General features: G+C 37.3%; 3 protein-coding genes across 8 annotated transcripts; 1 reads left to right on the top strand and 2 right to left on the bottom strand.

Moving 5' to 3' along the window:
* Window positions 1-9,691: 9,691 nt before the first annotated feature.
* On the top strand, window positions 9,692-28,878 carry LOC117322998. Of its 5 annotated transcripts, none has more exons than XM_033877973.1 (10): window positions 9,692-9,779; window positions 14,256-14,423; window positions 17,297-17,414; window positions 18,891-18,991; window positions 19,675-19,816; window positions 20,119-20,213; window positions 20,809-20,914; window positions 21,458-21,542; window positions 22,140-22,335; window positions 22,879-28,878. In XM_033877973.1, the coding sequence occupies exons 2-10, from the start codon at window positions 14,286-14,288 to the stop codon at window positions 23,005-23,007; spliced, it is 1,110 nt and encodes a 369-aa protein (XP_033733864.1). In that variant the 5' UTR covers window positions 9,692-9,779; window positions 14,256-14,285; the 3' UTR covers window positions 23,008-28,878. The 5 variants fall into 5 exon arrangements, with proteins under 5 accessions (XP_033733864.1, XP_033733867.1, XP_033733865.1 ...); XM_033877976.1 differs by lacking the exon at window positions 9,692-9,779 and adding an exon at window positions 9,810-9,898; XM_033877974.1 differs by lacking the exon at window positions 9,692-9,779 and adding an exon at window positions 11,947-12,153.
* A 3,341-nt stretch (window positions 28,879-32,219) lies between these two features.
* LOC117322997 (protein phosphatase 1 regulatory subunit 27-like) lies at window positions 32,220-63,060 on the bottom strand. Of its 2 annotated transcripts, none has more exons than XM_033877970.1 (4): window positions 62,863-63,060; window positions 40,423-40,970; window positions 34,406-34,556; window positions 32,220-33,331 (listed from the first exon to the last, which is right to left on the bottom strand). In XM_033877970.1, the coding sequence occupies exons 2-4, from the start codon at window positions 40,598-40,600 to the stop codon at window positions 33,142-33,144; spliced, it is 519 nt and encodes a 172-aa protein (XP_033733861.1). In that variant the 5' UTR covers window positions 40,601-40,970; window positions 62,863-63,060; the 3' UTR covers window positions 32,220-33,141. The 2 variants fall into 2 exon arrangements, with proteins under 2 accessions (XP_033733861.1, XP_033733862.1); XM_033877971.1 differs by lacking the exon at window positions 62,863-63,060 and adding an exon at window positions 62,600-62,748.
* Window positions 63,061-79,238: 16,178 nt separating this feature from the next.
* Window positions 79,239-84,735, bottom strand: LOC117322996 (protein FAM177A1-like). Its single transcript, XM_033877969.1, has 5 exons — window positions 84,614-84,735; window positions 84,087-84,254; window positions 81,945-82,011; window positions 81,452-81,549; window positions 79,239-80,584 (listed from the first exon to the last, which is right to left on the bottom strand). Exons 1-5 carry the CDS (start codon window positions 84,638-84,640, stop codon window positions 80,435-80,437), a joined length of 510 nt encoding a protein of 169 aa, XP_033733860.1. The 5' UTR covers window positions 84,641-84,735; the 3' UTR covers window positions 79,239-80,434.
* Window positions 84,736-103,178: the final 18,443 nt, after the last annotated feature.

Raw genomic sequence — 103,178 nt, 5'->3', positions numbered from 1 at the left:
TGTATAATTTTATAAAATATTGGCTTCGTTTTGTTGGTTTTGATTTAGAATTATGGCTTACTTAACATATTGGATGGTATTCGTTGTTTCTCTGAAATATTTTCGACACGCTACCTTGAAATTATTGAATTTATTGCATTAAACATTGTCACACATATAATTGTAGAGGGGGTTTACGTGAAGTGAAAATTCAGCGGGATTACACTGCAATATGGCTCCTGAATGATTCCATCTACTGTGTACACCGTCTTCGCGTGACCGTGGCGATTGCGCTTGCGCAATTTGATTATAAACCTCATATTTAAAAAAAGATATTTTTTATAAGAGAAATAATTGATGTCGCAAAAAGGAATTTTGAGTATCTAAACATTTTTTATGGAATTCGGGGTATATTTGAGGGGAAATCAGGGAGGGTGAGTTATAAAACTGTTATCAAACTATTCCTGCTGGGGCATGATAAACGAGGAAGATACATTTTAAGAGTTATTTTTTCTGTTCGTGATTTTACAGTGTCGAATTTATCACTTACAGAAAAACTATGTATGAGTGCGATATGATAAAGGATTATAGGCCTTTGGGCAAAACTATAGTTATAACCTCTCTCCACGTACCAATTATAGTATATTTTTCTAATATCAAATCAATTACACAATATTTAAGGTAAAAAAGGAAATATCGTATACTGACAAACATTTGGTGTAGTTGAGCGATGTCAGTTTCTATAGTGACAATTATCATGTGATGTATTGGGATGACAGGTGACACCGGGGTAAATTGAGAAATACGACGATATTTCTGTGGATTGCAACTGTAATGACAGGAGAAATTCCTGTCGTCGCGCCATTAAAATCCTCCCAAAGTCTGCCGTGGGGAGTTAACCTTCTAAATTAATGACCGTCGAGAGAGGAATCATCTGCCCACTCAAGGTCAATAGGTGACATCGCAGACTGGGAAAGATCTGAGGATATGAGGTGTATCTGTCTCATGACGTGTATCTGTCTCGTGAGGTGTACGTACATGTCTCATGAGTTGTATCTGTCTCGTGAGGTGTACTTGTCTCAAGATAAACCTGAACAGGCTATCTACAATTTTACCGGTGTGAAATTTTCTTATCTCACCTCAGGGACGAAAAAAAAGCTGCAAGTGCTCCTTGCACGTTCTCAACAATTGTATGCGTCATGACAACAATACCATGACGTCACGTCGACGATACATTGGTGTCATGTCGACAATCCAATCACGTCACGCCAGCAGGGTCTTGCATTGATGTACCGTCAATATAAGATAAATTAGAGGGTAAACAGGGTAAGAGAAAAATAGTAATTCACAGTCTTGGGGATGAGACGATGGAGCTCACCTTTGGAGTAAGATTCTTAAGCTGCCAAAACACTCGGCAAGCCCCGTGATTGGCAACTTTTAAAAAAGTACATCCCCTCAGGTTGAGAATCCCCATCCCCTCGGGTTGAGAGTCCCCGGTTTCACTCCCAATTGGGTGACAGTATCATGAGGAAAATTTGTGATAAAAAATAAAGTGCTAAAACTGACTCTGACTACTTTCAATTTAGTATTATTTGTTATAGTGTTAAAAGAATGACCCTGACCTATATTCAAGGTCGTGAAGGTAAATGCTCCCTTAAGTTTGTCAAGGGTATGGAAAGCCCGTCAAATTGTCCATGAGCATTTCTAGTTTTATTTGTAATAGTGTTATATTTGTAATTTGGTAATTCAAGAGACAATTCGTAAAAATACAGTAGGTTTCTTAGACGTTACAATTAGAATTGTATATCGTTTCACCTTTTTGATGTATAATTAAGATAAATTCCGGGTGTCAAGCTTTTATCAATTAATACCTTCTGTCGTCATTTCCGTATAGCACCTCATGTCAATTGTCCATTATGTTACGTAAGAGAATTATCGTGCTATTCCGTCTGGTCAGTTTGATACTGACCTCCGGCTAATTTGACATGTAGGCCTATAGCTAAGTGACATCTGTCACTAAAATATCTCAGAATTTACCTGTGTTTCAACATCTATATACATGCTTTGTAATCAGTTATGTACTGGACTTTGTACGGAACACTTGGGACTTATCGTGGATATTCCATAATAATCCGCCGTACAAGTCATAAAGATATCGTACATTAAACTTACTTCTATATTCCAACAAAACAAAACAACGAAAAATTCTTTATGTTAAAAGTTTCTATTGATGAAAGTATACATAATAATTAATAAAAACTGATGTCTCGATTACCAAATTTTTGTTCTGACAGTATCTGCTTCCAAAGAATTATACTGTGAAAATATCTTGATCATTTCAATAAAGTCATCGTCGTCGTCGTCGTCGTCGTCCTCCTCCTCCTCCTCCTCCTCCTCCTCCTTCTCCTAGCGATGGTTTGATATAGCTCGATCGATCTGGACGACGGACGGACAATTTCTGACAGGTGAGCAGTGTAGGCAGGGTATGAATATTCGTTCTATGTGATAAATACTTTATGTTAACTAGCCATCGGTTCTAGATTTTTCATGCCCTCATGATGATCATCTTTAATGCAGGCACCCGTATCTTCGTGTACAGAAATGTCTTCCTTACCCACTGAATCAAATTATACAAGATAATAAGTCTAGCCTGCTTGAAACAATCAGTTGTATTGGCTAAAGTGGTTTTTATTTTATCCAATAACATAAAAAGATGGTAAACTGTGTGTGTTGTAACTTCGCTTTTGATCGTCTAGCTAAAAGTAGTAGCTTTCAGAGCTGCTCTGCAGTTTTTGTCAGAGAAAACATGTACAGGGACACCTTAAGTACCGTGAGAAGTCGGATACCCAGAAGTGGGTTTTATGAGGGCGGATTGACAGTTAAGCTTGAAACTTACTGCATATGTAAAATGTTGATAATAATTCGCATAAGTGAAGATTCGGCGACCCTGTCGGGGTTTTAATACTTAATAATCTCTATCCTTTCCGCTCAAGTTCTCGTTTGCATGCTGTGAGTTCCATCTTATTTATGCCTTCTGGAATATTACTGTTATTGATTTTTACCTCGGTCTTTGGCCTATATACCTAATTACCCACATACATCTTCATACACTTCATAATATTCCCAATTTTATGTATATTCTACCATTTCGCAGGATTCCTCCAAAAAAAAATTGTTTTTTGTTTGTTGTTTGTTTTCTTTTTTTTTTTTTTTTTTTGTCAACAAAGTATATTAGTGATGTATGGTTCTACAACGTAAGCAACACAAATCGCCACATTCTAATGATTTCCACGTAAAAATAGCAATACATTATATGTCTCTGATTATATAAGAAACATATACAAGAGGCCCATGGGCCTTTGTAGCGAATCAAAGTTATACATGTTAGAAGGCTCAGATAGCCTTACCTTTATTGTTGTAACTGTAAATACTTCCGTGTTTGTCAATGTCAATTCGGAGCTTGATTAACTGTGATTTTTGAACCCTATTGTTACAAACGCTATGGGAACCACGATGGCGATTAATTAGAACGAGGCTTCTCGTTTAGGGCGAGAATTCCTGTTCTGACAGGGTATAAAAGGCCGAGGAAATTCTCATTCACGGGCCAGTTCTGAAGACGTGTTCCAGACGACCGGTTGGTAATACTAACAGTGGAGGCTTGGAGTGATACGTGCTAGTATCAGTCTTGGCTCGTGCGTCGCTCTTTTCGACCTGTGCATGGTTTGGCGAGTGGCGCATGAGCGTACACAAGACGTACGTGTAGTAGGCTTTACACGTGTGTGTATACTGCGCAGCAGCCGTAGGGGTCTTGGCTGGTTAACACCAGCGTTCACAGGACGCGGTGCGCAATGACACAGTTGTCTCCGGGGCAATTAGTACGACCTGCTTGTGCGTAGTTAGGGTACACTACCGTGCGGGAAATAACGCACAAGCAATAAAACATACTCTCTATATATGTTGTTAGGGCTCATGCGTATGTTTAGGGCTCATGCGTCAGGCTAGACGCATGCGTTGTAAATAAACGAATCACATAATCATTGTATATATTACTAATTAAGTATTGTAAATTGAGAGAGTGTTGTTAGCTGCTAGGAAAGCAGCTCGTGCTCTATTTAGTAATTTGTTAACACGCCTTATCCCGGAATCAACCGGGTACGACACCCCGTAAACGTTACAGATTCTGGTGGCTGCGGTGGGATAAGGCAACTGTTTACAAATAACCACACGTTTCCAATTGAATATTATGATGGAAGCCGATAAAGACCAGGAGATTTGTGAGCTAGACAAGCGGCTAGAGCGAATGCGGGAGGAGAGTTTTAGAATCCGCCAACAGCTCGCCCAGTCGACCCCACTAACGTCCGGCCCAGAGCGGCGCATGAGCACCCGGGACTCTGGGATCGGGTCAAGACCGTTTAGTAGTGTAAACGATACTACAACGAGGGACACCGCAACGGGGACCAAGCCAAAGGTACGACAAGACCTAGGGAGTGATCTGGACCATGAATATCAAGTGGACACACCTGATATTGACAGGGATTACAGAGGGACGCATGCGGCCGATGAAAGTTATGCGGCGGATACGCATGCGGCAAGTTCTAATGTGCCAGATACGCATCGGCCGATTTGAGTTATACACCAAATGCGCATGCGGCAGATACGCATGAGGATGATTTAGCTCGTGCGGCGAATACGCATGTGGGCAATTCCTTTCTGAGAGGCCAGTCTGCTAGTAGGATTACGACACGCAGAAGGCAGCTCCCGAGCTTGGCAGTAGCGCGAGAACAATATACAGGGCAAGACTCACCTGTTACACGGAGGCAGCTACCTAGAAATATCAAACCTTCTACTTATGACGGAACCGGCTCATGGATAGATTACCGCACGCATTTTGACGCATGCGCCAAACTTAACCGCTGGTCACAGGAGGAAAAGGGTTTATATCTTGCCGTGTCATTACGTGGCCAAGCACAAGGTGTATTGGGTAACCTTCCAACCGACTCCAGAGACCACTATGACGAGCTCGTACGTTCACTGGAACAACGCTTCGCTCCCCCAAACCAGACCGATTTGTACAGAGCGCAGTTAAAGGAGAAGAGGCAAAAGGCGTCCGAATCCTTACCTGAGTTGGGGCAAGCTATAAGAAGATTGACCTATTTAGCTTACCCGACGGCGCCAAACGATTTGCAGGAAACGTTGGCGAAGGAGCATTTTATAGACGCATTACATGACTCTGAGATGCGCGTGCGCATTAAGCAGTCGAGGCCTCGCACGTTCAATGAAACTGTACAGCTTGCTGTGGAGTTAGAGGCGTATAATAAATCGGAGAAAAAGCATCATACGAGAGCAGCCGTCGTTGATGATGAGAACAAACAGGATCAGAATGACAATATAACGGCGCTCAGTAAGTCCCTAAAAAAGTTACAGGAGGATATGGAAACTTTGATGGCGACGATGAAGGCCAAACCACAGAGTCAGAAACTACGTGCGCACGACACACCAAACAAATCTGGGCCGAATCGTAACACAGACATTCAATGCTTTTTCTGTAAGAAAAATGGCCACATAGCCAGAAACTGCCCGAAAAAGAAACAGAATAAGGAACAGAAAAAGGCGGACGGTAAAACCAATGCACTGCATGGAAAACCTACGCATAAGACAGATGCTGTCAGCCACAGCGCAGGAGTTAGCGCAGCTTGCGACGCCGGCATATACATACAGACAACTATCAAGGGCATGGAAGTGAAGCTTTTAGTAGACACTGGATCTACGGTAACAATAGTTTCAAGAGATGTGTTTGACAGGATTAGGGAGGACGATCGACCTAGCCTGGAAAACATGGATAAGCTGATTAAGACAGCGAATGGCAGCAGATTGGAGGTGGTCGGTGCAGGAGTACTACCCTTCTCTCTGGGAGCACGCACTGTAGAAATGACGACCGTGATTGCTGACCTAACTATTGATGGTTTGCTAGGAATGGACTTCATGATAGAGCAGGGTTGTATGGTTGACATTGCTCAGGGGTTACTGAGAATGCGCGACATCAACATCCCTTTGCTATTCGAAGGTTCCTACGGCTGTTACCGGGTCGCTGTCTCTGAAAATATCTGTCTTCCCCCAGCCAGTGAAATGATTGTCGTAGGGAATGTTATCGCCGAGAAAAGATCACGAATACCAGGCACATGTGTACTGGAGCCGACAGATAGATTTATCAGCGCGGATAGGGCATTGGTGGCTCGTGCTGCAGTTTCTCCTGCGGCTAATTGTGTTCCTGTAAGACTAATGAATGTTACAGAGGAGCCACAAATGATATACGGAGGAACAATAGTTGAACAGCTCTCACCAGTGGAGCGTATAACCCATAAAACCACTGATCGGACAGCAATGGCGGACACAGCGTACCTGGATGAACAGCTACATCAACTACTTGAGAGGTCTCGTGAGCATTTGATAGGGGATCAGATACAGAAGGTTAAAGCGTTTTTAGCTAAACGAAGGAATCTGTTTGCGTCATCTGACTTGGACCTCGGACGTACACAGTTGGTAAAACACCAGATAAAAACTGGAGATGCGCAGCCGATAAAACAACCATGGCGCAAAGTACCAGTTCATATGACCGGTGAAGTGGACAAGCATGTAGAGGATATGCTACAGAAAAGGGTGATTGAGCCATCTACAGGGCCGTGGTCGTCTGGTATTGTGCTAGTTCAAAAGAAAGATAAGACAACACGGTTTTGTGTAGATTACCGCAAACTCAATGCCGTTACCTTAGGATGCATATCCACTGCCGAGAATCCAGGAATCGCTTGACCATCTATCGGGTAACGCATGGTTTTCAACACTCGACCTGTTCTCTGGGTACTGGCAAGTGGAACTCGACAGACAAGATAGACCGAAGACAGCCTTCTCTACACGTAAAGGCTTTTTCCAGTTCTGCGTCATGCCGTTCGGTCTCTGCAATGCGCCTGCCACGTTCGAGCGTCTAATGGAACGTGTGCTCGCTGGCCTGCATTATGAGATTTGCCTGATCTACTTGGACGATATTATCGTTGTTGGTAGCACCTTTGAGGACATGATTGAGAACCTTGAGAACGTGTTTGATCGCCTTGAGGCTGCGGGACTAAAGCTCAAAGCCAAGAAGTGCACACTGTTTTCTAAGCGGGTCGCGTACCTAGGACACATCATTTCAGGAGAAGGGGTATCTACCGACCCCGAGAAGATAGCCAAGGTTAAAGATTGGCCCAGGCCTACGAATCTGACCGAAGTACAGTCCTTCCTGGGCTTATGCAGCTACTACCGACGATTTATTCAGGGATTTGCAGCGATTGCGAAACCGCTACATCGGCTCTCGGAGAAGGGCACCAAGTTCAACTGGACAACGGAATGCAGTGACGCATTCAGCACATTGAAGAACGCACTCATTAAAGCACCAATTCTCGCTTTACCAGACTTTGAGAAAATGTTCATTTTGGACACAGACGCAAGTGGATTTGCCTCTGGAGCAGTTCTATCCCAGGTTTTCGATGGGGAGGAACGACCAATTGCGTATGCCAGCAAAACATTCTCTAAAAGCGAGAGAAAGTATTGTGTTACCAAGCGAGAGTTGCTTGCGGTGGTACAGTATCTAAAACATTTCAGGCATTACTTGTATGGGCGAACCTTCATAGTTAGGACTGATCACAGCTCCCTCCGTTGGCTCACCAACTTTAAAGACCCAGAAGGGCAGCTCGCTCGGTGGATGGAGGTTATCAGTCAATATGATATGAAGGTGGAGCACCACCCAGGTCCAAAGCATGGGAACGCGGATGCGTTGAGCAGATACCCATGCAAACAATGTGGCTGGACGAACAACCAGGAGAATGCCGCTTCTACCTTGAAGTGCACATCTGATGCGACTGACGTTAATATGGACGATGTCCATACGATGCTGCAGAGACAGCAGGAGAACAAAGACATTGAACTCGTGCGAAAGTGGTTAGAAATGAGTGAGAAGCCATCCTATAAGGATATCACAGCACACAACTTCTTTGTGAAGTGTTTATGGAGTCAATGGGAATTGCTTTCTATACACCAAGACTTGCTATGTAGAGCTTGGACACCGCCAGGACAAAAGTACAGTATACAACAGATAGTTGTGCCCCTGACGGAGAGAAGAAACATTCTGGAAGGTCTACATGACAACCGCTCTGGTGCGCATCTTGGAGTTAGCAAAACCATGGCAAAAGTAAGACAGAAGTACTTTTGGCCGGGACTTCAAAGAGATGTACAAGCGTACATCGCTGGTTGTGCGACGTGCACCAAACGGAAAAATCCGTCGAAGACTAAAAAAGCCCCAATGCAAGTGGTACATTCAGGTATGCCCATGGAGAGGATTGCACTCGATATCATGACTGATTTACCAGAAACTGAGGACGGAAACAGGCACATTCTAGTCACATCCGATTACTTCAGTAAATGGACAGAGGCATTTCCTATGCCAGACCTCAGGGCTGAAACCGTTGCTACCATTCTTGTTGAAGAGGTGATAAGTCGTTTCGGAGTTCCTACATACATCCACTCCGACCAAGGAGGTCTGTTCGAAGGGAAGGTTTTCAAAGAAATGTGTGATTTGTTACAAATCACAAAAACGAGAACGACTCCCTACCATCCCCAATCAGATGGTATGGTGGAGCGTTTCAACAAAACCTTAGCCACTATGTTGAGCGCATATGTAGAGGATCATCACAGAGATTGGGACCAACACATTCCATATGTTATGATGGCGTATCGCTCATCAGTCCACGAGACTACAGGATGCTCACCAAATCTGATGATGATCGGGCGAGAAACGAGCACCCCGCTGGATGTTGCGTATGAGCTTCCCAACCCACTGAAGAAACAATACAACACCATATGGGCATGGGAGTTGCAGGAACGCTTAGAAGAAGCGCACACGCATGCGAGGAAACACATAGCTGGAGCAATTCAACGACAGAAGCGATATCATGATCGTTCTGTCTCATTGGGAAAGTTTAGAGCTGGCGACGAAGTGTTTGTGTACTTCCCTATCAAGAAGGTTGGAACCAGCAAGAAGTTCACTTCATTTTGGAGAGGTCCTTATCAAGTATTGAGAAAGGTCTCAGAAGTCTTATATGAAGTAGACTGTGGTCTCAGAGGAAAACCACAAGTCGTCCATTATGACCGCATGCGTCCCCATACACGACAGGTATTGCGGGGCGAGGAATCCAGCAGTAATCAGCATGAGGAAGTAGATCCCTCGGGTGAAGAGCAAGAGGATGTGGAAATTCCTGAAGCTGAAGCAGTCAATACTGACGAAGAATCAAATGCGGAGTCAGAGGATGCGGTCCAAAGCAAAGAATCCAGACCAGTTAGGTCTAGGAAGCGTCCTGGTAGATTCAACGATCACTATGTTGAATTCAAGGGCTAGATGGTCCATGCTACACGATGTAAATAAATGTAAATTAGTTTAATTATGTTGTTCATTACCTATTGTCGAACTCGAGACGAGTATCATCGGAGACGTGGGTAGTGTAGCGAATCAAAGTTATACATGTTAGAAGGCTCAGATAGCCTTACCTTTATTGTTGTAACTGTAAATACTTCCGTGTTTGTCAATGTCAATTCGGAGCTTGATTAACTGTGATTTTTAAACCCTATTGTTACAAACGCTATGGGAACCACGATGGCGATTAATTAGAACGAGGCTTCTCGTTTAGGGCGAGAATTCCTGTTCTGACAGGGTCTAAAAGGCCGAGGAAATTCTCATTCACGGGCCAGTTCTGAAGACGTGTTCCAGACGACCGGTTGGTACTACTAACAGCGGAGGCTTGGAGTGATACGTGCTAGTATCAGTCTTGGCTCGTGCGTCGCTCTTTTCGACCTGTGCAGGGTTTGGCGAGTGGCGCATGAGCGTACACAAGACGTACGTGTAGTAGGCTTTACACGTGTGTGTATACTGCGCAGCAGCCGTAGGGGTCTTGGCTGGTTTACACCAGCGTTCACAGGACGCGGTGCGCAGTGACACAGTTGTCTCCGGGGCAATTAGTACGACCTGCTCGTGCGTAGTTAGGGTACACTACCGTGCGGGAAATAACGCACAAGCAATAAAACATACTCTCTATATATGTTGTTAGGGCTCATGCGTATGTATAGGGCTCATGCGTCAGGCTAGACGCATGCGTTGTAAATAAACGAATCACATAATCATTGTATATATTACTAATTAAGTATTATAAATTGAGAGAGTGTTGTTAGCTGCTAGGAAAGCAGCTCGTGCTCTATTTAGTTATTTGTTAACACGCCTTATCCCGGAATCAACCGGGTACGACACCCCGTAAACGTTACACCTTAACGGTCACCTGATTTTTGAAATATTCCAGTAAATTTGATTGACTATTTTTGGCCTGACCCATCAGTCTAAGGATCAGTCAGGGCAAACATTTGCATACCATTAAGCAGTCATCCCATGCTAATAATGTTAACAAATTTAGAATGAATTTCAAAACAAATAAAACAAATGATAGTCAAAAATTTGATTTCCCTACAACTATAGTAAATCCAACAAATAATAGTCAAAAATGTGATTTCCCTATATAAACTATAGTAAAGTTTACCCCCTCCCAAAGGGGCAAACGTGAGACCCCAGGGTCATGAAATTCACAATTCTGATAAAGCACCTTAAGACCCTTCCATCTATGATGAGTATTTGATTCTACCATATCTGAGAGTAGAAAAGAAGATTTTTGAAATTTCAGTCAATTTGACCCTTTTTGGCCCCGCCCACCAGCCCCTGGGGGTCAACCAGGGCCAACACGTACATACCATCAAACTGTCATCCTATGCTGATAATTTGAACCAAGTTAGAATGAATTCCAACACAAATCAAACAAATAATAGTCTAAAATGTGATTCCCCTATATAAACTATAGTAAAGTTTACCCACTCCCCAGGGGCAAAGATGAGACCCCAGGGTCATGAAATTCACGATTTTGGTAGAGCACCTTAAGACCCTTTCATCTATGAAGAGTGTTTGATTCCACCTTACCTGAGAGTAGAGAAGAAGATTTTTGAAGTTTTAGTCAATTTGACACTTTTTGGCCCCGCCTCTCAGGCCCCTGGGGGATGGGGACCATATAATTCACAATTTTGGTTGACCTGTATCCATAGAAGATCCCTGCCAAATTTCATTGAATTTGGTTCAGTGGTTTTGGAGAAGAAGTTGAAAATGTAAATTGTTTACGGACGGACGACGACGGACGACGACGGACAAAAGGCGATTAGAATAGGTCACTTGAGACTTTGTCTCAGGTGACCTAATAACCTATAATACATGTTTCTGAATTATACTTTCATTTTCACGGCTGCTATGAAAAGCAGTAGCTAGATGTGCATATCCGTGGTGTAACGCGCACCTCGGAAGATATGTAGATAGCCGTCATGAAAATGAAATAAAAAAAATCCATTCAATTCATATATTTACATTTGGATGATTTGAAAAAAAAAACCCATAAAGAACGGGATATTTTTTAAATTTTTAATAGATGGCGAAGAAAACACAGTTTATATTTAATTGCTTGTGTCAATTGTTTTCGCGGACCTCACATATTACCGATACAAATCCTCATTAAAACGCGTACGATATGCCACTGTCAACTCACAGGGCCACGTCACTACCGTATCGTTTTGTGAACTATTAATATGTACAAAACGAGGCGATAGTGAATTGGCCCTGTGGTCAACTCAAAGTTCTATGTGAAGTGATGCTGGTCATTAGACCAGAGACCTATATACTATATAGGTCTCTGATTAGACAAAACAGTCAAATGTGCTCAGTAAGTATACACCGACTCTACTGAAGTTCTATGAACACGAGAATACAAAATGTATCAGCAATATTCCACTACTGTGTCATTATTTCATGACATTGAAGTTACCTTGCATACTGGCTCTGCCGAATGGTGTAGTGTTACATGTTTACATAATACTTGTGTAAACCTGTTCGGTAGAGGTCAGAGGTCATGCTATTTTTACTTTGACTGACCATGGGTCAAAGCGCGGGTCTAATAGGATTAGCGTCACTCTCGTACTCGATGTTGATATTATACTGTACATGTGTAAGTCCGGTACACACATCCGTGGCGAAGTATTGATCAACGCACCTTGAGCCTTTGTGCCTTTGTGAGTACTAAATAAGTTATTATTATGTATTATTTGGTATGACCGTTGATAAATATTTGGTTTATCAATTAATTGAATATGTCAATTCATTTACTACGATTGTACGAAATTTGAATTTCCGGCCATTTTGTAATCTGCTGTTCTTGTAAACAACCGGGCAGAAAATCACAGTGCTGGAAGAAGATCAAAGATAACAGTCGAATTAATCTGCATCACATGTTGTACTAATTATATAATAACCCACAACACTTTTGATACATTTGTTTAAAGCCATCTATATCAGCTGTATTGTTAGGGAAGGGGGGTATTAGTAAGCCCATGCCCCCCCCCCCCCCCCCCCCTTATTTTTTTCAGTTATTCCCATGCTCCCCCCCCCCCCCCCCCCCCCCCTTATTTTTTCAGTTATTCCCCTTTGATGATTTTTTTTGTTACATTATTCTGTAAATCTTTTAATCCACAATTTTCATGTGTGGAATATAATAATGATATTCACTGGCACCCAATATTACATGTACTTACTTTCAGTTAACCACTTTGATGGTTTTTCTAGCCTGGACCAATATTCTGTCCATTTCTAGCTTTGTTGACATTCGCACATTCGCACATTTATAGTTGCATTAAGAAAGGGTATACGTATATATATAATTGTTAATTTTGTAGAGATCATTTGTAAATATTGTCATGTTTTACCCTAAATACATCATTTCTGATGTTTTACACTGAATACATGATCATTTCTTATGACATTATGAAGTTTATTGTCTTGATTATATGTATACAATACAATTCTTTATTAACAAATTCCGGCCCACATGGGGAAATATAGGAAATACAATCACAAAGAGGTAGAGTGGCCAAAAGACAGATGAATGGACATGCATTTATACTAATGTAAATTACAAACACATAAACAAAATTGCTTGTAACACGCTCATGTTGTAACCTATGACTTGGAGGTCAGCTATATTAGCTATTACAAAATCATTACACAATGATATGGATACAGAAATAGTTTGTATTATTTTAAATTTGACATAATGAAATTAGATAACAGCTTTAAAATATCCCCATCTTCATTATTCATCAACCGGATGTATTTTTGTTCTTGATCTAAATTTGAAAAATTGAGAGCTTTCATACAACAGAAATTAAATAGCTCCTTCCTATCAGCATTGTATTTAGTACATGATACTAGAAAGTGAGTTTCATCCTCGATACAGCGAGTGTCACAGTGTGTACATAAATGTTCATTCTGGGGAATATTATATAGTGGCTGGTGTATTCACAGGCACTTGGCACATTTTATTATAGGCAGGATATATATTGGATATTACATACAACATGTAGTAACACAAATGACGAAGAAAGACAATTTCATTACTTAATGTGACCTGACCGGGCCTCAAATTTAAGATCTTAACACAGGGGCATGTCTTGTCTTAAATTAAATAAGTAGCCAGAAATACTTATAGAATCTATATAGGTATTTCTGGCTATCTATTTAAAATGAAACTGGACATGCCCCTGTGATCTACAGTACCAAATTGCCTTGCAAGAAATACCCACAGCTTTATACTGGCTTTAGTGTTATATTGAAATCTAACAGTGCTGAATATATTTTAGCATATGTGGCCCCTGTGATCTTGAATGAAGGTCAAGGTCATCCATTTGAACAAACTTGGTAGCCCTTCATCCCAGCATGCTACAGACCTAATATTGGGTCTCTGGGCCTTTTGGTTATCAAGAAGAAGTTGTTTAAAAATTTAAGCATATTTGGCCCCTGTGATCTTGAATGAAGGTCAAGGTCATCCATTTGAACAAACTTGGTAGCCCTTCATCCCAGCATGCTACAGACCTAATATTGGATCTCTGGGCCTGTTGGTAATTGAGAAGAAGTTGAAAATGCAGATTGTTTAGACCCACGACGGATGCCGCCTTACAAAAGGCGATCGCAATAGGTCACCACAGACTTTGTCTCTGGTGACCTAAAAATCAGTGTTGGGTGAAATATATCAAAATAATTAATAACAAGACATAGACTAACTGAGTATGTTTAAAAATTAATCACTAGTAACCATAATTTAAAAACAAATTTTTTACAGAAAACACGGATCTAGAGACCTTTAATCACCATGACAACAGTAAAATATCCAGGCGACACAGATGAGGCCCATCCTGAAAAGTTCAACATAGAGGCCATGCCGCCGCAACCCAAGGAGAAGAAGCCAGGACAATTGTCGGAGGACATGATCAGGCAGTTCTTTACCGAGGTATGACCAAGGTTCGTTCTGTGGGTGATTTCTTTTAGCTTGTGTTCAATTTAATTTGTTAGGGTCAAAGTTGCTGGACATGTCATTCCTGTGATAAATATGTTCATTTGGAGTTCAATTATTTCTTGATAGATTTTCCTTCTGCACATTTGGTAGTAAGAATATGCCGGGTGACAAGCCCATCCATGATTCTGAGCCATATTGCAGTTAAGAAATAGTGCAAGCAAAATCAAAATCAATGCCCAGCAAAAAATTCAACCCATACTTTGAGTCCGTTTTATGTTTTGGCCCCATTAACTCATACTTTGAGTCCGTTTTATGTGTTGGGCCCCTTCAACTCATACTTTGAGTCCGTTTTATGTGTTGGGGCCCCTTCAACTCTGACTCAACTTTGAGTCAATTTTATGTGTTGGCCCCTTTAACTCATACTTTGAGTCAGTTTTATGTGTTCGCCCCTTCAACTCATACTTTGACTCAGTTTTATGTGTTGGCCCCTTTAACTCATACTTTGAGTCAGTTTTATGTGTTGGACCCTTTAACTCATACTTTGACTCAGTTTTATGTGTTGGCCTCTTTAACTCATACTTTAGTCAGTTTTATGTGTTGGGGCCCCTTCAACTCATACGTTGAGTCAGTTTTATGTGTTGGCCCCTTTAACTCATACTTTGAGTCAGTTTTATGTGTTGGCCCCTTTAACCCATACTTTGAGTCAGTTTTATGTGTTGGCCCCTTTAACTCATACTTTGAGTCAGTTTTATGTGTTGGCCCCTTTAACTCATACTTTTAGTCAGTTTTATGTGTTGGCCCCTTTAACTCATACTTAGAGTCAGTTTTATGTGTTGGCCCCATTAACTCATACTTTGAGTCAGTTTTATGTGTTGGCCCCTTTAACTCATAGTTTGAGTCAGTTTTATGTGTTGGCCCCTTTAACTCATACTTTGAGTCAGTTTTATGTGTTGGCCCCTTTAACTCATACTTTGAGTCAGTTTTATGTGTTGGCCCCTTTAACTCATACTTTTAGTCAGTTTTATGTGTTCGCCCCTTTAACTCATACTTTGACTCAGTTTTATGTGTTGGCCCCTTTAACTCATACTTTTAGTCAGTTTTATGTGTTCGCCCCTTTAACTCATACTTTGACTCAGTTTTATGTGTTGGCCCCTTTAACTCATACTTTGAGTCAGTTTTATGTGTTGGCCCCTTTAACTCATACTTTAGTCAGTTTTATGTGTTGGCCCCTTTAACTCATACTTTGAGTCAGTTTTATGTGTTGGCCCCTTTAACTCATACTTTGAGTCAGTTTTATGTGTTGGCCCCTTTAACTCATACTTTTAGTCAGTTTTATGTGTTCGCCCCTTTAACTCATACTTTGACTCAGTTTTATGTGTTGGCCCCTTTAACTCATACTTTGAGTCAGTTTTATGTGTTGGCCCCTTTAACTCATACTTTAGTCAGTTTTATGTGTTGGCCCCTTTAACTCATACTTTGAGTCAGTTTTATGTGTTGGCCCCTTTAACTCATACTTTAGTCAGTTTTATGTGTTGGCCCCTTTAACTCATACTTTGAGTCAGTTTTATGTGTTGGCCCCTTTAACTCATACTTTGAGTCAGTTTTATGTGTTGGCCCCTTTAACTCATACTTTGAGTCAGTTTTATGTGTTGGCCCCTTTAACTCATACTTTGAGTCAGTTTTGTGTGTTGGCCTCTTTAACTCATACTTTGAGTCAGTTTTATGTGTTGGCCTCTTTAACTCATACTTTAGTCAGTTTTATGTGTTGGCCCCTTTAACTCATACTTTGAGTCAGTTTTATGTGTTGGCCCCTTTAACTCATACTTTGAGTCAGTTTTATGTGTTGGACCCTTTAACTCATACTTTGAGTCAGTTTTATGTGTTGGCCCCTTTAACTCATACTTTAGTCAGTTTTATGTGTTGGCCCCTTTAACTCATACTTTGAGTCAGTTTTATGTGTTGGCCCCTTTAACTCATACTTTGAGTCAGTTTTATGTGTTGGACCCTTTAACTCATACTTTGAGTCAGTTTTATGTGTTGGCCCCTTTAACTCATACTTTGAGTCAGTTTTATGTGTTGGACCTTTCAACTCATAGTTAAACGTTTGAGTCAGTTTTATATGTTGGCCCCTTTAACTCATACTTTGACTCAGTTTTATGTGTTGGTCCCTTTGGGGTATTAGAAGATAAAAACGGTAAAAATGAGAAAAAATAACCTAACTTATAAAATACCATAGTTTAAATAGATCCCATCACTCACAAATTCCTCGTAGCCCGTTTTTTTTTTGTTCACGATTTCTGGGTCACCCCTAGAATGTGACAGATGGCACTTGTTGGCAACAATACAATGACGTCTCTGCAACAATTTTTATACATTTACGTCTGACTCTCGGTGGCAATAGAGTCGCGTCATCATTGTGTTACTTTACAATATATTTTTCAAGGCCATCTCTACGTACCTTCGCACATACAGTCTCAAATTAAATATAGGCAAATTTTATCACATAACTGGCATGTTCTAACATGTTATATATTATAACATAGTCATGTCATAAGTATCAGAAGACATATGTGTAAAAACAATAATTGTATTACATGTAATTTATGATGTCGCAATAACCATATTTCAGACAATTTTCTATTCAAATATACTGCCTGAGTTGGCATTTGTATCTCGCTCTATATATATATATACGTAAGTTGATTTAAGAGTTTCAACTTAAATGCATTCTCATAAATGTGATTTATGTTATGTGATAAACAGAATCTCACACTCCTGGCCATAACATATGGAATTTATGAAATCCACTATGGATACAATTGTGTATCTGTACATATCTTTTTGATGTATGGACCACTATTTTCCAGGGCTTTGTAGTGGTGGAGGACTTTTTTAAGGCAGAAGAGCTCGAGGCCTGTAAGGATGCCATCAAACGGCTTGTTGATGATTTGGCTCTCAAGTTGTATAATGCTGGCAAAATCAAGAGTAAGTGCTTCAAATTCAATGGCTGTATATCCAGGCAGTGTACTGGGCCATCTATAATATATTCAGTTTAATAGTCACACTCTCAAGTTTGTAGGTGGAAGATGAGGGGGATACATAAAGATGGAGGAGATGGATGGTGGGGTATTTAATTATTTAAAGTGAGACTTTTAAAAAAAAAATCAACAAAAATGCCTAAATTTATTGAAAAAAAGAAATTAAAAACTCCTTAAGTGATCAATCACTGCATTAATGGTGATGAACATATTGATGGAATATATATTGTGTAAACTAACATTCATCATATGCATTTGTAAAAGTTTTTTGTTAATTACCAAACTTACATATTTCCAAGAAAAAAAAAAATATGTATATATATATATATATAACTGTAGTAATGATAAATATACATACATACCTATAAAGCAAAAATATGAATTAATAATTAATCTCCCACCAAGAGATTGTTCGAAGTGGAAGATTTAGCACTACAATATTTTAACGACATAAAATTGTTTTTGTGCAGTTATTTTTTTCATACAAATTCCAATTTTTTTTTCATTAAGTCATACAGGATAAAGAATGAAGCATTTTTAAATGCACATCTATTTGTTAATCATTTTGATATTCACACTGATTTCTGAACCATATCGGTTATAGTGGTTATCTCCCTTTGCCCATGTGTATTATGTAAGCCAAAGAGTTTATTGATATTTCCTTTTTAAGTGTTTATGATCATGATCTGTTTATTAATGGTAAGGCTTGATGTTTAGGGAAGTTTCCACAAAAACTGGCTGGATGTCTATTTCATCTGGATGTTAATTCATGGACATGGGCAAAAGAAAGGCATTTATACATGTATGAATAAATGAAAACTATTCTGTATCTATATATAATTTATATTACCTATATTATTCCACTTGAAATTGATCTTGAATCAAATCCTCACTATATATACTAAATTATAAAAATATAAAGTTCAATATCTTGAATTTGAGTTAAGATAGTGTAACAGAATACAATATTCATAAGACTTGTCAAAGTCCCATTGTATGACTAACAGTGTTAAAATTTAACTCTCATTAACAAATTATCTGATCACTTAGTGTACTAAACCTTCTCATAAACCTTGTACTATGCATGAACAGAATTTGTCCAGAAATGACATTTTATGACAAGTTTTGTAATCTGAAGACATTTTCCTGTCATATCACTAATGCACAAGTTGTGGACAGTCTTCAAATACATTGTAACTTAATCAATCGATGTATACACAAATATACATTATATCAGTGTATTTATATGGATATTACGTTATTTCTTTACAGTTACATACCAGGGTACATAATATATGTTAATTAGGACTTTTGAACTAAAAAGGAAATTAATTGGGTATTACTATTGGTTTATAAACAAGCTTAAATGTATGTTTTTTTGGTCGTAGTTCATTCAGTAACAAACAGTTTTTATTTCTTTTAGAACTGTACAAGGAGTGTGGATTTTATGAAAGACTGGCCACTATTGAAAAGGAGTTTCCTGGGGCTAACATTATCCTCCACAAACTGGGAGCCATGCCTTTTGTGAGTGGCAGGTTTATTTTTAACAAACACTTAAATTCTTGTTCAATACTCGCTGTTCTTTGTTAATTGGTTCTCTACCTTTATCAAGAGATATTCTGTTATTCAAAATCCCAAACAGGTGAAACCAGTGGAGTATTGGTTTCCTTGAGCTCTGTCTGTCATGAACATATATGAACATAACACCAAAGTTTGGGAACGCTCTAGTGGCTTCATTCCTTGAGGGATTTTGATCAAACTTCATACAATACAGGACCATATTATCTTAGACAAGTTTGTGTTTTTTGGGTCAAGGTCAAGGTCACTTACTATGTTTAGCGGGGCTGGTAGGGGACATGTATTACTTGAGCAATACCTAGTATGCTTATTCATCTTAAAATATTACACTTGTCTGTAATGGTTGTTAGGCAGATTTATTCTTCGATTCAATGGATTTCTATATAAGTTTTGAAATAAAAAAAATACCTTACACCTTAGGGAATAGAGTTGGATTCCTTCAACAGATATGAAAAGGTAGGGGAAATGGGGGGGGGGGGGGGGGGGGGGGTCACCAGCTTATTTAATTGTTGATAATCTTTCATGAAAATCTTCTGATAATCATTTGCAAAATGTCTTAGATAATGTGCATATAATCATTTGCAAAATGTCTTAGATAATGTTGTACATATATATATAATACTTGACAGGAAATACAACAGCTGTGGTCTAATGAGAGACTCCTGAATGTAGTTGAGCAGCTAATCGGCCCTGACATCATTGGACATCCAGTGTGGAACCTCCGCACCAAGACACCTCAGAATGAGGCTACAACAGTACCATGGCATCAAGGTTAGAGAGGGTCTTGAACTAGAGGGCAATTTCAGTGCATACCAATAATTGGTAGGTAAATGGACACTACAGAAATATGAATATTCATGAAAAAAAATCATGCAGAGTGAATGTATTTAAAAGGGATGGAGGATAAAGCTAAGTATAGTAGATTAGATTTACCTCAGACTTGGCCATGATAAATTTTAAAGAATGTATATTTATAAATACAATTACTCTCTTCACAGTCTTGGCCATAATATATTGTAAAGGTTGGACAATATGCTTGCAGATCTTTCTTTACAGTATAACCTGTTTTGTAGATGTTGGCTACCTTGACAATAGCTCCTACACTGTACTCCAACCCACAGCCTGGATCCCGCTGCTGGACACGGACGAAAACAATGGATGTATGCAGGTATTGTTTCAGCACTCTTGTCATCATATGTCAGATAAGTTGTTTTTTTTAGGCTGTACAACAGCTATCATCAATTTAACTAATACAATGTAAAATTATCAAAAAAAAAAGTTTGAATTAATTCTGTACAACAATTAGCATGATCACACAACTTTTTCAACTTATATTAGTTTTTAGGTCATCTGACCCAAAGGTTTGAAGCATCATTGGGGGAGGGCAATCATATTTTCAATAAATGACGCTGGTCTGACCCTTGGGGCCCGAGGGGCGGGGCCCCAAAAGGGGAACTTTGGTGAATATTTGCTATAAAATCATACTCCTCCTTTACCCTTGGGTGGATTACAACTAAATTTGGTGTGAAACATCATTGGGGGAGGGCGGTCATATTTTATATAAATGAGGCTGGTGTGAGCCCTGGGGCCTGAGGGGCAAATTATAGTTCTTTAGTGGAACAAGCAAGATTTGATATGCTTATATAATTCATTTTACATCATAGGACAAGTTTCATTTTACATATTTATGAAGTTTAAACTGTGCACTTAAACATATATTGTAATTGCTATGGCACTCATTGTGTCGTGAATCTCCCCGACAGATGGCGGGAAAAGGCCACAAGACGGGTAAGATAGCCACACATCAGTGTTGTCATGGTGGCACCTGGTACGTGATGCTGGAGGAGGAGGAAATGAAGAAAAAATTAGGTAAGCTTGCCAGCTAAAAATATATATAAATAACATAAAAATATGAATATTTACCTATATAAAAATATGAATATTTACCAATATAAAAATGTAAATAACATAAAAATATGAATATTGACCTATATAAAAATGTGGGATGGAGAGATCTTTGTTCAAAGTATTTGTTTGCTACTTACTGTCAGTATGGTGGTTTTATATAATTTTGTTAATAAAATGTCTGTTTGAATATGTATGCATGGTGCTGTGTCAGGTAAAAAAAAAAGCCATCCCTTATATTCTATATTCTATACAGTATATGTACAATGTGTAATATTTTTGTCTTACCTGTTATAAGTGTACATTTTGTCTGACTTTGACTAGTATGCATTTTTGTCAGACTGTTATAAGTGAACAATTTTTGTTTTGGACTGTAAAATTGTGTGTACTTTGAAAGAAATCTTGTTTTCTTTTGACAGACTCTCGAATTATTTACAGATTTGACTCAAAACAGTTTCAGTTGATCGCTTCTCATAAGTTTGACAAATGTTTGTGTTTTTCCCACAGACATAGATGTTGATAATGACATACAGATTTGCCCCATACCCTACAGAGGAATGCTTCTCTTCAACAACCTCATACCACATCGGAGGTGAGACTTATAATGTCTGTAAAGATGTTTTATTCAGAAAGTAAAATATCATAATGATGTAAGCTGGAAAAATTGTAAAAAGAACAATCATACACTTATAATTAATTTTCCATTGTTTGTACGCCGAATGTGGCTTTCTGATTGGTTGAGATTTTTTTTTTCCATACCATTATGAAGAAAATTCCGAGAATGGTGCGAAAAATGTGACGTCACAATACGACAATTGACGTTGCGTATTGATTTGAGAAAATGAATCTCATATAAAACCAGTAAAATTATACATTAAACATGTTTTAAATTAGAAAATTATTTTCAAAAATTAATTATAAGCGTTGATCTCAAATTTTTTTTAGTTTCATAGGGGTATAAAAAAAAAAAATTTTACACGGATTCATACAGTTTGTAAACAAAATTTTTTTCATACTCCGATGAAACTAAAAAATATTGACATCAACGCTTAAATATAAAGATAAAGATATGAATATTGATACTGCTGATTAATAAAATCAGGAAATCTTATCTTTTCACAAGAATTAATTTTGGAAATGTGTTGTAGATATGCCTTAAAAAGACTTTTCTTTCAAACTCTTTTTTTAGCCTTCCAAACATGTCCAAACAGATAAGGTGGAGTTTTGATTTAAGATGGCAGAGACCTTCGGAACCTGTCGGATTTTATGGTATTAAAGAAGGAATACTGATGAGATCCTCGAAGGACCCAAACATGAAGATAGACTGGGAAGAGTTCAATGGTTTAAACAGACATATTAAAGCTCAAGAAGTCATCTCCGGAGAGGCAAGTGATTTCTGCATTGGTTATATTCAGATTTTATTCCAACGCTTCACAGAAAAGAAGTTTCATCAAAGTACCTGCAAAATCTCCTATTATTAGAATCTAATGTGAAGTAGTGAAGTTATCTCACATAGATTTGTGTGTATAATTGATACATATTGGCAACTACCTATCTGAGCTCAAAGAAAGATGTCTAACCATACAAATGATTATGTATTGACTATAGAAATATCTCCAAAGCTGTGATGTCTATTACCAGTGTGCATGGTGGGATCTTCCATACCAGTGTATGTAATGTAGGGTTATCTCCCTTAGATCTGTATGCCAGTGCTAACCCCATATATATTTCCATTGCATCTGTATGTAATGAGGGGTTATCTCCCTTTGATATGAAAGAAAATATTTTAATACCTTTAGAGAGATAATCAGGAAATAACATACAGCCAGTCGACCCTGGTATACCTGTGTAAGAAAAACTTTAACCCTCTATGCCGGCCAAATTTAGAATATTAGCCATTATGTAAATTTTTTTTTTTTTTTTTTTAGAAAATTGAGGAGTTTGACACCACCATACAGGGACCATGGATGAAAAAGTGGGAAATTGTACATGTCAATCATCATGTCAATGCACATCGACAACAGGAAGGTGACCCTTCTAAGTGGACAAAGGCATAGGTCAAAACAAGGTCAAGTCTGTCGTCCTAAAATGTGGACCAAGGCATAGCTCAAACTTGCCTGTTATTTTAGCGATAAAGTTAGCATAGTGGATATTTAGACTTTTAAAGATTTAAAGAAATTTTAGGCATAATATCAGCATGCTTTTCTAGCTGCATTTGAAAATTTTATAAATCTATATGTACATTTACTTATAATTACATACATATATGTTTTATAGATACCTTGAAAATTATATTATTATGAAGAATATATATTTACTTACATACAGATATGATATATAGATATATTGAAAATTTATTATGAAGATATTTTTCGATGACAGCATTTTATGTGATGATTTTTAATTAATTTAAAGCTACCCAAGTTGGAATGGTTCTGACTATAAATCATCTTTATTTTACTACTGTAAAAGGTGATATTTTCGCGGGGGGTTAATTTTGGTGATTTCGATATGTAAACTATACGCGTTGGGGTAATTTTCGGGATCGATCCACCTTCATTTGGAGTTTGAGATGATGCATATTGATATCAAAATAATAAGCGTCAGGAAAATTTTTGCGATCAAAAGGACTTTGTGTAATTAGCGTAAATTTCCCCCTCGCATAAATGTCCATGTTTACAGTATAAGAAATCATTTGCTGACTACAGAAGTTTAAAAACAGTTAAATTGCTAGAATCATTTTGACTAAAGCTGGCCTTGGAGACTGTACAATAGTCAGCATTGGCATGGGTTATTATTATAGAATGGGTGTACTGTTGAAATACGGATTCTCAGTTGTGTTATCAATATACATTATATGATATCCAGTAGCTAGATATGTACACAAAGTGTACTGTTGTCTTTATATTGGTAAATACATTACCCCTATGCAGTTCTAACTCTATCTGCGGATATTTGTGAAGAGTATATGACTTCGATATTTTCCTAAGATTATACTATGTCATTGTGGTTGATGTCTTACAAGTTCTCGGGAAATTCATGACTTCATATTTTAACATCGATGGCTGATTTGTAACATAGCTTTATTAACATTATACTAAAATAAAACAACGGAACTTAATTGTTCCTGGCATGTCTGTATACAAGGATCAAGATCATTGACTTAGTTTGCTCACCTCTTGAAAAGAAGGGGGAGCTTTTTTGGTCACAATCGTGTCGGTGTCAGCGTTCATTTCTAAATACATGTATTTATATATGAATTTTAACAAATTAATGGGAACTCAAAGTTATAAAACAGACAACAATGAGATGTGATTAAATCAGTACAGAAGCCATTTTATAAACCACTGTCTAATATCACACAGACATCTTTAAAGTTACAATAAAGGGGCATAACTCTGTTGTTACTGGTCATTTAGCCAAATGTAGCAGTGTGGAAGGCATGAAATCCAGACAATTTTGGCAATTTTTTACAGGGAACATAATTGTAAGTTTAATGAGGGTTCACTAAATACAACAAACTCAGCTGTTGTTTCTCCAGCACTCACCTTACAAATTTTATTTTTGTTTTGTTATTTTTTGGAGTCTGTTTTGTAGATATTTACTGGAATAGCCTTAAATGTAAAAGTTGTGTATTTTGTATATAACCTATGACTGTGTAATCTATCAATCAACAAGGTTTTACTTTGAATTAATTGTTTAAATTAACCAGATTTGTTTTGTTAACCTTACAATGATACTAATTCTTACAAACAAACCTTTCATGTCTTTATGACAAGATTTGGGAAAGTTCTAAGGAAGTTGTTATAGATTCCTAATTTTCATTCCACCATAAGAAAAATGTATTTGTCACTTAAAATTTCGAATTTCTTTATATTATATTTGTAGAATATTGATTATATCAGCTATTTTTTTTTAAATATTTGTAGAATATTGATTATATTAGCTCAGTTTTTAAATATTTGTAGATTTTTGACTATATTAGCTCATAAAAGCTGTTAAAATGTTCATATAATAATACATATGTATATTACTGTATCAATTACAGGTTACAGCCATCAATATCATGTATACACAATTTGCTTTCTTTTAAATTTAATTGTCATGATGTTACTGATATAAAAGAGAAAAAGTCCAGGGTAAAGGAGCCATATAGGTCTCCATTGTTACTTGCCATTTTCATTCTGTTTTAAAGCTTCATATTGTTATATGTATTTGATTTGACCGTGCCATACAGGCTACCTGTATATAGCAAAACCTGTCCATGAAGACACACCTGTTTAAGTTTCAGTTGTAACATCAATTATTTTAGCTCACCTCTCAAAGAGAAGGATAGATTATGTTATGGTGTCTGTAGGTCTTGGTTGATGTTGAAAGGCCTCACTAAACTCCATTTTTGGAGATTTTTGGAGAAAAACTTTTTTTTTTTTTTTTTTTTTTAACATTTTGGACTCTTTACGTCAAATCCAGTGTTAAGTTTTGGTACCAGCGTTCTAATATTTGGTTTTAGGGTTGCTGTGTGGGTTCACTTTTATTTCCCAGAGTAGAATATGTTTCAAAATTATGTTAATTTCAATGCTTTCTACGATGCAAACAATAATTCAAAGTATGTCTATTTCACCTTTAAATTTTGCGATATTTTTTGTTAGAATATTTGTGTACATGTATATTGCAATATAGATTCCATTTGGTTTATTTGCCCCCTAATTCTAGTGTGAGGTATAATATGCAATACAAGGTTATCTTTGTACTGATGATGGTGCTATAATAATAAACTTGTATAATATGTGGGGGGGTGGGGGGGGGGGGGGGGATCCCTGCTACCTAGCATAGGTTCAGATGCAATATTTTCATCTCTTCTTTAAAATTATTTTTAATCTTAATATGCCATTTTGGTGAAAACAGATAATTGCATATTCTCCATCCATCCATTAACTTTTAATGACTTGGTTTTGGTGATTTAAATGCTCAGGGTCATGGTCAGATGAGCTGCTACCAAGTTTGTTACAATGAATGACCATGACATATTCTCAAGGTTACATGTTAGATATGATGTTAAAATCGTTTATAAAGAAGTTACAGTAAATAACCCAAGAGATTATGGGCCTGTATCAGGCTGTGATGAACAGCACGAAAATGATTTCAAATAAATAAATTTCGTCTGTTTTCATTTGGCATCACATGAATGACTTTTAAATAAACTTTGAAGTTGCATGAATAAAACCGTTTGTAATTTCCAGTTTGATGATTTTGTGATAATGACTTCCATGGTAGTAAGTTTAATAACAGAAAATCGATACAGGCCCATTGGAACTTTTGCTACATAGTTTAATATGTTACTAAAATTCTTTTATCATTTTTTTCCTTTTGCAATCTACGAGCATTAGTTACATGTACATACTTTTCAAATCTATTGATTTCCCCAACTCTTATTTGCGTTAGCATTAGGCTGAATATTTTTATCTTGTATACTATTTGTAGATATTCAAATTGTGCTTGTTTATTATATATTAACTCAGCATCGAAGGTTTTATAAACAAAGTTATCAGTTATTGTAAAGGTCTCGTTTTGTATCAGCTACTCGGCTTCAGTTTTGTTAATGAATTCTTAGATATTGATTGTTTAATTGTGCAAATTCTGGTATCATTTTACATTCCTTTTGAATTTGTTTATATTGTTTTCTTTATTGATTTTGGTGATTTGAATGTCTTAAGGTCGTACCGTCAAGATTCTGCTGTTGCCAATATTGTATTCAATAGCAATAAAAATATACATGTATATAAAGCAATGTAAATATAAGAGAAATTCAGTTAAATCATTATATTTTGTGATTTTTTTTTTAAATCACTGATATATGGAGAGTTTGTGTCACTACGTTAATTTTGTAAAATTAGAATTATTTTTATTTCCATTTCTGCCAAATTCGTTCCACGTTTGTTCCAGACAAAGAATTTTGTTAGTGTTGTATGTAACTCATATTTTATCCTCACTCATAGTTTTTATAGAGAAAGCAATATATTTGTTTATGATCTGTTTGTGTTGAGTTTGTATTCCAAGTCAAATCTGTCTACGTAATGGTTGAGAATGTTGCGCATTTTTAGGTCACCTGAGACGAAGTATAAACTGACCTATTCTTACCGCCTTTTGTTCGTTATCCTCCGTCGTCTGTTCGTTAACTGTTTACAATTTTGACATTTTCTCAATAAGCAGGAGGCCTAGAGACCCGATAATGAGCCTACATTATGCTGGGGTGAATTGATATCAAAATTGTTCAATTGAATGACATTGACTTTTATTGAAGGTCACAGGGGTCAAATATTCTAAAATCTTTAAAGGACATTTTCTGAATAGCCAAGCGGCCCAGAGACACATATATATATGTCTGCAGAGACGTGATATTGAGCCTTTAGCATGTTAGACAACGAAGTTTGTTTAAATGATTGACTAACCTTAATTCCATGCCACTTGGCTTAAATATCCTAACATAATATAAACGTCTTCTTCTGGAGAACCAACACATTAAGAAACCTGATATTTGGCCAGTAGCATGCTGGGGTGAACGGCATCGACCTCAAATTCAAGGTCACAGGAATCAAATCTGCCAAAATATATCAAAACTATAGTGACTGTTTAAGCCCATGGGCCTCTTGTATCAATATCTTGATGGAAACCCTTGTGGACAAAATCTTCGTCCTTTTCACACAATCCCGGTTAAGGACATGAACAGATAAGTGTTCTCCTTTTCCTAAACAGCCTGCACGCGCATTTATTCTGAAAACTACAACTCGCAATGTGATGACGTAAACTTTATGCTGCATGACCTTATCACAATCGAGTGACGTCGTCAATTTCGCCGCACTTTTCGTGCGCCATTATGACATGATGATGTACTGATATTATAAAACTTGTGATATCAAAAGATTGAAAAGTGTTGAACAAAAAAATGATCACCATGAGTGATGCAAGCTTCGTTACCTTGTACATATAGCGAGTTTTCAACAATAAATCTGTATGAATAACTGTATGACTTGATAAAACAAAATCCCAGCGTCACGCTAAGTGCAGATTGATCTCAATCTTGGAATTTGTACATGAACATCTATTCTTCAAAATATACATATACATGTATGTCTACTTTACACATAGGTGAATGGTCCTGTTAGTCCTGGGCAAAGTTTGCCAAAGGACCCGTGTATATGTCTGACCTTTTCCAGAGAAACCCTAGAGAAATAAAAGGTCTTCAACCTACCGCTTACAATATATATATAACTACTATATGCTGTAATCGTAAGCTCTTGGGGTTCGGCTTGGCTTTGCCATTGGAATTCCATATAGTTCCATTTATTTGAAGCAATCTATCTGACATTCGTATATATAGTTTTTACAGTAAAACACCAGTTGTTTTATACCTTTTGAAACATTCAATGCACGAACGTACGTAGTGGCAAAGGTTTTTGGAATTCCCAGAGGGAATTTAATGCGTCCAGAATATCAAGCCTCAGAAAATTACATTTATAGATTTCTCGAGAAAGTACGTCTTTTAAACAGAAACCTTGCTATATACTAAACGATAAAAGAAACGCAAATTTCAGAAATTGCCCGGTTTACTACGGGAAATAAAAAGATGTTATGGAATGTAATGATAGTGTAATTGAAAGATAGGGAACCACTCTCATCTCAGACAATTTTATCCATGTAAGTTTAAGACCCTCTCAAATTCTAGGTTGATCCGAGGGTACCCCTATCAAAATGTATAGCATTATGAGCACATCAATATCTGATATGTCCGCGTAAATCCCGTTTTACAAAAGACTGCTTGAAAATAATATTCTGTTGTAATGATTATATTTACGAAATGATTTTCGTCAAAATAGAGGGGTATTTAATTACATCATTGACTGAAAATAAAATGCTGGTTATTAATTGTTTATTACTGTTCGCCGAAAACGTCATTATCAATAACAAAACTCCAAAAGATGTGCTGATTTGTGAATTTTACTCTGTTGTGTATGATTACATAATATTAGTCCTACTGGTCACGTTGGTAACTGACCATGGTCTACAGTTTACACGACGAAGATGACCACTATTCGTTACACAATTTAATTCTTGAATCCGCGTGTGTCTGTCTGTGTCCATCAGTAGACACAATGATGTACCTTATGTAACAGAGCGCATGATTAATTAAATTTAAATTACTGCCTCGGCTAGGGATCGAACCCGGGACCTCTGGCTTACTAGTCTTACCCGATTGAGCTAAAGATCATTCAAGCCGAGCGGTATATTGCGGCTAGTATTTGCCAGGGTTATAACACGCAAAACTTTACATACATGATATTCCTGACATGGTCCCTGTCTCCCTGAAAGTTACGAACCTTAATGTCACCGAGACATATGTTGTCCTGATTACTCCAAACTGACATGATCTTGTGTCTCCCTGAATTTAAAACCCTTAATGTCACTAAGTAAGGCATATTTTGTACGGATTACCCCTAACTTTGTTAGTCTACGGGAATATGTGAAAATGGTTGTCATGGTAACCAGTTCATTATACGCAGGTTTTGTGTGCTGGCAAATATCTCATCAGTCCTTAGATTATTCAAACATGGTCTAGTGGCGTGACCTACTTATGCTTATTATTTAAGGAATCAGTTGTTTCCAGAATCGCTACCATGGAAATACAATGGAGCTTCTGATTGGTCGACTTGAGATATTGTCTCATTAAACTGAAAATTGGTATGTGTTGGTATAAGTGTTTTGGGGGATGGCAAATACAATGGTGCTTTTTCCCACAACAATAGATGTCATTTGGTTTCCATGGCTGCATGACTTAGGAGTAGCGGGAGCAATAGTCAGTCGTTTGCTTACAGTTCTAGTCTCTTTTTGCCTTCGGATTTTCGTCAAATTAACACCCAATGATTTCGCAGGACTCGTTATAAAATATTAGAAGCTGATTAACAAATCTGTGTTGGATACATTCGTTTTTCGAAATTTAATATCGCCATTTCCCAAACTATTAAACGTACTATTTAATCAAGTAATACCTTTTTGAAGTTTGCCAGTTTCATTAAATTTTCTTCCAACGGAAGTTTATGTATTTGATGATGGTATAACAAGTCCAATCCGGTCTAATTTGATCCCCCGGGGAAAACGGTGATAAATCACAGCTTCGCCCGAAATACAACAACTTCCGGTTCTCTTTATCAGTAAAAGCTCAAAACAACGCCACTACGAGTTTAATGGCACATATTTGAAATTCATCGCAGGCAAGAATGAAATGCATCATCATTGGTAGAAGCAGGTGATTTTTTGTTTTTGAAAGTTGATGTTGTATCTGGCCATGTACATACTTAAAAATCTTGGGAAGACATTTTCTCAAAGCGCACGAACAACTTTTTATCAATTACAAGTAAGCATGCAACGGTTAGTTTAGGATTTCGTGATTAATGTACAAGTTCGCATTGAATCTATATATCTTGTGCATATTGAGTTTTCAACAATATATCTTTATGTATAACTGTATGACTTGATAAAACAAAACTCTACCGTCACGTAAATTGCAGGTTGATCTCTATCTTGGAATTTGAAAAAGAACATCTTTTCTTCAAAAGTGTCTCATTTTTTTCCACTTTCTTATTGGCTCAGCTCAGATGACGTCACGATCATGTGATTTATTGCTATCCCTTTTGTTCTGCGTCACGCGCACGTCATGGAGTCGTGTGTCAACATTCCCGACTTGTTCTAGAACCGATGCACGGCTGCAGTAAGTTGCCAAGGTTTAACAGATGGAAATATGTAGCTCCTGCTCCTGCTTAATTAATAACATGGAGGTTTAAGGTGCTTTAAAGAATCATCAACGCCATTGTTTTGGGATAATTGTTTAATTTTCTTTCCGATTTTTTTTTATTGTCGTCCTGAACCCATCTTTCATCACGTGTTATAGAAGGAGAATTTTGTTGTATGTAATTATTATATCTTTCTCATGTGTATGTCTTCCGTATATAATTCTTTGGAGGTTGTTGAATCAGTATGTAGTAAGGTCATCTCTTGACTTTGCAGCCAGTTTGCAATGAGCACGTGACGTCTAAAATCTTATGACGAACAATAACACTACTCCAGAGTAAGATAATCTTATTGAAACAATATTTCGGCACTTTTCCAGAAGGAAAATAATCTAATTCATTACAAAATATCAGCATTCAAAAACGTCCCTTCTAGATTGCCACATGTGGTAACTGATAACTCTGAAGAGTCCTAAAGAGAGAAATATTTGTATTGTGTAGTTATATATAAAGCTATCAAATAACAACGTTTTTCAAGCTTCAATTGTGCCTTATAAAACAAAAACAACAATTTGAGCCGGTAAGATTCGTTAGCAAATGTAGAGCGTAGAAATTATCCAGAAAATGGTGTGATTAGTCTTCGTTTGGATTTGTGTACACCGTCGGCATACTCGAGCCATTTTAACAGTGCTAACAGACGTTAACATTATCGGTATCTGGCATCAATACCATTATGACGCAATTTTATTCATAAATCAACAGATATGGTATTTTTATACTAAATTCATGATTAAATACACTTATGTTTTAAATTTCCTGTTTTGAGGTGGCTCTGGAGAGCACGTCCTGCTTGTGGAAGTTTTATCACGTTTAAACACAGCGTGAATTCTTATCATTAATGACATTTGTGTAGAATATATATCGATCGGCATTCCTTGGATGAGCATCATACTTAATCCGTGATGTGATAAGTGTACGGATTCTGTATAACAGGAATTATCTGTGTGCATTTGTTTTCGCGGTATGACGATTTCAAATTATTTTGTGAGTACAAACTTTCGTGGTTATCCCGTGTAATGATAATATATAACATAATATATATAATAATATAATATATTCTTTGTATTTATATTCATGGTTCCATAGCAACCACGAAATTTTATATCCACAACGAATATTTCATGTTATTGACAGTATGTAAAGAAATAATACATTTTGTTCGCCGGAAAACGATGGGGTCATAGAAAGATGAAATGACTGTGTTATACAGCTTTTTATAAACATTTCCATTCATAACCATATGTTGATTTTATAACAGATGATATGCATTTCCGTGTCCTTTGTCAATCCTATACGAATTTGAATGGTATCATCTCTTAAAAACAATTGTTTAGTGACAAAAAATCAACGGATCTTGGAGGTTATCGTTTCACAGCCTCAAGATGCATAACGGAACATATATTAGTCTCAAAAATGACAATACACAGTTTGATAACACTTAAATTTATAAACATGTGTACAAACACTTTGTGTATTGGATGGCACACGTACGTACGTACAACATCAGGTGAGGGGAGGACGTCCGATGTCTCTGTCGTTTTGTAGAAATGTGAATTGGTGACAAAATGGTGTCAACTGCTGCAAGTGACATTTGATAAATACGTATCCAGTTGACCCCTCCCGTGTTGCCTTAAAAAAGCTGCTGTTGAAATATTTCCCATGGTTCATTGCGCTAGCTATAGACTGGTTCCCTCCTCAGTTACCTCCCTTGCGTACGCAGCCCTGGCGGAGAGTAGAGAACTAAGGGAGGGAACTAGTCTGAGGTAGCCAAATGTTATGAATCATAGAAAGGGTTAGTCTTGAAACCATGGTAACAAAATAGATCCCCTACTTTTGAATGAAGTTTATAACATTGGATCATTGGACTGTCATTCTATTGGCTCCGCTGATATTACGTCACACGTTGATGGCGAAGAATAAAATCTGGCTGCCTACATGTAGAGTCATCTTGACGTTGTCCTTTTTTGCACTGGATGTTTGACCCTGAGTACAGACTGATTTGTGATGCTGGGATCTTCTGACTGTTATGAAAAAGAGCAATTATGTACAGCACAAAAAACACACAATATTTTCTTTGGATCTTCACACACTTTTCTCGTAGGTCTGAGTGAGTTGACAAATGATTAATGGCGGAAACTTCCACTTTTATCCTGACAAGTCTATTTCCTTCCAAATGCATCGCGCTAAGACATCAATTTTCCGCAGGCAACTTATACATGCTATTTGTTTTTGTTCGCACGATCCCATTAGATTTGTGAACTTTTGCGGGATTTATTAGGCTTGCGGAACCAGATGTTTTTATTATAATCATCCTTCAACAGAATTATTCCATACACCACAGTATTAACACTACTTGTCATCGTCGGATTCTTCGTCACTTTCGTCTGATCCTAAGTCCGGGGGTGGGGGAGAGGCATTGCCTTTACTCTGCCCCAACATAACTTTAATAGTTGGGAAGTCTGTGGGTTCTACTAGATCCAGAGGGCGCTCTCCGTCCTCAGTCAACAAGTCTTTCTTAGCCCCGTGCTGGAGAAGTAACCTGAAAAAGAAACAGGAATACATGTATGTATATACTTGTTGACATTATATACTTTATGTTTCATTATTTTGAGAATGACAGTTAACCTGGATTTGTGTTTGTGTGGTGGGTGACTTGTGAACTTTATTTGACAACAAATGCGAAACAAATTATATTAAATTATATTAATCACTCTTGTTGGTCGGTATGGGAGAGCGCGAGGTGTCTTACTGTGGGAGGAAACAGGAGTACCAACCGGGGAAACCAACATGGTCGGGCAGGTGACCCCCATACATTTTCACATCCGATCGGGGAGTCGAACCCCGGCCGCCTACGTGAAAGACAAGTGTGTTACCGCTGTGCCACTCGACCGATATGGCAGGGGACGCTTACCCTACCGGAATGCCTGGTCTCATTCTCCAGCTCCTGAAGTGTCTCCACGCAGATCTATATTGTGTGTTCGTCTTTTAATCTCGATTGATGGATATTGAGTATGAACTATCGTTTCGTTTTGGGTATGAACTATCGTTTCGTTTTGAAGTAGATATTCTCTAGATCTGTTGATCACATAATCGAGCACGTGTTCCCGTTATCACGATTTCCATGACCGATGATTACTGATTGAAAATTAAATTAAAATTTCCTTACGTGAATGTCGATGTAAGTCAGACATGCCTGATGCTTGTTGATATACCTAGTGGTTCCGTTGTCACTACCCTAGTTCTGATTTTGAGAATGTGACGTATGGTGAGTTTCGTCGATGAAGCAGAGGGCGCCTACTATTCCTGAACACCTGGTCTTAACCCTCTTGTACTTTTCATGAGTCTCCATCCAAATATATATGCTTATATTTTCCCCTCGATTTCGAGTTGGAATTATGCTTTTTATTACATAGCATTATTTGTTGTTTTTAATCTCTTATTACCCCTGTCGAGAAATAAACATTCCTGTCCATGTCGAACAGAAACTCGTTTAATCTGGAGTGGTTGTTTCCCATGATGTTTCTTGAAGATTTCCGAATACCAGACAATTTTAAGCTCAATTCTACTATGAAACCTCCTCGAAACTTTCTACATTCTACAAGTTACAACTTACTTGGCAATATCGGCGTGCCCTTCTGCGCATGCGGCGTGTAAGGGTGCCCAGCTGTCTTCGTCTTGTTTGTTGACGTTGGCACCGTGTTCTATGAGGAGACGAACTGCCATTATATTTCCGTCCAATACTGCTTGGTGTAAGGGAGTCAAACCTGTAATACCAAGATTTTGGGGTTTATTAAGACCCGACAATATCTCATTGTGTTCACATGACAACAGAGGGAAGAACATCTTACGTTGGGTATCACAGGCATGCGTTGTCACCAGAAACGTTGGGTATCGCAGGCATGCGCTGTCACCTAAAACTAACTTCCTGCAGCATTCTGATGTGAAACGTTTTAATATCGTCACATGAACATTGTTTGATTAAGAAGACTTAATAAGATATGCACAATCACACTTCATTCACGAAAACTTTATTTTGCCACATTGCGCTTCAAAGATTTAGTTCACACATCCCAGGTAGAAGCAAACAAAACATTTCATATTGTTATCTGATATACGAACCCCTGTGCCTCAATCATGCATGTAATATCAATTTCATTTATTCAATACTCTTTAAAAATTTTAAGTTTTGAAAATGTATTACATGGAGTTATTCTACAAAGCACGTACAGGTTTGAACATGGAATCGCTGGACATTTGATAATATTCGCTGGGATTTAAATTCGCTATATTCATGATCATTAAATATAACGCGAAAATTGAACATATGTGTTTTCGTGTTTACTGCAGAATGCTTATACAGTGTGGTTACGCGAAATGGTATACTCTCGAACTGGTCCGACTGGGGCTACTGCGAAATTTATCCCGAAGTAATTTAACGACCATACAATGACATTTTTGATATATGCCAAAATGACTTTGGAAAGTAACAGTACAGTTAAGCAATTTCATCTGAATAGCGATCACTTTTAAGTTATATATAAATCGATATCGTTCATTCCTCCCCCTCCCTTTCCTACATGCCGACAAATCCCGGGCTTTCAATTATGGAAGTGGAGCGCGGTCTGTGCAGAGAAATGTATTACTATTGTAAAATTGCAGCAAATGACCATATACAAAATGTCTATTATAATCTATGTCTAAACGGTTTAATCCTGTTTCTCCCAAAACTGAAAATCTACCTGTACAGGTAGCAGTTAACTTAAATGTTAAAACAACACTCCTCCTATATTGTTTACATAAGTTTTTGGGAGAAACAGGATGACACCGACAGGACATATATTTTTTTCAGTTTTGGGAGAAACAGGATGACACCGACAGGACATATATTTTTTCAGTTTTGGGAGAAACAGGATGACGCCGACAGGACATATATTTTTTCAGTTTTGGGAGAAACAGGATGACGCCGACAGGACATATATTTTTTCAGTTTTGGGAGAAACAGGATGACGCCGACAGGACATATATTTTTTTCAGTTTTGGGAGAAACAGGATGACACCGACAGGACATATATTTTTTCAGTTTTGGGAGAAACAGGATGACACCGACAGGACATATATTTTTTTCAGTTTTGGGAGAAACAGGATGACACCGACAGGACATATATTTTTTCAGTTTTGGGAGAAACAGGATGACACCGACAGGACATATATTTTTTCAGTTTTGGGAGAAACAGGATGACACCGACAGGACATATTTTTTCAGTTTTGGGAGAAACAGGATGACACGGTCTAAACTATGTCTAGGACTTCAACAAGAACACGTTACATAATCTATCTTTTCTTTGTTTCAGAATATAATGTTAACATGATTCATTGCCGTTTCTTCCGCTTGCTCATTATTGTTGTTTTAAACAATATGTATATGTGCATCTCTAGACAGAAACATTCAGTCCGTACAAACGGTAATTTTAAATGAAATATCCATAGTTGGTAAAACGACTCCTTAAAACAAATTACTTCTTCAAAGAATAAATCACATAAAATTGTTCCAAGATGAATGTGTTGTGCTTACAAATCCATTATTGTGCTTATGAATCCATTCTTCACGTGGCATTCACAGGTAGGGAGCTTTCGTATGATATTCAAAGTGGATTGTTAACATTTATCGACTAGGAACATTAGAATCATCGTATTATAAATATCACCTTACTCCTCACCTCCATAAAACAAACCAAACAAAAAATCAGGATGTCGTCAAAAATGCGGAAGACCTTTCGGGAAAGGTTGGTCTTTGTTCTCCTTGTACAATGTACTTTTTTTCAACGATGTCCGTGTAGATTATATTTTGGTCCTGTGTTGCCCTCGTCAGAAATACGAAATCTTTTGTTTATTTGTTAATGCTTCCTGTTATGTTTGTTTATAGAATATTAGAATTCAATTAAAAACATTAATACTGAATGCATATTTTATCAATTGATGACCTAATTGGGAGGCACGAGGAAGGAGGACATTCATAAAACAGCAATAATGAAATTAAGTTTTAGGCAGAGTCAGAAAAAACAGAACAAGTTTCTATTGTTTCGATAACTCCCGCTAAAAAGCGTAACTTTACATGAAATGGGACGTTTTAGAAACTTAATAGTTGTTTATTTATAGTGGGTGATGTATCGCCTCGAAGCCATCAGACATATCTTATCCATCATAAGTATGCGCAACATGTATGAATATATTGTACAAAGCTTCTCCTCAAGAAGAGTTAATTATCAGACGATTAAGGCAATCTTTACCGGCACTTTCATGTTTTAGAAGTCACCGCCTTCTAAATGAACAACAGCTTTATAACATTTCTGGCAAGTAGAGAGTAAATCTTCGTAGATTTCTCAAGAGAAAACAGAAAATCAAATTGACTTTTATGTCGAAGATACAGCCACGAAGCAAGTAATGTGGGTTTTGAAAAAATAGGTTTTTTTTCTGTCTCCTGAGAATTTTCTTGTAAATGTTTCATTCTGTGCTCCTTCAAGGTCGAAGGTGTGATGTAGATTATTACAACAGTTAGCATCATTGTACGCTAGGCACGCGCGGTATAAATTCTCCACGTGCGTTATGCGCGTGTTTCCTGCGCCTGATACTGACAGCAGTGGTCCTGGCAGATGTTATATACCACAGTTTACGGTATCAAGTCTTGTTAGATTAGAGTTATATTTACCATAGTACACCTGTAAAAATGGATTTATACTGTCAGTTACATAAACTGACGCCATGTTGTCTTTGTTACTAACGGAATATTGTCTATATATCTGTTACTGACGGGATATTGTCGATATCTGTCTCTATTACTGACGTGATATTGTCGATATCTGTCTCTGGTCCTGATGGGATATGGTATAGATCTGTTTCTGTTACTGACGTGATATTGTCTATATCTGTCTCTATAACTGACGGGATATTGTCGACATCTATCTCTGTTACTGACGGGATATTGTCGATATCTGTCTCTATTACTGACGTGATATTGTCGATATCTGTCTCTGGTCCTGATGGGATATGGTATAGATCTGTTTCTGTTACTGACGTGATATTGTCTATATCTGTCTCTATAACTGACGGGATATTGTCGACATCTATCTCTGTTACTGACGGGATATTGTCGATATATGTCTCTATAACTGACGGGATATTGTCGATATATGTCTCTATAACTGACGGGATGTTGTCGATATCTGTCTCTATAACTGACGGGATGTTGTCGATATCTGTCTCTATTACTGACGGGATATTGTCGACATCTATCTCTGTTACTGACGGGATATTGTCGATATCTGTCTCTATAACTGACGGGATGTTGTCGATATCTGTCTCTATTACTGACGGGATATTGTCGATATCTGTCTCTGTTACTGACTGGATATTGTCGATATCTATCTCTGTTACTGACGGGATATTGTCTATATCTATCTCTATTACTGACGGGATATTGTCGATATCCATCTCCGTTACTGACGGGATATTGTCGATATCTGTCTCTGTTACTGACTGGATATTGTCGATATCTATCTTTGTTAATGACGGGATATTGTCGATATCTGTCTCCGTTACTGACGGGATATTGTCTATATCTATATCTGTTACTGACGGGATATTGTCCACAACTACCTCTGTTACTGACGCGATATTGTCTATGATTATCTCTGTTACTAACGGGATATAGTCGATATCTCTTTAAATATGAAATATTTTGACTAAGGCAATTTAACATGTCGGTTACATATTAATGCATTTCCTTTTACGCCAGATTCTTCATTTATGTAACATATACATGTACTTTGCTTGCGTCATTATATAAATAACATATGTACTTTCATAAACCATTACATTACTCATAACAAAAGTCGAATTCCTGATCTGCTGAAATATCGGCATTAGGGCACAAGTACATCAGAATCCTTTCCATTAAATGATTAGATTGTACGGCAGTGATTACTCGTGATTTTATCCATAAGTGGTACAGTCGATTCAACCTTACAATGGAAGGTAGCCCTAGCAGCTATTTCACGCTAAGATGCCCTGTACTATATGTGACCGAGATATTCATGTTACATATGAATGTGTCAATGTGCAATTCAAATTAATATGTACAAAACAATTAACAGGCTTAAACAGTTCATCGCAAATGATACAAATTCTAATTATATAATGAAATTTGTAATTGTCCAATTTGTAATTATCCAATTTGTAATTGTCCATCGCTTTAATTGCATGTAACTGTATAGAGCTAAATAAAAGGTGTTTGGTTCGGTTTGGATTTGTCCAAGAAAAATTGTGTTCAATTTACCTAACAAGGCCATTTGAGGAAGTTTTAAAGCATGGATAAACTTAATATTTTCAACTTGTAACAAATTATTTAGGGGTAAATACGGTATTTCCCAAATAATGCAAGCGTACTTTACAACGTAAACAAAAAGAGCCTCGCTGCAGCTAACCCGTATTTGCTCTGCCAGGAATGTAGCGACTGGGTGATTGTTTACATTATTGTTTCAAATATTGTTCAGATCAGAGGCCAGTGTCATTCCATTCCAATATCCTGCGGTATTTATGCCCTTTATATGTTCTGCCAACACGTTAATTATACTGCACACTCTATAATGCTCTGGTCCGTACAAGTGTATAATGTAAACATTAAGCTGATAGAGCTTTGAAGCCAGGGTAATGGTCAGCATCAATGGAAGATATGCACGTGCTGGGTATTACTAAAAGTGGAAATGAGATAGAAACGAAACGAACTTGAAACCAAACAAAAAATCTGTTCATGTCGGTTCGTTTCGTTTGTTTATTCCTTCAGTTTTATATTCGCACCTGCGTGATACTTCATCGACGTGTTATACGATTTGACATCTGTTCATTGTTTCATTTTGATAATTGGGTTCTAATTCTCGTTGTCCTCAATTCCCACTTCAGATAGATTATGCTTAATCTGATTCGGAATATTAGGCTACATTTATCATATTTATCACGAAAAGGAAAATCCCACAACTAAAATGATTTATTTCATGAGTTATATCCCTAACAGATGTTAAAGATTACGTCGGATGTATACTCTATCCAGAAGATAATGCTACATGTTCATGCTTCAAGATAACAATTTGGGTCAGAACGCGTACCCCATTAATTCACAATCTGGGTCAGAATGCGTACCCCGGCCATTACTTCACAATTTAGAAGAATGATGACAAACACGTGTGTTCCAATTCTTCTTACAAATTACAATACGTAGGTTATTTTCAAAAGAGGGCAAGCACATGCTGAGACGAAGGAATGCTGCTGCCATCACGCGCGACATGCGCCTGTGCGCACGTATTCTTGGAGTGCCATATATTGTTATATCAAATTTTACCTTATCACAATGCCTTAACACTAATAACCTTCCCCCTTTCACCCCCATCACCTATTTGTACCATGATAATTTACATGTTCGTCCCCCCCCCCCCCCCCCCCCCCCCCCAACACACACACACACACACACACAATCGCCAGTGACAATTAACCCTCCACCTCCCTACCCCCACCCCTCAAACCTTCTGCTCCCTTTCGCCCTCCTTCCCCCATCTCCCATTTCTAATATTTACAACTTACCTGCATCGTTGATACCGCTAATATCTACTTGTAGGCTTGCACGTCGTAACATGTGATTTAAACCCTGTATATCATTTTCCTTTATATTGTCCAGGAACACCAGTTCGTCCGGGAAATGGACCTTCGGTCGTGATTTTCCCGGATTCTGTTTGGCGTATAAACTCGCTCGTCGACTCATGTTTATCCAAGTTTTCCTTCGAGCTGTTGAATCTCAACTTTCACAAAAACTATCATTATTTGTCTTGTTTTACATTCTAAGAACCATTTCACTGTCCACATACATCCCTCGTTGGTTGTAGTGATGTCACGCCCTGTAACGGGTTTTGCGTACTTATCCTCCACGAACTCCCCCGTGGCTATCGTATATCTTCGGATGTTCTTAGTGCACACAGATAGCCCATCCACATCTGTATTGTGGAGCGGAGAATATGGCTGGGTTCAAAAAGGCGGGAGTTAGCAGACGAGAGCTCCGCTTGCACGGTGCTGTATTGAGTTACCACATCATGGTCTGTTGTCCCGGCTTTATACCTCACGAGTCCAGCTCCACTCTGCAAAAAGGCCAATTAATAAGAGTGTAATTAGAGAGTTGTACACCGTGAGAAAGATGTTCGATGTTACCCCCGCATTTCATTGGTATGGTATGTTACTTTGACGAGTGCGTGACCTTTCTCTGATCTTGAAGTGATGTACGTACGTACAAAACTAACCATTATGTTAGCAATAAGTATAAACTAAACCCAGCAGCATACATGTAGTTTACTAGGCTGTCAATTTACTGTTCGCGATTTAATTATTTTCGCGGTTATAAATGTCAAAGACAAAATTGTAAAGGCTGTATTTGTGACCACCAATATTGAATATTATTGTACTATACTATATTATGTTTTACTGGAATATAAGTATTATTTCATTTTACTCAAAAAAATATTCTTTCAGTCTATAACGTGATAATGACGTAAACGTTTGTAACGTCGCTTTTGATTGGTTGATACAATAGGTTTAGTTTAAACAATATTTTATTCAATATTTACATGTCATATATATGATACATAATAATAAAGGGATTAAGAAAAAAATATGAAAATACTTATTTAAATCTGTCTCCTTAAATAATAGATTGGCGGGTGACAACACTGTATAGCCATTTATTAGTCAAATAGTATAACTTAAAAACAAAACTATTGATGAGAGAGAGAGATAGAGGGGGAGAGAGAGAGGGGGAGAGGGGAGAGAGAGAGAGATGTAATGGGACCTAGTGGTACTACATAAGCATAATGACATAATAAAACATAGTAATATAATGTAAATATACAGCACTAGTGACCTCTTGGGACTCGTAAAATGGCACTATTAATTTAAAAAACGTTTGGTTTTTAAAATATAAAGTTGGATGCAATGGAAAATATTTTCATTCTCTGTAATCAATAGATTTGGATCTCCGTATAGGAGCATATCAAAAGTGTAGTCTATTGGTAGATCTACAAAACATTCGTTTCTTACAATGGTATAGTTTGGACAAGACAATAGAAAGTGTTCAGTGGTTTCATGCGCTTGTCTACATGAACATACAGGGCTGTCGATAAGATTACGACTAAATAGATGGGCATTTAGAGAGCTGCAATTCATCCTCAATCTAGCATGATGAACCTGATCAGAACGTTTCCCATAACTATAATAAGGAGGGACTGTCGGTGAGTGTCTGTGTAGGTATTTTTTCAGGTTACTAAAGGAGGGCATATTTTTAATATCTGGGGGTAGTGAGTTCCACAGGTCAATAGAAGAAGGGAGAAAAGAGTATTTATAGAAGTTCGTTTTACAGAATACATTATTTAAGTTATCAGCATCGCGTGTGTTATATTGATGAACGTCCATTCTGCGTTGAGGGAGTAAATTAGAAAGGTATGGGGGAGTGAGGTCAACAATCATTTTGTGTACCTGAACAATATTTTCTTCACTTTACGGCGATATTGTAGAGTGTCCCACCCAGTTTCTTCATATAATTTAGCATGGCTTGTAAGTTTGGTCCCACCCGTTATAATTCTTGCAGCTTCCAGTTGAATATTTTCTAGAGATTGTGACTGTTGAATAGTAATATTATCCCAGACGATATCCCCATAGTCTAGTATGGGCCTGATGAAGGAGAAGTATCCAGTCCACCAGTAAAATAGGTTTGAACAGGGTTTGTGTATTATATATGATTTTTTTAGGATTAGCTCTTATGCCTTTTTATTTTTTGGAGTACACTTTTCCCCTTCGTAACATAACATTTATTTTCATGTTAAACCTAAATATTACAAAGATGTGGAGAAAACACGTATGATATGCAATGTCGCCTTGTCATAATTGGTATTAGCGAACCAACTACCAATATCATAAAGCGAGTTAATTTCGATAAAAACGTAAGTTCATGCTGATTTCGATAATATCGCCTCAGATTACAATTTACACAAAATGCGTTATATATGTATGCATGATGTGTTAACCTGTATTTCAGCTGTTCCGTATCCTTTTAGCGATCCCAACTGCGGGAATTGTAATTGCTTTGAAAGGATTACGACTTGACTCTTCAGGTTATATCCGGTAAATTGTGTTTTTCGGCAACAAGCACAACAAAAGATGACAACAGGTGAAAGAAAAATGATCAAAATTTATAGTACTTTCAGTGCGCTTCGTGTCAAATTTATCACAAGTGTCTAAAAGTATCCATAAGTTTTTTACGGGGAGAAGACAAACATCTCTAAATGTCTTGGCTTATTAATACTTTTTACGTCACGACATGTTTGACGATGCTACTGTTTATATCAGAAACTTCCAATCACATTTTTGGAGCAGTGATGTTCAACACCTACAATATATGTACGTAAACGTTTATGTATTAAGTTTTTGTAACCACCGTTGGAACGATCATTAGCCAAAACCATTTCTTTTTACTCTGAGGCATTTAGGAATGACTTGTTAGTAAATTAAATGATGATATTGTATATTGAAATATAAAACCAGATATTTGAAGAAAGAGAGTGAGTCTTTGGATTTGGCCAGTCTTTAAAAAAACAATATTAGACCGTTTACAACAGAATGTATTTACTGTCATTTTCCTCCTTAACGATTTTGCTGATAGCCAAATGATTCAAGAAAAGTCTGTCGAAACACTTGAAGGTAATTAAACTGGAAATAGCTCATTATTTGGTCTTGAACCTATCTTAATTTCAAAAATTTATCTTTTAATATTTTTACCAAATTAAGGGCTACACACATAAAAGATTTGCTAGTCGACAGAAATGCTTACGAAAAAATAAAATAAACAGTTTCAGTTCAATAATTATCACCGTTCCTATATTTTTTTTCAAATTATCAACCTGGAACTCGCCATTTTGTAGTCACTAAAAATGAACATTTCGCCCTCAATCGATATGAACAGATTTTGTCCATAAAAATCACTCGTTCTTGCCTATAAAAGATAAACAATAAGAAGAACATTGGGAAATTGCGTATAACCGTTTTTTATACCACATTTTTATCTCGCGAGGAAGAAATTAGTGAAGATTTACAGCTGTTATGTTCATGGATATATTATGTTGTTTGGATGCAGTCTGGAATCGTTTTAAAGGTAGAATATGCATTATATAAGAGATAAGTCAGTTAAATATGTTTTCGATTCATCGACGTTGTTATGCTTTACAAGGAAAACATGTTTGTTTTTATGTGATATGACATGTAGACACGACATAGCGAAAGTAACGGAACACGACATACAAAAACGTATAGGACACTGACGCAATCATGGTCAAGTCCGCCATGTTGGATTTCGCGTGCACAGAACGTTATTGGAACGTCATGTACCATTTAGCGAACCCGTTCCAAGTTGGCACAACAGGAACGTTCCGCTAAATGGAACACGCTGTAGATCACACCGATTTCGATAATGCATCAAAACTTTAAACTGGTTTTGATAATGTAACATAAAAGACTTATTTCGATAATGTAGCCTTAGTTCAGACCGATTTCGATAACGTAGCAAAAGCTCACACTGAATTCGATAATGTAGCCTTAGTTCAGACCGATTTCGATAACGTAGCAAAAGCTCACACTGAATTCGATAATGTAGCAGGAGCTCAGACCGATTTCGATAATGTAGTTTGAGCTCAGAGTGATTTCGAGTTGAATATTTTTGGGCCCAAACATCTCAGATGTTTAGGTGTTTAGTACTAATCATTCATCATATACTAACTCCATTATTATTACTAAATTCATGTTCAAAAGTTCAATGCATTTGTTTGTCATCTGAACAACATCTTTATATCCCTAGAGTTTCACGGCAGACGACCAAATCAACAACAGTAATAGCCTCGTAAATGGCCTCAAACTCGTCTTCTTGTCACACTTCAAAACAATGTAATTTTGTGAGAAGAGCGGCAGGGAAGATTTTAAAAATTAACAAACGAAATTTTAAAAACTTTACTGAAGAATAATTATTCCTTGAAACGTTTCCGACAAGTTGAAAATTAATGATTACGTCATCCTGTCGACTTTCTGGCAAAAACGTAAATGAAGCCTTTGTAGAGTAATCTCGTGTTTTCTCGTCCATCATCGCGAGACGTTATGTGCTTAATGATCCCCTCGGGAAAACTGACAAAATAATAAGCTGGAATTAAATCTACAGATTCATTTAAAGCCATCAGCTGCTTATTACTTTTAACGTATTCTTTTATACATTGTAGATTAAACACGAAACGTGAAAATTAGAAATTGAAAATTTGCAAACATATTTCAGTGTAGACGACGTAATGTGAGCTGATACCGTATTTGACGAGCGTGTTCATTGATTTAATTATATTCAAGGGTTTCTTCACAAACTGTCGCAATTTTTCTACTTTTCACGAAACCAAAAGAAAAATATTTTAAACGAAAGATTTTTACAGCTACAGGGTTTCATAAATTACAGAACTTCGAGCTTGTCCAAAATCATGGCGAAGTCAATGTATTAATATTTTGACACTACTCATACGTTTTCAAGGCTTTTAGTTGACCTTAAAATTTAATCGTTTGATAAATCAAATAAATTTTTTTACCTCAAATATGAATTTTGTAACATGGCTAATACGTCTGTCCTGTCAACCATGAAACAAAACTCATTTTTGGAGAGGCGTCAAAAATATACTCTAAATGTTTTTACTGAATTCTATGTAATCTTAATTTAAGATGAAAGGACCCCAAACCCATGCAATGATGTCGCAATTTCTCGATTTAAGGTTAATGACACACCCAATTATCCTAATGATGTTTAGGATATTGGGGGGTTTCATGATACAGAGAGAAGGAACTGCTGCTCTGAAATACCACAGCGAAAACAGACGCGGCGCTAAGTTAGTCTTACATAATCTCGTCACGATCTTCATGGTAAAAAAAAAGTTATTTAAAGCCAGTTTAAACACAACCAATCTTCTCAAATTGTTCAAACTCAAACATAAATTTCAAAATTACAAAATGTAGCACGCAAAACATCGGTATATGAGGGCACACACATTTTTTTTCTTTGCTACATGGTAATTAAATTAACTCAAAATAAAGCGAAACACAGCACACCCAACAGAAGATCGGTAAATGAGACACTGTTTTTAAAGAACTTGACTTGCAACATAACTGTATTCGTTCTAAATAAAATGCGAGTATTTTTTTTAAATTTTATTTTACGTTCCGTTTTCACGTCCCGTGTGATGCTACAGCCTAAACACTGCATAAACACCATGGTGTTGTCTTCTATATGACACTTTTCCAGGAATACCACTTAAAAATTGGCACAAGGACGCATACCGATAACGCAATTAAACTGTAAAAGGTGATGGCGGTGTTTATCGATTTCAAATGTCTAGGATAGCTTCGTCGTGTTTTCGTTCGGCGGATCCGTGAGTAAGGAGCAGAACGGTGGCATATTTTTAGGAGTGGGAGGACAAACTTATTGATATCATGTAATTACTGGTACCGAAGTTATTTATCAACACACAAGGCCTGTGTGGCCGATTTCTATTTGAGACATATCGATCACAGGGAACCTGAAAATCAAGACGATGACGTCACAGCGGAGTAATTGCCAGGATGTAAAATTGATTTCCCGGATATCGCTTCCATCGGTCAGAGGGGAAAAAGTTTAATAAGGTTTGATTTCCCGCAGGTGAACAGGTTTAGACAGGAAATGGGATAATAAGAAAAAAAAACTCCATCGTGACTCTAATGATGCTGTGTGACGTCACAGGTTGAGCGATTTTCCAATGCATCACTTACCGAGGCGATAAAATATAGACAGCAGAATTATGTCCGACAGCGAGAAATTCAGCTGAATTGTTGTTCTAATTTCAGAATTTTTTTTTACTAAATTCACGATGGATATTTTATGCTTTTAGCGTCTCAACTGTTCAAACTTAATGTGGATAGTTTTAGATATGATGATTCAAAATATGTCTTAATTTTCAGATCAGCTCTCTCCAAAAATGAAAACTGTCTGCGCTAAATCTCGTGTTCCAAACAGGTGTATTAATTCAATCAACCACGAAACACCTACCATGAATACATGCAGCAGTTTTGTTTAGACCAAAAAGATAGTTTATAAGCAAAGATATTTCGTCAGGCAGCCCCTGAAATATCGTATATCAAAATACAATAGGAAAAAAAATGGCAGAAAACGTCAGACCGTGTCGAATTGTTCGTTGTTTTCAATCAATTGTACCGGTTCCTAAATCGCTCGTTATACGACGGTATCATTGACGAGCAAAATAAGATAAACAAGCCATGTTTTATTAATTGGTGCTGCATTCGTTACTCATGCTGTCGGAACGCCAAAGTATGCCAAGAGATCTTTTGACCATTGTGACGCCGTTAGAGAAATATATGTAATTACTTACTGTACTGGAATGAGTACCCGCCAAAAATCTACTTCTGTTTGGCAATAAGTCGTTACCTTGGTCATATTTAAGATAGTGTAGAATCGCGTAAAACAATCTCTAAGACTAGGTCAGCTTAGAACCAATTAAGGTTAATGAGATTGAAATTAGAAAGAAGTACGGTTTGAACAAGATGTTGAAATTACGCCAACTACATTTATGTTGTATCTCGACTGAGGTGAATGTTTGAAATTCCGTCGACTAAACAAGTGTTTTGCGTTTGTTCCCAGCACCCGTAAATCCTACGTTATATACAAACATCCCGTAGTTTTGCTTGGCAGAGGAACAGACAACACTATAATGGTCGTGAAGCGAAGATAACATAATGAAATTCTAAGTTTTCGATAGTATGTGTCCAATTATTCTTATCGACATTGCAACTGATGAATTTCCGCGAGTTTTTTCAATCATCAACCACCACAATTATACGACTCTTGGGAGTTTACCGTTTCGTTAATTCCCCAATAGAATATAGGGTCACCGGAAATAGGTCATAAGGATTTCTTCAAACGCCAATTCGCCAATAAAATGGTGGATATAGTCATTCCGGAGATAATCCTGCGGGTTTGCAAGTTCACCGAAACGCCCGTATGCTGTTTAAATGAATGTTTTTCAGTTTTTGGAGCAGGAGTCGGCAATTGTTTAGTTTAAATGAATATGTACCATTAAGATATCAATTGTTCTGTGCGTGCATGCCAATAATTCATGTCATGAAAGCTTTATGTGCTTCAGCACTTTATGTTAAAATGTTTGCAGACACTTGTTTGTTAAGCTTGATGTGCTGCCGTTTGCTAACAATTATACGGTAAGCTTGATGTTTTGTTTGGTCGTTTGCTTACATTTAGACGGTAAGCTTGATGTGCTGTTTGGTCGTTTGCTAACTTTTTGACGGTAAGCTGAATGTGCTGTTTGGCCATTTGTTTACATTAATACGGTAAATTTGATGTGCTATAACGCTTTGCGCTGTTTGGTCGTTTGCTAACATTTTTACGGTAGCCTTGATGTTTTGTTTGGTCGTTTGCTAGCATTTACACGCTAAGCTTGATGTTTTGTTTGGTCGTTTGCTTACATTTAGACGGTAAGCTTGATGTGTCGTTTGCTTACATTTGTTCGGTAAGTTTGATGTTCCATCACACTTTGTGTTACTGTGCGGTAATCAATGGTCATCCTATCTCTATTTTCACCATCCCTACGCTAACTACACGCAGATGTAAATAACTGTATTGAACATTACAAACTGGAGTATAAGCCCCGTATCATTTCCTCTGTAGGGGGTCCAAACAAGTGACGGGACGGGTAATCGAGACCGTGACCTTTACCTTGAAAAATCTGTCAATATATATTTGTATTTTATTCTCCATACTGTAAAATGTGTGTGCTTCAAAGGATTCCATTATTAGCACCAAAGTATTTGTAGTCCCTTATCGATTTTCAGCTTGATCAGTTTGGCCAATCAGAAGCCTTCATTTTGTTTCCATAGTAACGATTCTGGAAACACCTGGTGACTTACATTATTAACATTAATAAATTACGTTACATGGTCACGCTTGAATAAAACTGATCAAAAGACTGTTGATATATTGGTCATTGCACAAAACCTGTGTATAGTAATATGTTACCATGGTAACCAAAATTTACGAGAGAAAAAACTGCATGCACATATACACATGGTCCGTAACATTCTTCTTTAGTTTCATTTAAATATGCAAGTTTGGAAATGTAGTCCGGGTAAGATAAACCTCATCATGTTGGTTACTATGACAACAAAAGTGCATCTATTGTTTTGTTCTACTTGTCATCACTCAAATCCCTTATGGACCAATTTTCAGCTTTATCAAACAAAATAATGTAATTTTGCAATTTTAAAGAGGTTTTTTTTGTGTGTGGTTATCATGGTTTTCACTGGTATGAAATACAGAGCTAAAATGTGTTTACATAACCTTCAATACTGTATTGCAATTGTTATGTAGATTACAAATACATTTACTTTTGCATAAGTAATATGAATGCCTCGCGCGCTTTCATCAGGGCAGACAAGGTTGATAAATATCAGATGATATAACTTGTTTCTCAATTGTTGTAAAAAAAAATATCCAACTAATATTTATATATTATACAAATGTACTCACAAATGTATGGATGTGTCTATTTCAAAAGGTGTTCAAGACGGTCTTACGTGATATTTATTACACTCAAAAACTAGTTCCGACTGGGACAACCGCGAAATATTAGCCCGCGAAATTTAACAACTATTCAGTATTTTGTAGACGATGGACCGTAAAAAACTGAGCTCACCGACAAGCAGAATGAACAATGCCTGCTGCTTCCTGCTAGTGTTTGCGTGAAGGTACAGCTTTAAGATACCAATCTTACAATTACTCTGTAAACATAACATCCTGAGTAGGAACGCAATGTTGTTCTCAAACGTAAATATTTGCAATGAAATATCTCCAAAAAAACGTGACGTGCCTCTAATTGAGTTGGGTTTATTTCCAAACACAAAAACTGTAAGGAAATGACGTCATCATGCTAGATGTTCTATAGCCTACTGAATAAATGAGAATAAATTGAATCTGGGATAAATTGGAAGTTATGAGCTCTCATGCATGCATGCGAAGATTACATCTGCTAACCCACTTTTCTGTTTGCTATTTAAAATAGACGTATCTGAAGTCTGAGGCAATATTAGGAGTTTATTAAAATGGAAGCACATCTGGGTTAAAACTAATTCTTAACGAAGTTTTGAAGAGAGTCTATATCTGCAAAAATGTTTCTCGAATAACTGTTTATATACATACTTAAGTATATACACTTATCTATGTAATTATTTCTGAAGTTGAAGAATCTGAAGCGTAGACCTCTTTCTAGGCAACGTACACGTTTCCTGTTGAATATCGATTTGAAATGTTTGTAAATCGATATATCTATCGGTGAATTTCTTTGATCTGGGAGTGGTGTGTAAAACATCTGCTGTTACCAAGGAAATACATTTAACTGACAATTTCCTTTTTCCTTGTACAGTGATACGCAAACGTTAATTCAGTCACAAAACAAACTTGTGTCACGTGACCATAACTGTAAACAATTGTGAAGCAATGTTTGCATGGATGCAAGCGCGCGGGGGGGTCTTAGTGTGGAAAGAAACTAGAGTACACAAAGAAATTAAACCATGATATCCTTGTCCGGTCGGAGAATAAAACCCCTGTTGTCTAGTTGTGTCCCCGATCAACTGTTGTGGTGCACCACGTGACTGTTGTAGTGCACCACGTGACTGTTGCTGTGTACCATGCGAATGTAACCATGTACCACGTGACTGTTGTAGCGTACCACGTGACTGTTGTAGCGTACCACGTGACTGTTGTAGCGTACCACGTGACTGTTACCATGTACCACGTGACTGCTGTAGCGTACCAAATGACTGTTGTCGTGTACCGCGCGACTGTTGCAATGAACCACGTGACTTGTCGTCTACCACGTGACTGTTGTTAATCAATATCTGCTGGTGTCATTAAGCACGTATCATCCTCGCCTACATGTACATTTATGTCAGTTATGGTATATGAAGGTGTAAATAACTTTGTTATATGTCAACAACATTTTCTAGATATTTCCTGGGGTATAAGAAAATGGTTAAGACACAATACCACAAAGCTTGCACAAAGTGTATATATCTCAAGTATATGGCAAAAGTCATATCTGGTCAAAAAAATTAAAAACAGTTGGAACATGATATATAATTCCATCAGCATTAAAACAAAGCAAGACGTGATTTGAGATTTGAGTATGACACAATTAATGAGTTTGGTCGCACAAGGTATGAAATGTATTGTCTTTATATTAATTATCAACCTTATTAGAAATTAACATCCGTTTGTCGTCCAATCAGCTCGCTATGATTGACGAGAAGTCATCTGCTTAATCTACAATCTACGTCGGCCGCATTCACAAAAATACATTAAAATGACAGATCTTATCATGAAATGATAGACGAGATGAAATGAACAGTCGATAGGGAAACGTACAAGCAAGCTCTATCTACTTTTTAGAGGTGTTATTGAGCTTTACATTTCATAATGGTTGTCTTTGTAGTATTTCTTGTATTAAGTTGCGGCCGGAAACAAATTGGGCCTCATTAAGAGACCGGCCGTCTTTTACACAACCCTTACATCAGAACTCACTATTTGGGATACACTTTACAGAAATGAAATTTCCTATCAATCATAAACACGATTTCTGCCAAATAAACTGAAAATAAACTCTCTTTTTTTGTTACGAGTTTGAAAAGCTTACATAGAACTTTTTTTTTTCCATTAACGCAGTAAATACATATGTCCATGTGTTTGCATGTGCGCGTGCTGCAGGAGCATTCTACCATACCATCACATATACAATGTACGTAATAGCTGGAGGTATCATATATACCGCCCACCCGTATTTTGATTTACGAATCCTTCAGACAGAGCGTGTAACCCGGACGTACCGGATCAGTGTGTTGATAGATGGACCAGTATTTAACCAATGTTATTCCGTTACGTCATCACCTGAGAACATACGCACGAGCGCCGCGTGCAAGTCGTTACATAGTTACAGGCGAGATGATCCGAACAATCTATTTGCCGCCGAGAATATCAGAACGATATATTTACTGTAGGCTACAGATAGAACGAACACCAAAATCAATAGACTGACATTTCGGCAGCCCCATTCCTTACTCAATCTGTATCCATACTTTACAGCTGGGTTAGGTTAAATGTGGCACCATTCTTCTAGGGTTCATGACAACAACCTTTCCTTGAGAATTCAATTTGACTTTATTCTCCCGTGATTTAATGCAAAACTCCTTATCGTAAGTTTCAATGCAATGCCTTTCTCCTATGATTAACAAAGATTGTCTATCCTGGATTCATGCCCCAGGAACGCCACCTCCCTGAGATTATTAAGAACGCCTACTCCAAGAACACCTTCTTCTACGGTTCACTAGATACGTCATTTGTAAGCGTTTGATAGGAACGCCGTATCCCAGGGTTCACTATGAACGCAATTATCTCATGATTTAATGGACGTTTTCCTCCATGGTTCACTAGGAATGCCTAGAGTTCACGAGAGACGTCATAACCATGGGTTTAATAAGAATACCCTCCCCAAGGGTTTTTCAAGAAAGTTTTATCCCAGGGTAAACAAAGAACGCCTTCCCCAAGGGTTCATCAGAACGCCATCTCCCAGAGTTCACTAGGACCGTCATGCCCCAGGGTTAACAAAGAAAGCCTTCCCCAAGGGTTCATCAGAACGCTATCTCCCAGGGTAAACAATAAAAACCTTCCCCAAGGGTTCATCAGAACGCTATCTCCCAGGGTTAACAAAGAAAGCCTTCCCCAAGGGTTCATCAGAACGCTATCTCCCAGGGTAAACAAAGACAGCCTTCCCCAAGGGTTCATTAGAACGCTATCTCCCAGGGTTAACAAAGAAAGCCTTCCCCAAGGGTTCCACAGAACGCTATCTCCCAAGGTTAACAAAGAAAGCCTTCCCCAAGGGTTCATCAGAACGCTATCTCCAAGGGTTAACAAAGAAAGCCTTCCCCAAGGGTTCATCAAAACGCCATCCCCTAGAGTTCACTAGGACCGCCATGTCCCAGGGCTCACTAAGAACGCCTTCTACAAGGGCTCACTGGGGAAAATCGTCCAAGAGTCACCGGGTTCATCATAACCTTTTAACTATGGTTAAACTAGATAAACAAATGATAATTATCATTTTACAACGAAAGAATCCAAATCACGCCAGTAAACGTTGCGTACATATTTAATTTGTGTTGACACCGTATTTTTAATCCTTTATAAAAAAAATTTCTGTGAATCCGCTCCGGGAATAGGGATCGTTATGACACTCGATATATCATTCGTCAAATCTCCATCAGTTATCACCCACATTCGGACCAGATAACATCAATCTTCTTTGTTTATATAGCAGGAAAGCGATCAACTCGTCGCTCGTTTTAATCTCCACGTGATGAATTGGGCTTTTCGTAGAATGAATAAATCGCAAAGAATGTTAGTTCAGTGAACTTTATCAAGAAATGGGAGATTGTCCATAATCATTAGGTTTGTAAAAGTACTATTTCCATAGTTCAACGTATGGGGAAAATATTTCAACAAATACATGCACTAATGTATGCATGTGTGTCTGAATCTGACGGAATAACTTTAAAGCGATTTTTATTCAAGGTATGGAAACATACAATGTACTTCATTTGTAGCCAGAAGAATGTGCACTTGAGGTTATTATTTCGTGACTTACGTTTTAGTGGTGATCTTATTTCGGCGTTTTTCGCGCTGAATTACACGAAAATATGGTTGGGCTGATTTCAGCTTCTGTATATCTTTATTATTTGTATTGTGAGTACACCGGTTTATCATTGTGCTAATCTGGTTACCTTTGATAATGTTATTAAGTTTGAGAACTTCAAAGTCAAGTTCAAGTTTCAGGTTTTATTTCAGTTTTGGACAATTGAAGCATCATTTTACAATACATTAATACCATGGACAATGCACATAGTGACTTACTCCATTATAGTAACCGAAAATTTGTTCGTCTCAAAAATTATTTTCCACGTTTATTCTAGATTTATATAGTATATGTATATTATGTGTCCGTATTTCTAACGGCTCCAATACTGTAGGAAAACATTTTGAACAGACATCGCTATCCCGGACCATATTTCATACTCCGAATCAGGTGAAGTAGATGAACAAGATAAAAAAAAGTGTCTTGTGCAATGCCAGAACTACATGTACATCTATCTGAGTCAGCATTGACGTAACCTTTGACCTTACGATGGACAATGGTCTGACACACGAACAGCTGTATTATATATACCTACATGTATTTGTATTGCTATTATCACACTACGTGGCGCTTAACATCTCCCGAACTTGTGTATTCTGAACGTAGAATTGGATCGTACTCAAGAAAACAATCTTGATTTATCGATTGAACCTTGGTTCAATACATGAGGTGGTTTTAACATTCTATCAGAGATATCAAGATGTATTTGGTTGGAGAAATATCCTACTATTACTGAAATTGGGAAGTTATTTCTATTAAAATTCTAAATAAGACCAATAACAATCCAGTTTTGGAGCTGAATTAATGTAAATAAATTTCGTGTCGGTTTTTTCTCTCAAAAGCATTACTTTTAATTTCCATAAATTCGGTCTCTAGCACGAGTCATAGAAGCATACAACAATAGTATATTGTTTTATACACTTTATTGTTTGTCTTTTCGTACATTTAAGTTGAAATAATTTTAAATTGTCGTTATTATCATTTCTCACAAAATCCTACTTTTTATCCTCGTCAAACAATTTCGTGGAACGTATCCCATATTGCCTTGTTTGTTGAGAATTAACAGCTACACAATCAAATATAGAGGAAATGCCTTGTGAACAATGTCAACAAATCCTAAAATTCCACATAACCACAATTTACGGCATCTGATATTGACTAATACTTGGTCCAATACTTGCCTTTAAGTGGACGTTTGACATTTCATCCAATGTTGACATACATGTAGCGTGTGGGGTTTATTACCTAACACGGTATGATTTGATTGATGGATAAATCTAAAAATAAGCATCATTATCTGAAGTGGGGACAGTCTGGACGTATTCAGACAATATCCCTTAATATGTTATACATAATAAGTAAATAAAGTACAGAGACGCAAGTTTTTATCGTCCTTTAAAAACCGTGGTATAATGACTGAGGGACCAATATGTTCACAATGGATGTCTGTCACCATACTTGTAAAAGTATATCGTATAAATATTGTCGAAGATTAATGGTAAACAGCTCTAATGAAAGTACAAACCAACCACACGTTGATGATACAATATACTGTAAACGTGGAAAAATTTAGGCGAGGAAAAAATTTACGCAAATTACGCGGAGTCCATCTCATCGCGAACATTCACCCATGCGTATTATTTTGCTATCGATTTGTCTAATCTCGAAATACAAATGGGTAGATTGATCGCGAAAATTACCCCCACGCGTAGAGTTTACATACCAAAATCGCGAAATTAACCCACCGCGAAAATAATCACGTTAACAGTATATTTAAAAAATGTAATCCTGATTGTAACGTCATATATGACCAAGAGTGTTCTTTGCATATTTTGTTTCTGGCGGCTTAAATAGGGGCGGGTGACAAGGTATCATTGCAGAAGGCCACGAAGCATTGTATCAAGGAGCAGTCAGAAAAGATGAAAACGTCAAAGATTCTGATGCAAGGGGACAGAAGATTAATTTTGTTATGTATGCAATACGCCAGAAATTGAAGCAGAGAGGAGCCCCTAATCTCGCCCCGAAATTCTGAAAGGGCCCCACGTTTTCACTTCCTACGATTGGATGTTGTGTCCAGTGTCCCCTAAAGAGGGCCCTGATTTGGAAACAAACCATATATTCAGTCTTCTGCAATTAGCATTCTTTGTGGCCAAGCCTTAACGAATGTGTCAGATTTCTATTCCATAAACTAGAGCTATGATTTGCTAGGGACTTAAAAGAGAAAAATATTTATATAAACTAAGTTGAATTTGTTGTGTAGTCGACATTTATAATGTTTTGAGAAGAGAGGTGCCTCTCTGGACTTTTTCAAATACGCCAATGGCTATCTTTGTTTTTCTTTAACGTGTCAAAGATTATCTGTGAATTAGATATATGTTTCCGTTAGACATAAAATAAGGTGATAATATACCAAGTGTTATACTCCAACATAACAGGTTACCATCACGACAGATCACCAATATCAAATTAGGCTGCTAGTTATTGACGCCCTTTGACTTCTGATGGGCGATAACGACCCGCTAATTCAGGATCATTCATGCGTGATCGGCTAAAGTGCCGGGCCATTCCAACTCACGCGCGGTGTAAATATGAAATTTATATTTGTATGCATGAGTGATATGAATTATGTAGACTCACATTTTATATAAAATAGGATGTATCAGAAAATCACTAGGTATTCTTAATGTCAAATATTGCTAAAAACCTTCTGGGTTACTTACAAATGTACCATGTTCTCTTATCAGGCAATGGCGTTTATATCAATATTACAATAGACAATATTAAAGGTTTTTTTCACAAAAATCCAGGATGTACACCACTATATGTAATGCGAGGTATGTAGCTATAGACTATCTCTCGTTTTAATCAACAGGATTTCACACAGCTGCCTCGAAAACTATGATTTAGAAATAAACAGGGCCTGGGTTCTAAGTGCTTGTTGGTGGTCCATTAACTCTGCCGTTTCAGATAGGCAAAAATCCCGAGAACTCCGCTATGTGACGTCACTGACAGACAAAATAAACAAAACCGCGGAAGCCACTCGAGATGTCCATAGCAACGTAAAATGCAGGCACTACCTGACCATTGTGACGTCATTTGAAAGCACTGTGTGACCTAAATGGGAAACTGGAATCTTATCTTGTTTACCGTCAGTTACCAACATCATTGGATATCAAAAAGAAATAAATTGCTCTGAATGATCCTCGGTGTTAAACTATATCACATTTCACTGATAATGTTTATCTTATCACTCTTTACTTGAGACCTTGTCAACCGGAAACCAGGAATAGCGCGGCGTGGTGACGTCATAAAATTGATCGTAAATATTAGGGCAAGACTTTGAACACTCGAGGGAGGTATAGGATGTGGTGAGAGGGTTCAACCCAGAATCATAATATCAACACGACTTTTATATAGTCTTATGTAGAACATTACAGGCATTTAAGAAATGTTGAATTGTGCATCTCCATCGATCTTGATGAATAAAAACTATATCATCCAGGGTTTTTTTTATCGTCAGCAATACTAGACATCCAATTCTGACGAAAAGTTGACAAAATATAAATCTCAATCGGAAGTGGGGATGACTTTATCAATGACGTCATCATTACGGCAGTAAAATAAAATCAGCCGTTTTACCAATGGTACATGTACAAAATGAAAATGACTTTCATTATTCAACCGAACTAAAGGTGAAAAAGCACCCCATTATAAACAACCAATAAAGATTTAAAACAAAACAAAACATTATTAAACAATTGGGTTTTTTGTATTTTTTTCTAAAATATCAAATATTTTTCTTCAAAATTGCGTTCCTCAACAAAGGTGTCAATAACAACACAATAATTCTGTCTTTCAAATTGTTTTGATAAAATTTACACGTTACACTCAATCGTTTCATAGTAAAGACAAATTATAAAAAGTCTTTATCTTAATCCAGTTGACTGATATTTAAAATGAGCTTCTTTCGGCAAGATTTTGAGAATAAATATCTCACAATCTAAAGTGAAAACGACCAAATCGTGGGGTTTGGCGCAGTAATTACGACGATGGGCGTTTAACTGTAGACTTGTTGGGAGTATTGTCCGCCTGGAGATCGCTCCGGCGTTTATCGGATTACTGTTCGGACTCGGACAACGAAGATTGATTAGAAGAGAAAAAACCTCGGAAAGCTCGACACCTACTCTTGAAGACCCAGACAGACCAAACAAAAACATCGAAAATTATTGATTCATGTCAGAGATGACACAAGGATTACGTCTGTCACATGGGATAGACTGGCACGTGCGCGGTGACATGCACGAAAATGCTATTAGCGTATATAAATAAATCTGAATTTAGATAAATAATGAATGAAGAAAAGTGATGCTGCGATTTTAAGAAGCTTAAGAGTGTCTATGTCCGAGGGTTGTTCCTCGCGCTATTATCTTCTCATTGGCTTTCAAACTGCCATGCAAACGCTGTGTTGATTATTCTAGATAGAAATATGCGCGAAAACAATATATAATTCCGAGACAGTTAGTCAATATATGTTTACCTCAAGGGTATAAATTTAAGGCTAATTCACCGATTCTGAGCAAACTTTGGTGTAAACGTAACATGATTTTGGCTTAGCATAGATTTACGTGGAACATGTATTTAATGCGGTGGATGACGCTTTCCATTCCGAAATGTATGGTCTTGTCATCTTTTACCATCGTCCGGTTCATCGTGTAATAATGCAATAACTTCATAATACATTTCAAGATGACATCGATGCTATGAAACTTGATAGAGCTGTACATGTATATTGAACGCTACGTATTCTCATTTCGGCAAACTGCAATTCGCCCAATTCCGTCAAGGTTCGGAATCAACCCCGAGCCTTGTCGGAATTGATCGAGATGTTGCAACTGATACATGGTCTGACGCATCCGCGGGGCAGTGAAAAGCCCAATCACTCTCGACTGATGGAATTGTGGTAAATTCTGCATACTGGACCGTCCTCCCAGGAACAGATGACCAGTTGACGTACCTATCGATTCTTGTAAATGTTTATCACTTATGACACGGTATGCAAGACCCTTGACACAGATGTCGATATATAGCATCTAGATCATAGAGACGCTTTGTCCGATTTCATTAGTTCTCTGACATCTAATGAATGAATTATTCAGAGATGGATGCACAATAAGAAGTAATATCTTAACACAAACCTTTCAAGTGGACAACAAACCGGGCTCTTCTTTACCGGTAATGAGACAGTTTTTGTGTATAGTGTATAATACGTGCATTAGCCTTGATAGGGGAACTACCGGGATAGCATTTTACTTAATTGCATTATCATGTTTGTTTGTTATACGCTGCCATCACAGTTTATCGTGCATTTTTGCCTGCATGTGAAACATTCTCTACCGTTTCCAAGGAAGCTACACCAGATAACATAAAACTGGTTAACAGTAAAAATATTAACCGGTCTATAACCTGATAAACACACAGGTTAACAGTAAATATATTAACCGGTCTATAACCTGATAAATACACAGGTTATACATTAAACACTAACCTGTCTATAACCTGCATGATAAATACTTATAACTATGGGAAACATTACTATTTTTACCGGTTTTCCTATAGAATTCTGATTTAATCTGATATTTATGTAATATTTAAAGAGGTTCAGCATATGACGTCATAATGACACTGTATTTGAAGGATTCAGATGAAATTTGTATCATATTTCCATAGGCATATAATAAACAGGAGTTTTTGCAGAGTAACGTATTAGTTGACACTGTTACAAAGAGCAATGTCTAGAGAAAGTGTGGTAAAGGTATGGACTGTTCGATATTTTACTTATTGCTTATCTCGGATTGGCTGACAGGGACGGTGAACAACCAATGAAATCAGATCTAATGCATTTAACATAAAAACACGTGGATCAAGAATCACAGGGTGCCAAGGAAGGAAAGTTTTTTTTTTCTAAACAAAGAAAAATTAGACTTAACTAAGAAGACTGCCAAAAAAACTTTAAAGTTGGGACCAGCCTTTTAAATTTCACTGCAGTTCGATCGTAGGAAGTGAAAATGATGCCTCGTTCATATTTCCTAAGAGGCGACTAAATTTGGATTTATTTGGCACTCTTTGGGCAGACTTTCGCTGCTGTCTCTAGGTCCTGGCATTATTCAAAATGGTACGTCATACCCCTCCTTCACCACTCACTAATGAACTAGAGAAATACGGTACCTAAAGAAAATGGCTGTTCCATTTCCGTTAATGGACCGGGGGAGATTTCACGACAACCATTTCGATGAAATAACACTATAAAATGGCCCTTAAAATCAAATGGCGGCGCCAACATGCATAGGTCCATCCATATTTAAGTAGACACAGTCATTAAGCTTCAGACGTGTTCTGTCAGAAATGGACCTTTGACTAACTAACTTATGCATAAGCTGTTCCCTGAAATCTCCTGGATACAGTTTTACCGGACCAAGATTTCCAGAGTAATATTTTTGTATGACACCGCATTATCAATGAGCAGACACCAGGAGGATATCGAGGAAACCCCTATTTATACCAAAATGACGGAAAACCTGGCAAGCCAATTAAAAAAATTAAACTATATTACGAGCTTGATTTATTTTTGTCATGCATTTGTGTGACAATATCACTTTATAATGTGTTTGTACAGTTGAAAAGAAATACAGTGTCTAAATGTTTGGCAACTAGAAAATAAAACTTACATTATATACACAATGCAATATCTTACCTTTGTGAGAAGAACTGTTAAATATAGCCTGACTGAATTACTACATATAAAGCCGTCTTGCCCTCTAATGGGCGACAATTAAAATGTAGCTTCAATCTCTTTCCCATTACGCATGTTTTCCCGTGACGATATAACCAGACACGGCTGGTCTCGTGTAATGATAATGTCCAGCAGGGATTTGTTTATTGTTTACAGTGGTCAGTAGAAAGTTTTGTGTGTAAACGGTAATACACTACCAAAGTTTAGAATTACCAGCCCATGATAGCGTTGATGTTATTTCTTGGAGTAAACTTCGACCTAATCTACATTCACGCTTGTTAAATGTTTTTTTCATTATCCGATATTACCATTTGCCTTTAGGGTTAAACTGTTCTATAAATCAACTTCGCTGATATAGCCGAGTCGACGAAAGCTAAAGATCACGGTTTGGTGACACAAAGTTATCGGGCTAAATCTTCGAATAAGGTGTTACAAGCTTTTGAACTGGTGCTATTTTCTGATACCAGGGCAAAATGTCTGGTCTTACCACCGAAATTGTTAGCACTCCGGGCAACTCGACCAACACATTCAACACAAATATATCGGAGACATGTTTACTTTGGCGATTACAGAGGCAAATAAGTAATTCAATAACAGAACAGTTCTATTTAATAAATAAGCTCTCAAGTCACAGTAAATATCCGAACGAGACACACCGACAAAAGATTTAAATCCCGCCTTTTTCAGTGATTCAAGATCATTTTAAATTGTTATCAAAACAGCCTAAAGGCATACAGAGTTATCAACTACAAATATCGGGACTTTTACTCGACTGATGACCATTACTCTGTCCAAACTGACCACTCATTAGGTCAAGGAGACGTCCAAGACTTTTATTAGGGAACATTTCAATGACGTGGTCTATAAACGGAGCTGTAAAACTTATTTAACCGACAAATATGTTGTTAAAATCCACAGGTCTCTGTCAGTGGTCGTTATTTCAGGAATGCAAATTAAAAAAAAATGTATGGTGAACTCACTTGATTTTAAAATCTCGTTAAACTTTTAAAGATATTGTCGTGAGCGTTTCTAGCGCCTCATAGCGGCTAAATGTGAAAAACACTTTCAACATCGTTGTTGAGTAATAAAAAATCTCAAATCAAATTACCACCAATTCGTGATTCTGATGTTAAAATGGCTTTAAAACCGAGACATCAATCCGAATCCAATTAAACTATGGACGTGTTGAAAGGTTCAATTGTGTGAATTACAAGGGATCATTTGTCTCGCGCTTATTTACATAATCCTCCTCTTATGTTTAAATTTCCGCGCAGCCAATTCACCGCCATGTTTACATTTGATAAATGCGCAATTATATACAATGTGTTTAAATATGTGCCTTAGACTCCTATTTTTTAATTGTATTGACCTACGCCCCATCAAATTACGTTTGATGTATGATTTCAAATCTAATCCAAAGAAACATGTTATTTCTTTCACACTTTTTGAGTACGAACAGATCGCATTAAGTGTCATTTGTAGCTGTAGTCATACAATGCTGATCTAATATAGAATTTCTCAAAGTTCCATTTATAATTTGACTTGAAATAATTACCCAAGTTTCGTCTGTTATCAGATTTCCGTTCAAACACAAAATGAAGTCTATACTTGTGAGGCGCCTTTAACTGTTGTGTACCCATGCAGTCCCCACGAGGGCTGGTGAATGTATTGACTGAGAAATGTGATACTCGGTCATGCGAACCTCGTACAAACGATGATCTTGTACCGGGGTAGATTTTAGCGTTAAACACATTCGGTTTTGTATGCAAAACATAAAAAAAAAAAACATTATTTACATCGCGAATTTAAAATAAAAACGGCAAACGTGCTTGAACAGACATTAATACGAGCATAAAAATGTACTTGTTTATCAACCGGCACGAATACATGTTGTATATATTATCTATACAGAGTTTCCTGTGTTTGTTTTTGTTTTAAGCAATAGAAACTGAAACAAACATAAAAATTATTCTGTGAATGTTTGGCTTGCTATTGATCAGCGGCCCTCGGCACAAAGTAAGACTAGTTTTAAGTCATCCATGTTTACCATTGAGGGGCACTTAAAACAAAGCTGTCTATGGTACACTTAAGCATGAATAAGTCATACACTTACCGTTTGAAGTTTAATCCTGTCCGAAATGACCCTCCATGCTTAATCCATGAGTTACAATAATTTGTTAAACGGTACGTAACAGAAATGTATCTCGCCGAGTAACACATACATAAGGTACCTGTATATACGCTAGTCTGTCGGTGGATACGGGCCTAATAGCGCTCGTATCATTTGTGTAAACCCATATATCTAATGGAGGGCAAGAGTACATTTAACTCTCAAGTGTCGGTATTAGTACAGAGCCAACATACAAAAATACTTACCAAACACCTGTCCGGCGATGCTCCTCGAAAATTACACTATGTGACGTAATGCGTTCCCAAGGGCAACCCTTTACAGTCAACTCGGAACTTGTGATAGTTGACAAAATTTACAATGTCCATTTAACGACTCGGTGACACATTGGACGGCAGTGGCTATCAATCTCACCTGCTGTTGTCCAGTCTATAGGTTCGTCTCACCTGAGAATAAAGAAAGTGGAAGATAAGATGGCATGTCAAACAGAATGGGCGTTACTAAAGAGTAGGGCGATAGCCAGTGGTCAATTGGTCAAGGCCGTGTCGTTATCTGTCCTAAAATGTCCCTATATATCCCCCTATTACCAAGATTAAACAAACAATTTATGATTTTAAAACAAATCAATCAATGTTCCAAAAAGGATTTTACGAAACTAACTCTTGAAATGCATGAACGTGCATCTGTTGACATGTAACTATGACAGTATCCAACTGTCCTCAAGCTACTCTCTCCCCATAGACCAGACTTTAGCCGTCGTTCCGTCTTTATAAAACATTCTGTAATGTTGCTTACATTCGCTGGCCGACATGCGATTCCGTCAAGGCCGAAAAAACGTTTGATTACAATAGTGTTTTTGCCTTCGGTGGTCGTTACGACGAAATCCGATCTCGTCCTAATAGCGCTTACTAACGGAGTGAAAGATGAGTTTATCGAAAATCGATTGGGACAGCTGATTTAGACAAAACCTGAGGAGACTAATAACAGCTTATTATATATACTACACAGTGAACGAGACAACAGTAACAACCTAAACTGTTAACAAATGACACAGACACGGACTGTAATTAACTAAACTGACGAGCAATCTTACAATATTGACAGCACTCTCTTTACTTGTCCTGTGGTGGTGTTTCTGATTGGAAACCGTTAACAAGAAGACCAAGGGAGAAGGAACACCGTCAAAAACGATTTTTATGTTGACTGCTTAGAACCGTGATTGCCGTAAGGCGCAGTTTTATTTTCTTAAATAATGCGTTTTCCCCGTGATAATCCACATAAATATGATAATTCGCGAGGAAGCCAATTTTATTGTTGGGTTTTCGTTTTGCTTTGTTTTACTTTTTTTTGTTAGAATATCCCGTGCAGCCAGCGTAGCCAAATGTCTTTTTGCTAAATGGCACAGCTCTTCGGCATGCATGATTTTCGCGTCGTCATTTGAAATTAACAATTAACGTCAGGATTGCTTGCTCAACCGTGAGAAGAACATCCCAATGGTAGAATTAAGTCCTAATGTCATTATATAAGACATGTATCGTGTCCACGAGAACCGTTTTATTTATTTTTATATACATGTATAATTTGTCGCTGTGTCCATTCGAAAGCGCCACTTCACTGCTTAGACGACCGTTTGTATGCAGCAGTTATCGTTCTGTGAACAACCAGGGTCATTTTGATGAGGAATCTCTTGTAGTAGTTGGTGGTTACCTCACGGAGTGGTTGGGTGGTGAAGAGGTAGCACACTTGCCTTTCACCAGGCGATTCTCCTATCGGTCTTGAACATGTATGGGGGTCACCTGCTCGACCACGTGGGTTTTCTCCATGGTACTCTGGGATCCCCAATAGTAAGACACACGCCCTTCTATGCGCTTCCATCGGAGCCAACACCAGTGATGAAACACAAGTTGCTACATGTATAATTTGTTTCGCCATTGTTGTAAAATAGATATAAAATTATATAGTATTTTACCTCAAAGAAACTATCTTGCCAAGTCCGTGTTCTCAGCTTCCCGAGAGCCATTGATAGGGATCGTACGCTACATCTCATCTGGCGAGTATTTGCCTTCCATGCGTAAATATTTTCGCGGTTATCTCATTTAAAACTTTATGCGCTAAAACCAATACGCTATTTTCAGTTTTGGTATTGTTTTCTGTGGGAAATATTCTTAGTGTGACAATTGATTGCTACGCTTATATGTTAGCCAAAATTGGTATGCTTGCAATAGGGTTCATTTTGGACATGAATTGAATTTAATGTTTAAGTTACACGTGTGTGTGTTTGCTTTGTACAGTCCTTAGAAACTGCTAGCTGGTTAGCTCTGCTGGCTGACATTTAGTCCCAAAGGTTTGCCGTGACCTTGTTGGTTGACTCTAGTCCTCGAGGTTCGCCGTGACTCTGTTGGACTTTAAGTCCCCGAGATTTTGCCATGACCCTGTTGGTGGACTTAAGTGCCAAAAGTTTGCCGTGACCCTGTTGGTGGACTTTAGTCCCCGAAGCTTGCCGTGACTCTACTGGTGGGCTTTAGTCCCCGAGATTTGCCGTGACTCTACTGGTGGACATTAGTCCCCGAAGCTTGCCGGGACTCTGTTGTTGGACTTTAGTCCCCACTACCTTGCTGATGGACTTTAAATCCCCGAGGTCTGAGTGTGGAAGGAAACCTGAGTACCCCGGGTAAACCCACATGGTCGGGCAGGCGACTCTATACCTTTTCACGTCAGATTGGGGTATCGAACCCCGGCCGCCTAGGTGAAAGGCAAGTGATACCACTATGCTACCAGACCACCAAATATTTAAAGGGGCACTTCACTTGAATGTGTATCTTTCTCGGATATTACTCGGCACAGGACTGTCATCTTTCTCGGATATTACTCGGCTCAGGACTGTCTTTCTCGATACCGTTCAACATTACTTGTACTGTGTGACCGCGGTAGACAACTGTACCTGTCTACTACCAGACAATATCCCAGGTCGATATTATGGTCAATAATGCCTGTATCAATGTACATACCCGCGTTGATAACATTTAAGATTGGTTATAGAGAGCTATTTCAATAATTGTAGATAATATGCCGGTAATTCGCGTTGTCATATCGCATGTTCAATATACGGCCGATTAGCGCCCAGCCGTGTTATTACATAGGGCAGAAACCACATGGTAGATTATTGTAGACATTCCGTACACAGGGCCTTGAGATGCATACAGGGGCTTGAGATGCACACAGGGGCTTGAGATTGCGTTGGTCCTATCCTAAGCGTGTAATGCATTTAAAACCATTTAATAGGGAGTGTATCAATAGTCGGGCCAATGCCCCTCTTCCCCTCATTGGTGTCATGAAATTTCTAAAATACTCACTGTAAAAGATGTCCGCTATAACATAATACATCACACCGTGACAAATTCTCAGGCCCCTGTGATTCAGCTGGAGCGGGTCTTTCCAATTAAGGTGTCGTGTGACAAAGTATTCAAGGTAGGATGAATGACATCCGAGACATTTTCATCACGTTTCATACCTACCAAGATGAGCCCTTACCCTTTCATATTATCAGAAATGTTATTCATTTGTCCTTCGGCATCATTTTACATGTTTATTAAAAAACACCTCTTTTGTTAAAAACGTGCATGCTCATAGCAGGGTTTCTGTTAAATTAAGTGATATTTCCTATTACAGGTAGCTGAGACGGTATGTTCAGGGTCACCATTTTAAACTGATATGAACGAACGCCGAGACAAACTGCGTACGCTCAATTCGTCTACATAGGAAATACCTTCCGATAGTTTTGAGAATTTTATTGTCTGTTTTAGCTGTGATTATGTGGATTTTTTTCTGTAGTATTTAGTACTATTGAAAATATAGCTACAAGTTTAAGGCGAAAACTCGGCAGTGTTGTCATCACCGCAAACGGTTCCTTAAAATTTCATTTTAAAAATATTTCAAAACAATGGCTAAATACTACATGTAATGAAAAAGATTAAATGAAATCTAAAGAAATATCTACCTTCCGAACTACATTTGAATTATATATCGAATGGTATTGAATTTATTGTGCAGATTTAATAATCAAGATGAATTTGAATAAATTCATTCTTGCACGAACACGAGATGATTTGTATCATATTACTGTAACTCCAGTAATGAATTATTAATGAGTATTCCAGCACTTCACAGTCCCAGGTATGCAGCCACGCTATACGGAAGAAAAGCATTCTCACTATCAACTGAGACTATATACAGCGTGACGTCATATATGACGTCAAAATGGTGTTGAAGTACGTGTGGTATGTCGATGTTTGACCTGTGAACAGACACAGACATGTACATATGCTATACTATAGTTAGTATAAGAATGTATTGAAAAAAATTATATCGGAATTTAAAATGATCATGCATATTCTGTAAATATTATGCGCTACGGAATGTAAACATACGGTTTTGGCCTGCCATGTTTTAATAAACAAAATGTCGCATTTTTTTAATGATTTTTTTTGTCAGAACCGGGATCGTTGCACTTTAAAAAAGTCATATTTCATTGAAATTGACGAGATACTGATGTGAAATGTACACGTGATCGACATCGAGTCTGTGAAATGGATCACGAGGTTAAATGGATTTCCTATCACAGTTCAGTTCCCTGATGGAAGGTCGGTAATGGTGGCGATGACGGATGATGACTGACGATACGAGTTGTACTAGTGGAATGTGATTCAGAATTCCAATGGCGTCAGCCATATATATATACATACTTTATAAACATATGTATACATGTACACTCCATTACCAGTCATTCTGTCGTTTTAATTACCAGAACTACATGTAGTGATGACACTTCACTTAATTATTTACATAAATAAAAACATACACATGTGTATAATAAATATTGTAGTAACCCATGGAAGATAATTTGTGACAAGTACAGTAAAAAGATGAGAATGATTCTATCATTTTAATTTTGTTATGTATAACCTGCAACCTTTTCATAATTGAATGCTTTATTTTTCGATATACACTTATAAATACACATATGTATAAAACTTGTTTATAACCAATTTCATTGGAGCAAAGGCAATAGTTCGTCATATTTATCCAAAACTTATCACGAGGTCTTTACTTGAATGGTTTTACATTGATTTGTATATTGAGACGGAAGGAACCCTTGGATTGCGAAGTTGCGCCGTCAACATTTTAAAAAACTATTTTCTCTCCTGAAATCAAGCGACCAGCCCCATCTCTTTCACTGAATATGCCATTTCCTTTTCAAAACTCTTATTTTTTCTTCAGCTTATATAATATATATAAACACAAAGCCCTATTGTTTAAACTCGAAACAAAAGACAATCTATAAGGACGTATATGCATTGAAGTTTTCCCAGGCCAGTAACATCTTAAATACTTATAGTCTGTTTAAGCAATTACTCATGACAGTTCCCAGTTTATCTTAAAACACACGGACATAATAAGTGTTTTGTTTCCAAAATCACCCAAGACAAAAAACTACAATTATACTGATAGCGATCCGTTCCTGCGACGCTGAAAATATTACGCGAGTCGCAATATAGGCCGTGTAATGTCTGAACGAACAATACTGACAAGGACATCTCAAGTAATATCTTCTGCACGTGATAAGGATCTGGGGTCAAGGTTGAGTAGCTCCGGTATTAGAAGGTCTTGCACACTGTATATATCGCCAATGCGGAATATTTTACCTTTTGAAATTCCATATTGTATACATTTATTTTGTTCCTAATTGTTATGTTGTAATTCTTTATTAACGAGGTGTCACATTGGCCTAGTTTTCAAATCTTTTAAGATCAAAGCGCCATAACTAAATAAAAATGAACTTCAAACATCTGCATTTGAAACACGTACGCAATATGCAATTATTTAACAAAGAACGAACTGAAAGAATTTTATGGCGGAACTTTCAAAACTTAGTATACAATATTGGCTATTTACTCATCTTTCCTGTTCCAATGATACACCGTTCCTTTCGCTTCAAACTCCAGACAAAGACCAGATGGTTCCAGCCATCTTGATTCGTGAGCAAAGATAATGCGAGTCATAAAAATGAATAATTTGATTATTCAACAGCTGTTGCAAAAAACACGTCGGTTTTAATCTGACATATGTTAAGAATAAATGTAGAAAATCAGATAATCCCGATTTTATTGTTCTCGGAAGAATATGCTGCAAACATAAACATAAGAAACTCTACTCAACAACAACAAATACATTATATTTAATGTAAGTATAAAGTTTGGACAAGGCATGTCAACGTCAGCTTAAGATAGATAAAATAATTCAGAAAAAAAACAACAACAACAACAACAACAAAACCGGTGATATTCTACATGTACAATGCAAGAGATTAAATACCACTGTCTCATACAAACATATACCTAATTTTTTCATACCCACGTATCTTATGTCATACATACATACACAGGTATGTACGTATGTATGTACGTACGCACGCACGCACGCACGCATGCACACATGTATGCATCTAGTGCAAAATCACTTACATCTCGGCATGTGATGGGTGTATGGGTCTGAAAAGTGACGTTTACATCGTCTTCTCTTCGGTTAATATGTCTTTTCTAAAGCCCATGCATACACCTCAACTAAAGTGAAATGTGCATTAATATACAACGGCCCTCGAGCTGTCCACGTCAACGTCATTTTTCTAGATGTCTAAGCGGTACGTCTATCGTTAAAGAAGTATATATCACTGAGCGAATACACAAAACTTGTACGAAAATGGAGAAATTCTGAAAGCATCACTTATTTTTCAAAAGTTGCAATAGAGAAATTAAAGATATTTTACAAAACCTGGCTAGTTTAACTTAAAAAATGTATAGAAATTAAGAATTGGTATTCTTGCTGCCGAACGATTAAATATCAATACAATGCACTAGAAATGTACGAAATGATACCCCAACACGTGTCAGAATTACTTATACGATAAGTACCTGGGTATGTAAACCAGGCTGGTAAACAATATATTGGCCATGCATGGGACACAGAAAAAAAAAGAGCTCGATTGCAAAATTAACATTGCTCAAGTCATTTAAGCATAATTAACAAATGTATATGTTTTCTTACCTGTGTGAGTTCCACGTGTTCTGCTGAATAATATCCGTACACCTACACACACCATGTGTCACTTACACAGGTCAAGTTTCTAGCGTAATGCATATTCTGTTTTGAATCTGTCAGTTGATATTTCACACTTGTGTGTATACAGGTACATGTATACTCGTCACGTGATTATATATACCTGTACAGGTAAGTCACCTTTTGATACTACGAGTGAAGTACGACAACTTCAAAGTCTATTGTATATAAACATACATCATCAGTATACCTGAGGCTTTGGGATGCAGGACACAGGGACTTGAAAAATTTGTTACAGTCTACGTGTATTTGGACCTCCCCTAGTGTATAACACATTTTTGAGACTTTTTTGGGAGGGGGAGTAGTGGGGGAGGGGTGTCTAGATTAAAATTCGGTAAAAATTAAACCCCTAGTATTTATTGTATAGAGTAATGAACACCGGGGATTTAAATTTTACCGAACTTTAATCTAGCCCCCCCCCCCCCCCCCCCCCCCCCGACCCCAAAACGCCTCAAAATGTGCTATACACACTAGGTACGGTCCAAATACATGTAAACTGTAACAAATTCTCAAGTCCCTGTGATGCAGGAGACCAGATACACTTATAAACTTAGTCATTATGTGTTGGAATGCTATTAAGACGTTGGGGGGGGGGGGGGGGGGGGGGGGGGGCAGGTTTCTTTTTGTTTTACTTATTTATTTATTTATTTTATTGTCTTTTTACAAATCTCTTTATCAAATGGTTCACAATTACAGTAAAAAAAATCTCCTTATTTCCTTTACTGATATCTATGATATGGAGAGAGGTGCCTAATTGATATATATATAATACCTTTGCTATATCTCTTCACACCTACATGATATATCGTATCTTTAAACGTAAAAGAAGGATCTCTGAAAGCTCCATTAAAAAGATATCTTTGCTTGTGTAGCTGTTTTAAACATACTTTATCATATAGGTGATGGTGTCTACAGTTCAATAAGATCAGTCGCTATTACCAAATGTTAAGAGATAAACTGATTACGTATGTATCCAAATATCCTATAGATATCTTTATTTCAAATACTTACATGAATATACACTGCACCTCACTATTGTTTAAGATGTCAAGATATATTTAATTCGTTAATATAAAAATAAACTAATTTAGGTTCATTGAATTTAAACTTTAGAGATACGTATCAAACACTAATATATATATCTTACATACAATGTAGGCATATGAAGATATTCACATTTCTTTAGAGATGTGTTCATTAGGTTTAAGATCCATATGTATCCACTGAGTACAGAACATGACCAAAAATAATATCTTAAATTTCGGTTGTAATTATCTCGGTTCTCGTTTGGAGAACATGACATCTCATGGATTGACATGATTTACCCGAATGCTTACCTTTCCGGAACGCCTTATTCTGATTCTTTTTTCAATGTTTTTCCTATACTGTACATCTCTGTCCTATAGTTTTTATCCCGATTTCCTTTTGATAAATCTCTTTATTGTAAAAATACCTCTTAAACATTTTAAAGTATTACTTATCTGTCTTCCCATTTGGTTTTGAATTACATTTCAGCACGACAATATAGAGATGTATTATTAATCTTTTGATTATATTCAGACTACACAAGGTCTAAGGTATACATTTACATGTATATATACAAAGATATTTTACCTTTACTGTGACTAGCATTTAAAAAACGACTTTGACCTATGAACTTGTAATTAACTCTGTATTCGAATAAACATGTCAACAAACGTACATATTAATTAACTGTTGTTATTTCTAAGTGATGGTAAACATTTGTTATGTTCCGCAAACGTAGGCTGCTATAATGATATTGTTACCGGAAGTAGTTCCGAATGTCGGTCCATATGGGCATTTTCGTTTCAAATTGTCAGATCTTCTGATGATACGTACAGGCATTGGAAGTCTTTGTCAAAGCTGGTCAGAAAGCAAAACAACAGAGAATACTGGTATATGCTAACGAACTGTAATCACTTCGAATGATAAAATAATCGACGAACAACAAAGTATGGAATAAAACTACAATGCTTATAAGACAAGGCGTGCCGGAAGTATTTTGCTTTAAACACGAAATATCTTTAAACAAGATAAACGGCATAGTTTTATTGCTAGTGGTTAATGTAAAACTGCTGGTGAAATGAATTAACGAACTAATGCGTTTCAGCAATGATAACAAAATTATATCAGTTAGTTTTGGTGATAATAAGACTGCATTTGAATCAGTAATATGATTGATTAATGTGTCTTTGAAAAGATACATCCACTTATTCAGCTTGCATTCAACTTAACTTTGTTCCGTTTTTAACTTCATATCTGCATTTTGCATCTATCGCTACATTGACCAATCACATACTTAATCTTGACCAGTAACGCCACCTGTCGCGTCATATCCGGGGCCAAAAGAATATTATACGGCTATGCCGAAAAATCCAGATTGAGTCACATCCTCTAGATCGTAACCAATGGGGTAACCGTTTCGACGCAATAAATTCATTTTATGGAAGTGGCCCATCACGATTCAGATTTCTGAATATTTATCTAAAATTGAAATGCAAAGTATCAAAATATTTAACATGTGTATGCAATACAAATACCTGAACTGGAAATTAGCTTCAGTTATGCTAGCCATCTGTTACCACAGGGACTTGACGCGCTCCTCGTTCCTATGACCCAGAATAAAAATAATCATTGATCTAGGGATCGGACCATAGGGTCATTCCTTTTATTCTGGGTCATAGGAACATGCCAACCTTTTACGTCTATTGTATGTCCGTTTTAGATTGATATCGTACTAAATGACTCCAGACTATTTCGAGTAATAGTGCAAACAACGTCACTTCCGGGTCGTTGAGGATTTAGAGAATGTTTTATGACACGCCGATCCGATCTTTCTGCCCGACATAAAGAAATTAAACTGTCACAATATAAACACATTTAGTGTTATATCAACTCCGCCGACACAAATCAAATTTTCTAACAAGTACTTGTGTCACGTGACATGTTTACGTTACGCGGTCCACAACGCATTGGATGTTTATAGAGGATGGTTCACAATTCGTTCTTGTCACAGTAGAATATATTTCATGTCAGTCAAAGAAAGGTTCATACAAACATGAAAAGTACATGGAAACTTTTCAAGAATTCCGTAAATTATATCCCACAATACTTTTTTTTCTTCAGAAAGCCGATAAGTGAACACTGCAGGTAAGGTGCAGAAACAATAGCATGCATTTTGAATGACTCTGAAGGTTACTACTAGTAATTAGTAAGGAAGAAATTAATTGTAGTAGTGAAGATTGCTTTCTTCCGCAGAAATGCTACAATAGCACATATTGGAAAATCGTGTAATTGTAAGCTAAACATATATTACAGCAGCAAGTCTTAATTTTTTTTTTTTTTTTTGTATATAACTACGATATCAATAAAATTGTAGCTCGTTGCTCAATCGTGCCGGCAACGCAGTTAGTGCGCCGGTCTGAGCTTCACTGGCTGAGAGGTATCAAAGGCGCAGAATACAGATATCAGATACAAAAGTGTATATGTAATCTATTTAAATCGATTAAAATGCATAACCCGTCCGGTATGGCGAGATTTAATTTCCTGTAGTTTTGACCGGACAGACTACATTGTATATGTAGTCAGTTTGTGAGAGATCAATGCATCACGTTTTGGGGGTAAATAAATACATGTATATCATTTATCAATGTATGTAAAGTATACTAGATGCAACATTTATTTCATCTGCTCCAAAATATTAGTGATACTTTCATATACATGTAGTAGTGCACTTTGACTCTACAATAGACATCTGTCAGAATGTCCAAGTCTGGTGTCAGGGCCAGAGGAAACTCGGGCTATTTAGCAACCAATTACAATTATTTACAACCATCAAAACAACGGGGAAAATTAACATACCGTTTTTTTTTAATTAATAAACATCATTGACAGATTGATGTACTTCTATGAAGGTAGACGACCGACCTTCATGATTACGAAGACCTCGCCATTTAATTACCCGAGTCTACAGACTTAATTTAGTGACGAATGGAAGACTTGATGTATCATCTGCTCACGGAATCCGCAATCCCATTACGGTAGATATTCTCGAATACTCGATATCCATTGCACGGGGTACGGTGGATCTTCAATAATTGAACAACTTGATAAGAGGAACAAGTAAACAACAACAACAACAACAACAACAACAACAACAACAACAACAACAAACAAACAAACAACAATAGCAGTAAAAGCAGCAGCAGCAGTAACAAAAAAATCACTGTCATGTTTCATAAATAACGAAAAAACGGAAGATGTGAAATGTGAAGCAAATGAAAACGAGATTTATAACTGCCATAAACATCATTGTTAATTCTTATTATTTAATTCCTAATTAAGATTAAAGCTGATTATGTAATAACAAAGCAGCTCACTTGTGTATTTCTTTATTGTGTAGGACAAAGAGGCGTCAATATCTGTACACAACGTTCATGTCTGTTCTCTATGTACTGCCTCGGGACGGCGAGGTAGCATATAGTGTTGACAAATTAATTGGTGTTTTCTGTGTTCCAGAAAAGACAAACGTGTATGTACGGTATATCATAACGGCTCAGTGTCTAGTCAAGGTCAGACGTAGTTCCACACAGTAAATGGAACGGTCGGCACTTTCCGTTAAATTGCCGATAGTTACCGATTGCAGAGAACATGGCACCTTCGGCCTTAGTGGGCACTTGATGAGAAATTTTGAAATATACGTACATTTATATATGTATACACATAGAATACATTTCAAAATTGGTTCTGTCCACACCTATACAGAAACAATATTAGCTGAAGTGATTAAATTACAACAATTTTTACTACATAAACAACTCAGATTGAAATGGAATTGTGAATTAACCAAAGGTATCCGAGAAAAAGATACCCCATGTTCTTGAGGTTATATCGATAACATATACCGATTACATAAATCTGAAAAGAAGTATGCTCATTACTAGCTGCGATAACGTAGCTCTGGACGACGGACGGAAATTTCTGACAGATGATCGTCGTCAGAGCTACGATTCCCTCCCATTGCTCGTAATGTAGCAAAACAGTGAACCTCGAAAATGCTACAAATAGCGGATATCGTTTATCTTTGGAGTAATAGTTCGTATAATTAAACATTTCTAATACAATTTTGCAATGTATTAGCCTACCGTCTAATCTAGAAATCTTTAATTTGCATATTCTGATATCATACTGCTCGTAGTTATCTTCGTGATCCGCCATGATACTTCTTCGGAGAACTCTCGCGAGGATTCTAACCCCAATATGGAACCCGTGATCCATATATGGATGAAGCTACTACGATAAATAAATACATAATCAGAGATATTTAACCACTCTTTTGTAACTCTTGTGAAGAAAGCGAATCTTACTTTGCGTAATTAAATAATTTCAGAATGAATTGACTTTCCTTACCGAGATATATTACTCCGAATCTGTTTTTCTGTTGAAATCTCGCGGGAAACCTCATTAGCATCAATTTATTTTGATTTCCTTATAAGGAAATTGACCTTTACACTTGTATCAAAGATAGCGGTATGTTTGAACTGATACCTCCGTGTGTCTTGCTCGTTTTGGATTTTTCTATTTATTGTCAAACATTTGAAGTAATGTGCAGGTTTGTTGCTTGAATATTCATAATAGATACCAGAATCATCAATTTACACGTGTTTTTTTATCCGAGAAAAAAATTACCACTGCTAATACTGCCCGATGTGAATCACATCGGGGCTTGCTACACTATCGACAATGGGAGGGACTTCATACCCTGCCGGAGAGCAGTGTAGGCAGGGTATGAATATTCGTTCTAGCTCATTACTTGTGACTGAGAAGAGTTTAACGCTGATGAGTTGGACATTATATTATTGCCACCAAAGTCCATCCCTGGATGGACGGTAGCTTTATAATTGGACGCTGTACCAGCCTCATTGTGGGGATTGCACGTGGCTATAAATAAATCTGTTCTAATTTGATTGGCTTGTGCTAATATACTTTACACGCGGCGATTGGCTACCTACTGTCTGTGGTGTCACCATTCATAGAGGCAGCAGGGAAATTAATTGTCGTAAAGAAACAAGCGGAGAAATTGATTACAGACAAATTGTGATTGATAAAGTCAGAAATACGAGTGTTAACACGGTATTGTATTGTTGGACATTGTTCTGTTATTTCACGCACGGTGGCGCTGCTGTTTGGTTATGGTCAAAGCAACCATCCTCCAGTGGAAAAAAAACTGCTGAAAAATGTTATTGATTTCAAAGACATCCCGGTTGGGAGGATAAATAACAGAGAAATCGTGTCCTTGTTCCTCAACTGAGGGGTTATCTCGCAGTTATGTGACGTATGCATGACAGAAACTCCACAGCACCACCAGGGTGGTCGGATTGCACAGTGGTAACACACTTGCCTTTCACCTAGGCGGCCGGGGTTCGATTCAATAGGACTAGAAAAGGTATGGGGTCACTTGCCCGACCACGTGGGTTTTCCCTGGGTACTCTGGTTTCCTCCCAAAATAAGACCTCTCGTGCGCTTCCATCCGGGCCAACAAGCGTGATTAATATAAGTTGATATAATTTGATTGGCAATTGTTGTAAAATAAATAAAGTTTACATTTTACCACTTGACCTTAGACGCAGAGAACACATAATCATATGTCGCTTAAATCAATTGTCAGTATATCAACGCAAGCTCAAGACCTACACCTACTGTATATCTTAAACTATACTATAACTGCTTTCTACAGTAATAAATAATGGTGTTGGTAGTCCTCTTATTTTGGAAGAAAGCTAATCGTTAAGCATGATGTAATAGTTTGCAATATTTGTATTACTATTATAATCTTGGATGTTTAATCAAACTTTTACATAACAAATGTTCGGAACCAAAATCTGGTTGCTTAGTTAGCTGTACTGCAAATTAAAGTTAGAATGATATCTTCAAGATGTCTGCTGTGGAAGCCATATTGGATGTTATGCCGACCCAAATTAGCAACAAATGACCAGGGTCCTGTACATAATATTTACATGAAGTTTCAAAGCAGTTTTCAACGGCCAGATTAAAATACAAAACGCCAAAACGACGAAAGGCAATGACGGGTCGCAGCTGACCTATTAAAACGCCCCGATGATTTCCAAATGAAGATCGATATCTAATTTTAGATTTCACATCAACATTTTCTATGAAAACTAAATCATATTGTAATAAATTGGTTCAACTGAAAAACAAAAAATCGCCGAGTCAGTTTCGGTTATTTCATAGATTTGCAAGTACACCAAGCCCCGATTATTTCCTCCGAATATTTTATTTCGCGAACTTACCACTTTAGACATGTTCACGAATATGTTATTTCGCGAAAGCTGATATAGAAATGACTTTTAATTCGCGAATGATTAGCTATTAGAACCATGAAATGTGCAAGATTCTTAAATCGGTAAACGATAGCTTGGTCGCCACCCCAAGGTGTTGTTATCGTACAAATATCGCGAAGGGTTTTAATTCGCGATTGATTATCCTCACGTATTAACGCGAAAATAAATCCCACACGAAATATAAGTGATTTACAGTAACATATATCAAGCTCAGCCCAATGACGTCATATGTAGTAATTTCGTCAGTAGTGTTATTGTGACATTCAAATCACACCATCGTAGTTTGAGTTAATTTACCGTAATGTCGAGACAACTTACGCCCAACATTTCCACGTATGTTTTGCACAACACATTTAGGGTTGGCTGATTAAATTGTATCGATCACTTCATTTTCTAAGAAGATTTCTCTCCTTTGAGAGAGAAAAAAAACAGTGACCTTTTAAACAAATTTAAAGCACATGGAATCTGATTATGGACAAATGCAATGGACAGACATAAGATCAAAGTTCATTAATCTCATAGATTATATTGTAAAACTGTTTTACAACGGGTTTTTAAAATGCATATACATTGTATCTTCATTCTACTATGACAAACACTGCGTCTACCTGGGTTTGGATGGTTTGGTTTCGTTTTGCATTGTTAAACGTCCTATCAACCTGTCATTTAAGGACGGCCTCCCTGTGTGAGAGTTGCATACGTGTGGCGAATATATGTGTTCTGGGAGACTGCGGTATGTTCGTGTTTGTCTCCATGTGATAGCGCGGAACTGATGCCGATTTATAGTGTTATCATACCGAAGCATACTGCCGAAGAAATCGAGCAGTACATCCCATCCGGTCACATTAAACTGATAACGGGCAAGCCTGTCATCCAACTCCCAAAATGCTAAACGCTAAAATTTTAAAGACTTGTAAATGCCTCCACCAGGGGACAAAACCCAAAAGCCTTTTTCACATGGGCTCAGCGTTGTGCCCATCTGAAGAAGGCTTTTAACGCTCAACTAAAGGTCAGGGTGAGGCAGTGCCAAAAGAGATAATTAGGAGGAAAGTACACGCATTTAGAAATAGGAGAAAAGATACCAAATTTAGTCGCCTCTTTCGATTTCTTTTGCGCATGCTCTAGATGCACTTACATTAATCACTCTTAGTCCTTTAATATAAAACGCCTTCAGAGGTTTATAATTATCTGCTAATTAAGGTCTATTATCAGATATTTAATATGTTCTGTTATAATTGAAACATTAAACCACTAATAACACCAATATTAATTATCCGATAATAAGCGTTAAATTATCAGGATGTGAAAGTTCGACGGCATATATACATGTATACCCTAAGTATAGGACTACGGCGGTTTTATGTGATAGAGATCCACGTTTAGAAAAAATACAATTTCGTTGAAATGCAAAAAGTCGTGAACTTCTAATAATGAGAGGTAGTTAACAATATATTCAAATAATACAATGAAAATTAACTACAATGAGGCAAAATATCGCATCAAAATAAATTTAAGGTAGATTGTCTAACCAATTCCAAGTTAAATTACCGCCATTTTTCTTATGTTCCGGACGCTCGTCAACGTCGGCTACCCCCGGTTGATTGCACTACGCTACGCTTCACTGATAATGTAGTCTAGCTTAGTGCAATCAACCGTGTTATCCGACGTTCGACATTCATATTATACTTATGATTTTTCGTCCTAATAAATCAACGAAAAAAACAAACGAATACAAAGAAAACGGAAGAACATGTCATGTTTCAGATTTTTTATTTATTCTGAAAGTTTTTCTTTGATATGTACAAGAAAATTGGGAAAGAAAATGAGACAATGGTAATCATTTACTTGAAAGATTTTTAAAATCATTTTTGATAGAGAAAGGAAATACATATTATATATAGACATTTTTAACGGTTTTGGGATGGTTTATAATATATACATCATTTGTAAGTTTATATTAGACATATTCTCAACACATGCGATGTTGAAATGTCTAAAACAAAGGGAAGCTGGCGTCGTGTTTGTTTTTACCACAAAGATGTACACAATATATTAACAAAGCTATTTACTTAATAAATTAAAACATCCATTTATGCAGCGAGTATCACTCTTGTCTTCACAACAAAACAAACAATTAAAATCAATTGATTTTTGAATAAATAACTAAACAATGAATTACCAAAATGGGGGAAACTCTTTTCAAGAAACGTTCGTTCTGGTTTTCACCATAACACAAGAAACCAACAGTAATAGTCGAGACATATTAGTCTCCCTTTAACACGTTATAAATGAGAGTTACTTCCCTTGAGTTGATTCGCGTACATGATACACAGTTATACTACATGTACACATACACATTGGTTGGGGACTTATAATAGTTACAATTTCACAAAATGTAGGACCACTGATATTTCGCAGAAGAAATATTTTGTTCTGTTGCTTGTCAAGTTTTCCACCACACTCCGAGATACACATTTTCTAAAGTTGAAATTTGTTCAGTTCTTCCAGATGTTCCATTAAATATTGCAATAGTCTGGTTTCATTTGTCTACCTATGACCACCATGGCTTGAGCTTTTGCGTAGCATAAATTTAACTAAAATCATATACGAATGAACCTCATTGTAATGATCTGTTTGATTGTAGTGATAATAAACATGTAAAAGTCTAAAATCTAAGTTTTTTTTTTTTCCTGAGATTAAGTCTACAATTTAAAACTCAATTTGGTTCTAACATTATATAGCAATTGAACAAATATTAATTTGTTCATCAATGATCATGCTTAACTTCAAATTAATTACTGGTACAGAAATACCTATACTGACACAGTTTAACAAATTTATCACACAGCCCCATTTTGAATCGGAGCCTAAACAAATCTGTTGCAAAATACAAGATTCTATGTCAATGGGCACACCTTGCTTGTCCGGACTGGCTTCAGGCAATAATTATTCCAGAGTTGATGAGGAATGGTTTTTAAGATTTCACATCTTTAAAGTGTTTTTTACTCTAAGCACAATTTTTCACTGTCTTCCATCAGATCCACAAGGTTTTATGGTAGTATCACAGACAACTGGTCTTGAAAATAATTAATTCTGATCATAATTTTCTTACAAAGTAGTTTTTGTCGTGTACACTAAATCGAGAACAAACCGAATTGTTTCAAAATTATTTATGTGACATGCTGACTTACACTTGTCAGCAAAAACTACTTTCAGAAAATCAGTGTCAGATTTTAATTTTTTACAAGAACATTTTATTACCAGGTCAGTATTTTTCCACATTTTCCAAGATGTTACCACTTGGCATTTTTTGGGACGGAACACCTTTAAAGTCAACACCTATATCTACACTTGATAATGTTTGTGCCTCCAACTTCTTCAATATCTTATCTTGTCTAGCATTTTCTTTCTCCTCCTGAAATAGATATAGAAGGTAAATTCAGTACCAAGACTTAATCAGATCATTCCTGATCAACAGCTAACTAAAGCAATAACTGTATAATACACAAACGTACGGAATCTAATAATCTAGTTTAAGTCAAAGATGCTGAAAACAGAGTAAAGCAATAATTATGCTTCTTTTCCTGAATTAGAAACATCAAGACATGAAATGTTTTTAATGCTTTACTCTGTTTTCAGCATCATTAACTTAAAAGAATTTACTATGGAAACACAAAAATATATCAACCAGAAGAATAAGATACTCCCCGAAAGCCAGATCTTGCAAAATAATTTAGATATATTGAATGGTTAACTTTTAAAACTGTTAAAAAAGTAGAAGATGATAGTTAAATCAGTATAATAACAATAAAATGTAATAGCAATGTCTTATTAAGTGTTGTATGGACTACCAAATGGCTGAAAGAGCAAATGATTGACAGGAAAGACATAAAAAACTGACTGATAAATAGACACAAGGGGCATCTAACTGACAGTAGAGACACATGTACAGGGATCAACTGATAGACAGAAGAGACACAGTTTGGTTTGTTTTTGTTTAATGTCCTATTAACAGCCAGGGTGATTTAAGGACGTGCCAGGTTTTGGAGGTGGAGGAAAGCCAGAGTACCCGGAGAAAAAACCACCGTTTCGAACTCGCAACCCAGAGGTTGAGGGCTAGTGATTAAGTGTCAGGATACCTTAACCACTCGGCTACCGCGGCCCCTTCAAGAAGAGACACAGGGACCAAATAACTGATCTACAGGAAATGGAAAAAGAACCAACCAACTCTCAGAAAACAGAGACTAACTGATGGACAAAACTTCGAGAAATGTTTGCTTACCTCTTCTTTCAATCTGTAAAATTCATCTATTGCATACTGATACTTTGGTGTTGTGATTCCGAAAAACCAAGCCAACTTTTCTCCACAGAAATCGGCTCCTAGTAAACACAATGAAATGAATTATAATAATTTCATAACATAGGAAATATGAGTGATAAATATTTATATGTATATACATGTATAAATTTCAACCAATTTTATAACCAAAGACACAACCTATAATAAAACGGTATATATGTTTGACCCAACCTTCTTTTTAATCAATCTATATATATATATTCTAATAAGTCTACATATCTAAAATTTTGATACTTTTGCAAGAGTTGGAGCTAAGCTAAAATATAGAGCTTTAAATATGTTGAATTAAAAGATCATAAGAAATTTACCTTTACTTAACATCATATTACATTTAAATCAAAATAAACATATAATGGGTATAATTTTATCACTTCTCCTTACATAAGTACAATCGAGTAATGTAATGCAATATTACCTTTTAAAGTTTTTGAGGCTGCTAACACTGTATAATACCAAAACCAGGGAACCCATGTCAGTGATTTCTGAAAATTAAAAGAAAAGTCCTCTATATATAGAAGATTCAAGCAGCGTTGGCCTAAGACTATAAGAATAAGCTGGATGCAGCTTTAAATTCGGACCACCTGGTGATATTTTTCAGAGCAAAAAAACAAACTTATTATGATTTGTGTTCCTTTCATATTTTATTTTTTTATACCATATATGTAACTGTATATGGCCAGGTAAGACAGTCAAATACCATGACCATTATCCTGTGAATTTCAAATTTTGTTTATTATTAAAATACCAAAGAAAAGACTGTGTTTAAATGATGGAATATCTTCCAGGCAGCACATGTACATACTACAGTGGGACTTCGTTAACTCGAACTCGGATAACTCGAATACCCCGCTTAACTCGAAGTACCTCGCCGGTCCCGGCCGAATTCTCTCTTTATCTTTGTAAAAAAAACTCGGATAATTCGAATTCGGATAACTCGAAAAACTCGGATAATACGAAGTAAAAATTTGGTCCCAACAATAAAAATCCTACTTGAAATGTTCGAATAACTCGAAGTATAATTTTCGTCGATCGGTGGCAAACGCCGACATTTTTTAAGAGCTAAATTCCGTTTGTAATACTGAACATATCGGCACTACTAACCTACATGCTATTATAAGTGTTTCATAAATTCATAAAAGAAATTGTCGGTTGAATCTTATAACAACAAGTCTTGGTGATAAAAAGTACTGCTTTACTTACATCAGGTAATTTCCCAAGGCGGTCGCCGATATCAGTACACACGATAGTCAACAACTCATCTACCCGTTCGCTCAAGCGGAACTAATCTCTGACACACCGGTAGATCTACCCGGCTGATGTTTTTACAGGTGTAGAAATGACACAGTCACCGGCGCCTATTAAATCTTTTAACTGCTGAAACAATAGCGTAATTACTGCCGAGGTGTTCAGAGTACAACTGTAACGGTCAGTGCTGTCTATTAAATCGGATAAAACGCCAACTCAGTTACAGTAACATTTTATACGCACATGCGCAGCCCAACTTCCGGTGCTAATACACATGGAAATGGCGTGGTTATCAATAAAAAGTAAGTAGGCCGATCAAACAGTATTTTATATATGTCCAATAAAAGGTAATGGTTCTGTTACGTTTTGTATGCAATCTGTGTTAAACTTAAACGGTTATTTGTTTTGACATTAATAACTTGTTATTTTGTCGAATTCCGTTTTATCGTTTACCTTTTGCAAACATGACTTGCATATCAGATCGTTATTGAAGTGACTAAGTGAAAGAAACTTTATCGTGACTGTATATCGGCAAAACTACACCAAATTACAAGTGACATAACGAAACATTACATATATATTTACATGTATTGACCAGTCTTCACACTAAACTGATGAGCGACAGAGCGAAGTTATAATGATTATATAATGTTGACAAATATTGACCAAACTTTTCACCAAAAACGATAACTCGCTTAATTCGAACACTCGGATAACTCGAAGTTTTTTCGTGGTCCCGTCGACTTCGAGTTAACGAAGTTCCACTGTAGTTGTAAACATGCATTTTCAAACTCTTACTTGTTTGATCTGAGGTATTTATGTTTTATAAAGTTGATAAGAAAATGATAAGAATATACTCAGAGTTACTTATCTTGATAAAAATAACATACAGGGAATTGAAATAAAAATACATGCATATGTACAACTGTTAGCTAAAAGGGAGATAACTTTATCAATACACAGCAGGAAAAGATTTCCAGATTATTTCAAGACTCCTGTATCATTAGGCATAGGTCAAGTTAATTAATTATATAATTCATCTGAACAAAACAACAACTCTACTTCTGAATGGTTAACAACCCTGTAGACAGTCTAAAATATTAATGATATTGACCTGATACAATGCATATTACTATTCAAAAGAAAAAATGTCTTAAAAAAAATATGGAACAAGATTTTTTAATAACTGCAAGAAAATTGTACTGTAAATCTGTCACAGACTACACATGTACTTTCCACTGATTATTATTCCAAATGATTCTCGCAATCAGAATTATTCAAACTACAGAGAACTATCAAAATAACCACATACAGGGTTTACAAGTGGCTCTGTGGGTTTCTTTTCCTCTTCCTCCTCGTCTGTTGAGTATTCTTCCAGGATGCCATCACTAAAGTGCAGAATTCTTTTCGGTTGTTTCTTCTTCACTGGTGGAGCCTCTGCATCAAGGGATACATTGGTAAACTCTGTCCTTTCTGTCACCTGCCATACATATTAACACAATCATGTACATTTTTTTTTTAATTTTCAATTGTAATTCTTCAAATTCTGAAAACGAGCCAGCAAGAGAATATCTGTCACTCCTTATTATCTTATGCAAAACTCTCCTATATTACTGTTGTTTACAAATTGTACAAGGCCATCTCCAATGTACAGTAGCGCGAGTAGGCTAAAAATAACAATAATCGTGACGTTGTATATTTTCTTATATTGCAGTACGAAGGGATCAAAAATTGAGATCAAGTGTGTTTGACACACAAATCTTACAAACGCTACCTATACAAACTCACACTATAAGCACTAATTGTGTTTTAAAGCATGTAAATAATGAAAATACTTACAGAAGGCTCCATGCCAAGTTCTGTCATTTTGGTTTCGTTATACTTGATCAGCGTTGCTAGAACGCACAACAGTATTCTGCGAGCAAAACGTTAACATGATCCAGATTGGCAGAGGGAGAGTCTACACGTTTGAGTTGTCGTTCTTGGAATGTCTTTATCGTTGAATTTATAAACTTACTAAAGCATACTAAACATTCTTTGCTAAAAACGATGGTTTGGTCGATATTATGAAGAATTTGAAGTAAAGTAAAGCTAAACGGGATCTTAATTAGGCTGCACTCAAGTCTAAGTTTTTAATTGTTTAATCATTGATCACCAATAAAATTTATAAGTACATGTACATAATGTACAGGATTTGTATGAATGTATCGCATCCATCGTCGGATACGCATTTTTTGATTGCACAACACTACGCTATATTTATCATCCATCCGACGATGATCCCTCGCATCTTAACCATTTAATGATCTTTATTATGACTATGAATTTAAAAGGTTAGAAAGAGCATGCAGGATTCAATGGCTTGAAATTAGACGTACAAATGATTATTATCTGATCATGTGCTTGTATTTTATCTTTTACTGCCATTAATCATAACTGAAGCCAGCAAGAAGAAAATGTAATAATCTTTTCTAAAAAAAAACAACAGTATTAATGGTTGTATGTGTAATTTGTTCATGTGTGTCCTTGTGTGTAAGGTTGTGCTTTTGTATCTGTGTGTGTGTTTGTCGAGAATGTCTTTCGACTTTTAAGTCCTTAGATACTATAATGATTTAGTCCTGATTGTTTTCTATTTCACTAAACCAAGTATAACGTTAAATAAAATGAATTTAAATTTTAAATATTTGAATTTATCCGTGTAACTACATGTATTGTATGAATCTATCCAAAATGCTCCATTTACTTCTCTCTGCTACACACGATTGCAATCGTACGTTTATTTAATAAATACAGTACCCTTTCTATGAAATAAATCAGGAATATCGATTAAAAATAACAATTAAGGATCAAAGTTAATTCACAGAGTTCTAGATAAATATTCTCAGGAATTTGCAGGTAGCAGAAAAACAAACTAATAATTGCATCAATATATTTCTTTCGTGCAAGTACGATTGTGAATCTTTCACTCGTGCATCTAATATTTGATATCTTAACTCGTGTGACTAATATTTTATAGTTTTACTCCTGCGACTTATATCTGAGATCATTTACTCGTGCGACTGTCTAATATTTGATATCTTCACTCGTGTGACTATAACATTTGATATCTTTCTCTCATGAAACTTGTATTTAATATCTTCACTCGTGCAACTAATATATAACGGGTATGTGACCGTTTTTGTTATGAAACTACTCTATAGATAAGTTACAGACATATCAAATGATACTCCTGTATTTATATATGGGCTATTTCAGGATTTGGGTCACGTTATTTCTCACCTTGTCTATCTTCAAAAATAGGATATAAATCAAAATCATGTTAGTAAATTTTCTGTGTACATTGAAATGTACGGAATGTGTACTTTGAAATGTAGGATATGTGTACATTGAAATGTAGGGTCTGGATACATTTAAATATTTGATATGTGTACATTGAAATGTAGGATCTGAGCACATTGAAATGTAGGATCTGTGTTCATTGAAATGTAGGATCTGTGTTCATTGAAATGTAGGATCTGAAACAACATTGAAATGTAGGATCTGTGTTCAATGAAATGTAGGATCTGAAACAACATTGAAATGTCAGATCTGTGTTCATTGAAATGTAGGATATGAAACAACATTGAAATGTAGGATCTGAACACATTGAAATGTAGGATGTGTGTACATTGAAATGTAGTATCTGTGAACATTGAAATGTAGGATATGTGTACATTGAAATGTAGGATCTGAGTACATTGAAATGTAGGATATGTTTACATTGAAATGTAGGATCTGAGAACATTGAAATGTAGGATATGTGTATATTGAAATGTAGGATCTGAGTACATTGAAATGTAGGATGTGTGTACATTGAAATGTAGGATCTGAGAACATTGAAATGTAGGATATGTGTACATTGAAATGTAGGATATGTGTACATTGAAATGTAGGATCTGAGTACATTGAAATGTAGGATGTGTGTACATTGAAATGTAAGATCTGAGAACATTGAAATGTAGGATATGTGTACATTGAAATGTAGGATCTGAGAACATTGAAATGTAGGATCTGGGTACATTGAAATGTAGGATCTGGGTACATTGAAATGTAGGATCTGAGTACATTGAAATGTAGGATCTGGGTACATTGAAATGTAGGATATGAGTACATTGAAATGTTGGATCTGTGTACATTGAAATGTAGGATATGGATACATTTAAATATTTGATATGTGAACATTGAAATGTAGGATCTGAGAACATTGAAATGTAGGATCTGGGTACATTGAAATGTAGGATCTGAGTACATTGAAATGTAGGATATGAGTACATTGAAATGTTGGATCTGGGTACATTGAAATGTAGGATATGGATACATTTATATATTTGATATGTGAACATTGAAATGTAGGATCTGAGAACATTGAAATGTAGGATCTGGGTACAGTGAAATGTAGGATCTGTGTACATTGAAATGTTGGATCTGAGTACATTGAAATGTAGGGCGTGTGTACATTGAAATGTAGTATCTGAGAACATTGAAATGTAGGATATGTGTACATTGAAATGTAGGATCTGGGTACATTGAAATGTAGGATATGAGTACATTGAAATGTAGGATCTGAGAACATTGAAATGTAGGATCTGAGTACATTGAAATGTAGGATCTGAGTACATTGAAATGTAGGATCTGGGTACATTGAAATGTTGGATCTGTGTACATTGAAATGTAGGATATGGATACATTTAAATATTTGATATGTGAACATTGAAATGTAGGATCTGAGAACATTGAAATGTAGGATCTGGGTACAGTGAAATGTAGGATATGTGTACATTGAAATGTTGGATCTGAGTACATTGAAATGTAGGGCGTGTGTACATTGAAATGTAGGATCTGAGAACATTGAAATGTAGGATATGTGTACATTGAAATGTAGGATCTGGGTACATTGAAATGTTGGATCTGAGTACATTGAAATGTAGGATCTGAGTACATTGAAATGTAGGATCTGAGTACATTGAAATGTAGGATCTGAGAACATTGAAATGAAGGATATGTGTACATTGAAATGTAGGATCTGAGCACATTGAAATGTAGGATCTGGGTACATTGAAATGTAGGATCTGAGTACATTGAAATGTAGGATCTGAGTACATTGAAATGTAGGATCTGGGTACATTGAAATGTAGGATCTGAGAACATTGAAATGTAGGATATGTGTACATTGAAATGTAGGATCTGAGTACATTGAAATGTAGGATCTGGGTACATTGAAATGTAGGATCTGTGTACATTGAAATGTAGGATCTGGGTACATTGAAATGTAGGATCTGAGTACATTGAAATGTAGGATCTGAGTACATTGAAATGTAGGATCTGGGTACATTGAAATGTAGGATCTGAGAACATTGAAATGTAGGATATGTGTACATTGAAATGTAGGATCTGAGTACATTGAAATGTAGGATCTGGGTACATTGAAATGTTGGATCTGGGTACATTGAAATGTAGGATCTGAGAACATTGAAATGTAGGATCTGAGTACATTGAAATGTAGGATCTGGGTACATTGAAATGTAGGATCTGAGAACATTGAAATGTAGGATATGTGTACATTGAAATGTAGGATCTGAGTACATTGAAATGTAGGATCTGGGTACATTGAAATGTAGGATCTGTGTACATTGAAATGTAGGATCTGAGTACATTGAAATGTAGGATGTGTGTACATTGAAATGTAAGATCTGAGAACATTGAAATGTAGGATATGTGTACATTGAAATGTAGGATCTGAGAACATTGAAATGTAGGATCTGGGTACATTGAAATGTAGGATCTGGGTACATTGAAATGTAGGATCTGAGTACATTGAAATGTAGGATCTGGGTACATTGAAATGTAGGATATGAGTACATTGAAATGTTGGATCTGTGTACATTGAAATGTAGGATATGGATACATTTAAATATTTGATATGTGAACATTGAAATGTAGGATCTGAGAACATTGAAATGTAGGATCTGGGTACATTGAAATGTAGGATCTGAGTACATTGAAATGTAGGATATGAGTACATTGAAATGTTGGATCTGGGTACATTGAAATGTAGGATATGGATACATTTATATATTTGATATGTGAACATTGAAATGTAGGATCTGAGAACATTGAAATGTAGGATCTGGGTACAGTGAAATGTAGGATCTGTGTACATTGAAATGTTGGATCTGAGTACATTGAAATGTAGGGCGTGTGTACATTGAAATGTAGTATCTGAGAACATTGAAATGTAGGATATGTGTAAATTGAAATGTAGGATCTGGGTACATTGAAATGTAGGATATGAGTACATTGAAATGTAGGATCTGAGAACATTGAAATGTAGGATCTGAGTACATTGAAATGTAGGATCTGAGTACATTGAAATGTAGGATCTGGGTACATTGAAATGTTGGATCTGTGTACATTGAAATGTAGGATATGGATACATTTAAATATTTGATATGTGAACATTGAAATGTAGGATCTGAGAACATTGAAATGTAGGATCTGGGTACAGTGAAATGTAGGATATGTGTACATTGAAATGTTGGATCTGAGTACATTGAAATGTAGGGCGTGTGTACATTGAAATGTAGGATCTGAGAACATTGAAATGTAGGATATGTGTACATTGAAATGTAGGATCTGGGTACATTGAAATGTTGGATCTGAGTACATTGAAATGTAGGATCTGAGTACATTGAAATGTAGGATCTGAGTACATTGAAATGTAGGATCTGAGAACATTGAAATGAAGGATATGTGTACATTGAAATGTAGGATCTGAGCACATTGAAATGTAGGATCTGGGTACATTGAAATGTAGGATCTGAGTACATTGAAATGTAGGATCTGAGTACATTGAAATGTAGGATCTGGGTACATTGAAATGTAGGATCTGAGAACATTGAAATGTAGGATATGTGTACATTGAAATGTAGGATCTGAGTACATTGAAATGTAGGATCTGGGTACATTGAAATGTAGGATCTGTGTACATTGAAATGTAGGATCTGGGTACATTGAAATGTAGGATCTGAGTACATTGAAATGTAGGATCTGAGTACATTGAAATGTAGGATCTGGGTACATTGAAATGTAGGATCTGAGAACATTGAAATGTAGGATATGTGTACATTGAAATGTAGGATCTGAGTACATTGAAATGTAGGATCTGGGTACATTGAAATGTTGGATCTGGGTACATTGAAATGTAGGATCTGAGAACATTGAAATGTAGGATCTGGGTACATTGAAATGTAGAATCTGAGAACATTGAAATGTAGGATATGTGTTCATTGAAATGTGGGATCTGTGAACATTGAAATGTAGGATATGAGAACATTGACATTTAGGATCTGAGTACATTGAAATAAAGGATCTGAGAACATTGAAATGTAGGATCTGAGAACATTGAAATGTAGGATGCGTGTACATTGAAATGTAGGATTTGTGTACAGTGAAATGTAGGATCTGTGTTCATTGAAATGTAGGATCTGAGTACATTGAAATGTAGGATATGTGTACATTGAAATGTAGGATCTGAGAACATTGAAATGTAGGATTTGTGTACATTGAAATGTAGGATCTGAGAACATTGAAATGTAGGATCTGAAACAACATTGAAATGTAGGATCTGTGTTCATTGAAATGTAGGATCTGAAACAACATTGAAATGTAGGATCTGAACACATTGAAATGTAGGATCTGGGTACATTGAAATGTAGGATCTGAGAACATTGAAATGTAGGATCTGAGAACATTGAAATGTAGGATCTGAGAACATTGAAATGTAGGATCTGAGAACATTGAAATGTAGGATATGTGTACAGTGAAATGTAGGATCTGTGTTCATTGAAATGTAGGATCTGAGAACATTGAAATGTAGGATCTGAGAACATTGAAATGTAGGATCTGAGAACATTGAAATGTAGGATATGAGAACATTGAAATGTAAGATGTGTGTACATTGAAATGTAGGATTTGTGTACAGTGAAATGTAGGATCTGTGTACAGTGAAATGTAGGATCTGAGTACATTGAAATGTAGGATTTGTGTACATTGAAATGTAGAATCTGAGAACATTGAAATGTAGGATCTGAGTACATTGAAATGTAGGATCTGAGAACATTGAAATGTAGGATCTGGGTACATTGAAATGTAGGATCTGGGTACATTGAAATGTTGGATCTGTGTACATTGAAATGTAGGATATGGATACATTTAAATATTTGATATGTGAACATTGAAATGTAGGATCTGAGAACATTGAAATGTAGGATCTGGGTACAGTGAAATGTAGGATCTGTGTACATTGAAATGTTGGATCTGAGTACATTGAAATGTAGGGCGTGTGTACATTGAAATGTAGGATCTGAGAACATTGAAATGTAGGATATGTGTACATTGAAATGTAGGATCTGGGTACATTGAAATGTTGGATCTGAGTACATTGAAATGTAGGATCTGAGTACATTGAAATGTAGGATCTGAGAACATTGAAATGAAGGATATGTGTACATTGAAATGTAGGATCTGAGCACATTGAAATGTAGGATCTGGGTACATTGAAATGTAGGATCTGAGTACATTGAAATGTAGGATCTGAGTACATTGAAATGTAGGATCTGGGTACATTGAAATGTAGGATCTGAGAACATTGAAATGTAGGATATGTGTACATTGAAATGTAGGATCTGAGTACATTGAAATGTAGGATCTGGGTACATTGAAATGTAGGATCTGTGTACATTGAAATGTAGGATCTGGGTACATTGAAATGTAGAATCTGAGAACATTGAAATGTAGGATATGTGTTCATTGAAATGTGGGATCTGTGAACATTGAAATGTAGGATATGAGAACATTGACATTTAGGATCTGAGTACATTGAAATAAAGGATCTGAGAACATTGAAATGTAGGATCTGAGAACATTGAAATGTAGGATGCGTGTACATTGAAATGTAGGATTTGTGTACAGTGAAATGTAGGATCTGTGTTCATTGAAATGTAGGATCTGAGTACATTGAAATGTAGGATATGTGTACATTGAAATGTAGGATTTGTGTACATTGAAATGTAGGATCTGAGAACATTGAAATGTAGGATCTGAAACAACATTGAAATGTAGGATCTGTGTTCATTGAAATGTAGGATCTGAAACAACATTGAAATGTAGGATCTGAGCACATTGAAATGTAGGATCTGGGTACATTGAAATGTAGGATCTGAGAACATTGAAATGTAGGATTTGAGAACATTGAAATGTAGGATCTGAGAACATTGAAATGTAGGATCTGAGAACATTGAAATGTAGGATATGTGTACAGTGAAATGTAGGATCTGTGTTCATTGAAATGTAGGATCTGAGAACATTGAAATGTAGGATCTGAGAACATTGAAATGTAGGATCTGAGAACATTGAAATGTAGGATATGAGAACATTGAAATGTAAGATGTGTGTACATTGAAATGTAGGATTTGTGTACAGTGAAATGTAGGATCTGTGTACATTGAAAGTAGGATCTGAGTACATTGAAATGTAGGATTTGTGTACATTGAAATGTAGAATCTGAGAACATTGAAATGTAGGATCTGAGTACATTGAAATGTAGGATCTGAGAACATTGAAATGTAGGATCTGGGTACATTGAAATGTAGGATCTGGGTACATTGACATGTAGGATCTGAGTACATTGAAATGTAGGATCTGAGAACATTGAAATGTAGGATCTGAAACAACATTGAAATGTAGGATCTGTGTTCATTGAAATGTAGGTTCTGGGTACATTGAAATGTAGGATCTGAGTACATTGAAATGTAGGATCTGAGTACATTGAAATTTAAGATCTGTGAACATTGAAATGTAGGATCTGTGAACATTGAAATGTAGGATCTGAGTACATTGAAATTTAAGATCTGTGAACATTGAAATGTAGGATGTGTGAACATTGAAATGTAGGATGTGTGAACATTGAAATGTAGGATCTGAGAACAATGGAGAATCTGTGTGCAATGCGATGGAGAAACAAACAACATTGTCTCATATTTTTCTCGTTTTAATGAGCTTGTCTGTATTTCCGTCCGCGGGACTGGTGATTCGATAGTAATTTTATCTTCCCTGTCCTTGAAGACCATACACGCATATCCACCCAGCGACTGATAACAATATTTAATATGATAATGCAGCCTGATAAAATGCCATACCACATTGAGACATAGCACAGCTTAAGTTCCAGTTAACTTTAAACTAACAGCCATCGAAACGTTTCTTCAAATATCCAAATAGATCTGAGGATTTCATAATCTACACACAGTTTGCGGCCCCCAAACTTTCGTTTATTGCACATAATACTAAAGTTCACCACTATTTCCAACAGTTATAAACCTTTCCTCAACAAACAGTATCAATCGTTCGTGGCAAACACGTGTATTCAGGCAATTCAAACATTTCCTTAGATATAATAAAATTTCGAGTCACTTTTAATTGTGTCATTTTGAAGACATCCAGAAATGCATTGATCTGTGCGTTGCGCATTCATGCATTTGCAATTCGAAATTTTATACAGCAAAACACTAATAGAATATTCTATCAAAACGCAAGTGTTGACAAACCCGGTATTGCTAAGGAGACAGAGAGCAGAGAAGGATATATGAACGGTTACGGAAGAGAATAGCTATACTGTTTCTGATGACATACTGAATAAGGAATAGTTCTGCGGGATCAGTATTGTCATTTGATATCAGTAGAATGTTTAAATGATATTTTAATAATTAAGAATTAGTAAATGAAATTGGGATAACCGCAAACATTTGAACATTCGTAGGTCAGTATTAAACGAGTTAATGTTCTTTCACTAAGCAGACGAAATTTTATTGATGTATTCTTTTTTTTCTCGTCGATCTCTGCTAGTGAAAAATAAAATTAAAGCTTTAGTTTTAGTACAATACATTCCTTTGTTGATTTCTAATTCCTTGACTCTGCGCCTACTCACAACAAGTCAGATTTGAGTGTTTGGCTATATGATTCACTACGAGAAAGCTCAAAATTTTGATGAATAAGTGGATTTTTGAGCTTCGTCTTCAGAAAGTTACGTCACAATATGAGGTAATTATTTCAATCCGTTGTATTTCTGTCACAGTTTACCCTTTTATTTACACTTTTTTGTTTACACTTTTTTGTTCACTTTTTTTTTTTTTTTTTACATTTCTTGTTTACACTTTTTGTTGGTATCTAGTTTTTCTACCATATTCATATTGTCTTGGTTATATGAAATCTATAAATTGGAAAGAGGTAAAAACGGTTAAATGACCATGAATCGTCCATTCTTTTGCAATAATTTAAGCGACTATAACTATAGATTCCATATTCATTTAACCGTGATTTCTTCTGATAAAAAGTGAATAGGGTTGAAGACATAACGATACACGGGTCTATAAAGTAAAATGGTCTATACCTCTATGTTTACGGGTTTTTGAAACACTGTTTACGTGGCAGATTTCTGTAAAGACGGACAAGGTCGAACTTAGTCAAGCGTTCTGCTTACGACCGGTGAATGAAGGATCTACCTAATTACTGTTGTGCACTGATTAAAGTGTTAATATAACACGGTTTCTTTGATTATTTCCATCAACACATTTAACATATATCTGAAAAGTATCAAATATCTTCTTATCGTTTCCAGAATGGAAAATTAAATCAAATGATTGATAATGATCAGTATGGTACAATGGTCAGTCAGTATGGTACAATGGTCAGTCAGTATGGTACAATGGTCAGTCAGTGTGGTAAAATGGTCAGTCAGTATGGTACAATGGTCAGTCAGTATGGTACAATGGTCAGTCAGTGAAGTACAGTGGTCAGTATGGTACAATGGTCGGTCAGTAGGGTACAATGGTCAGTCAGTATGGTACAGTGGTCAGTATGGTACAATGGTCAGTCAGTGTGGTATAATGGTCAGTCAGTATTGTACAATGGTTAGTCAGTGTAGAACATTGGTCAGTCAGTATGGTACAGTGGTCAGTCAGTAGGGTACAATGGTCAGTCAGTGTGGAACAATGGTCAGTAAGTAGGGTACAATGGTCAGTCAGTGTGGTACAATGGTCAGTCAGTGTGGAACAATGGTCAGTCAGTGTGGTATAATGGTCAGTCAGTATTGTACAATGGTTAGTCAGTGTAGAACATTGGTCAGTCAATATGGTACAATGGTCAGTCAGTATGGTACAATGGTCAGTCAGTATGGTACAATGGTCTGTCAGTATGGTACACTGGTCAGCCAGTGTGGTACAATGGTCAGTCAGTGTTGTACAATGGTCAGTCAGTATGGTACAATGGTCCGCCAGTGTGGTACAATGGTCAGTCAGTATGGTACAATGGTCAGTCAGTGTGGTACAATGGACAGTAAGTTTGGTACATGTACACTGGTTAGTCAGTATGGTACAATGGTCAGTCAGTGTGGTACAATGGTCAGTCAGTATGGTACAATGGTCAGTCAGTGAGGTGCAATGGTCAGTCAGTGTGGTAAAATGATCAGTCAGTGTGGTACAATGGTCAGTATGTATGGTACAATGGTCAGTCAGTATGGTACAATGGTCAGCCAGTGTGGTACAATGGTTAATCAGTATGTTACAATGGTTAGTCAGTGTGGTACAATGGTCAGTCAGTGTGGTACAATGGTCAGCCAGTCAGTGTGGTACAATGGTCAGTCAGTGTGGTACAATGGTCAGTCAGTGTGGTACAATGGTCAGTCAGTCAGTGTGGTACAATGGTCAGTCAGTGTGGTACAATGGTCAGTCAGTCAGTGTGGTACAATGGTCAGTCAGTGTGGTACAATGGTCAGTAAGTGTGGTACAATGGTCAGTCAGTCAGTCAGTGTGGTACAATGGTCAGTCAGTGTGGTACAATGGTCAGTCAGTCAGTGTGGTACAATGGTCAGTCAGTGTGGTACAATGGTCAGTCAGTGTGGTACAATGGTCAGTCAGTATGGTACAATGGTCAGTCATTATGGTACAATGGTCAGTCAGTGTGGTACAATGGTCAGTAAGTAGGGTACAATGGTCAGTCAGTATGGTACAATGGTCAGTCAGTATGGTACAATGGTCAGTAATTGTAGTACAATGGTCAGTCAGTGTGGTATAATGGTCAGTCAGTATTGTACAATGGTTAGTCAGTGTAGAACATTGGTCAGTCAATATGGTACAATGGTCAGTCAGTATGGTACAATGGTCAGTCAGTATGGTACAATGGTCTGTAAGTATGGTACACTGGTCAGCCAGTGTGGTACAATGGTCAGTCAGTGTTGTACAATGGTCAGTCAGTATGGTACAATGGTCAGCCAGTGTGGTACAATGGTCAGTCAGTATGGTACAATGGTCAGTCAGTGTGGTACAATGGACAGTAAGTTTGGTACATGTACACTGGTTAGTCAGTATGGTACAATGGTCAGTCAGTGTGGTACAATGGTCAGTCAGTATGGTACAATGGTCAGTCAGTGTGGTACAATGGACAGTAAGTTTGGTACATGTACACTGGTTAGTCAGTATGGTACAATGGTCAGTCAGTGTGGTACAATGGTCAGTCAGTATGGTACAATGGTCAGTCAGTGAGGTGCAATGGTCGGTCAGTGTGGTAAAATGATCAGTCAGTGTGGTACAATGGTCAGTATGTATGGTACAATGGTCAGTCAGTATGGTACAATGGTCAGCCAGTGTGGTACAATGGTTAATCAGTATGTTACAATGGTTAGTCAGTGTGGTACAATGGTCAGTCAGTGTGGTACAATGGTCAGCCAGTCAGTGTGGTACAATGGTCAGTCAGTGTGGTACAATGGTCAGTCAGTGTGGTACAATGGTCAGTCAGTCAGTGTGGTACAATGGTCAGTCAGTGTGGTACAATGGTCAGTCAGTCAGTGTGGTACAATGGTCAGTCAGTGTGGTACAATGGTCAGTAAGTGTGGTACAATGGTCAGTCAGTCAGTCAGTGTGGTACAATGGTCAGTCAGTGTGGTACAATGGTCAGTCAGTCAGTGTGGTACAATGGTCAGTCAGTGTGGTACAATGGTCAGTCAGTGTGGTACAATGATCAGTCAGTATGGTACAATGGTCAGTCATTATGGTACAATGGTCAGTCAGTGTGGTACAATGGTCAGTAAGTAGGGTACAATGGTCAGTCAGTATGGTACAATGGTCAGTCAGTATGGTACAATGGTCAGTCAGTATGGTACAATGGTCAGTAATTGTAGTACAATGGTCAGTCAGTGTGGTATAATGGTCAGTCAGTATTGTACAATGGTTAGTCAGTGTAGAACATTGGTCAGTCAATATGGTACAATGGTCAGTCAGTATGGTACAATGGTCAGTCAGTATGGTACAATGGTCTGTAAGTATGGTACACTGGTCAGCCAGTGTGGTACAATGGTCAGTCAGTGTTGTACAATTGTCAGTCAGTATGGTACAATGGTCAGCCAGTGTGGTACAATGGTCAGTCAGTATGGTACAATGGTCAGTCAGTGTGGTACAATGGACAGTAAGTTTGGTACATGTACACTGGTTAGTCAGTATGGTACAATGGTCAGTCAGTGTGGTACAATGGTCAGTCAGTATGGTACAATGGTCAGTCAGTGAGGTGCAATGGTCAGTCAGTGTGGTAAAATGATCAGTCAGTGTGGTACAACGGTCAGTATGTATGGTACAATGGTCAGTCAGTATGTTACAATGGTCAGCCAGTGTGGTACAATGGTTAATCAGTATGTTACAATGGTTAGTCAGTGTGGTACAATGGTCAGTCAGTGTGGTACAATGGTCAGTCAGTCAGTGTGGTACAATGGTCAGTCAGTGTGGTACAATGGTCAGTCAGTGTGGTACAATGGTCAGTCAGTCAGTGTGGTACAATGGTCAGTCAGTGTGGTACAATGGTCAGTAAGTGTGGTACAATGGTCAATTAGTCAGTCAGTGTGGTACAATGGTCAGTCAGTGTGGTACAATGGTCAGTCAGTCAGTGTGGTACAATGGTAAGTCAGTGTGGTACAATGGTCAGTCAGTGTGGTACAATGATCAATCAGTATGGTACAATGGTCAGTCATTATGGTACAATGGTCAGTAAGTGTGGTACAATGGTCAGTAAGTAGGGTACAATGGTCAGTCAGTATGGTACAATGGTCAGTCAGTATGGTACAATTGTCAGTCAGTATGGTACAATGGTCAGTAATTGTAGTACAATGGTCAGTCAGTGTGGTATAATGGTCAGTCAGTATTGTACAATGGTTAGTCAGTGTAGAACATTGGTCAGTCAATATGGTACAATGGTCAGTCAGTATGGTACAATGGTCAGTCAGTATGGTACAATGGTCTGTCAGTATGGTAAACTGGTCAGCCAGTGTGATACAATGGTCAGTCAGTGTTATACAATGGTCAGTCAGTATGGTACAATGGTCAGCCAGTGTGGTACAATGGTCAGTCAGTATGGTACAATGGTCAGTCAGTGTGGTACAATGGACAGTAAGTTTGGTACATGTACACTGGTTAGTCAGTATGGTACAATGGTCAGTCAGTGTGGTACAATGGTCAGTCAGTATGGTACAATGGTCAGTCAGTGAGGTGCAATGGTCAGTCAGTGTGGTAAAATGATCAGTCAGTGTGGTACAATGGTCAGTATGTATGGTACAATGGTCAGTCAGTATGGTACAATGGTCAGCCAGTGTGGTACAATGGTTAGTCAGTATGTTACAAGGGTTAGTCAGTGTGGTACAATGGTCAGTCAGTGTGGTACAATGGTCAGTCAGTCAGTGTGGTACAATGGTCAGTCAGTGTGGTACAATGGTCAGTCAATGTGGTACAATGGTCAGTCAGTCAGTGTGGTACAATGGTCAGTCAGTGTGGTACAATGGTCAGTCAGTCAGTGTGGTACAATGGTCAGTCAGTGTGGTACAATGGTCAGTAAGTGTGGTACAATGGTCAGTCAGTCAGTCAGTGTGGTACAATGGTCAGTCAGTGTGGTACAATGGTCAGTCAGTCAGGGTGGTACAATGGTCAGTCAGTGTGGTACAATGGTCAGTCAGTGTGGTACAATGGTCAGTAAATATGGTACAATGGTCAGTCAATATGGTACAATGGTCAGTCAGTATGGTATAATGGTCAGTCAGTGTGGTACAATGATCAGTCAGTATGGTACAATGGTCAGTCATTATGGTACAATGGTCGGTCAGTGTGGTACAATGGTCAGTAAGTAGGGTACAATGGTCAGTCAGTATGGTACAATGGTCAGTCAGTATGGTACAATGGTCAGTCAGTATGGTACAATGGTCAGTAATTGTAGTACAATGGTCAGTCAGTGTGGTACAATTGTCAGTCAGTATGGTACAATGGTCAGTCAGTGTGGTACAATGGTCAGTCAGTCAGTGTTGTACAATGGTCAGTCAGTGTGGTACAATGGTCAGTCAGTGTGGTACAATGGTCAGTCAGTCAGTGTGGTACAATGGTCAGTCAGTGTGGTACAATGGTCAGTAAATATGGTACAATGGTCAGTCAATATGGTACAATGGTCAGTCAGTATGGTATAATGGTCAGTCGGTGTGGTACAATGATCAGTCAGTATGGTACAATGGTCAGTCATTATGGTACAATGGTCAGTCAGTGTGGTACAATGGTCATTTAGTAGGGTACAATGGTCAGTCAGTATGGTACAATGGTCAGTCAGTATGGTACAATGGTCAGTAATTGTAGTACAATGGACAGTAAGTATGGTACAATTGTCAGTCAGTGTGGTACAATGGTCAGTCAGTGTGGTACAATGGTTAGTCAGTGGGTACAATGGTCAGTCCGTGTGGTACAATGGTCAGTATGTATGGTACAATGGTCAGTCAGTATGGTACACTGATTAGTCAGTGTTGTACAATGGTCAGTCAGTATAGTACAATGGTCAGTCATTATGGTACAATGGTCAGTCAGTGTGGTACAATGGTCAGTAAGCGTGGTACAATGGTCAGTCAGTGTGGCACAATGGTCAGTATGTATGGTACAATGGTCAGTCATTATGGTACAATGGTCAGTCAGTGTTGTACAATGGTCAGTCAGCGTGGTACAATGGTCAGTCAGTATGGTACAATGGTCAGTCAGTGTGGTACAATGGTCAGTCAGTGTTGTACAATGGTCAGTCAGTGTGGTACAATGGTCAGTCAGTGTTGTACAATGGTCAGTCAGTGTGGTGCAATGGTCAGTCAGTGTTGTACAATGGTCAGTCAGTGTGGTACAATGATCAGACAATATGGTAAAATGGTCAGTCATTATGGTACAATGGTCAGTCAGTTGGGTACAATGGTCAGTAAGTAGGGTACACTGGTCAGTCAGTATGGTACAATGGTCAGTCAGTATGGTACAATGGTCAGTCAGTATGGTGCAATGGTCAGTAATTGTGGTACAATGGTCAGTCAGTATGGTACAATGGTCAGTCAGTATGGTACAATGGTCAGTCAGTATGGTACAATGGTCAGTCAGTATGGTACAATGGTCAGTCAGTGTGGTACAATGGTCAGTCAGTGTGGTACAATGGTTAGTCAGCGTGGTACAATGGTCAGTCAGTGTGGTAAAATGGTCAGTAAGTATCGTACAATGGTCAGTCAGTATGGTACTATGGTCAGTCAGTGTGGTAAAATGGTCAGTCAGTATGGTACAATGGTCAGTCAGTGTGGTACAATGATCAGTCAGTATGGTACAATGGTCACTCAGTGTGGTACAATGGTCAGTCAGTATGGTACAATGGTCAGTAACTGTAGTACAATGGTCAGTCAGTATGGGACAATGGTCAGTCAATGTGGTACACTGATTTGTCAGTGTTGAACAATGGTCAGTCAGTATGGTACAATGGTCAGTCATTATGGTACAATGGTCAGTCAGTGTGGTACAATGGTAAGTCAGCGTGGTACAATGGTCAGTCAGTATGGTACAATGGTCAGTCATTATGGTACAATGGTCAGTCAGTGTGGTACAATGGTCAGTCAGCGTGGTACAATGGTCAGTCAGTGTGGTACAATGGTCAGTCAGTGTTGTACAATGGTCAGTCAGTGTGGTACAATGGTAAGTCAGTGTTGTACAATGGTCAGTCAGTGTGGTACAATGGTCAGTCAGTGTGGTACAATGGTCAGTCAGTGTGGTACAATTGTCAGTCAGTGTTGTACAATGGTCAGTCAGTGTGGTACAATGGTCAGTCAGTGTTGTACAATGGTCAGTCAGTGTGGTACAATGGTCAGTCAGTGTGGTACAATGGTCAGTCAGTGTTGTACAATGGTCAGTCAGTGTGGTACAATGGTCAGTCAGTAAGTGTGGAATAATGGTCATACAATTGTCAGTCAGTGTGGTACAATGGTCAGTCAGTAAGTGTGGTACAATGGTCAGTCAGTGTGGTACAATGGTAAGTCAGTGTGGTACAATGGTCAGTCAGTGTGGTACAATGGTCAGTCAGTGTGGTATAATGGTCAGTCAGTATGGTACAATGGTCAGTCAATGTGGTACAATGGTCAGTAATTATGGTGCAATGGTCAGTCAGTGTGGTACAATGGTCAGTCAGCTTGGGAAAATGGTCAGTCAGTGTGGCACAACGGTCAGTCAGTGTGGCAAAGTGGTTTGTGAGTATGGTACAATGGCCAGTCAGTTGGGTAAAATGGTCAGCCAGTGTGGCACAATGGTCAGTCAGTATGGTACACTGGTCAGTCAGTCGGGTAAAATGGTCAGTCAGTGTGGCACAATGGTCAGTCAGTATGGTACAATGGTCAGTCAATGTGGTACAATGGTCAGTCAGTGTGGTATAATGGTCAGTATGGTACAATGGTAAGTGAATATGGTACAATGGGTAGTCAATGGTCAGTCATTGGTAATAATTTCAATTAGAATGGTACAATGGTTAGTATATGTAGTACGATCGATATTCAATATGGACCGATTGTCAGTCAGTATGGTACAGTGGTCAAGGAATGTTGTGCAATGGTCGGTCAGTATCGTACACTGGGCAGTGAATGTGGTGCAATGGTCAGTGAGTGTGGTGCAATCAATGGTCAGTCAGTATCATACAATGGTCAGTAAGTATGGTGCAATGGTCAGCCAGTATCATGTACAATGGTCAGTCCGTATGGTGCAATGGTCAGTGAGTGTGGTACAATGGCCAGTCAGTATGGTACAATGGTCAGTAATTGTAGTACAATGGTCAGTCAGTATGGTACAATGGTCATTCATTATGGTACAATGGTCAGTCAGTGTGGTACAATTGTCAGTCAGTGTGGTACAATTGTCAGTCAGTGTGGTACAATGGTTAGTCAGTGTGGTACAATGGTCAGTATGTATGGTACAATGGTTAGTCAGTATGGTACAATGGTCAGTCAGTGTGGTACAATGGTCAGTCAGTGTGGTACAATGGTCAGTCAGTGTTGTACAATGGTCAGTCAGTGTGGTACAATGGTAAGTCAGTGTTGTACAATGGTCAGTCAGTGTGGTACAATGGTCAGTCAGTGTGGTACAATGGTCAGTCAGTGTGGTACAATTGTCAGTCAGTGTTGTACAATGGTCAGTCAGTGTGGTACAATGGTCAGTCAGTGTTGTACAATGGTCAGTCAGTGTGGTTCAATGGTCAGTCAGTGTGGTACAATGGTCAGTCAGTGTTGTACAATGGTCAGTCAGTGTGGTACAATGGTCAGTCAGTAAGTGTGGAATAATGGTCATACAATTGTCAGTCAGTGTGGTACAATGGTCAGTCAGTCAGTGTGGTACAATGGTCAGTCAGTGTGGTATAATGGTCAGTCAGTATGGTACAATGGTCAGTCAATGTGGTACAATGGTCAGTAAGTATGGTGCAATGGTCAGTCAGTGTGGTACAATGGTCAGTCAGCTTGGGAAAATGGTCAGTCAGTGTGGCACAACGGTCAGTCAGTGTGGCAAAGTGGTTTGTGAGTATGGTACAATGGCCAGTCAGTTGGGTAAAATGGTCAGCCAGTGTGGCACAATGATCAGACAATATGGTAAAATGGTCAGTCATTATGGTACAATGGTCAGTCAGTTGGGTACAATGGTCAGTAAGTAGGGTACACTGGTCAGTCAGTATGGTACAATGGTCAGTCAGTATGGTACAATGGTCAGTCAGTATGGTGCAATGGTCAGTAATTGTGGTACAATGGTCAGTCAGTATGGTACAATGGTCAGTCAGTATGGTACAATGGTCAGTCAGTATGGTACAATGGTCAGTCAGTGTGGTACAATGGTCAGTCAGTGTGGTACAATGGTTAGTCAGCGTGGTACAATGGTCAGTCAGTGTGGTAAAATGGTCAGTAAGTATCGTACAATGGTCAGTCAGTATGGTACTATGGTCAGTCAGTGTGGTAAAATGGTCAGTCAGT

This window comes from Pecten maximus, chromosome 3 (assembly GCF_902652985.1).
Source record: "Pecten maximus chromosome 3, xPecMax1.1, whole genome shotgun sequence".
Taxonomy (NCBI): Eukaryota; Metazoa; Mollusca; class Bivalvia; order Pectinida; family Pectinidae; genus Pecten; species Pecten maximus.
This window is presented reverse-complemented; position numbering and strand designations above follow the sequence as displayed.

Excerpts from the sequence above, each read along its gene's own strand:
- LOC117322998 (XM_033877973.1), top strand. The coding sequence starts at position 14,286 with ATGACAACAGTAAAATATCCAGGCGACACAGATGAGGCCCATCCTGAA. Across the intron at positions 14,424-17,296 it reads TCAGGCAGTTCTTTACCGAG|GGCTTTGTAGTGGTGGAGGA; the intron begins GTATGACCAAGG and ends ACTATTTTCCAG. Across the intron at positions 22,336-22,878 it reads AAGAAGTCATCTCCGGAGAG|AAAATTGAGGAGTTTGACAC; the intron begins GCAAGTGATTTC and ends TTTTTTTTTTAG.
- LOC117322997 (XM_033877970.1), bottom strand. The coding sequence starts at position 40,600 with ATGAGTCGACGAGCGAGTTTATACGCCAAACAGAATCCGGGAAAATCA. Across the intron at positions 34,557-40,422 it reads TAGCGGTATCAACGATGCAG|GTTTGACTCCCTTACACCAA; the intron begins GTAAGTTGTAAA and ends TTGGTATTACAG. Across the intron at positions 33,332-34,405 it reads GGGCACGCCGATATTGCCAA|GTTACTTCTCCAGCACGGGG; the intron begins GTAAGTTGTAAC and ends TTTCTTTTTCAG.
- LOC117322996 (XM_033877969.1), bottom strand. The coding sequence starts at position 84,640 with ATGACAGAACTTGGCATGGAGCCTTCT. Across the intron at positions 84,255-84,613 it reads AACTTGGCATGGAGCCTTCT|GTGACAGAAAGGACAGAGTT; the intron begins GTAAGTATTTTC and ends TATGTATGGCAG. Across the intron at positions 80,585-81,451 it reads TTTACAGATTGAAAGAAGAG|GAGGAGAAAGAAAATGCTAG; the intron begins GTAAGCAAACAT and ends TATCTATTTCAG.